Here is a 144179-nt window from a genome sequence, read left to right on the forward strand (position 1 = left end):
AAGTTATCCACTCCTGTCTATTTTTTATTTTTATTTTCAAGTCATCAACCCATGTATCTAAATTAAGTGATGCCTACGATACACATCCTTCCTATATGTGGAACATATACCGTCGCGTAAAACCCATCATGGGGCTACACTACACAACAGGAGGTTGTTTACGGTCTACCCGCAACCGTCAAACCCATGCCATAATCCCCCAAACCAACACAGGAGAAGGGGGGATTCGGAGATTGGAAGTGCACACCTTGCTGTTATTGTTCACTGTTCGGTCACCGTACGTAATTCTAGACTTCTAGTCTCTCTGGATTCAGTAAAGGCTTAAGAGTTAGGAGCTTCCCCTAGGAACGGGAGACGAATAGAGAGACTACATATTGCAGTATGTATTATAAACCATGGAAATGCACCATTGCTTACGAACGATACAAAATCGACACCCCCCGCCATAGAATATTTTCAGATATCCAATCAGAGCAACAAAATACAAAATCTCATTCTGAAACATCATTAAATATATGTGTAGCTTAATTCAACTTTAGTCTTAGAGTTTGGATAACATCAGAACATAGAATTCAATGGAATAATACTTACTACTCTGCCGGCTTCAAATCAAATTTCTGGAAGGCACTACCATACCAATAAGAAAACAGAATAAAAAAAAGGAAAGCTAATAACTAATAAAGGCCCGCCTTCCATCCTAGTAGGTAGTCCCAGAAAGATTTCCTCCAACAAAAGAATACTAGCTGCCTTCCCTTCTTCCCTTCTAGTAGGAGAGTAGGACGGAAGAGGGAGGACCAACAAAAGTGAGTGGGTACACACTAGTACAAAAGCCAAGTTATTGCTGGGCACACTGCACTCGAGGCATTGATGGTTCATCATCCTCGTCGTATGCTTCCTGCTGTTGCTGCTGTTGCTTCCGCCTCATTTCCTCTTCAATGTTGACATCGTGCAACGTAGTCTCCTCACACTCGTCGAGTTCCATCTCTGACAAACGACTGCTTGTCCTTGGGGGCAGGATTGTCTCCAAGGTACGGCATTGATCTGGGGAGAGAACTCCGGTATCTGGGAAGTCCACACTGAATTCAATGTACAATCGACCCTTCATAAAAGGCCTCTGATGGTGCGGCATCCCCTCATCGTTAATCGCCTTGTATTGACCTGGATTGACAAGAAGATTGTAATGTATTAGATTTATAACAGCTTGGTTTCATGTGTACAAGAGCGTGCAAAAAACGAAAACCAGTAATAGTACCAGGCTTGATAACCTCGCCAGGATTCGATTTTATTAAGAGTTGTCTGCCATCAAGATGTGTCAAAGCAAACTGGAAGCCACAGAGGGCCTCTGTCAAACTGAGGGTGTGCTCTACATAGAGATCATCAAACTTCCGCTTGAACTTGGGATGCTCCTTCAGTTGCAATACAAAAACAATGTCCCCCGTAATGGTATCAGGCTGCAAATGATGGAAACAAGATCTTGGCAATGTCAGTACAAGTCCAAAAGGACCTCGCATGAAATGCAAATCCTGTTGTCCAAAATGACACACTTTAATGCACTTACAGCTTCATCAGCTTCTCCTCGGAATACAATTTTTTGGCCATGCTGCATGCCTTTCTCAATATTAACCTCTAGCACCTTCTTCTCCTGAGTAATCTTGTTGCCTTTGCACTGTGGACATCTATCTTTCTCATTAATAACTTCACCTGCATCAAGAATTTTATGGTAAATGACAATGACAACTAGAATCCACAACTTACAAACAAGATGCACATTATATTCAATACCTGAGCCTCTACATTCAGGGCAGACATGTTGCATCTGCTGGATCATGCCTGGTCCAATTTGACGGGTTGAGATCTTCATACCCGTACCTTGGCATCCATAACATCGCCCAGGTACCCCACTCTTTGACCCTTTCCTGAAATGAATAAAAATGCAAGGTAAAATAATGTCTGCAGTCCACTTTGCATCACTCAACATGAAATATACCAGCTCAATAGCAAGGTCAACTCAACTTTTAGGTTCAATTAAAGAAAATCTTAGGGCAAAATTCATCCAACGGCGAACTGAGCAAGTAAATGTGAACCAGTAAGCCAGGTAAGGTAAGTCTTAAACGATCATCCTCCATTCACCCTTTACAATCCAAATTTATTATGCATCCTAATGCATATTATTACCTTCCTTGAATAATATGTTGTTTTTGGTACTATATTCTGTACCATCCTAGAATTTCCAGTGAAGATAAATTCACCATCTGAAAATTTGCCCCTCATGGCATGAGCCTCATGCACTGGGCTACCCTTTGTTAGGGTAAAATCAACATACATGTAGGTCTATGCTGTCTTTAACCTTCAAAGAAATCAAAACCTAAACCAATAAGCAAGGAAGATCTTAAAATTGTATCCAATCATAATAATTTTCTTCTTCTTTCACCCTTTCTTTCTTTTTTTCTTAGGGCAAAAATAGGGACTCACCACTCTATTTTCTAAATTTTCTTCTCTTTCTTCTTTTTAATCTCATGAATATATGTTGATTTTCTATGTTTTAATATGAAGTTCAAATATTTTTTATGAAGATCATAGATAATTACCCAGTGAAGGATGGTTGTTGGTTGCCATGGAACCTAGGACCCTAGGATTCGTGATTTTTACAAAAAAATAAATAAATAAATTCCATCACCTAGCCGACTAATAAAGAAAGATGGCACAGGAATCCAAACTTTTGTAATGCAAGACCTGGATTGCCAACATGGGATTTAGTGGATAAATTCAAGGCCTAAGAGCACTCTTCTCTACTAAGTATGGGAAGCCAAATTCTTCTCATACAAAACAATATATGCAAACCACTTAATATAATGTAAACTTTGTATCTAATTACAAATAGTGTATAGTTGCAAGCACCCCGAAGATCAGGAATGAAATTGTGCATATAGGAAAGGAAGTTCAAAATTCCAAGCGACCAAGATAACAATCTGGCATGAAAAACAACATATTTCCTAATCATTTGAACGGAGTGCCTTCAATTAGTAAATAATCAGAATAAGATAGATGCCTCCACTCTGGATTTGACAATTATCCATGCAATACCATGAATTATTTACTTCTGGAATCATGACTTAATCTATCACACAAAACCCCTCCCTGTGAGAAAACTTTGGCTGTCCATGTTCAACAGCCTGCAACACCCCCCCCAGGAAACTTCCAAAAATAGACAACACCATGGATTAGATGGACATACCCTTTACATTTAGGGCACAAAATATTTCTAGAGAGAGAGAGCTTCTTCGATGTTCCATTGTACAAATCTTCCAAAGAAACCTTGAGTGTGTGGACTAAATCTTCACCTTGTTTCTGCCTTCTTCCCCTGGAGCCACCACCACCTACAGTCACAAATGACAATAAGAACAAAACCATCACCGAGATGACAAGTTAATACACAAATATGTATGATTTAGAAGCAATAATTTCAGAACTCTCACCACCAAATCCACCTCCAAAGAAAGATTCAAATATATCAAAAGGATTGTGAGAAGCACCGCCTCCTCCCATTCCCTCCTTAAGTGCATCTTCACCATATTGGTCATATATTTCTCTTTTCTCAGTATCACTAAGAACTTCATAAGCCTGAGCCAACTCCTTGAACTGATTCCAGAACAAAGGGTATATGTATGTTAGTAAACAATAAGGTCACAAACAATACTTGCTTTAAGATCATTCTCAAACTATATAAAAGAATTAAAGATAATAAAATCAAACCACAGGCAGAGCTTGAGTAGTTGAGGCACAACAAAAGGAATACTCCCAATAATGAATTGAGAAGTTCCTATGGTAAAGAAATGCCTGCACATATTCTTGGAAGTTCTTCAGGCTCCAAGTATAATTATTTTTTGTGGCTCTCACTCCACAACCTAGTCTCTTGGATCATATTAATATACGTACTTAGCTGCCCATGGAAAATTCTATTAGATATCAGACCTCTCTCTTTCTCAGTTGAGCGCCTGGGAAGGTTCATTTACTCCAATACTCCATTCAGCAGAAAATTGTTAAAAGTATAAGAGGAAAGTCTAGGGTGGCCAGTGGTGCTCAATTTGTTGTTCTGGGAAAGGCTGGTATGGTTCCAGAACCATACCATTTTTTTTAAATTGGCAATGCTTTTTAGACAATGCATAAGAGGTTGTTCTGTTCAAGGCTTCAAGGATCAAAATTTCATATCACCCATATTGGCTGACACAAATCATATCAGCAGGGTACCAATACGTTGTTTTCAAGGTTTTTTTAAAAAGTGTTTTTTTAAACACTAATATGTTATTCCCAACCCCCCTTTAAATTTTGAAGTAAAAGAAAACCTATAAAATATATACAAGGTATCTTGGTAATGTATCTTTATTTTATTTTAATGACAGTTTTTCTTATCCTTCAAAAAAATAACTTTGAACCGTGGTTCTGTTCATGGTTCATTTTTGAACCATGATATATGAGTATTGATTATTAGATTCATGTGTATATATAATGTTGCCTGGTTCAGAAAGCTATAAAACGATGTGTTGTATTTTGCTGGGACACTACAGACATACAGAATGCTGGTTCCATAGTGGCATGTTCATGAACCAGACAAAACGTGAATACAACCACAAACCCAACACCTCCCAAGTTACCATGATTCATCTGCTATTTAGGATTCTAAATTTACTCCAACCATGGAGTTGGTCAGTAAGATAAAATCTACTTCTTGCATTCTTTATTTTTTATATATACAAAAGCATCAGCGGCAATGTCAATAATATCACCTTCCATGAAGCAAATAGCTAGACGTACACATTCAGATAATAAGTGAACCATATTTTTCACTCAAAGATGTATACTTCTGGCTTTTAAAGCAAATTAAATAAAAACACATTGAATTGGGCGAGTCCAAAACCAATGTGGCAAGCTGTATGCTACAAAGAAAAAAAGACTATGGCAATCCGCCGGATACTAAGAATAGGAAAAAAGGCTCACCTTCTCGGGATCTCCTCCCTTATCAGGATGGTTTTTTATAGCAGCTTTTCTATACGCCTTCTTCAGCTCATCTTGACTTGCATTTTTGGAAACACCAAGGATCTCATAGTACTTGGTGTTGTCACTCTTCCTAGGAGCACGCCCAAACATGATTGCAGCACTTTAATATCACCACCCACACACAAAAGCTCACCTGAATAACGCAAGAATGTCTCTTTCCAAACTTTCTGGCTATCCTGAGATCCGAAAGACAGTGAAAATTATAAGTCAACACTTCAAAACAGAGATGTAACTATTTACAACAAAGAATTTAAGTTTTTTGTAGGATTAACAATTGGAATTCGATACTATAAGGCCTCATCAAAACATCTCCTCTCTCACCCCAAATTGACACTCCAGAAACTTAGAAAAGGAGTAGTGAACAAAATTGAAAAGCAGATGATTAAAATAAATAAATAAATAAAAGTAAAAAACAGCAGAACGTAAACGGAAAAAGGAAACACGAAACAGGTTCTGTCCTGCTCTCCAGTGTACAATATTCTTCTGATAACGCAAATACGAAGCAAATATTAAGTATTTCTAAAATCTAAAATTACAAAATAATATTTTGAAAAGCGAGCGAAGGGATCATAATTTATAAATAACCAACCAAAAATAGAGAAAAAGTATATTTCCATCGATCAATCAATATGCTAAAACCATGGATCTAAAGATGACGACGTGATTACAAAGATCTGCACAAAGAACAGCAGAAGCAAAACCAAGAATATCAGATCTAAATCCATGCAATAAAATTACTCTTGAGGACCTAATCGGCTAATCAGTCAAAGAGGATGGGAAGCAAGAAACCCTAGAATCAATTATTCGAGGACACAACAAGAAGCCCATACCCTAAGCAGTCTGAACAAAATCTCGTCAGAATCGGAAACCGAAACCCATGATTAGTAACAAACAAAGAGGGAGATAGAGATCCACAAACAAATACTGAGAAGGCCAAAGATGAAGACCTAATCTGAACCCTAATTGGCAGTTGTGATCGATGGGTGGAGAAAAAATCGTGAACACAAGGATACATACATATAGAGCGAGGGGGGTCAGGGAGCTTACTTGAGGGCAACTGCCTTCTGGAGAAAGGGGGAGAGCACCAACCTACAGAAGACAGAGAGAAGAGAAAGAGAGAGCGAGGAAGTATCGTCTCCCAAACTCGTCTCCACGGAGGGGTTTCCGCCTTTGTTGACTCTCCCCTTATAAAAGGGAAAGAATTAAAGAGTCTCTGCTGGCCGTTCCTGAACTTGTCACGTGGCAGATCCAACGGTGCAGAAAACCTCTTGATAATGGGTCGGCGTATAAAGCAGCTGCGAGTGTGAAAGCAAATTGTGTTTCGTCGAGTTCATTCTCACTCCTTCGGACTCTTCTTCCTTGAAGGAGCGTAGGCTCGAGTCGTAGTAGCGTAGAGCCAAGGACTATTTGTTGAATTGTTGACGGTAGAGAACGCTGACAGGTGCCGCATATTAACAAGTGTAGTTTAATATTCCATCAATATGGGTGACGTGGCATTATTATCCACCGTGCAATGAATTCATGCTACCTAATTCAGAGAAGGTGTAGTGGAGTTGGGATCTTCTCGCAACTTCATCTAACACCGCATATCTCACCAACTGGGGAATTCGCCATGTATGAGATGTGCGGTGTGAGATTTAGGTTGTTAGAATGTATTGTGTGGGAGTGATCCGGACTCGGTGTAGTGTACAGGTGACAGGACACATCAATCAACTCTCGCACCTTTGTTTTTGATTGCGCCATATAGTCTGATCTGCTCCTCACAGAATGTTTCAACGGCACCTGACAGTATCATGCATCGTAAAGGGCCGCAAATAAGTCGGATAGATCCGATCCGTTAAGATACGGATTCGGATATCCTTCTGAACCTAACAAATGGACCGGATTGGATTTTCCGATCCGTTAATTATAAAATATTATATATTATATACATATTATATATAATATGTATATTCTATATATTATTTCTATAATTATATATTTTATATTTTAATATATTATTATATTATATAAATAATACAATATATTATCTATCTATCTATCTATCTATCTATCTATCTATCTATCTATATATATATATATATATATATTAAAACAAAGCGGTCAAGAAATTTTCTTCTTTTTTTAATTTTTTTAGTTTTTTTATTGTATGTCATTTTTTAAACAACCAATGAGATGCACTTTCCTAATAACCTAAAGGGTAAAATATAAAAACCTTCCCTGAGTTTTTTGACAATCTTACAACATCCCTTATGTTTTGATTTTAATAGAATCCTCCCCTATAGTTTTGAAAAAAGCTATAAATACCTCCCTTCCATTAAAGTTCCATTAACTTAGAAGATGAACTTACTAAAATACCCTTAAATACTACCAAGTATCATCCTCCTCTTTATGAGATGTATACTTCTACCTCAAGTTCAACAAGAACAGAGCAAGCTTCTCTTTGAAACAAAAACATCTCCACAAATTCATTAGCAACATTCCCGTAGGTTTCAGCAAGATTTCAACAGTTAGTTGATAATCTTAATTTAGATTCCATGTTTGATTTCTCTAGTTTGTCAAGCTTTTTGCTCTTGGGGATCAATCTGTGTGGAAGGCAATGTCTTTGACTTTGTTCATGTTAAATTTAATAAAACAATCTAGGTAAGATTGAGAGAAATAGGTTGACGCTTAATACTTAATAGAACTTTGAATTTTTTTTTTCTGTTTTATGATTTGAGATCGTGTTAGGAATTTCTTTGAACACTTGGAGTACTGTCATGCACATCATATGAACGCATTATAAAGATGAGTTATAATTCCTATTTATCCTCTCCCCTACATTTTATCTATATCTATCTAAAGAAAGTTTGGATTAAAAATTTAAGAATTATTTAAATACTCTAACAAAATTATATAATAACTTTAAAATCTTTATTAAAAACACACAAAAAAATAATTTTATATTTTTACAAAATATATCATGAAATTATGTACTAACAATTTAAATTATGTTTTTTTTAGATTATAAATTTAAATGTTTTTCTAATATATATATTAAAACGAAGCGGTCAAGAAATTTTATCCTTTTTTTAAATTTGTATTTTTTATTCCATATCGCTTTTTAAATTGCCAATGAGATGCATTTTCCCAATAACCTAAATACTCTTTTCTCCTAAAATTTCTCCTGAGCTATCTCTCCCACTATCCCCCACTTTCTCCTAAATTATCTCTAATTCCTATTTATCTCCAAAATTATCTCTAATATAGTAGAGAGTTTCTCTCCTAAATCATCTCTAAGTCCCATTATCCTATCCCCTACTTTTTATCTATATCTATCTAAATAAAAGTTTGGATTAAAAAATTTAAAAATTATTTAAACATTCTAACAAAATTATATAATAACTTTAAAATATTTGTTAAAAACATAAAAAACAATTTTATATTTTTACAAAAATATATCACAAAATTATGTACTAACAATTTAAATTATGTTTTTCCGGATTATCAATTTAAGTGTTTTTAAATATTTAATAATATGCAATTGCTTTAAATAAATAAAATTCAAATAACAAAAAAAATAAATATTTTATTGATTGTTTAAATATTTATCATAACTAGATTTTAAATAGGTAAAATAATGGAATTATGTGCATAATATTGAAATTCATAATAATTTAATATATTACAAAATTAATAACAAAATTATGTAAGAATGTTATAAATTATGATTTATGGATAATTTTTTAAAATATTTAATAAAATGTAATAGATTTATATAAATAATAACATAATATTGAAATTAATAATAATTTAATATATTATAAAATTAATAATGAAATCATGTAATAATAGTATAAATTACGATTTTATGGATATTTAAATTCAATAAATAATTAATACTTTAAACTTTAAATATTTTACATATTATTTGAGTATTTAAATAAATGAATAAATATTTTAAATAACCAAATATTTAACATCACTAGATTTTAAATACTTAAAATAAAGAAATTATGTAATTTATTTAAAAAATCCTGAAAATTAGAAAAATAATTATAATATAATATTGAAATTAATAATAATTTAATATTTTTACATAATATTGTAAATAACTAATTTCAATTATATCAAGCAATAGTTCAGAAAATAACTTTAAAAAATAATATTTATTTATAATAATTTTAAACTCTTAATCTGTATTTATTATATAATTATATATACATAAATTAATATTTATTGTATTTCAGTAATTATTTATTGTTTTTTGTGATAAATGTATTTTCAATGATTATGTATACATTTATTTTGCTTTTCTATTTAACAAAAAAACTTTTAATAATTATTAGAGATTAAACTACTATTATTGAAATGTTTAAGTTTAATTTATTGTACTTATTGTATTTATTATATTATTGTTATAACTTATTGATTAATTTTTATTAGATATTAAACTATTTATTGACTAAGTTAATATATTTTTTGTAATTATTGTATTTTTGTAATTATTGCATTTTTTCATTATCAATGTATTTTCAATAATTGTGTATTTTCACTATAATTTTTCAATAATTATTGGAGATTAAACTATTCTTATTTATCAGATATGAGGCTATTAATTTAGCTGAAATTATGAGTGTTCGTGAGTTGGTTTGATTCAGTCGTAGGCTATTTAGCCAACCAAATTGACTTGGTTATGTGTTGGTCAGGTAAAACCGATTGACCTTTTGCAAAATTCAACCCACTCAAATTGTGATATAAAACATTTTAGACTAAGAAATATGGGAAATTTCTCACTTTTCTATATTAAAAATTATATTTAAAATATAAAATATTAATATATATCCATGGTTAGAGCATTTGATTTTTTGTCGGTTTACAAATGACCAAAGTGAGCAACTCAAGTTGACCTAAAATACTAGAAAAATGAGCAACTCAAGTTGAGTTGATCGGGTTAGTCGATTTTCATCAATTTGATGAATAAATCTAACTAAAATTAACTAGTTATTTTTATATTATAAAAAAATTATTAAAAGTAGCCTATAAAATATGAATAATTATTAATTATTTAAAAGGTTGAAAATATAAAATAATTGTATACTCTTATGTGTTTTTATTAGGGTCCCACGGGGAACCCATCCCCATCAGGGATTGGGAATGGGGGTTAATTTTAGAATCGAGGTCGGGTATGAGGAATATGATTCTCACCCTGTTTCCATTCCTACACACCTTATAGTTTTACTTATTTACTTAAACCTACTTTATAGTTTTCATTTTACTTAAACATCCCATATATTTTACAACTTATTTACTTAATCAACCTTTCATTAAGGAGTGTTTGTTTTGCCATTAGACCCATGATTTTTTTTTCCAAAAATACCCTTAGTACATTTTTGTATAGAAAACAAAATTAACCAAATATAGCCAATAGAGTGGTTGCCCGTGTCTTAAGGGTAAAAATGGTGTTTTTATTTTTATTTTCTTTTGATTAAACTTCTTTAAATGAACATTAGGGTCAATACTGTCATTTTCCACTATCATCTAATGGAAGATTGATTAAATCCATTGCAAATTATAACTGGTGTTTTAGTAAAATGCTAACTATAGGCTAGATTTTAGTAAATCCATGAAAGTATTAGAGGTATTTTAATAAATGACCCTTTATATTATTTAACTTTTGCTTAATAAATCCCATGTGCATGGGTCTCCATTGTCAATAAGTGAAGAAATTTTCTCCTTTCTTTGAATTTTTTATTTTTTTTATTCCATGTCATTTTTGAAACAACTAATGAGATGCACTTTCCCAAATCCTAAATAATCTTTTCTTCTAAAATTTCTCCTAAACTACCTCCCCCACTGTCCCCCACTTTCTCCAAAATGATCTCTAATTTAGTAGAGAGTTTCTTTTCTAAATTATCTCTAATTCCTATTTATCATCTCCCCTACTTTTTATCTATATCTATCTAAAGAAAGTTTGGATTAAAAAATTTAAAAATTATTTAAATGTTCTAACAAAATTATATAATAACTTTAAAATATTTATTAAAAACACAAAAAATATATATTTTTACAAAATATATCACGAAATTGTGTACTAACAATTTAAATTATGTTTTTCTAGATTATCAATTTAAATGTTTTTCAAATATTTAATAATATGTATTAGCTTTAAATAAATAAAATTCAAATAACAAAAAGTTTTAAATATTTTATAGATTATTTAAGTATTTATCATAACTAGATTTTAAATAGGTAAAATAATGGAATTATGTGCATAATATTGAAATTAATAATAATTTAATATATTACAAAATTAATAAAGAAATTATGTAAGAATATTATAAGTTATGATTTATGGATAATTTTTTAAAATATTTAATAAAATGTAATAGCTTTAAATAAAATTCAAATAACAAAAAAATTTAAATACTTTATAGATTATTTAAATATTTATCATAACTAGATTTTAAATAGTTAAAATAACAGGAATAAATTTAAAGAATTTCTTCAAATTAGAAAAATAATTATAACATAATATTGAAATTAATAATAATTTAATATATTACAAAATTAATAATGAAATTATGTAAGAATAGTATAAATTATGATTTATGGATAATTAAATTCAATAAATAATTAATATTTAAAATTTAAATATATAATTATATATGCTAAAATTAATATTTATTGTATTTCAGTAATTATTTATTGTTTCTTGTGATAAATGTTTTTTAAATATTCATGTATAAATTTATTTATTTTTGTTATTTAACAGACAACTTTCAATAACTATTGGAGATTAAATTACTATTATTGAAATTTTAAATTTAATTTATTGTACTTATTGTATTTTTTGTATTTTTGTTATAATTTATTGATTAATATTTATTAGAGATTAAACTATTATTTGAAATTATACTATTTATCGATTAAGTTAATTTATTTTTAGTACTTATTGTGTTTTTGTAATTTCTATAACTATTGTATTTTTTATTGTCAATATTGTTTCAATGATTGTGTGTTTTCACTATAATTTTTCAATAATTATTGGAGCTTAAACGATTGTTATTTATCAGAGATGAGACTATTAATTTAGTTGAAATTACGAGTGTTCATGAGCTAGTTCGGTTCGGTCATAAGCTATTTAGCTAACCAAATTGACTTGGTCAGGTTAGTTGGTCAGTTGAAACCGACTAACCTTTTGTGAAAACCAACCCACTCAAGTTGCATTGGTTTGGGTTGATTTTTTGGTTTGGTTAATTAATTCAAAAGATTTAAACTTAAAAATTTAATTTAATTTTAAAAATTACAATGCAATTGTTAAAAAATAAATTTAAAAATTAGATTTATGATATAAATCATTTTAGACTAAGAAATATGGGAAATTTCTAACTTTTTCATATTAAAAATTATATTTAAAATATAAAATGTTAATATATATTCATGGTTAGGTCATTCGATTTTGGTCGGTTTACAAATGGCCAAAGTGAAATTAGTCCAATTTGGTCGAATTGGGAAATTTTTTAACCAAAGCCAAACTAAAATACTAGAAAGCTGACCAATTTGGGTCAAGTTAATCGAGTTGGTCGGTTTCATCAATTTGATGAATAAACCTAACTAAAATTAATTATTATTATTTTTGTATTATAAAAACTTTATTAAAAGTAGTATATAAAATATGAATAATTATTAATTATTTAAAAAGTTGAAAATATAAAACAATTGTGTACTCTTGTGTGTTTCTATTATGGTCATTTATTAGAACACACCTTTAGCGATGTCAATTTTCCTCTTCCCCAACGGGGACCTAACTTCCCTGATTCGATGGGGCCATGGATGGGAATTGTTTTGGCGGGGTAGGGGTAGAGACAGGGATTAATAGGAATCCTCAATCGGGGTCATGGATGGGGGTTGAGGTCCCCACCCCGCCCCGACCCTAATTATATACATATATATGTTATTTATATTAAATATACTATTATATTATTTATATTATATATATCAAAAAATTATTTATAATTAAAAATTTTATTTATTTTAAATAAATTTATTTTAAAAAATACTATTATCTAAAAATATTTTGGGGATGGTCCCCACGGGGAACCCATCCTGTCGGGGATCAAGGATGGGGGTTAATTTTAGAATCGGAGTTAGGGACAGAGAATATGATCCCCGCCCCGTTGCCATTTCTACACACCTTATAGTTTTACATATTTACTTAAGCCTACCTTATAGTTTTCATTTTACTAAAATATCCCATATATTTTATAACTTATTTACTTAATCAACATTTAATTAAGGAGTGTTTGTTTTGTCATTAAGCCCATCCATGATTTTTTATTCAAAAAATATCCTAACACCTTTTTTTTGCATAGAAAACAAAAGTAACCAAATATAGCCAATAGAGTGGTTGCCCATGTCTTATGAAGGGCAAAAAATGTATTTTTATTTTTATTTTCTTTTGATTAAATTATTTAAATGAACATTAGGGTTAACACTATCATCTTCCACTATCATCTAATGGAAGATTGATTAAATCCATTGCAAATTATAAGTGGTGTTTTAGTAAAATGCTAACTATAGGGTAGATTTTAGTAAATCCATGAAACTATAAGGGATATTTTAGTAAATGATCATTTCTATTATTTAGCTTTCGCTTAACAAATCCCATGCATCGCACGGGTCCCCACTAGTTTATATTATATAATATAAATATAATTCTAATTGAACCAAATTCGAATTTGATATCCAACAATACATTTGAATTCAAATTCGAATTATACTTTTGAAAATCCAACGATGCTTATTAGATTCATATCAGTCGGATTTTCTTAACGGATCGGATCAGATATGCCCTTATTGAATCCAATCCGATCCGTTTGCAACCCTACATCGTATTCACAAGGTTTGTTAAAAGAATTTGAGGCAAAAGAAGTTAGGGGTGGGTGCAACTTGAGTGGGCCCAACCCAAGTCTAACTTGGCTTAACCAAAGCTTTTGCTAAGGTTGGACTTGAGTTTTCAAATTTCAAGTCTTGGGCCAATAAATTCAAGCCTAACCTAAATTCATGTTGGGCTTAGGTTAAGCCCTCGAGTAGCCTAACCCAATCCATCCCAATATGAATCTGCACAACATTTTATGATATGCATATCTATATATTAGTGATTTACATATCTACATATTATCAATCTATTCTACTTAGAAACTTAGCTACAAAGCTCAACATACCCAAGCCTAGCTTGAAATGTTAGGTTAAGCTCAAGTTGGGCCTGGGTTGGTAAGCTTGGACTTTACCTTGAATTGGGCCAAGCTTGAGCTCAACGTTTGAGACTTAGGGTTGGGTTTGGGTTGACCCTCAACCTGACCCAATCTGCCCAAGATGCACCCCAAGAAGGAGCATTTTGACATTCCTAATTGTATTAGTTTTTATTTTTTATTAATTTTTTAACTTTTACTAAATTAATATTTTTTATTTTAAATGGATTAGGAGATTTAAATTAATAATAATTAAGTTTAAAACTAATATTTTCATTAAGTTTTTAATTTTATCAACGAATTTGTTGTATCAATTTTTTTTAAATTAATTTTAAATGGATTCCAAATTATTAATTTTTCTTAATTTTTGTTGTTTTATTAATAAACATGTATTAGTCTGTATTAAATTGATCAATTTTTAAATAAAAATGTGTATTAATAAAAAATTATTAAAATATTTTTTATTAATTCATAATACTTTTTATCTATAAATTTTATTTCATTACTAACTTAATTAGTTAAATAATTTATTATGTTATTAATTAATTAGTTAACTAATTAAATAAAATTTAGTAATTAAGTATAATTAGTTAAATAATTATATAACTATCTTATTATTTAATTAATATTTTTGATAATATAATAATTTTCTAAGTTAACTAAATTTGTTAAGTTAATTAATGTAATTAAGAAATTTAATTAACAATTTCCTACTTTAATTAATAAAAGCAAGTCAACTAAATAAAAGTGTACATGTTAGGTTTACTCAAAGTTAACTATTAATTAATTAATCTTAGTTAATTAATTTAATTTAATTAAGATAATAAAGTTGATTCATTAAGGTAATGACTTTAAAGCTCAATTTGGAAAGAGTACAAATACAAACATGTACTGTACAAATGCATACATAATAATATAAAATGCAAGGTTTTGTACTCTACAAATTTGTATTTGTACTCCTTCCAAAATGAACCTAAGTCAATTAAATGAGTTGAGTTAAAATATTAATTTTTTAAATTAACTAATTGAAGAATATGTAATTAATGACTTATGTTATAAATAATTGTTTTCGGTACCATTGTCACTTATACTTGTAATGTTTTAGGTTGGTTAATACAAAGGTCACTTGTATATGTGATTTGGTTGGACCTCATTTGCCTTTGATTGGGTAAATATTAACCTGAAATGGAAATAATATATAGAACTATAGATAATTGTATTAATTAGTTGGGTTGACTTAGGGTTGTTAATTGGACTGGATTTGGTCCAATCCGGTCCAAACCCTATACAAACCGGATCCAGTCCAGTCCAATTGAAATGCAAATGTTCTCCTTAGAAAATGTTTTCCCTAGAAAATATTTTGGTTGCAACTAAAATAATGAAGGGAAACAAAATGTTTTCCCTTTGAAAAAGAAGATGATCTTCCCATTACACAATTGTGGTCCATCAATCTCATTTGTTTGTAGGATAAAAGATAAATTTACTCTGAAACAATGAAAAACAAAGCTGCCATTGAAAACCAGCTCTGCCCTCCCAGAACAGAGCTACCCATTACAAAATGTTGTAAATTTATCTTCAGTTTATCTCAAGGGATCAAATGTTTTCCTAGGCAAGACCACAATTGCCTTGAGAGTTTCCATTGAAAAAGAAGATAATCTGCCCTCCCAAAACAAGCATCAGAAGTGAAGCATCACAAAGAGTTATCCCCTTTGAGGACAAAAGGCACAACTTTGAAATAGGCCCAAATGATTTCCACTAAGAGATTACTCTTGGGATACAAATCATACAATGACACAAGTATATAAACAAAGTTGGGAGAAAACATGAATATGTAAACCATTGAATTGAAAGATAACATGAGGTATAATAAAGAATTGCCTTTTTTCTACAAAAACACCATTGGGTTGAAATCTCTTAAAGAACCGCTACAAAGTTCAGCAAGAGAGTTTCCATTAAATGCATTTTCATCAGGAGGAATTAAGAAGTTTGAAGAAAGTAGTTCTTCTATGACCGGATGATCATCCATCGGGGTCAAACTACCAATCCCTGCTGGAACAATGTTCTTGCAAAACTGCAGCAAAAAACAAAGGCCACGATAACCATATTATATATGCTGTTCTAAGAGAAATTAGCAGAAAGAACTAGTAATCCATGTAAAACTTTTGAAATAGAAATGGTTCAATATCAAGGCCCATAACAAGATGTTAATCTGAAAATATGAAGTGCTATTCATTAGTCAAAATCACCATATAGACCCAAACAAAAAGTTTAATCAAAATAAGAAAAAATTATTTTGATACAAGGCTGACTTTCTTATTAGGGATCATTACTTGGCCACAAAGCTGACTTTTCTTATTAGGAACCATATCACATTGTAAATCATAAAGAAAGTTGTACTTAAAAAATAGAATTTACCCTATCTTTACTACTAAAAAATGAAAAATAGATAATACTAGCTGATCAAAAATAGATAATACTAAAAAAATTAAATCTATAAAGTGATTTTACTCTATCTTTAATTCATCTCTACCATATATCTACTTAAAAAACGTCTAATATGACCTATTACCAGCAGTAAAATGAGAAGAAGTGGGACAATCTCCATCCATCTTGAACTTTTGGATCCTGTAAGAAAACTTAACTGAGAAAATTCCATTTCTTGTCAAAAGCCCAAAGACCACCTATTAGCCTGACCTGAACTAGCTAGGAAGGTATATATAATTTCTTGATTTCAGTAGAAATAATGGGGGGAGGGGGGGAGGTTATTGATCAAGTCCACATTGAAAGTTGTACACTGTCCAACACACATCTCTCCTAGGTCCTTACATTGTTGGAAAGATGATCAGCTACCCATGTCAAGTTACAACCCACAGACTTTTACAAGGAAGTTAAGAAGAAAAGGAGAAAAGAAGGGAGCCAAGGGTCTTGCCATATGTCTACACTGTCACCCCTGCCAACCCATGAGCATCCACTACCTAGGGGTCTTAGTGTAACACATGTAACCAGAATCCAGATTGTTTTAGACCTCATTGTTGGATCAGATCAGTTTGCACTCTCTTGGCAGCTTGAGCCTAGTTCATTGACAGGCCTAGATGGAGGAGGAGGAACCCTACACTATATCAAGGTTGGAAAATGTCTAGAAAGAGAAAAGACAAATTTTGCTTTCTAATAAAATGTTAATATTGCATCATAAGCAGTCTATTTTCTTTATATTTGTTTTTGTCGATGTTTGTTTAAGGTAAATTACTTATACATCCCCTAGACTATAGCATTGGTTTTATAGTCAACATTTAAATGGACATGCATGGGTACTTTTACCGAAGTGCCATTAACAATAAAAGTACTAGTTTTCCCTCCAAACTATATGTTTTTAAATTGACACAAGTATACATATTTGTAAACACTAAATACAGTTTTAACATCTCAAATTTTTATTTAATTTTATTCTACATTTTCGTAAACTTGTTTTCAACTTCTCATTCCTATTCTAATTCGACTACGATATTGGAAAGACATGACAACTAAAAAAAGACATGGTCAATGAACCAATATCATAAAAGAGGGTGACCAGTAAAGTGGTATTCACCAAAATTCATGGGGTGATTTGATTGGTTAAAGCTCTTCCAAAACTATGCCTTCTGGTATCATAGATTTTCCCTAGTATCTGATGGAAAACCCCAAATATGGCAGTCCAGATTCTTGGAGGCACTTTAATACCCACCGCATTTACTCAGAAAGGCCTGACAATATAATTTCATTCCAAGCATTCTGAGTGAACAAGGAAAAGCTCCCTAGTGAACGACCCAGCCTATACGAAATTTGAGTATCTAACCTACATGCCATGCCATGCCATGCATATTCCCTCCTTTTTTTTTCAGCAACCAAATCATATAGAGTTAAAAAATGGAGTGCATCCCTGATTTTCTGTACTTGAAATAGGGGAATACAGTACCAAGAACCAACAAGCAAAATCAATGGCTATGAAGGGAAAAGATCAAACCAAGCCTACTTCCCCCAAAACAAATAATCCTACTTGGCCTCTTCCAAAACTACCAGGTAAAGCATTGGTTGATCTTGAGATCTCTCTGAACCAGCTATTCAGGCTATATGTTGTGATTTCTTAAAGCTAAAGTGTAGATGTTTATGTGAAGAAAAAAGCAAAGCATAGACAAAACAATTCTGAATCTTGGGAATGTTAGTAAGTGACAGGTTGAAGTTGCAAGAGATGATTAAATGGCTCATGGTTTAACGAGTACCTAAGGTTAAAATATAAAGATGGTGATTGTGGTGTAGATTATGAAGATACTAATCATAGTGATGATGAAGATGACGAGTGCTGCAATGAGTATGATATTGCCTAGTAAATTGGACCGGACTGGATTGGTCCAATACATTGTCTTTTTGGACTGATCAACCTGGACCGGATTGGACTGGTCCAATCCACTGTCTTATTGGACTGTTCAACCTAGACCGGATTGGATTGGTCCAATCCATTGTCTTATTGGACTATTCAACATAGAATGGATTGGACTGGTCCAATCAACTATTTATCTTATTGGATTTTTCAACCTGGACCGGATTGGACTGGTCCAATCCACTCTCATTGGACTGTCCAACTTGTTCAAAATGGTTTTAATTCAATTCAGATTGTGTCCAACCCAAACATGGTTGGATGGTCCATTGACAACCCCAATTTTATCTTCTATCAATATAAATCATTACAAATGGACTATGTCCAATCCAGTCCAAATTTTATAAGCAAATATTTTATTAAAAAAAAACATAAGAAAAAAAATACCTGTGAAGCAAAAGTGTCCAAACTAGATGCATGGTATATGCCCAATATCATGAAACAAAAACATTTGCTTAGTTAAATTACATAAAGACAAACATTTTGCAAATCAATAATTTAATTATAAACCATTTGTCATAACTTACATGTTTGGTTAATGTTAGTTGTAGAAGCCACACATATAGGAGAGGTAGCAACTGCTTCAAGATCCAATTCTAAAAATAATAATACACAACCAAAAACACATATTAGAAACAAAAAAAAAAAAACATATAAATAAACACAAACATATAGGAAATATAACAACTACTTTAAGATCCAATTCTTAACTTATTTTTTGTAATTGGAGCTTCTAACCAGTCTTGCCTACAAACCAAAGCCTCCACAGTCTCTGGAAGTAATGAAGTACGATACTGATCCACTATTCTATCCCCAATACTGAATGTTCCCTCGGGTGCTATAGTGGATACTGGAATTGCCAAAATATCTCATGCCAACCTAAAGAGTTTTGGAAACTTGAGACTATCAACTTGCCAAAATCTCAAAATATCAAACTCTTCACCTCTAGGAAATAGTTTTTCTCAAGATAAAGATCCAACTCTGACTTTTGAGTCCCTAGACAACATTCCGGACACTCTTTAGTCAACCACTGATCAAAACCTCTCAAACAATCTACAACAGCATGAATCCTCAATGGCTGAGATGCAATACTAGAGTCTACAAGTGACCTATCCTCTATATCAAAACCTGCATACTCTGAATATAGGTCATTCAGTGCCTCTCTAAATCTTGTAACGTGCCTCTTAGTAGTCTCTCAATAAATAAGATTGTAGTAACATACAACAATCTCCATCTTATACATGGGATCAAGAACAACAACAATCGCAAGCACCAAAGAACATTCATCCCAATATTTATCAAAATCTTGCTTCATTCTCTTTGCCATTGAACAAACATACTCATATTCACTATCTAGCCACTGAAGTAACAAAAGCTTAATTGTGCAAATATCGGGAAAAAATACATTTGAGGTTGGAGAAGTAGCACTTGAATTTTTTTTTGTGCAGATGTAAAAAACTTGCAAAAAATCCTGTACTATTGTCCCCATCTCCCATTCCTCATCAGATGGTAGATTCTTATAGTCACGATCAAGCTCAACTAGTTGACAAAGTGCTTCCTTCAACTCTGAAGTTGTGTCCAACATGTCATATGTGAAGTTCCATCGTGTTGGACAATCAACAAGCACCCCTCTCTTATGTTGTACTTTTGCTTGGCTTCTTGCATTCAAATTTTTGCTTCTTATAGGGTGTCAGCCTTACATGTTTAGCACTTTCTCGAATCTTATGTAACAACGGTGATACTTCTCTCAACCCATCTTGCATAATAAGGTTTAAGATGTGAGCAGCACATCTCACATGAAATAGATCACCATGCAATGGGAGCAAGCCTTTAACACAAAGTCAATTCCTGAGCTCCCTAACCATAACATCATTGTTAGAAGCATTGTCAACTATTATAGAACATATTTTTTTATCAATGTTCCAAATTAACAGCCTCTCCATAACAACTCCATACAAAGTGTTTCCATCATGGAGACACTTAACCACCACAAATGCAATAGTTTTCTTTTTCAGCTCCCACCTATCATCTATAGTGTGTTGTTAAACAACAATACCCCAAATTTGGTTCCAAAGCCACATATCGGTGATTAAGCTAATCCCACAATCCAAGCCATCAAAGTATTTGTACAACTTCTCCTTTTCATCCAAGTAAATCTTCATGACATCGTTCTTTATTGTACTTCGAGAAACAAGCCTAAATGATGGTTGAAGATTATTGACAAATATCTGAAAAAACTCTTCTTCAACTATACTAAAATGATGCCCATGCTTTATTATCATCTTTGCTAAGTCCATTCAGCTCCTATCTTGGTCAAATTTGAAGTTTTCTACAACTTCTTATTCACTCGTGCCCAATTCTACAACTTCTCCTTTAGAACTTCAACCTTTATACTTCCGCAATGTTTACAAATAGCTCTCTACTCCCCATAATCCAAATTTATTTTCTTAAAATGCTCCCAACCCTCTTTCCAGTAGAGCTAGATGCCATGGATGATTCACTTGGGTTTTCAGGCACGTTTGCATTTTCAGCACTTGGTTCATCCATCCTTAATGCATTAAGAAAAAAATAATTTAATTTTCACACTAACATAAACAATAAGAAAGTCTAATGAGATTCATATGATAGCACTTATGACTTTATCACTAATAAGTAATAAATAGTAAATAAGGTCAGCTATTACCAATGAGTTTGAAAGAAATTAAACAAAACAAACAAAATAGGGAGGATGGTAAAAAATTCATGAAATATGCTCTAAACCTCTTCAATACATGCAAGACCCCATAATGACAGGCCTGGTTCCATTGAATTAATCGATGAAACTAAAAAAGAACTAGATGCAAAATGATCATAATGAAATGATAGGCCTGGTTCCAGTTCCAACTACCGCTAACACCTTAAAATAATAAAAATAACTACTATGTCCAGATATGCAAAATGTGAAAAGATCAACAAAAAAATACTTAATACTAAAAAACACTTAATGCTTGTATAATCAAATACCAAAAGTATGGATCAGGAAGCATCCATTTGCACTTAGAAATTCCACTGTGGAAAAATAGAAAATTTGGGGGGACTCAAGTGGAGAGTTCTTGAAACCAAAACCAAAAACAGATCAATAACTATTTCTTATATTATAGTCTTACTCTTGAAACCAAAAACAATACAAAACTAAACTGTTTGGAATGATAGAGGAGAGAGGAAATACCTAAATGAGCAAGGAGTTTACCGCTGGATAAAGAGAGAGAAAGAGATGGGATAGATAACCACAGGAGAGACTGGAGAGTGTTGTCGGTCGCCGGGTAACACTAGAACGATGGAATGATGGTCACCATCGCTATTCGCTAGAGAGAGACGAGAGAAAAGAACCAAAGAGATACTATTGCCGAAGAGAAATACCACCACCGGAGAGAAACCACCGCCAAAAGTACTATCTAAGTTTGAGGAATACCATCACCGTAGAGAAACCTTCTTATTCGTTCAATTGCCAAAGGGAGCGATGGAGGCATACTGGCATAGAGTGCTAGGTCTTCAAAGAAAATATGGGAGAAAACTTCAAATGAATGAACAAACCATTTGATTCAGCGGCTTTGTCCATATTCAGTCTGTATTATATATGGACCACTTAAATTTGGATTGGTCCGAGTCCATACGATTATTTAGACCATCTGGTCCATCCATAATACCTTCAGATTGGACAGGGTCCAACTTGAAACCAGTCCATTGAGACCCCCTTGGTTGACTTTCGTGTTAGTTGCTATACGATTCAATATGGACCCCAAAAATGCTTCTATACTGATTCTAGGAGAGTTTTTAAAAAGAATAACAAAAAGGGAAAACTCACAAAATCCCAGAAAGAATGTTTGAGAATTAGATTTGGAAAACCAAATATTATTAAGTGGGGCCTCATTTTTGTAGGAAAGTGAAGAGAATAAAGGGGAGTTGGAGATAATTTGGGTAAATGGAATTTGGGTATCCTGCCCATAAGGATCCTACCCACAGGACACTATAGTTGTACATTGGGAATATCTATTGATTGTTTGTAAAAATGACAGAATAAAAAACAAAAAAATGAGAAAAAGAAGAAAAAACATACACTACTTCCATGTTTTAATATGTGTGTGTGTGTTATTTTATTATATTATATTATACTAGTGTAAAAGCGGGTGCTACTCATACAATAAAGATATAACTTAACATTATATATAATCAAATTTAACTTTATATCCACTTTATATGATAATAAATATTATGTATTTTCTTTTTAGTAAAAGGGAAAAATTAATTAAAACAAGCAACAAAACAACAACATTAAGAGAAAGGTTTATTAGAGTCTTTAGCTGCTAGAGTGAATCCATCTCGGGCACTCATTCACAAAGAAATTAGACTCTTCTAGACCCTTCCTTGCCAGCATATGGGAACGCAGATGCAAGTTCTAACATTTAAATATGAGATAATGGGTTCTAACATCAAATCAAGTACTTTCAAAGTCCATTGACAGCCCTAATAATATGTTACATAACAATCACTCCTGAATATGCCAATATTCTATATACATGGATCCCATGAGTAGGTTATAGGTAATTCATTCGTGATTGTTTAGATAACCCATTATGTACATTTGTGTTCACAACAGATGTGTGGTGTTAGATCAAGTTGATAGAGGGTTGAGATGTGTTTCGTTGGTAGAAAATTTCAACTCATGTAGATATACAAGAATTTTTTCGGAAAATCATGTAGATAGGATTTAAAATTGCTCAAAAAAAATAGCAGTCTAAATTCAGCAGACCAGGCTCTCAATACGGTTCACTCTGCAAGGAGAACCATGTTAATAGGGTTTAAAATCATGTAGATAGGATTTAAAATTGCTCAGAGTGAACTAAAATATCATGCAAGGAGAACCATGTTAATAGGTAGGGTGTAAACAGATCAAATTCAAATCAAATCAGACAATATCCGAATTAAATTTCAATTAGAAAATTCGATATTCGAATTATCCAAATTTGATTGATTATGTTAATCTCAAATTTGAAATTGAATTCTCAAATATCGTTGACACCCTTATTGATAGGGGTTCAATTGCTATACGTTTATATGAATTTGAGTTCATATTCGTTTCTTTTAGAAAAGGCCCCCATACGTAGTCCTGATTAATTCAACAAAATTCCCATTTACATCATTAGGCAGGTGATAAAACCAGGTTTGTATAGAGTTAAAAGTAAGGACATATCTATCTAATTCAATTCAGTTTAATTTATCTAATTCAATTCAGTTTAATTGTATATTTGCATATGTACTTTATGGTTAATATCAATGTTTTCGAACCGTCATTGACTTAGATGATTGGACCGTTTGGCCCAGAAATCGTCCAAACAACTAGTTCCATTTCACCCTTAACCCATTCCTAAGTTAGAAACTGTTGATTTGGTCAAAGAACCACTAACCCAGGAGGTCGAACTGTCGACCCATTCGACCTGGACAGCGCGTCATGATTTACAAAGGAGGCAGAGGAGAATGATGAATGACCTCTGAAATAAGAATGATCTAAAATCTGATATCATCCCAGAGAGAGAGAGAGAGAGAGAGAGAGAGATCACATAAAAGAGAAATCTGAGATCTCAAATCTAAGATCTCAAAGAGATTTGATGCTTAGAGCCTCAGATGTTGCATTGTTGTTGCCACTATCGTTGTCAACATCACCATCGCTGTTGAATGTCAGGTGATCCTCCTCCTCCTTCCTTCCTTCCCTCCCTCCTTCCTTCTTTTCTTTCTTTTCTCTCATTTCTTTCCTTTTTTTTTTTCCTTTCTCATTTTCCTTTCTTTCTTTCTTTCATTCTTTCATTTCTTTATTTCTTTCTCAACCGAATGCCAACAGCCATATATGTCTCTTTCTCTTAATAAAAGACTAAACCACCTAAAACCATTCAACCTAGATGGTCAAACCGCTGACCTGGAAACTAGTGGCCAGAGTGGTTTTGTTTCTAGGTCAGTTTTAAAACCTCGGTTAATATTACATATATTAATAAATTTGGTTTGAATGTTGTGTTTTTACTTAGGCTGCGTTTGGAAATGATACAAATAAGTGTGAGTGCAAATATGTCGAGTGTAAAGCGGCTCATATAAATTGCAAAATTGGGTTAGTTTTGCATTGACAAATTTACCTTCTTACCAAACAGATTTTTAGCTGTAATAGATTCAAACATGAATTCTAATAAAGCATATTTTTTTATTTTTTTATTTTTTTTGTTTTTCTTTTATCAAAAGCCCACTTGAATGCAAATTTACTTTTTTTTATTGATGTACTTTTACATCTTATTATCAATGTAAATATGCATTGGTCTATCATTAGTCAATGCATAAATGCAATGTTATCAAATACAGGCAAAAGTGAATCAATGTGTAAATTTACCCTAAACCGGGATTTACACTCCATTTGTATCATTTCGAAACGCAGCAATAACATTCATTAATTCAAGTTTCACAAAATTTATTTTCAATGTGATTGGTACATGATGTAAAATACAAAAGTCATTTTTTAGTTTATTTTATTAATAGTATCTAATATTTTGATTGCTTTTAGTTTAATTTATTAATACTATTTAATATCATATTGCAGTTAGAATTCGATTCTAATCCAATATATAAATCTGATGGAATTTAAATTCGAATATAAATGAATCGAATTTAGATATACCCTACACCTAATTCGATATGATCTGTTTGCAGCCTTACCTTTGGCTGCCAAATGTGGAGAGTCAATGTGAGATTTTAAAATGAAACTTCATAGGTTGGCCTGGGATAACTTTGGTTGTTAGGGGCCCACTGCAGCATATACTTTTTGGAACATTTTTAGGATGGTACATTCACCCATGTCTTCTCTTTTTGATAAAATAAAATAGAGGCAACTATTAATTTATCCACTCTCATGATAATGTGGCATTCTCAAAATTGCTGTTGCAGTCAAAGTTTTTCCGTGGCCTTACTAGGACAATAGGTCAATAATAGATGAAATTGTCTTAACATGCTAAGTAGACGTGCAAATGGACCCAAGCCAAAGCCTGGACCCAAAACAGTGTAAAGTATTAGCTTGGGCCAACTCGACTTGCACCCCAATGCTGAGACAAGCACGTAGATGGGTGGGAGAGGTATCCTGAGAGGACAAATCTGTTATGACCGTGGTCGCTAAAGCGTAGGAGAAAGCACTGTGTGGGAGAAGAATATCAAAATGCAACATGTCTTGTTGCACTTACTGAATCTATTGATTCAATTTTGGCTTCGTTGAAGCTGAATGTAGGGCTGTTATGGGGTCTGTTCTGGGTCAGAACCTGGTAGAACCAGTTCCAGACCGACAAAGAAATTCATGGACCCGAAACTGACCCAGACTCTACATATAAGGTCTGTAATTTGGGACCCAGAATCGAACCGATTGGTTCTTGGGATAATCAGTAGGTCCAATCCATTGAATCCAATTATAATAAGTATGTTGATAAAAAGGCAATAATATCCCTGTTACTGAACTAACAAAGAAATTAAAAGCAATCAACTTTTTTCCCAATTTCAGGTGTATATAAATTTTAAATAGTAAATTATTAAATATCAACTTTCTATTTACATTTTTCAGATTAATGAGCTAAAATGGTGATGGGATCATAAATTAAAATATGTAGAAGAAAGAGAAGAAGAAATGTGGGGATGACCAAGAGAAAGATGAAGAAGCCCCACTATTTTTCTTGAAATAAAATAAGAATGGGAGGAAGATAAAAATGGGGTGGGGTCCCTGTTTTTCTCAGAACAAACTAAAGGAGAAAAAGTTACTATTGGTATCGTATGAAACTATGAACAAGGGCGGAGAGAATGAGGATATATGCCTGTACTGTGTCTGTGTCTCTGTGAGGAGAAAACAATGGTGAGGCCTTGACTACGAGAGATTACTGACAGACAAACGGATGGACGGCATTGGCCTTTCTTTCTCTCTTCGACATCAGTCTTTCTCTGTTCACAGAATCACAGTTCGTTGTTCGACGTCGGAGGTCGGTTCTTGACCTTTCTTTCTCTATTTTTCCAAGTTTCAGACTTTGCCTTTCTATGAGAACAAATGTAAAATGACCATTTTAGACATACTTTATTTAAATATTACAACTTGTATATAATTTATTAATAATTAATTATTATATATTCAATAATATTTTTTATATATATAATATTATTAAATATATATTAATTATTAATATAGGCTCAGTTTGATACAAGTGGACCTAGTACTCGATAATAATTGGGAAAATATATTAAAAACCAAAACCAATTCGTCGGGACAAATTCCCGGTCAGACTCGACCCAGTGACAACCCTAGTTGAAAGTGATGCGTGGTTGCACTATGAAGGGTGACAACTTCAAATTAGTCTCATCTCGTCTTTTTCCCAAACAATTAAACATTAAAATTTGTATCTTATCTCTCTATCCATGCAATATGTTAAAACTACATAGTAGTCAAAGTCTTGGGTCTGAGCATCTGGGCCTATAATCGGTTGCCATCCGTACTAGTATGCATTTAATCAATCCTTCCTTGGGTTGCATTTGGTTGCAATTTTGTAAACGCACGGAAATGCAAATAAGAGCTGTAAATTCTGGTTTTATTTTGTTTCAGATTTAACCTTGCAAGACAATTGTCTTTTTTGTTTGTTAAAAGTAGAATGGTTGATCCTAAATTATACTCAATAGAATAGAGGTATATAGGAGGGGGATTATTTGTTGGGAGTGAGATTGGAAGTAAGATGATGTAATCCTTATCATTTTATATATACTAGTAAGTGTGTACGTGTTTTGCACATTACAATTCTAAATGATGATAATGATAGTAATAATGTATCAAAAAATTTTTATAAATATATATTTTTTCTTTTTATAATTTTTTTGCTTTTTTATTATTAATTGAATGCAAATTGTAAAATTCAAATCTATTTATATAAACACCTCATCCAAATATGTGATAATTGGATCAAATTGTGAAGTTTCAAGTATCATTGATATGCTTACTGGTTTTGTTAGATTCTTCTTTCTGTAATGTTTTATTTTTTTGTGTATCTTTTTATGTACATTTATCAAAGAAATGTAAGGTTTAAATAGAGGGAATTTAATAAAGTCAAAAGTAGTAGTTCAATTAACAATTTAAACCTCACAATTAAATAGGGATTAAATTCAAAAATGGGTATTTTAGTCAAAAGAAAATTCCACAATATTCATATTTTAATAGTAGTATAAATATAGAATTATAGATGAATTCAATTTTTTCTATAATTTTTTGTTTTTTTATATAAAAATAACTCTAATATGTCACACTTACTTTTTATTTAATATAATAATTATATGATTTTATACATATGCTTGATGTTTTTTGCAAAACTTATGTTTTTTTTTATTTTTATGTTTTATTAATTTTTATTATTTATTTATGACATTAAATGTTAGCACATTTGACCCAAAAGTCGAACTATTGTTCTTGCCAAACAATAAAATAATTTCATTATTTGTCTGTTCTAAATTGTGTATTTCATTTTCATTATCAATAAAAATAATTATTGTTTATTACACTTATTTTTTTTAATTTGATTTATAAAAACATCATAAATATGTTTAATTTTTCTAAATTTTTATAATTTTCTATTTTTATTTCTATTTTAAAAGTTTTATTACATAATCATGATTCATAGGATGATCAATTTGATTTGGATGGTTAAATTGCTTAACCACCACTTGAATAATTTTGATTTAGTTTTAAAATATATGGGTTTATATTACTAAATATATTGGCATGGATCTAATTAGTAGCATTTATTAGTGAGAATTAACTAAAATATAGAATTTAATAAGAGAAAATGAGAGTTATTACATTAAATATAAGACTTAATGAGAGGAAATTAAATGAGGTGGAAAGTAATAATTGAAGTTATATTTTCAACCCTTACAATAGAAGTGGACTAAATAGACAAATATGAGCATTATAGTAGCCATTAAATCCGGAATTAGAGACATAATAAATTACTTTTATACCCTTTCTCAAATAAATAAATAAAGGGTAATTTAAGTCCAAAAAAACTTCCACTCTGCATCCACACTTTTATATATAGTATAGATATGAGGGAAATTGAAGTAGGAGGAAGGTGGTGCAAATTTTGCATCTGTTTTTGAGATGCAAAATTTACACTATTGATGAGTTTAAATCTATACTACTTTAAAAAGTACAAATTACCTCAAGAATATTTTTGGAATTTTGTGATGACAAAATCTACCTCCCTATATTTTAATTTATTGATAAAAAATGAGGGCAAATAGGGTAATTAGGTATTGATATTAAATGAGTTGAAAAGAGTTACTTTTAAGATATTCAATACATTCAATTATATTTAATTAAATCCAACATTTAAGATATTAATTTGCATTCACCTTCATTGAATCATATATTTAATGATTCTTTGTTTCTTCTCATCATTAAATTCTATAATTAAATACATACATAATAAATTAATAATTTTAATAAAATAAAAATTTATACTTTTAAAATCTACCTAGAAAAAATAATATTTTTGTATAGGTGGTGGTAAGAAATTAGACCATTTGGGTCAAATGAACCAATCCATGTTGCCACAATTAAATAATAAAGTTCAAAAATATATAAAATACAAAAAATATAAAAATTAAAAAATGGAAACATTTTTAACATCATACATTTGATATATTAAACAATAATTAGTATGATAAACAATGTTTTAAAAACCGATTTGGAGGCTAACTCACTTTTGCCTTCGGGTCATAGGTCACCAGTTTGATTGTTAAGGTCAAATGAGTCAAATCGCTCTGCATCAACACTATGTGTGTACGTGTATGTAAAAATACATATTTTATTAATAAATAGTATAATTATGTTTTACATATATCATAGTTATGTTTTACATATATTACAAATAATATATGTATCATGTCACATTAATTTATGCTTTTTAATTCCATTTGAAACTTTAGTTATAAAAATATTAAAATTGTATTTTGGGGCCAGACAAGGGTTTTTTTTTTTTCACGAAAATAGCAAGGCAAGGTGCATAATGCCCTTGGGATGTATAGATCTTGAAAAGTTACTCAAAATAATAAAAAAAAAAGATAACCCCAATTGGACATTGGAGCACAAATTTATGGCTCCCAAAATTTTGCATATAATTAAGTGCGCAACCTACGACTTGGTTACTAAGTTGAATGGGTCAATGGTTGAACTGCCCAAATTAGATGGTTTTTAACCAAAAGGGGGGTGCCGAGTGATGGTTCAAATAGTTCAACCAGCCAGGTCAACAACAAGTTGAAAATATTGATGATAAATAAGAAATGTTTTTATTAATGATGGAAATGAAATGTAAAATCTAAAACTGATTGGAAGTAAAACTATTTTCCTACTATCTCTCATTAAATTTCATATCTAAGGCATATTCTCTTATTAAATCCTATATTTAAGATATATTTTTCTCATCATTAAATTGTACTAATTAAATCTACAACATTAATTTTAATAATATGAAAATAAATATTTTGAAACAAAACCATTTTCTTCCCTCTCGGTGGTGGGTAAGCAATTCAACCTTTTGGGGTCAATTTTGTTAATAAATAATGCTATAATTAAATAATAAAAAATTAAAATAAATAAAATATATAATAGAAAAAGATAAAAAGAACTGAACATGTCATTAATATTGTATATTCACTATATTGAACACAAATAAGTATGAAATGTAAGAAGTAATTTTATAAATGATGAAAATGAAATGTAAAAATTAAAATCAGCGTAAAAATGAAATGATGTTTTAGTCAAATAATAAAATTTGTAAAAATAAAATACAAAGAATCACAAAAATAAATATTATACATAAGATATAGTTTTATCAATACTAGAAACATAATACAAAATTTAATGTCAACCTAGAAATCAAACTATTTTTCTTTTGGGGTCCTGGGTTAGTGGTTTGGGTGAAATGGATTAGTTGATGATATAATAGTTAAATAATAAATATTTAAAAAAATAAAAAAGTATAAATAATCAAAAGAATATATAAAAAATTATATATTAATTATGTCAAATAAAAATTAAGTGCGATAAGTAAAAATTATATATATAATGTAGATGAAGTGTATAATTTAAAATTGATCTGAAAGCAAAGCTATTTTCTTATTTAATTGATAGATCAATAATCCAACTTTTCAAAGAAATTCATGATGTCATAATTGAATAATAAATATTTTAAAAAAAAGATAGAACACAAAAGATAAAAAAGTATAGAGTTTTTTCAAAGACATTTTGGAACATTTCTAATGTTATATAATCATCATATTAAATAAAAATAATTGATAAAAAAACTATTTTTATTTAAAACAGAAATAGAATACAAAATTTACTACTAGTAGTAGTAGTAGTAGTAGTAGTAGTAGTAGTAGTAGTAGTAGTAGTAATAGTATTGTTATTGTAATTTAATTTCTATAGGTATTTAGTAGTATTAATAATAATAATAATAATAATAATAATAACAATAATAATAATTGTTATTGTAATTTAAAATTTCTATAGGTGCACATTTAGTACAAAGTATTCAAGTTTATTTTTAACCATATTGTTACTTTTATTAATTTTCAATTTCTATCATAACTATAATATATCTAAATTTCAAGTAATTAATATGAAAAAAAAATTCATAAGGCATGTGCTCAATTACTAGTGAGGGAAAAATTGAATCAAGTGCAAAATTTGTATATAGTTCAATTTTTTCCTACAACCAAACACAACTTTAAATTGAGGGGCCATTTGATAACATAAGTTTCTATACCGAATGGCTTATCTCTGGGGTGAGCATAATTCGGTTAAAACAAAAATCGAATTGAATAATTTTGGTTTTGGGTTTTTTTGCTTCAATTTTTTGGGTTTTGGTTAATTCGGTTTTTGAATAATTCAATTTTTGGTTTTGGTTTTTAGAATTAGAAATTTATTGGTTAACTGAATAAACTAAATTAACCAAACTTTGGTATATAATATGTAACATATAATGTATAATATATTATATTATTTATGTATTAATATATAATATAATGAAATTTTCTTTCATAATATATATTATAATATTATATATAATATAGTATATAAATTATTAAAATTCAGTTTTCACCAAAATAATAAAAAATTGAACTGAAAATTTTGGTTTCTATAATTCGATTTCGATTTTTTTTAATTCAGTTTTAAAAATTTCGATTTATTTGATTCTTCAACCCAATAAATCGAATGCTCACCCCTAGTTATAATTTCTTCGTCATTTAGCAAACCCATAAGCACTCCAACCTTGGTTCAGGTAGGGACTCAATGGTACAACCTGTCAAAGACTTTACCAACTAGACTTTCCTTAGAATTTTTTTTTTTTTTGGTAAATCATAGATAGCCACCCTACATTAACAATTACAAAATGATAAAAATAATCATCCTAAGCACAAATTATTCTCAAAATCAACGTTGTTGAAAGAAAGTTGAGAGAAACATGTGAACTTTAGTTTTCTGGAAAAACCAAGTTAAAATGGCCAAAATAACGTAAGGGGTGTCTTGTGGTTTTAAAAATGCTTAGAAGAATATAAGCTAAAATAGAGAAAAGGAAAAAGGGTAATAAGTCTGTCAGACAACCGTGCGACCATCCCAGCCATCAGATGACTGAGAACGATCATCAACGGCCATAGAAGCCCATATCTTGAGCTCCCAGGTTATTATTACCGCTCTGATCGCACGGTCCGAATTCATCAACCAGACTTTGATTCCTGTCTCCTTAGAACTCAAGGATACAGATGTACGAGCCTATAGAACAGATCCTGTTCAAGTAAGGTCGTGCCTTGTATTCGCTCGAAAACTTTGAAGAATTGTACTAGATACTTATTAAGAACCGATGTGGGACAAAGTGCATTTAATAAAAGCATGCAAAGTTAGAAGCTTCTGTCATTTACAGCGAAGCCAGGTTCTTGAGAATTGCGAAGATGGGGCTCTGGCCTTCTTTCGAACCAATTAAGGGGACTGATAGATTCATTCAGTTTATTATTTGGTGCTTTAGTTTCATGATTTATGGAACCTACAGAGTTGGCTATAGGTCTGCAATTTACGAGTGTTCAGTCTTAGAGAATTCATCAAATCAAATACAAAAATGCTTAAATAGCAAAATTTGATTATTTTCTGCATTTAAAATGTTCTCTCGGGAAAAAAAATTCCTCACCCCCTCAAAAAAAAAAAAAAAATCAAGGACAAAAATAAATGAAAAAAAATCTATCTGCATGTATTAAGTTTAATAATTTATTTGGTGTTTTATTTATCGTAGTGATTGATGTAATGCTTATTGTGCTTAATGCATACTTTCCAAAATAAATTGTTTTTTGAAAAAATAAATGATTATCACCAGAAGCCTTTTACTAATATCAGAGCCAGGTTTCGATCCTGGGACCTGTGGGTTATGGGCCCACCACGCTTCCGCTGCGCCACTCTGATTGTTCATTTCCTTAATCCAACTTAATCTGAAATATTATTGGGAGGTTTCGATCCTGGGACCTCGTAAAGATTAGAACCTATTGTTTTGTAGATAAGGCATTGAATGATAGTGAAAGGCAGCAAGCCTTGTTTCATTTTCACGATATAACTAAAATTCCAATTTTTTGGATGATTTACATTTAATATTTTCAACCCGCCGTTGACCCAGTCGATCAATCGTTCGAACTGTGAACAACCATTCGACCCAACTGGTTTAACCGTTGACCCATTTGACATGGTGATATCATGGGTTACGCGTTCAATGCATGCAAAACTTTCGGAGGCCATAATTTGTACTTCATTGTCTGATTGGGGTGATTTTTTATTTTTTATTTTGAGTAACTTTTTTGAGATCTATGTGCCGTAGGTGCCTTGCCTTGCTATTTTTGAGAAAAAAATCCTTTTTTGGCCTTAATTGCACTTTCTTGCAGTTTGGATGATCAACTTGGCAACCAATGTCCATGTTGCCTTATAGCTAAGAGCATTCAGATCGTGCACGATCAATTGACGCCATCTAGAGGAAACGATTGAAAAGTCTACTTTACTCTTTTTCAATGGCTTCTTCAAGTAGCACCGACAAGGGCATCAATATGGGCATTACTAGGGGGCAAGACCACACAACAGCATTTCCTCAAGGCTCCTCAATGACGATTGGACAGTTCATTATCCCCCTCTCTACCTTAGAGACCACAACCATATCGACACAGCAAACAAGTTAGCAGTTGAACATATCGCTACCCTAGGTAAGCACCACTTTCTCCATTCTTGTGCATTCGGTGATTCCTCTTGGGATCGGGTGCCACCAGTTCGACGATCTAGTCCAGAGCGTCCGAGCTATGCAAATTTAGATATAGCAAATGCATCAATTACAATAATCTCAACAATATTATTTTTACAAGCAGTACCAACAGTAGTTTCCATCACTGTAGCCAAACTAGCAACCAGGTTAGTATCAAAGTCAAAACCAAAACCAGAATCAGAACCAAAGCCAGCATCGGGTCTATCATTACCAGCAGCCCCAACAGAACATGCACCGATCTCCCCCTTGGGGTGAGGGGAACTCATAGGTACCGGTCCCTCCCAGGGGTCAGACCCCACCTCGGAGTAAGGTTGACGACCACCATACCCTCACACTTTCTCAAAGGGGAAATTCGAAAGACAAGCCCGACAACAGCCGGCATGCAAGGACCAGTCAGCAATAACACTTGTGGCTTGAGAATCTCGAACCGCAGCTCGATGATAACTAGCCCAGATTATTTTTACAAGCAATACCAACAGTAGTTTCCATCACTGCAGCCAAACTAGCAACCAGGTCAGTATCAAAGTCAAAACCAAAACTAGAATCAGAATCGGAGCCAACATCGGGTCCATCATCACCAGCAGTCCCAACAGAATGTGTACCAATCTCCTCCTCAGGGTGAGGGGAACTCATAGGTACCGGTCCCTCCCAGGGGTCAGACCCCACCCGGGGTAGGGTTGATGACCACCATACCCCCACACTTTCTCAAAGGGGAAATTCGAAAGACAAGCCCGACGACAGCCAGCGTGCAAGGACCAGTCAACAACAACACTCGTGGCTTGAGAATCGCGAATCACAACTCAATGATAATTAACCTGAAGCATGAGGTGCAAACTCGAGACGAGACCGTTTGACTCCCCGTAACAGCTAGTAGTGACCTCGCAACTGAGAAGAGGTCGAAGGAAGGAACCCTGCCCCACCCCGCGACAGTGTTCGGGAGCAAGAGCGGACTAGGGTTGAAATACCCGATAACCCGGAGGTTAACAACACCAACATGGAACCAACGAAGAAGCAACAACGGCAACGTCGCAAGACTCGTCGATCTTTCGCTAAGAACAGCCTGCCAGCGAGAAACAACTAGCCGATGGAGCGAAGCAGGGGAAGGGAGGAAGTGATCTCAGTAACTGCATTACTGGCTCCTGCATTGTTGAGCCGACCCTCCCCTTTGTCAGTTGAGATATTAGTAGCCCCAAGGCCAAAGGACTTTAAGACACCTATGCTGGAGATGCTTGATGGGAAGTTTGGCCCAATGACCTAGTTGACGCGTTCCAATCTCAAATGCACCTCGTCGGGGCAGATGAAGCATGCATGTGCAAGGCTTTCTCCACCACCTTTAGAGGACTAGCTAGACAATGGTATAGAAATATAGCACTAGGCTCAATCAAAAGTTGGGATCGGTTCACCAACATGTTCACCGCCCACTTTGTCACTAGTAAGAAGTGCCCAAAATCACAAGAAAGCCTTCTGAACATGGTCCAGAGGGAGAACGAGCCAATTCGGAGCTACATCAAGCACTTCAATGAAGAATGTCTGCAGATACTAGATCTTGATCTGACCGTGCGACTTACTATGGCATGAAAGAGAGTAAAGCACAAGGAGTATGTGTGGTATATCCTAGTACATCGACCAAGAACAATCGAGGAGTTCATCGACCTCACTAAGCGGTTCATGAGCACGGAAGAAGCTCTCAACCTGAAAGCAGAAACCCAACAAGGAGAGAAGTGGAAGGGAGAAGAAGAAGGAACAATCAATAGCAAGCACAGGAGAAGAAGAGCAAGTCACCGAGGAGAAGCAAGTCACCTTGCCAGAGAAGTAAGTCCCCATCTTGGAGTTACAGGTCGGGTCGGCAATCCAGAACCCCTCCTATAGAAAAAACGTCCTACACCCCCTCAATGCAAAGCGATGAGAGATCCTAATGGCAATCAAGGATTCCACTTTCATTAAGTGGCCACCCAGGCTGCGGAGAGATCTAGCGACCAAGAACCCAAATGTCTATTGTCATTTTTCATCATGACACAGGGCACAATACTGAGAACTATGGAAATCTCTGTGATGAGATCAAGGAGCTCATTCGTCACAGATATCTGAAGAAACATATCTTGTGCAAGGGGAGGGAATAGGGGGACTGACAAGTGGATCAAAGATAGACACTTCGTAGTTAAGGAAGCAGAACGATTAGCCACCTCGGCAGTAACCACCTAAAGAAAGATCGTTTCGCGGGGTGATCAATATGACCTCGCTGTAGCAGGGTGTACTACAGCAACAGGGAAGACCTCGGTTAGAGAACTAGAGCAGGAAGTAGAGAACCCATCGAAGTGACCTCGGGTGGAAGAGCCCATTTACTTCACCGAGGATGATGCACGTGGGATACAATATCCACATGACAACACTCTTGTTGTAAAGCTCATCATTAATGATTTTGAGGTAAAGCGGATTTTGGTGGACTCGGGCAATTTGGCTGATATCCTATTCAAAGGGACTTTCAATAAATTACAGCTGAAGTAGAGCAATCTAAAGCCAGCAGATATGCCCCTGGTGAGGTTTAGCGGCAAGGAGGTCAGACCCCTTGGCCGGGTCACAGTACCAATTGTGGTAGGGACGTGGCCAAATTTAGTGAGATTCGAATACACATTCCTAGTGGTCGCGACTCCGTCCCCCTATAATGCGATCATAGGTCGGCCCATCCAGCACGCCTTGCATCCGATAGTATCGACTTATTATTTGGCGATGAAGTTCTCAACAAATTGCGGAGTTGGGGTAGTACAAGGCGATCGCCTCGAGTCTCGCAAGTGCTACCTGACTGCTCTAAAGGGCAAGGCAAAGTTGGTAGATGACATCAAATTGGAGCAACCATCTTACTACATGGAGGAGTGAGCTGCCCCACGAGGGAATGGTCCAGGTACCAGTTTCCAAAACCGAGCCGATGAAGACCCTCCAGATCGGCGCTTTGATAAACAAACTGCTCCGATCACAACTAGTAAGTTTCTTACTTAATAATTTAGATATTTTTGCTTGGTTTGTGACAGAAATGCCCGGTATTTACCCTAGTGTGATTATTCACAAACTAAATGTGGACCCTTTAGTTAGGCTAGTTAGACAAAGAAAATGAAACCTCGCCTCAGAGTGGTGGAGGGTAGTTGATGAGAAAGTCGGGAAACTCCTCGCAATAGACTTTGTTAGAGGGGTCCATTACCCGAGTTGGGTGGCCAACCCCATGTGGGTGAAGAAGGCCAATGGAAAGTGGTGTATGTGCATCGACTAACCTCAATAGAGCTTGCCCAAAAGACTGCTTCTCCTTTCGTAGAATAGACCACCTGATAGACATGACCTCAGGGCACAAGTTGTTGATCTTCACAGATGCCTACTCCGGCTACAATTAGATTAAGATGGACGTACCAAGTAGGACAAGACCGCTTTTGTAGCTGAGCTTGGGCTGTATTGCTATAAAGTAATGCCCTTTGGGTTAAAAAACACTGGAGCAACTTGTAAACAAGATTTTTGAACCGTTGATTGGTAATAAAATGGAATGCTATGTTGATAACATGGTTGTGAAGACCCAGTTTTCATACTCTTTGATAGATGTTTTAAATTGTGTTTTTCAAATCCTAAGAAAATTTAGCATGAAGCTCAACCCAAATAAGTGTGTCTTCAGGGTCACATCGGGCAAATTCCTCGGTTACATAGTGAACCAACGTGGTATCAAAGCCAACCCGAATAAGATCAAGGCTATCCTAGACATAAGACCACCCCAAAAGATAAAGAAAGTTCAAAGGCTAACTAGCCGTGTTGCTGCACTAAACTGGTTTATGTCCAAATCGGCGGGTCGGTGCCTACTTTTCTTTAAAGAAATAAAAAAGAATGAAAATTTTACATGGACCAAAGAGTGTTAGCTAGCGTTTGATGAGCTAAAGAAGCACTTAAGCACCGCCCCGCTTCTAACTCGACCTGAAGAAGGTGACAAACTGAAATTGTACCTCTCTACGAGCGACAAGGTAGTTAGCTCGGTACTAATCAGAGAAGTAGACCAGATCCAGCAACCTGTCTACTACGTGAGTAAAGTTTTGCAAGATGCAGAGACTAGATACCCTGATATCAAGAAGTTAGCCTACGCGCTAGTGGTAGCAGCTCAGAAACTACGCCCGTACTTCCAAGCCCATACTATTGTCATCCTTACCAGCAATCCTTTGAAGCACGTTTTGCTTAAGCCCGGGGTGTTTGATAGGTTGACGAAGTGGGCCATCGAGTTGAGCGAGTACGACATTAGGTTCGACCAACAATCAAAGCCCAAGTCTTGGCGGACTTTGTAGTGGAATGTACGTTCAACACGCTGGCCCCTGAACTGATTGAGCCCACTAACACGTCATAGGCTTCAACTAGCATGACACCCATCCTGGTCAAGGTGGGACTGATCTGGGACGAGGAGGAGCCTTGGATCCTCCACGTTGACGACTTGTTTAACTAGCGAGGAAGTGGTGCTGGACTAATACTGTACAGTCTGAGCGAGGTGAAGCTGGAGCATGCTCTCCATTTTAGATTTGAGGCATCAAACAACAAGGTGGAGCACAAGGCATTGATTGCTGGTCTCAATCTATCAAAGGAAATGGGCATAAGGCACCTTGTAGTGTGCAGTGACTCTCAGTTAGTAGTGAACCAAGTCAATGGTGACTACGAAGCTCGAGAATCTACTATGGCGGTTTATCTAGCTAAGGTAAGGGAACTCTTGTCCTACTTACTTTCCTGGTTCATCAGGCAAATACCGAGATCTGAGAATGCTGAGGCCGACTCCCTATCGCAGTTTGGTGAGCACTAGTGACAACACTATGCAGACAGTATATATAGAAGACCTGCCCCGTGTTGCAAGCGGAATCGAGCTGGATTTCCCGCTTGTTGATTATCTACTCCATGGGACCCTACCAACAAAACACAATGCGGCTCAGAGGGTAGAGTGTCAGTCAGCTCGGTACGTCCTTATTGACGGGCGACTGTACAAGAGGTCCTTTACGCTCCCCTACCTACATTGCTTGCGGCCTTCAAAAGCAGAATTGGTACTTCATGACATCCATGGACTTTATAGAGGACAATTGGGGGGTAGAGTGCTAGCCCAAAAGACATTATGACAAGGGTACTATTGGCCCACCATGAAGTTAGACGCACTTCCATTAACCAGCCATAGATCTAAAGTACTTGACCAGCTCATGGCCTTTCACATAGTGGGAAATTGACATCCTTGGACCATTCCAGCCTGCAATCGGACAAAGAAGATTCTTGGTCGTGGCGGTGGACTATTTTACAAAGTGGGTGAAAGCTGAGCCATTGGTGACAATTACACCCTGAAACATGCAGAACTTCTTTTGGAAAAACATAGTGTGTCATTTCGGACTTTCCAAAAAAACATAGTGTATCATTTCGGACTTTCCAAAGTATTGATCTCAGACAACAGGAAGCAATTCGAAGATATCAAGTTCTAGAACTGGTGTGCCGAGATGGGAATTTAGTAGAACTTCACTTCGGTGGCATAATCGCAGGCGAACAGACTGGCCGAAGTGACAAAAAGGGCCATCCTCCGCGGACTGAAAGCTCACTTAGTGTGAGCTAAGGGGTTGTGGGTTGATGAGCTACCCAGTGCCCTTTGGGCCTACAAGACAACTGTCAAGACTACAATCGGTTAAATGCCCTTCAACGTGATGTATGGAACGAAGGCCGTGATACCCATAGAGATCGAAGTGCCGATGTTGTGGCTCGAAGCATATGATGAGGAGGCGAATGATGATGAACTCTAAACTAACTTGGACCTGATCGAAGAAGTGTGAGACATGACGCACTTCCTAACTGCGGCATACCAGCATTTAGGTAGCTTGGTACTATAATGCCTAGGTCAAGAGACGACGACGACCTGGTCATTTATAAAGTGATGGTACTTGAGCCCGGCGTAGGTAAGCTTGGTCCGAACTAGGAGGATCTGTATAGGGTGAGACGAGTGTTTGGAGAAGGCACGTACGAGCTTGAGACTATGGAAGGGAGGCAGGTACCCCGAGCTTGGAACGTTGACAATCTAAGGAGGTATTATCTATGAGCTCACAACTCCTACATTCCCAAAATTCCACCAAGTCCACAAGACCATCGAGTTGGTCAAAAGGACATTGAACTGGAGAGAGGACTATGAGTCACTCCTATATCCTAAGGGCCATGTTATCGAGCCGAGAAAAGACCTCAGCACATTACAAGTCCTAGTCGTCTCTTCAGCATGGGCTGATAAGTCCCAGTCGCCTCTTCGACATGGGCAACCTAAGACCTAGTCACTTCGGCATGGGCAACGTAAGACCTAGTCGCATTGGCATAGCCAACCTAAGACCTAGTCGCTTCGGCATGGGCAATCGTGAAAGTAGCCCATACGCAGGTCGGGCACATAACCTATAGTGTTTTCTTACTTTAACGTACATCAAGATCAGTTTACTCCTACTTGTGCCTAGCTCATTAGCTAGGCACTTCGGGGTAATCCACACTTATAAAATGTTGTACAAACAATAGTTTCAACTTGATTACTGGTGAACAACTACATTCTACTGATGAAAAAAGAGTTCGAAGTACATTCAAAACAAAGGGGAAAGAAAGGAGAGAAAGTACTACTACCATACTCGGAGGTTCGGTACATATTATATATATACAAGGAGGTCCAAGAAAAGAGGCACAATTCAATCTTGATGGGGCTCCTCGGCCCCTCCTTCAATGATCTCAACATCTTTGGTCAAGTCCACCTCCATTGATGTGTTCATAGTAGCAACCTCATCGGTCTCCATGACCTCATCAGCTATTGCGTTGAGTTCCTCGACCTCTCTTCAAGTCCACCTCCATTCACCCGCTACCTGAATCATAGTCTAAATGGAGATCCCAATCGTCATCCCCAACTCTTGCGGAAGGCTGAGGTCGTTGTCTCATTCACAAAATTCTCAAACTCCAAAGAAGTCTTGTAAGCTTGAACAACATGAGCACCAACTTCCTTTAGCTTTTGGGAGAAGATAGCCTTGCGCTCAGAGAGGAGAGCTTTCTTCCCCTCAACTTCCTTCATCAACTTGCGGATGCGCTCCTCCTTTCGCTTCGCTTCTACCTCTTACTTCTTTGCCAGCTCTAGAGCCTTCAATGCCTTAGACTGGCACTCCAATGCTTTTTGACTCAACAACCAAAACCTTAGCCTCTAAGACTTTCACTTTTGACTCCAAGACTTGCAATAGTTCCATCTGATGGTTGAACTGCTCCACCAATGAGTGAATCATTGAGTTCGTCTGCAAAAGAGCCGTACCGATTAGTAAGGTAGGAAAAGCACAAAGGATAGAGAAGTGTAGTTAGAAACGTACCACCATCAGATGACCCCACACAGTGGCAGCGAGCTTGGAGCGTGGCATCCCAACTTCTCCTCGGGCTCCTAGGCCACCTCGGGCTCGCAAGTTGGCGACCTGGTTCTCTGGTCATCCTCGACCAAGTCGATGATGGGCGCGTCCTCTTTCCTCCTCGGGGCTACAAGTGCAATGGGACTAGCGACGGGCTCGAGGGCTTGGGGTTCAGTACAAAATGCCTTTCTCTTTTTCCTCTTCTTCATATCAGAAAAGAGCTTGGAGACAGGGATATCTGCCATGGTACCTGCAACACAGACACAAACTTAGCAAAGAAATCGATGAGAAAGGAAAAAGTCTAAGTGTGTAAAACCGAAGTGGAGATCTACCTGGACTCAACCTTGCATTAACCAACTTCTCCTCTGCTAGGAAGTTGTCCATTTTCAACCAGAGCTTCGCCCAGGCGCGGACCTGTTTTCTCATGTCCTTTTCTAACTTGATGCCAGGGTCACTACTAGCCATTCTCTAGTGCGTCAGAAATGGCCACCCCCTAGCCACAATAACAATAAAGTAGCATTTCTTCCAGGCCGAGACTTTGTTGGGGAGACTATACAGGATCTTGTACCTAGGTCGGGGGGGTCAGGTAGTAACTATGGTGTTCAGAAGAAAGGAAGATTGGCAGAGTTCTTCTTAATAGAACAGATCGAGCTAAAGGTATTCATGGTCAAAGGTTTACCGTAGTGATGAAATAGGGAAATGGTACCTACTATAGAGTGAACTGAGTTCGGGTGGAGCTGACTATGGTTATCTTAAAAATTTGAAGAATCTCCACAATGAACGGGTGGAGCGGGAAGCGCAGATCGGCTATCAGCTGCTCCTCGAACACCACGACCTCGTCAGGATCATGGTCCCAAGGATATCCCTCCAAAGGGATACACCAGCCGGGGTCCTTAGGGAATTTATAATGTTCAATCAGGGTTTGTAGTCTCTCCGCAGTCATCACGGAAGGGCCAAAGCAGTTCGGCCCCGACCTCCAAGAACTACGGGAGCTCGAGGCTTCCTTCCTAGAGTCTTCTCGCTCCTTTATTTGGTAATCCACCTTGAGTGGGCTTGGCTCTGAACCTTGTGTTGAGGTGCCACTTTGGCAGGACCAGACTCTACTTCTTGGCCTGAGGAGTCCACCTCGGTCCCACTTGACTCATTACTGGAATCCAATAGGCTACAAGGTAGAGGCTCGACATCATAATCAAAGGGAAACAAATAGGAACAAAGAAGGCTTACCTGGGAGTGGATACGCGAGCTCAGAACATGAACGCACAAATCACAGCAAAGAAAATGGGGACCCCATAGCCCCTATTTATAGCCACTGTAGTAGATTTTGTACGAGAAAGATCAACATGATTTGATAGCTCTCATGAAAACCGACTACATTCCTATTGAGGTCGAAATCAATTGAGCGTGCGTTTTGACATCTGCAAGGTTGACAATTCGCGTGATGTCCGTGTGTTCCTAGTACACGATCTGGTTTCCTAGTCGAACCAGAGGGATTGTTGAGATCAAACCGCCAGATCGGCCGAAGCCAAATCCACCTCAGCTCGACATGAACTCCTTGCATCGGGTTAGAGACCACGACGCAGGGAGTGGGGGGGCAATTAATGAGGGGTTATTTGGCCCAACCTAATAAACAGAGGGCATGTGGATGTAGTTGACCAACTGGGTGATGACTCAGCACTACAGTCACCTTGGCAAGTCAAGTCATTTCGGGAGTCCCAACCACCTCAGGTAGCACCGAACTCCAGGCACCTCAGATGGCTAAGGCTAACCAAGTGACATGTGACAGATTCTAGAAGATCGCCACCTGTCTCCGAGCTCTTCGAGATCATGACGCGAAACTATAGGCCTTATCCTCATCTCGCTCGAATCGAGTGGAGACAATAAGCCTTACCGGCCGACACATTATCCACCTTCTGGAGCGGAACAGACTCCTACCACCCGATCCAAAGATCCTGAGGAAGGCTCCTTAGGGTTCATGACAACTCAACTATATAAGGCACTCACCCCACAACAGAAGGTACGCACAATTAAGTGCATTCTAGCTCTCTACTTTATTGATTTCAAGCTCGCATCTACTTATTGAGTACTAACTTAAGCATCAGAGCGATATCGTCGGGTTAGTCACCCTGGGTTCTCTGATCCTTCATTCTTGCAATTTGGACGATCCACTTGGCAGCTGACGTCCGAGCTACTTTAAAACTAGGAGCATCCAGATTGCGCACGATCAAATATGAAGTTGTATGTGGCTAATATCCCATGTTTTAGCTACAGTTTTTATAACCGTAACTATAGTACAGTAGCTATAGCCCCATTTTCTTGTAGTGTGAAAAGGAGATTTCCAATAATGTTAATGTTACATATTATAGTGATCCTACAATTAGGGCTATCAATGAGTCAGGTCTAGCTGGAATCAGAACCAACTCGGCAAGAAATATTAAGGAAGTAGAACTGAAACAAACCCGATAAAGTCTATAATTTTAGACCCAATAGAAAATCGGCCGATTCTCAGGATAATCGGGTTTGACCTAATGAACCCAATTATAATAAACCTATTGAAATAGTTGATTTGGGACTGGATAGAACAAGTTCCAACTGATAATAATCGGGACAATATATCATGAACCGGAACCATCCCATCGATACCTAATCTTGGAACCAAAACTAGCTCAATTGATTTGGGTCTGTTGGACCGGACCTGACCCATTGACAACCGTACCTATAATGCTCCTGTAAAATGTAGCTTCAGCGTGGGGTTTGCCACCCTGTACATCAAGACAAGTAGAAGACGTCATTTGGGTAGGATATGGGCTTAGCTTCATGCAATGCATTAATTAAGACTGCCAAAAGAAATTTGAAGTTATCTATAGTAGGCAAAAGCTTGGGTTTGGAGACCTAGGCCTATAATTTGTTTCCACCTATCTTACATGCATATTAATGAGTCCCTCCTTAGGCTGTATTAATTTGCACTGGTGTAAATGCACGGAAATGCAAATAGGATGAGAACTATAAATTCTAGTTTACTTTTGTTTTTGGCCTTATCTTCTTTGTTTTGTAAAAATTAAAATAAAAAGTAGAATGGTTGGCCCTACCTAATATTAAAGAGAATGGAGGTATTTGAAAGGAGGGTTGCTTTTTCGGAAATGAGGTAGGAAGCAAGATGTATAACTGAGGTAGGAGGAGGGTGGTGCAAATTTTGCATAAGTTTTACAGACAATAAAATCTACATGGCTAGTGAGTGTAAATGAAAGATAAAAAGTATATGTTTTGTATCAGGTAGGATTGCAAATAATAATTACAAAAAAATAGAAGCAAACTGAACTGTATTAAAATTTTATATCTAGTTCAGTTTTGCACTGCAACCAAACACAAGGAGCCATTTGATAATAACTGAATTTTCTGTGTAGAATGGTTTACTTCTTTGATTTTTAGTGGATAAAATAATTAAATAATAGGGAAATTGTCTAAAACCCACCATGACTTTTCAGGATTTCTCTTAAATTCATATAACTTTTCAAAACATCCAGGGAACCCCATGTCAATAAGTGACGTTAAATAGACTAACAAGTGTTGGTAGATTACTATTTTACTCTTTATTATGTTGTAAATGGAAAATAGAACAAAACTTTGATAAAAATAACAATAAAAATATATCTCAAATATTTCAGTCTAATTTTTTCCCATTTTACATAATTTAAGTAAAAAGGGAGCTTCAAATTAGAAAAAAAAAAGAACACTTTTGATTCAAATCAAACTCATACCTGACACTCCATATCTACTTGCACAGCACAATTGTCATTTTATCCCTGTTAATTTCAAATGCAACAGGAACCGAGATCAATAAATGATCTATGGTCAAGAAGAGGACACACTCCATATCTACTTGCACAACACAACTGATTCCTATTAATTTCAAATGCGACAAGAGCCCAGGTCAAGAAAAGATCTATTGTCAAGAAGAGGACACATGGCTCTATAGGACCAACATCCACTTTTATCAGATGTCAGTTAGAACAAAGGTGTATTGAATAAAAATTATGCTGACATAAAAATATGTTTAATAAGATTGATATGCCATTCAGGGATAGTTTGGTTATAAAAATTGCATTTATGTTGGCATGGAAAACTTCTGTCAATGAACACTAACAATACGGTGAGTTTTGGAAAACAAAAGGTCATTGGCATGGGATTCCTTGGACGTTTTGAAAACTTATGCTGAGCTTATATTAAGAGAAATATTGAAAAGTTATGATGAGTTTTAGACAATATCCCTAAAGAATAAAATATTCCAAAGTATAGAAATAGAAATGATGATTAAGGGAAAAAAGGATTAGAAGAGAAGGAAATATGTGAAACTAGAACGAGTTAGAAAATGTATATTAAAAGTGAAGGTTAGAAGGAAATTAAGCAAATTAAACCTTGAATTTAAATGTTAAGATGATTAAAGCTCAAGTAACAAAAGACTGGCCCTTGAAGAGACTCCTTTATTGACTAAAAAAAGAAAAAAGAAAAGGAAAAAAGAAAAAGAAAAGACTTTCATTTTCTTACAAAAACAAAATTTCCTTGAATTTTTGGGTAAATTACATACAACCACCCCAATACTTAATTAGGGGGTGGTAAAACTTTGTTTTGAGGCAAACACCCCTGAACTTCTAGATTCCAATTGGGATGGTAAAATTACCACATTTCCCATTTGAGATTCTATGGCCTTACAACAACAATTACAAAATGAAAATAACCATTCTAAATCACAAATCATTCTCAAGGTGTTGATAAATTGATCATTCTCAAAATGTTCTCAAAATCAACCTTGTTGAAAGAAACATGTGAATGTTAGTACTTTCTACCCACAAGAACACCACCCACACCTACCCACAAGACAATATAGCCCTAAATTGAGAACATCTTCCCATATCTGGGGCATCGTATCAGGGCATGACTAAGTGTCACTATATCCGTTAGTATAGAATGGCTGCCAACCCACAACAGGAAACAGGTTAATTCGAATCATGTTTAGCTAATGATATAATTACCCTCATCTCAATTGAACAAAGAGGGCAAAGATGCAAGAGGATGGATTTCAAACCCCAAGATAAACTTTATACTTTTGATCCCTTATATATATGATATGATCAGAAACCCCATAATAAGTTTAGGTAATTCACCCTTCAACAAGAAGAGTTAGCAACAACACATCAAGCCACAGATCGACAACCACTACAATTACAAGTACTGTCACGCAACCGTTCAACCTAAAAGCTTAATATTAGGTGAGGTCCCTAATTAAATAGCAGAGAGTATCAGACAATTACCAACAATACATCCAATATAGCATGGATAAGGCTATATCAATCCAAATGGAAGTGGGAATGACAACAGTTGAGTGACTTGATTGACTAGCGTATTTGCGAGATCCTACTGCGCATTTGGATCCACAGAAGCCTCGGAGGTGCGCATAGTCAACAAAGACATCAACGCAGTGTGTTGCCACTGGTTGCACAGAAAGAGGACAACTGGTGCTGCATGCTTTTTGACCGGTGTAGGAGTCTGTATAAAGACAACATGGGCATTCATCGGCTTGCTTGAGGAATGTAACATAGGCATTCGTCAGCTCTGCATCTAAGTAGCCATTCATCCACGAGTCATCTTTGTAGTGATCATCACTAGTGATTGCATTGATTCCTAACTCTGCAAACTGTGCAAATGCGTCCAGTATTTGAGAACTTAGTTTAAATCCCTTCAGCTCACGGCGCCTGAAAATTCTTGCACAGCAAATTAATCAATGAATTCATATTAAATCAGAAAGAATTAAAGAGGTCGTTCGTTGCTATCTATACAACTTACCATATGGCTGTTGTCTCCTCGTCCTTTCCACAAACAGGTCTAAGCCATACTGAAGATAAACCCAAGTGTAACAATATGGCCGCAGCAACAATAACAACCTTAGAAGCCATTAATCTGTTGTACGTTTTCCTTTCTGGGTCTGTGTTTATTCCTTCCTAGAGGCAAACCAGAGAGTGTTGACTAATTTATAACTAGCTGGGTCAAATTATATAAATTGGCATGCCTTATTCAATATGGATGAATATAAGCCAAGTCCGTGTACTGATCAAAACCTTGTGCCAAATAAAATTATGGGTTGACTCTTATTATTAGTTAGCTGCGCTTTCATTGTCGCCATTACTGTATTGCCTCAGAGAATGCATCCACAAAGACTTCTAAGAGCAACTATGTGAGATTTGACGTTCCTAAATTGCTACAGCTAGCGACCCTGTCAACGAAGACTGTGTTTTGCATCCATCGGAATATTATATATCGTGGATTGGCGGATGTTGACTTGGTATTTGCATTTTTGCAGGTGATATTACGTCGAGAGTTATGTAGTTGGATATACAGAAGATAGTGAGAAAATTTTCAATGCGTCGGTTTTGGTTCGGGTCAGGGTGGAAAAGGGTCGGATTTAGTTCTATATAAAATCAGACCCAGACCTAGAACCGAACCAATCATTTTTTAATTGGGACAATAGGGTCTTAGACCTGATTATACTACTTTGATATATATATATATATATAATTATCCATAATATAACAACTTGGAGACTTGAATTTTGATCAATCAAAATTCATCCATGAATTTTGATAAATGACTATCTCGTTTATGATTCTAATTTATTTATTGATTAATTATTTTTTTGATATCCTATCTTTTTCGCACCATAATCGAACCCTTTATATCTTATGTACAGTATGAAATTTATAATTTACATAAAATATAACAAAAGTTACAATAAAATCTTGAAACCCTTTATATCTTTTGACAGGGACTGTGTTACTTGTAACGAATCTCCTTCAAGGAAAATTCTTTGTAATCAAAAGTGAGCTGCTAATTGTAGGCCTTGCAAGAAAGCCAACGCTTCCACTGACTAGCTTGTTTTCAAGAGGTTCTGGTTCAGATATACAATAAATACAATTTCATTTGCATTATTTTATTCTCACTCTCATTATCATAAGATAGTTAATTTGTTTTCTTTTTATTATTTAATTTCCACACTCACGGAAAAATCACATTTAAGAAATAAATGTTCTGCTGATTCCTCCTACATCTCACAAAGCGGACAACTGGGATCCACGTTCTTGCTGCTGCAGCAAAGCGGGTACAAAGCGGTAACGTTCCAGGTAGATGTACAGCGCCACGCAAAGAGCTGCACTCTCGGTGGCAGGGTGTCAATTGGACTGAATTTGATCCAATCCAATCCAGTCTAATATGAGTCCATTATAAATGGACCAGATCCAATCCAATCCAATAAATGTTTTGGACCAATTTAGACCAGTCCAATTCAATGCCTAAACCATCCAATCTGTTCAAATTTGTTTTGATTTAGATTGATTTCAACCTAAACCTGATCCATTAACACATATATTCTTATCTTATATCAATGGACCAAATATTGGCTGAATCCAACCCAATCCAATATAAATTTATTATGGATGGATCAGGTCCAATCCAATCTAATAAATATTTTGAATCGAATTGGTCCAATCCATCCAAATTGATTTTGGATTGGACTGACACCCTTACTCGGTGGTAGGCCTTTTAAGGCTCACAGCTTCTCCAAGTCTGATTTGAAGCTGATGAGGAAGATGAGGACACCCCGTTCATTATTTCCTTATACACCAAGCTAACTTTAAAATCCCCGTTGGTTGTTTTGATCCAAACCAATTTACAACTGTTGCTCTCCTCGTAAAAGCATAACGGTATCTTCTTGATTGATTGCATTCTCCCCAGTAAAAGTGATAATTTCTGCTCATCCCACAACTATGTTAATCACTTCGTCATCAGCATCTTCTCATGTCACTTTATCTAATTATGTACCCCACTCGCTCACTAGTACTAATGCGAGATCGGCTTCCATCAGGGCAAGCCCGTGCCCATATTGTTCCAACTGTCTTTTGCAATCTTGCATTGCATTGGGTATATATCTTCATAAATAGGGCTGTAAGGGCTGCTCGAACGGCTTTGCCTTGAACAAGCTGAATTCTAATTATGCACCTAACTAGTAACTATTACCAGGATATTCCATACTCCTGCTATGGTGGTGCTTTTGGTTTCATCCCTAGCTAGGTAAGGTACGGTAGAAAAAAGCACTACACAGAAATGGGAGCAAATTAAGACCCTGTTCGTTTCAGGGGAATGTTTTTTGCATTCCGAATGTTGTCATGGATCAAAAATACGTTTGGATGCATTTTGTCAAAAGATACATGCATCGTGTTCTAGAACAAGAACAAGCTGTCAGGAGTGTATTTTTTTAGAGTGACAAAACTGTCACTCCAAAAGAACACGTCCTGCAGAACCGTGTATTCCCACAACGCTAACTTAAAAAACGAATACATGTGGGTAGACCTATTCATGGACCAGGTAGTCCGATGGGCCGGCCCAGCCCCCAGACGGGCTTGAACATGAGTTTTAGTCCGCGGGCCTGACCTTGGGCCTAAAAGCCTGGCTCGATTTTTTTTGGTCCGGGCTTGGGATTTGTCAAAAAAGCCCAACCTGATCCAATTTTTATATAGTTTAAACCCTAAATTCCTAAACCACTTAACCCTAACCCTAAATTCTTCTCACTTTTCATCTCATCATCAGTATCTCACTCTCAAACTCTTAGAACCGACAAACCCAGGCGCACCGTTTTCACTCTATGAACTCAGGACACCGACGATCAGCGCTACCAGAACTAGGTCATCTCTCTCTCTCTCTCTCTCTCTCTGATGGTGAGCTCTCTTTCTCTCTCTCTTCGATCGGCACCATTTTCATCTTCTATCTTCTTACTTTCTCAGTTTTCATTCTCATTCTCAGACTCCTAGGAACTAATGAACTAAGGCACCATTCTCTCACTCTCAGAGGCGAACTCAATCACCAACGAACTCTGGCACTAGTGCTCAGGCTCCCAGGTCAGGCTTCGGGCTAGGGCCTAGGCTTTGGGCTTTTTATGAGGGTCAGGTTAAGGCCTAAGTTGTAGGCCCATTGATTGGATCGGGCCAGGCTCGGGCTTGGGCCTGAAATTTTTCTTTTAATGAAGAGCAAAAGCCCGGCTCGGCCCATGAACAGGTGTCTACATGTGGGTATTTCTGAAGTGTAAAGAGGGATGTTAATGTAAATTTGCTCAAATAAAAGACACGTTGGACACAAAAATCCCTTGTCAGTTATCTCTTTTCTTCCTCATCCCGTTGCTGCACAGTCCATCAACCAAGAAAGAGTAGTTGGCCAGAACTTTCTCCTTCTTTGCTTGTGGATTCAGTGACTTGAACCGTTGCCATTTGAAGAGTTTGAACCATAGTTCAGCCTGAAAATAGCAATCAATGCACTGAAAAACGCCATAACTTCTCTTCTTCTTCCGGTAAATCGTCACACAAATAGAGTTCAACCTCCTTGTTCCTCTTTTCTCCCCCTTCTCTAACGTTTAATTTTATTTTTATGCAGCTTAGGTCAATCTCCTTTGTTCAACTCTCTTAGCCAATCCCCTTTCCGAAAGATAAACCCTATGTTTTGTTTTCTGATCATTTGTTGGCTGAAATAAATAATCTAATGACTTGAATATATTGTAATTAATTAGTTCGCTTCCATTCCTAATCCAAAAGAAAATTTTTCATTTTAGTTTGTTCCCTAAAGTAGTAATCTAGAAATAGTGGTTCCATTCATGAATCTTGGAATTTGGTAGATAATATCCATGTTTTCTACAATTGAATCTTGGAATTTAATGTTTTAGTTTTCCTATATTGTAGAATTTAAGATTCTAAGAAGAGTTCCAAGCTTTATCATTCTATTGTTCATTGGATGTTACTCTTTTATAAGAAGTGTTTCAGCTCTATGTTATTGAGCAATTGCATCATCTAGTTTAAATTTGTTGAATTTAAAAGAGAAGTGCCTAATAGATTTGTAACTACTATTATGATTTTTTGTATGTATATTGATATGAAGAATTAATCATAAGAGATAATATGGCTATGCAAACATCATTTCTATTTTTGTAAAACAAAAATATGTTTTTAAGAACAATTTGCCAAACACGACAGTCATATATTTTTCAGGAATAAGAAACAGGATTCCTGTTCCGGAACAGGAATTTCTCTAAGAACAGAAATAGGTAGGAACGATGCCAAACAGGGCCTAAGGGGGCTCTAACATATATACACTATACTATCAATTCCATGCAAGTAGAATAAAGGTAATCGTATTTTTATCTCTGTTATTATTTATAAATCGTCGATAAGGAGCAGCATCAAAATTCAAAAGCAGTCCACAGTACTGTACCTCTCTTTCTCCCCTTTTATACTACTGTGTGTGTATGAGATGTATATTAGGCTAGGCTAGGGCCTCTCACAAATATTGCTGTACAAAATACAAATACTAACTCCATCGTCAACACAAGCCAACATGGACGGGCTGGACAAGATTGGCGCGCACATGCAAGGACATCGCACGTAAAAAAATAAAGTTAACCCCGGTATGGGTATGGGTATGGGCCATTATCATCTACTTCTACCAGAGAAGAAGGGCTTGGTGTGGCCAGGGCCAGCCATGTGCCCATTGATGTATAACTGCTTTGTCTCTGTTGCTGGTGTTGGTAGTGGATCACGTCCGTCGTCCTTTTCATCGATGTGCTAGAGATACTACTGCTGCCACCCCTCTCATTCTGCTTCCATGAATAATGGAGGACACTTTGGTCATTTAGTTCATCATCAGATCAGATACATAGAAATCTATATCAAGTAATTATCAACCAACAATAATCAGCAAATACACGTTTTACGTACGTACTTGATAGAGGTGGAGGCTAGTTACGTTGGTGTCCTCCTGCTGGCAAGTGGTGAGTTCTGGCATGACTACGGACGAGAGGGTAACGGTCACGGCGCGTCTCTCCGCCAATGGCCGGACGGGAGAAGCTGCAGCTCCCCCATGTGAGTAAGACGGTGGCGGTGCTAGTGGTGGTGGTGCAGGGGGATGAGGGTGAGGAGAGCACAGGCGGGGTGCTGACGTGGCAGAAGAGGCAGAAGGAGGTGTGGGGACCATGAGAACATCCTCCACCTGAACAACCACCTGGGATTGAGGGAACAACATGTTACTCCCCCCTGCTGCTGCTGCTGCTTCTGTACCGCTGCCGCTGCCACCACCCATGTTTGGCCAAAGAAATGTCCCCTGTGGCTTGCATATCCTGAACCCACTCCTTAGCCTCCGTATCTTCTCTTCTTTTCCTTCTCCTGCTATTACTGCCGCTGCTGCTCTAGTGGCAGAGACAGAGACAGACGCACTTGCTATAGTTGTCTCTTGTTCCCCTCCTCCTCCTCCTCCTCTTCCTTTTTTTACTCGTTCCATCTCTGTAACCTTTTTCTCCTCTGCAACAGCCACTGTCATTGCCGCTTCTCCTGACGCTGATTCTTCCGCTACCACCGTCGTCGTAAGCTTCCCTATCTCCTCCTGCATCCAGACGCAGTTCCATCCATAAGGCCATAATCAGTTCATCACATGTTTCTTAGCTACGTTTTTTACGCATATATATTTGTTATCGTACACCAAAAAACAAGAAAAAAAATCTCAAATTCACGTGGCATCTAATATGTTTCTGCTTCAAGTTACGAAATTATAATGGGCAGGAGGCAATGCGGGTGGCTGTACCTTGACATATACATGCAAATCGTGCACCCAAAACCACCAAACACTGGTATTAGTGGATGAGTAATAATTTTCACGTACGAGATGAATCAAAGGTTAATGATAAAAAGTATATCTTCTTAAAGATAAAAAGAAGCTATTATTGCTATTATACAACAATGTATAATAATAATAATAATAATAATAATAATAATAATAATAATAATAATAGGAAAAAAAGAACTGAACTAATAATAATACAAACAATAAGAAAAAAATATGGAAAAGAAACGTTATGGTTCAATTTCAAGACCTGCATCTCGTTCAGCGCATTTGAAACTTGGTGGAATTGTTGCTCGAGTTGCGCTTTCCTCTTTATCAATGCCTTATACATTTCCTGTCCAAAACACCAAAAATGTCTAGTGTTGAAACAAGCAAAATAACTTTAATAAAGATCATAAGATCAAGGAGGATACAAGTCTTCAAAACAGAGGGATTCAAAAGGTCCGAAAAAACATGCAAAATACATTACCAAAAAATTGCAAATATACCTGCACCGCAACTAAGGTAGCCAATTCTAACTTGGAATTGTTACGATAAGTCCTTGGTGTATCAGTCGCTTCATCAATTACATTAACTTGGGTCCTATTTAACTTCGAATCGTTACTAGAAGACCGTGGAGTCTCGTTCGTTTCATCAATTACCTTAGTAGCATTAGCTTCCATACTCTCCTGCTTCTCTGACAACAACTTCTGCACATCTCTGTTACATTCGTGCAACAACGGGAAGCAAGCAATAGTTACGGTTCCGTCTTTCAGCTCTTGCTTAACTAGTACCTAATGGAGTATTAATTAAGACTCACCTTTTAATGTTAGCCATGTCTTCCTTGAGCAGTTTCATCTCCCTGGCACAGACGGGATCCTGAGAAGGGTTGTCACCCGGTTTCCACCCAGGCGGCGGCGTCCAGTAAGGATCAGTGATGCCCGCCTCCCTCCGAATGTTTACCAGGTCCGCGCTCTCCAGCCAGTACTCCATTGCACCGTCTGCGTTGTGTCGCCTACGGAACCGCTCGGTCCCACCGGGAGCCACCTTCCCCGCCATATGCTTCAAGAGGTGGTCCAGTAGCCCTGTATCCCCGATGTACTTTCTAGCCTCCTGTCTCAGTTCTGGTCGGAGCATAGGCTTGCTCGAAACTGCCCCTTTGGCTTTCATAATTTCCAACATCTTCTCCTCTCCACGCTTGTACCTTAGAAAATAAATAAGCGGAGATCGAATTAATAACTTGTCATTTATAACTAACTATATTATATTTTTTTATTTGATTATTAGCTAATCAAGACAAACTCACCGTCTTTCAGAAAAAGACAAACTCACCTCTCAGCCGACCATCTGTCCTTCGACACCTGCGTCATTCGTTGGTTATTGATACCACGTTTCGTTGCTACTTTCGATTTCCAATCCCCACTCGAACCCTCATTCTTTCTCTTTCTATATTTCCTCTTTGTCTCGGTTTGCATGGCTTTGGGCTCCTCTTCAGTCTCCCTTGTTGTGGTTTCTTCATTTTGCTCCTCTTCAGTCTGCCTTGTTGTGGTTCCTGCTTTCTGCTCCTCTTCTTTGGGTTCAGTCGACAACGAAAGATGCAAGTACTTCTCTCTGTGGCGTCCGATAAAAGTCACTCGCCTGCGCACCCCCCAGTGCAACGACCCAGCACATTTTAGCTCTGACCAGCATAGACCCTTCAACGCAGGATCGTCATCATTTGATCTCTGGTTGACGAGGGAATGGGATGTTTCCGTCTCTTTAGGCGGCAACAACCAGAAGCTCTGCACTGCCTTTTGTTTTGCCAACTCAAGAAACGGAATTGATCTTGTCAGAACTTTTCTGGCGAGTTTGATTCCCATGACGAACCGTTCATCTAGTGCTGGTTCTTCTTTTCCGTCAAGACGAACAATTGCATGTGTTGAAACCTCGCTGAAGTACGTACGGAGAGAGAGAATGCTTGGAAACCTCACTGATATATTGAGCTCGGTCTTCTCTGTTACCTGAGAAATCACACCCGAAAAGTTTATATAGTTATCGAGAATGGCCAATGGGGAAAAAAGTAGTAGTTAAGCTAACATACTAAACTGATCATAATCGTACCAGGACTACGCGAATTGATTTAAGTTGGATTGGCGATCTGGGTGGTAGCTGTGTATGGTCAATTTCATAAAATGAACCCACTTCGATTTCCTCTGAAAATTTTCGTAAAAAAGATCTCATTTAATTAAAGAGAAGGAAATGTTTCAGACAGGAAAAATAAGATAGAATCAAAACAAAGGAGATCTTTGTTACCGTTGCACGGGCGGTGACAATCCGGAGAAGGTCGTACATGTCTGGCCAAAGAAGTGCTTTGTGCGTCGATGGACTGGAGATGGTTATGCCTTTTCAGGCACTCGATGTCCTGCGGAAAGACAAAATAGCACCACCACTGTCGTTAGAGCAGCGCCTATCTCTCTCTGTCCGCCTCACACAGAGAATATACGTTATGACAACGACGTCGTAAGCTTCATGACTTCATGCAAATATTAATCAAGAACTAAGAAAGAAGATCAAATCTCCATTACGCATTCTTGTCTAACGCACTAATAGAAGACGCGTGTTTCATTCTACTCTTTAATTAAAGTACAAAATTAACAAATCAACAAAAAAGGAGATTTTCTCTAACTAGCACGCGAGCGAGCGAGCGAGAGAGAGAGAGAGAGAGAGAGAGAGAGATTGAGAGAGTACTGTGCAGTTCAAAGCTGCATTTTCTTGCAGTTCACACAGACTTGCTTCCATGGTTACTGATGCGCACCTATACAGAAGGTAAGTTGCATTCAATAACAGGTGAAACAAAGTAATGAATAAACGAAGTAACTATACAACGAACGAACAACCACGTTGGAACAAGAAATCCTTTCTTTTTGTTCCTTTTAGATTAAAAGAAAAACGATAATGATAAATAGAACATGAAGGTCTCAGAAAAGGTCGGAGATGGAGTTGCAGTCTTAGGGTTTCAAGAAGAATTGAAAAATATCTGAAATCTTTCTCTAGAAACTAGTAGACGAATTATAATTAAAAGTAGTTTTAGCTAGAATTTCTGAAAATTAAATAAAAACTAAAAGCTTTGAGAGAGATGAAGTGCTAAACACCACTAGATCGTGAGCAAGCAAAGAGAAAGCATGGAAAATTGGAAAAAAATAAAAATAAAACAAGAAGAGTTTACGGAAATGACATCACAATGAACTGATTTAAGCCAGATGCATATCCTAAACAAAGAAAATAGGCGATCCAAATGCAGCACGAGTGCTCTTTGGAATCGATCGTTTTTTCAGATCGAAGAAAAAATGAAAGAGTTAAAAGAAAAAAGAAACTGCATGATTAAGCAACTTCGACCTTATTTATTTTTCAGATAAATTCTTTTTCTCCACCGAAAAATGTAAAAAAGAACGAGGAATCGGTTGCTGCAAATACAAAGACCAAAACCAGAGGTGTAAGCTCGAAAAACAAGTAACAGGAAAAACGGAAGAAGTTGTGAACCCTAGCGAGAACCATCGGATACTCAGTATCAGATGGAGAAAACAGAAATAAATCAAATCAAATTAATGAACACTTCACCTTTCAAAGAAATGTTGAGCTTTGGCGGTCTTCGATTGATTAACCCTAGCTCTGATCGACAAATGCTGAAGTAGACGATAACCTTTCAAAGAAATGTTGAGCTTTATAGGGGTCTTCGATTAATTAACCCTAGCTCCCTGAAGTAGCCGAAACCACCTGATCTCTATCTCTCTCAATTGAAGGACCTCCATAAGCTGTGAGATCCATTCCTCTCAACCTTTGGGTTTAGTTCGATTTTGATAGAAGATGGGAGCCTTTTATATCCAAGATTCTAGTTCATGTTATTTCCGCGAAGGAATACAAGATAGTCGTCGTTGGTTTGGACAGCGCTGGCAAGACAAACAACTCTCTCTCTCTACAACTTGGGAGAGGTTGTCACTAAACACCCCACGGTTCGGAATCGGAGCAACGTCGAAGAGCTTACAATATATAAGGGGAAAATTTTGGCTGTCTACTTACCTATAAAAAAAATTGGCTGTCCACATTTCTTGTATAGAATACGTAACATTTTGCCGCGTCAAGTTAATAACGGTGGCTCTGTCCCCCGTCAACTATTTATTTTTTAAATAGAATTAAATTTAAATTTTAGGAAAAATCAAAGGTGTGTTTTATTGAATCCGGATTTGCTCCCACCGTACCTCATACCGAACTCGCAGCACTACCCCACCGTATATTGGAAAAAATACAATACAAATTGGGAGTGGAGAAGATCCGGAGTCCGGACTTGACGACTTTGGACTCACGTCACCGACCGTGGAGCCTCCCACGACGTGAGAGACATGAGATGAGATTTGAGGTAGTAACGAAGTTAATTATTGTTAGAATAAAGTAATTAAATAAAAATAAAAAGGTGAGGGAGGGAAATCATGATTAATAATGGTTGCACACGTGTCCATCTGGTCCCCACGAAATCAATAATGACGGATATAGCCCTACAGTTCACGCACTCCTCGCTCGTGAATCAATGTGGCTCGTGGACAGCAGGTGATGGGAAATCATTGTGCGCCTTAAGTAATCTTAACCGTACAGATAAAGCGATGGATATAAGCTTTTTGTCTTTTGATTGATTCTTGAGAATAACACCGTTAGAGGAAATAGACACGTGTCAAGATGAGCACGTCAAGAGGCTAATGATATTCTGAATCCGGATTATACTTAGACAACAGTGCCACACTCAACAATTTTCACGCTCTAGCGAGCAGCGATGCCATGCATGCGATCGGGCGATAATCCTACGTACCGGCCCTAGGACTATGAGGGTCCGTTTGGTTTATACTTATAGTTGAAATCGGAATTGGAATTGGAATTACATCTATTTGATTAAGATAGAAATTATAATGGGAATTAGAATTAGTTGGAATGGATATTCATTCTCAAGGGAGGAAGAGGAAATGGACATTCTCTCAACATTCCAGCAGGAATAGGAACGGGATTGGAATTCCGTCCAATTAAATAGTTGGAATCAATTCCAATTCCAGACCCCTATTTTTGTGAACCAATTTGTTGAATTTGAAACACCTAGCAAGTTATCTAAGCTGCAAATACCAATGCAGGCTATGGGACAGAAAACCTAAACAATCCATTGGGTTACCGTACTGATTATGGATGGCATTATTTGATACAACATGTGGACATGATTTTAACACAATATATATTTAATTTGGCCCGACCTCCTAGTTGGATGGCAGTTCAGACATCGATCTGCTTATGTGGCCGGTCAAACTGCAAGAGAATACGACCAGAGGACCTGGGGTGCTTTACCCGGTGTGGGCATTCCGATGCTTAAATTAGCGAAAAGTGATTGTGAGCTTAAAAGTTTTGCAAGTAGAGACCTAGAGAGATAAATCGCGTGTACCTTATGAAGTTGGGGGTGATGCCCTTATATAGGCGAGTTACCGTAGGCCTTACAAAACATGTCTGAAATCTCCGGCCCATGCTACTCGAAGTCTGTTTCGCACCCGGAGATGGACTTCGTGCGAACTGATAAGGCTTATTGAGTTTGTCTAATCCAGGCAAGATAAGGCTCGCTAACGTGCGGTGTGATCTCAGAAAGGTCGGAGACAAGTGGCTAGCTTCTAAAAGCTAGCTAGGTGGCACCTCGACAGTTTGGGTCATCACGAGCTACTCAAACCTCGCACTTGGCTGAGATACCCAAGATACCTAAGTTGACCTAGCCATCTAAGGTGTTGGAAAGTGCTAAGTTGTCATCCAGTCATCAGGTCATTCTACATGTCCGCATACTAAGAGGTCGGGCCAAATTACCCCTCATCAAATGGGTTGGATTGACTCATTAATTATTTCATGTTAAAATCATATCAATCCATTTAACACGACTAATAAATGTGTCAATTTTGGATTGATCCATTTAATTCGAAAATAACTTGTTTATGACTTGAAGTTTCAAGTTTTTTTTTTTTTGAGAAAAAAGTTTCAAGTATTAGATTATGTATGTAAATTTAAATGAAATACTATTATAGTGGGCAAATATGACATTGAATAGATTCTATAAGTTGTTTAGGTAATTAATTAATTGTGCTATGTTTGTGTTGACCCATATATCTGAATGCCCCTACCTTGATACAACATTGTAACACGAATTGCCACCCAAATCATTCAATATTTAAAAATAAGAATGGCAATAGGGCAGGTTCAAGGTAGGACACCCCTCCCTATCCCCAAAATACTCACCCCCATCCTTGGTGGCGGGTGGGTTTGGGGTGGGCACACACTCCCTAGGGATGGAGAATTCTTACCACCCTGATTTAACCACCTAAAAATATATCTAATTTGAAAATATTTTAGAAATAGTATTATAGGAATTTGGAAGTATTTTAGGAATTGGATAATGGCAATTTTGAGATATTTTAGAAATGGAATTACGGGACCCTATGATTTTAAGAATTTAAGGAAAAAGATATTTTAAAAATTAATATTAAACCTAGGCATATTTTACTAATTACCATCAGATTCGAGACAGATTCATGGAATTATATGCAAAGTCCATCCTCGCTCTGTCCCTAGTTCAAGGCAAAAATATTTTCCCCGTACCCGCCTCGTCCTTGTTTAAGATCGGGGAAACCTCACCTCATTTAGGGCAAGGCAAGACGGGGCCTTGGTTTTACGGGGAAAATTTTCATCCCTATTTAAGAATCACCAAAACACATCAACTAAACCATAACACTGCTTGTTAGTTAGGGGTATGAATGAGTTAGGCCTACCTATCAAACCAAACCAATCGAACTAATTATGTGATTATGGTTATGAGGTTTTGTCCCAATTCATAATTGGGTTAGGATTGGTTCTTGCTTTTTTGTTCCGATTCAGACACAAATCCATTATATAGTAAATAGTATATAAAAACCTTCCACTTTTCTTGTAATTTTTTTGTTATATTTTATGTCAAAAAGGATACATTTTATAGATTTTACATAAGATAATTTTGGTTAAAACACTTGTTTTATCAACATTATCATTTTTAGTAAGGATATGCTATCAAAAGTAAAGTTTTAAGCTATTATCACCATAGCTAATTAAACATCTCAAATGCTCTGTCGTAAACCCCAAAGGCGCTAGAAATCCTAACCCCATCCTCATCCACATGAGGATGCCCCGCTCTAGTCATTCATACTTGTATACTTACAATTTTTTATTTTCTTTGAAACCTACCTAAACCTATTTTATATTATGTAAGTATATAATAATATATAATAATATATAATATTATAACATAATATAATATATATGAACAATATATATATATATATATATATATATATATATATATATATATATATATATATATATATATATATTATGTTATACAATATAGTCAGAGCGGGTTTGGGGCGGGGTGGACAAAGACCATCCCCGATCCCCAAAGTTTTGGGTTTCTCTGAACCAGCCCCAACTGGGGCAAGGCGCCACAAGGACAGGCTAAATTGCCATCTTTATAATCAGGTCTAATTGGTTAGACCCAATTGTCTCGATTAATAAATGGAGCAATTCAGTTTCTATCATATGGAATCGATTAATAATCAGTTGGGACTCGTAAAGCCTGTCCCAAACCATATGCATTTGGTTCTCCTCCGGTCCTATCCACAAGAACCCTACTACAACCCCACATTAGAGACATCTCCTGTACTTGTGTGTTGTCACTCGTGAAGATGTTCCTAATGTGTGATGTGGTGTCTTGTGATTAGATGTGGGTGTGTTGTCATTCATGGGGAGATGTTCCTAATGTGTGATGTGGTGTCTTGTGATTAGATGTGGATAGGAGATTCGGATTGGATCCACCCATTGACAACTTTATTGTTAATCTTCTTCAACCTAGATCACTAGCCCTTTTTTATTAACAAATAACCAAGTTTCAAAGTATTGGAAAGGAAAATTTAAGAAACGTATTGGGATACGCTTGGATGCGCATGGATATGGACAAAAAATTAAGATATGCATGGAAACACATGAAAATGCTATAAATACTCTAATAAATCATAAATAAACATCAATATCAATAAATATAAGACGTAAATGAGCAATTTATGCATTTTAGTGGGTTTTATGAAAAAACATATTATAATCAATAAATGGGAAGTTGGGAATAGAAACATACTATCTAATTATGGACATAATAGATCAAATAATTATTTTACATGTTTTATTCTAATTTTCTAAAATCTAAATAAGTTTGTTTTTATTCAAATAATTATTTTGCATGTTTTATTCTAAAAATTAAATTAAAATTAAGAAAAGTAAATATGTAACAAAAAATTGAATGGATTTATGGACATAATAGATGAAATAATTATTTTGCATATTTTATTCTAAAAGTTTTAAAAAATAAATATCAATGTTTTAAAACACAAAGGAATTCTACTACCTAGAGGCGTGAAGCATAGTTTAGAATGCAAGAGGCGTAAGCTTCCTTAAGAGGAGGAAGGGGGAAGGAGGGATTTCATTTTTTTCTTTATTTTTAATAAAAAAAATTTATATTAAGAAAAATAAAAATGCATAATAGTTATTAAAAGGGGGGTCTTGTCGAAGTGGAGCAAGACCCCCCTAACTCAAAAAATTAAATTAGGCTGCAACGAAAAAGGGGATGAGGGGTTTGGGGGGCAAAGCCCCCCAACCGAAGAGGTAGGGGCAAACCACTTTCTTTCCCCTTGTCTTTTCTAACATTGGCTGAAAATGTAAAAGAATTTTGAAAAAACATATTTAGTTTCACTTATTTTTTAACAACCTTGAAAAACTTGTTGAATCTTGCAAATTTATAGACGTTTTGGAAAATTCTTACAAGATTTGAGTCTTTAAAAAGTTTAAAAAGCTTTTTGAAAGGTTTGGGAAAGAAAGAGGGCTTCTGAAATGGGTTTAGAAACTCTCTTTCGAAAGGAGTTTTATTTGCGTTTCCGCCATAGTAAAATCGTATTGTATCGACCGATACGCTACCATATCGATAGCGTATCGACTGATTCAGTGCCGAAATGCACCGATACTCAACGATACGGGTATGATACGGGCACGATATGGCCTCGATACGACGAATAGATGCAGCACATTCAATTTGTTACCATATACCATGCCGAAAACTTGTTGGAACGATATGTATTGGCTGATACGGGCCGAAATTTTGAACCTTGCAAATAACAACTTGATACGATATAGGCCATGCAAGCACAACTAAACTAAGAAAAAGAATTCCTTATTCACCATGGCACTCAAACAGGCCAAACACTTTTTGTTTTGAACAAAGCCCCACTAATCAATTTAGCTTGTGCACTCCTTTGGAAATTTTTAAGCTCTTATAGATAGGAACCGTTTTGAAGGGTTTCTGCAATGATTGAGCCACGTTAAGGGAGCTGCTTCACAGAAGGTACCTAAGATAGCTACACCAAAAAGTTGATTTTTCAGCTCATATAAGCCTATTTTCAACTTTCCAATTTTTTACCAAACATGACTTCACATCTTTCTCGATTTCTCAACACATGTAAACCTTGTTCGTTTACAATTTTGTAAGTTATCCTGGGTAACATTTACTTGATTAATTCACTTATCCGCGTTATTTTGATTCCCAAAATCCATAATAACATTTTTACCTATAAAAAGCTAATATTAAAATAGGCAAAATTATTTCATCCCTGTGAAAAAATTACATCAGATGAATAAGATTTACCAAGATAAGTATTTATAATGGGGCCCACTACTTAAGGCAACCAGAAAACATTTTAAAGCTGGTCAGTAGGAAAAAAGATGCCCATTGACCAACTTTACCAGGCTTATTTACTGATAGACGAATGGGGTTGTAATGTGAGAAGCCACTGCATGAAAGCCCTCCCATGTGCCCATTTGGGAGGGCTGAAAGCGGCTTCTGGCTTTCTGAGGTGGACCCCAGTGGGTCATTTGAAGGTCTGACCGCTTCAACCTCTTTAAATAGCTTACCCATAGCACTTCAAAGCAGCTGAACTAGCTTAGTTAAAACTTCAGAAGCAGCTCAACCAAAGTCAAAGCTTCAGCCCTCGCAAACGGGGCCAGCTCACGAAGTTGATACTGGATATGGCACTGTCTGTATTATTTATTGATAAGATCCAACAAGTGCTTATTGCAATAACTAGATACACGCTGGGGAGCCGAGTGTTATAAAGTTTTCTATATCAGCATATCTCTGCATGGTGAACTAACTCTGTTAAATCCATTAATGTATCTTTCTTCACTACTCATTGTTCCAGGTTGAAAGCAATTCTTCATGGCGTAAGTAAAGCATATGATCCCGTACTTCAGGCACTTGCAACTTTGCAAGTTGTCATCCAGACTGAAACCAGTATAACTATATATTGCACTAAAAGCCCCCTGCAAAATTTACCTCTACACGGATCAATGCTTATGATGGAGATATACAAAGCTTTGGATATCTAATAAAGAATATATTCAAAATAACCCTGGCCTTCAGTTCAATTTTGATTTATTATGAAAACCAGGCCAAGGAACCATCTTTAATGGCATGTGATGCGTGAGAAGCCAATGCAGATTGCTCCACTGGAGACCCATGTAGCTTGCTCATTGTGGGGTAGGCCAGCAAAAGTGCAAAACTAGTTCATCCTTATCTACATAGGTCTCCCATCTCCCTTCTGTGAAACCAAAAAGAACATAAAGTACCGACCTGTCAATCATCCTTATATATCATTTAGTGCTCAAGTTAATTGGGTTTCAGAAGAGGATAGAAGTAAAAGTTGAAGGTTTATTGTTCTCAAGTAGTTTAACAAAGTGCAGGATGAAGGAATACCTGACTAGGATCATTAAGACCAAAACTGGTGAATTGTTGATTCAATACCCAAGCTGGTGTAGTTCCCTACAAAAGATGCAATATCTGAAGTTCAAATGAACTGAAATAAAAGGAAACTGGTTACACAAGTTAATTATTTCTATCATGTGCACCTGGCCAAAATTCTTCTGTCCCAGGTCAACAAAGGAAGCACCATGGTGTTGTTGGGAATCTAAATCAGTATATGCTATGCTATCATGAGAAGGGACTGCAACTGATGTCCTTTTCAGTGTGTCTTCAACATCATTTAATGTTGTACATAAGCTATTCATTTGCACGCTGTACACTTCATTATTGGTACAAGCCTTCTCTGCAATTTTGGTTGCCTCATGATAAAGATTAGAATACCAAACTGTCACAGGCTCTTCACAATTGGCTTGTATATCTTTGTGACGGTCACCCACTACAAGCCCTGACCATGCATTTTCTGTCTGCCATTTTAAAATGTAATTATTTTGTTTGCACTTGCTTGGAGTTGACAGAATGTGATTGTGCTCTTCTACCAGTCGAGTTATAATCCATCTAGTTCCTGTTTTTCTAATATTCATCAGTGCCATGCACCCTGTTCTTGATTCTGATGGCACTCTTTTCTCCTGCTCATTTCCATCAGATTTGATTTCACGATATCCTTGAAGTGAACAACAAAATGAGCGAGCTATTAAGTCACCGATACATTTTGATTTCTGGGTTGAACTTCTCCGTGCACTAAATCCAATCCCTCTTGCATACTGGTTATAAAAATTGTATGCATCTTCTTCAGATTCAAATTCCATGCCAACACATGGGTGAAAATCATCATTTGCATTTTCAACATCTTCCTCACATTTACTAATATCATTGTCTATTAGACCATCTTGATGACATACTGTCACACTGGTTAGTTCTGCCATATTCCCTGGCTTATCATCGGTTACAAGAATTGTAGTTCCTATATTTGGTCCTATACCGGAAAAACAAACAGTTAGCACTCACAGTTAATATACATCCAAAAAGCGGCTATTGAAAATTCTATATTCTTACCCACTTTGGCCTTTTTCCTTGGTATCCAAGTTTCTCCACCTAACAAATTAGTTGGCTCCTCAAAAGTCCCATATAATTGTGTCTGCTTCAGTGATCATTGTCTTCTTCAATTGGCTATCCAAGGATGATTTCTCTTTTTCAGGTTGCCCTCTGTGTTTTGTAATGGATAGATCAGGTGATGCTTGTGCCATGGAACCAATTGATATCCTTTTTAATGCCTCCTCAACATCTTTCAAAGTTGCACGTAGGCCATCCATTGCCAACTTGTAAACTTCATCATTTACAGCAGCCTTGGTTGGAATTTATGCTGCTTGACAACAAATATTGCAATACCTTATTGTCACAGGCTCCTGATAATTGGCTTGAATGTCTACACCTTGGTTGTCTATCAGAAGTCCTGAATTCTCATCTCTTGTACACCTCTTTAGTATGTAATGATTGTTCTTGTATTTGGTTGTAGTTGCCAAAGCATGATTATGCTCCTCCACAACTCGAGTTACAATCCATTTGGCTCCCTTCTTTCTTATATTCATCAGTGCCTTGCAGCCTGTTCTTGACTCAGATCGTATTTTTTTCTTCTCTTCAATCCCATTAAATTTGACTTCTTGATATCCTTGAAGAGAACAACAAAATGAACGAGCTATTAAATCACCAGTATGCCTTGATTTTTGGGTTGAACTTCTTCTAGTGCTAAATCCAATCTCTCTTGCATACTAATTATAAAAATAGTATGCTTCTTCTTCAGATTCAAACTCCATTCCAACGCACGGGTGTTGAAAGTTAGTCTCATGGGCTTTGGTTACATCTTGCTGTTTATTAACAGCTTCTTCAAGTAAGACATCATCCAGATCTCCTACTTTTCTTTTCCTATCTGATCCACCATCCCCTCTGATATTATCCAGGTTTCCTCCATTGATGGGATAACCATAATCTCTATCATTTTCAATCAAAGACAACTCCTCTTCTCTCCCATGTTCCATTTTTGGATTTACAAAACAACACAACCAAGATTATAACCCAACTAATAAAATAGCCGCATCCATAACAGGTTATATAACATAACCAGTTGTGAACAGGATAACAAGAAGGATTAATACTGTCATGTTTAACCTGTTAATATTGGAAAAACAGCAAGAATTGTTCCATATAACATGATCAATACATTGAAAAGCTTGTCACAGAGCTAGCTAAGAGAGAGTAGATGCCTTATATTTATATAATATGGACTTGTCAGAGGAAGAATTATGGATTTATATCTAAATATGATAAATCTGATTATGGCTTCCATCATGCTATCCCCTTAAAAAGACAAAAGAGAAGACATTATTGTGACTGTTAATATGGTTATAAGATATTAATAAGCAAATGGCATAAGAAAATGATAGAAATTATAACTAAATGTAGATTTATTGGTGATCATAATCATCATCTAAGCTATGTCCCAACTATATGGAGTCATCTACACAATCCTGTTTCACCATTCCATTCTGTTTAGTTCCATATCCATTGTTTAATTATGAGCCCTTAAATATTGAACTAAAAATGAAATCAGAAGAAATCTACCCCTACAAAGTATAGCTTAAATAAATCATAACAAACAAAAAGTTTTTTCAAGAACCAAAATGATGGAATGAGCAGGCCAACTACTTGAAATAGTGAAGTGTAATATCCAACTAAAGATTTTACCATTGTTTGGTGTAGTAGAAAACCTTATGTGCTGATTTCGGCCAAGCTTCTTGTGAAAGGAAGAGTAGAAAGTTGGGGATTTCAGCAAGAGAGAAAAGGGAAGAAAAGAGAAGAAGGTCGACTAGGATAGATTAACATAACCCTAGCCGCCAGCCCCTCATTCTATTTATAATTAACTTAAGTATGAGATATTACAAGGATGTCCTTAGTAGGGCGGCAACTCAAACTAAGTAATTATAGCTCTTTAAAAAATAAAAACTAATGGGCCCAAGGCCCAACAACATCTTAATTTAAAAAAGAATAAACTAAACACAAGTCGGCCCACTCAACACTCCCCCTCAAGTTGGGAGTAGATGTCATGCATCCCCAACTTGCGTAGATCATGCTCCAGCTTATTCTTCGCAACGCCTTTTGTGAAGACATCAACAAGCTGCAAATCAGAAGAAATGTATGAAAGACAAACTTCTCCAGAAGTTACCCTTTCTCTGATAAAATGTCTATCTACTTCAATGTGCTTAGTTCGGTCATGCTGGACTGGATTATGAGCAATATTAATTGCTGCATGGTTATTGCAGTATAGCATCATAGGTTCTTTTGCCTGAACACCGATTTCTTTCAATAGAGAACGGATCTAGAGAAGTTCTGAAACTACATGTGCCATGGCCCTACATTCAGCTTCTGCACTTGATCTTGCCACAACTGTTTGTTTTTTACTCTTCCATGAGACTAGGTTACCCCCAACTAGGGTGCACACTCCTAAAGTTGATCTTCTGTCATCGAGGCATCCTGCCCAGTCCGCATCTGTATAGATCTCTAGCTTGAGCTGTTCATGATCAGTAAACAATATGCCTCTGCTTGGATGTCCCTTCAGATAAGCAAGGATCCTGTCAACTGCCTTCCAGTGCTGGTTGAAGGGAATGAGAGATCCATCACATGGACGCCCAAAGATTGCGGAATAAGGGGCGAATTTCAAAAATTTTCTCTCCCTTCAACTGGGAATCACATTCCCTATTTAGAAAATCATATTTTCAAGGATAAATCTTGAACCTTAAACTGAACCAGATCTGAACCAAAAGGAATGGGAGAGAATGATACCTGATACGGAGAAGCAATATCTCCCAACGAAGGTGTTCACGCCCAAGGAAGGATCCAAAGACTGCTCCCACTGAAGATGGCGCAGTGCAGGATGGAGCAGAATCAGCAGTGTTCTTCCCAAGAACTCTGTCCTTCACAAGAAACAGCAGGATGGAACGTGAGCACAGTTTCCCTTTTCAGTCCTTTCTCAAAGAACTGATGTCAAGATCCAATCTTGACTTCTCCCACAGCTGGAGATCGAACTGGCAAACAGGGCGGCAAGAGCAGGGAGGCGGCAAGAGAGTATTCGCAGGGTGCAGAATTCTCTCTTCTTGATTTCAGCACTAAAGAGGATCTGATGTGTTTCTTGGTCTCTCTCAAGGCTGCCGCCCCCTCCTTCCTTTTGTTAACTTGAAAAGATCAGCTCCTAATCCCATTAGGAGGTGCTTATCCAAATCATATTTGGATCAGCCTTCTCTTCTAATGAAAAGGATAAACCCTTACCTTATCTGCAGATTAGATTAGCTTTATCCTAATCTTATTAGGAGGTTTCTAGATCTGAATCACATTCAGATCTGGACTCTCTGAGTGGATAGGATTAAGACCCTATCCTAACTGCTAATCCATCTCAGAATTCGCCCCTTTAATTAACTAAATTAATAGCCCAGTTCGAAATGGGCTTTAGGCCCATTAAGCTTATGTGCTCACTTAACCTTCCTAACTGCTGCCTAGTTGGGCTTCCTTGTATGGCATGGGACCCAAGCATTGATCTACACATCAGCCACATGGGTTCGGCCCAGCCTTTGTTACAAGGCCTGGTCGAATACACTGTTAAAGACAATGCACCCCCTGAAACCCATCAAATGGGCTCTATGGGCCCAACACTTACCCTAAGTGGTCCCTGGGCCAAGCCACCTTGTAACACCCAGGGACTGTGGGCAGATGCAAGATTAGCCCATCAGGTATTATCCTCAATGGTCTTACACTTAACCTCTCAGCCCATAATGATCATACACTGCCCGACAAGAGAGGACCTCTCCCTCGGCTGCAAGGAACAGTGTTGCACTCTCCACTTATATGGATCCTGGGAATTAAAACCCTTTTGCAAACATTTTAGAAACCATAATATATATACTTTTATATCTCATATAAAATATATTTTGCAAAACAAATTTCAACGGTTGAAATCGGCTGCCGGCAGTCTTGGTTTCCAACAGTGAGAGTGCATCCCCGATTATTACCTTTGTCCGACAAAGGGGCTGATCCTGTCACTATGATCACCCACTCAGATGAATTCTCGGATTGTCCCAACATACCCAGGTTTTGACCCCCGCTAAGGATCTCACTGATTGGTACATCAAAGACAGCCCGATCCGACACCTAGTGCAGTATCATAATCGAGTCTAGGGGTCGGGTGTAACTTTCCAGTTTTGCCCATCAATCTCCAAGGTCCAGGGCAATACTGGAAATCTGGTCCAGTTCAAAGATTCAATTAATCCCACACTATATGTGCCTAGGGTCTCACCCCGGTAGCTGAGACAAGCCACCCCAACCGACTTGGTGGCACCACAGTGTCAGCCTTGTCAGGATAGGTCTTCCCAGACCGACCCACTGGCTGTGAACATTCAAAACTAACACGAGTCTCAATAAGTGTCCAGTTTAAGGGTAATACACAGAAACATACCAAGGGAACATGAATCAAATATGTACTTTTATTCATTTACAATAAACTCATAAAGTACATCAATTTTGATTGAAGCTAAGGGCATACAAAACTGTCTAACACTGGTCTCGTGGAGCATACATGTATTGGCTCACTATACTTAATGCATAGGAGATGCCCGGTCTTGTCATGCACAAGTATAGTAGCCGACCCACAAGTCTTTGGTACCTCCCAAGGTCCTTTACTGGTTCACCTTTTGATGCATTGATTCTATGGTTCTGATCAATGGGGGTGCTAGCTGCCTTTGTTCCAAGTTTCCCTATTTCTTGGAGAAGGTCCAAGACATACTTCCTTTGAGAGATAAAAATTCCATGTTTCGATCTTGCAACTTCAATGCCTAAGAAGTATCTAAGTTCTCCAAGGTCCTTATTCTCAAATTCCTCATGCAGGTTCCTCTTCAAACTATCAATCTCACTCAGATCATTCCTAGTGACAACAATACCATCCACATAAATAATTAGGATTGACACCAAGGATCCCCTGCGCTTCACAAACAAGGTGTGATCAGATTGAGTTTGAGTGTAGCCAAAAACAATCAGGGCCTTTCTGAATCTGTCGAACCATGCTCGGGGGGATTGTTTCAAGCCATATAGTGATCTCTTCAGCTTGCATACCTTTCCCTCTTTAGCATTATCATAAAAACCAGCTGGAAGATCCATATACACCTCTTCTTGTAGATCCCCATTTAGGAAAGCATTCTTCACATCTAGTTGAAACAAGGGCCAAGAGTATGAGGCAGCAAGAGAAAGGAGTATCCGAACAGAGGTCATCTTTGCAACTGGTGCAAAGGTCTCTAGATAATCAATGCCATAGGTCTGTGTGTATCCTTTTGCAACAAGTCTTGCCTTGTACCTCTCTATGCTTCCATCTGCCTTATACTTTACTTTGTAAACCCATCTGCATCCAACTGTCTCCTTGCCTTCTAGTAGGTCCACAATCTCCCATGTCTGATTCTTAATCAAAGCCTCCATCTCTTCTTGCATAACCTGTCTTCCACTCAGGTTTGGAGAGAGCCTCACTAACACCCTTTGGCATAGACACAGAATCAAGAAAAGAGAGAAAAGCATGGTAGGAAGGAGAAAGTCCAATGTAGGATAAGTATTGTGATATGCAATGAGCAGTGCACTTCCTCTTCCCTTTTCTAAGAGCAATAGGGAGATCAAGGTTATCTGTAACAGTGTTAGTGGGACCAATGGGAACTGAAATAGTAGAGGGATCAAGAGGAATACCTAGATCTGTATCAGCCGAGTCTAGAGTCTCCAAGGGATCGACAGGAAGTGGTGTGAGTTCTGTTGTAGTGGAATCAACCTCCTTATGAAGTCTCTGCCATGAGTAATACTGTGAGACGGAACACAAAGGGGGTGGCAAGGTAGGTGACATCGGATGGTTGTCAAGCACAGTAATAGGCACAGGATGGTTGTCAAGCACAGTAGTAGGCATAGGAACTGGAACTGGGAGAGGGATAGACTGCTGACTTACTTCCCCAAAACACTCCCCCTGAGAAGGATTCCTTGAGAAGAAGTATGTAGATTCGAAAAAGGTGATGTCCATAGTAACAAACCAGTTCCCAGAGACTGGACCATAGCAGCGGTACCCTTTCTAATTCTCTGCATATCCAAGGAAGACACATTTCTTTGCCTTGGGATCAAGCTTCGAACGGTAAGGACCAAGAATATGCGCAAAACAGACACACCCAAACACCCTTAGAGGAATATGAAACATCTCCCCCTGAGGAAAAAAGAAGGCTGAATGGAGTGCTGAATCCAAGTATACGAGAAGGCATCCTGTTAATTAGATATACTACCGTGAGAACACCATCACCCCAAAAACGAACCAAAACTGTCGTTGTGATCATCATGCTTCTTGCCGTCTCAACATTGTGTCTGTTCTTTCTCTCTGCAACACCATTCTGCTGTGGACTGTAAGAGCAGCTACTCTGATGGACAACACCATACTCCAACAGATACGAGGCAAGATGTCTCTCAAAATAATCCCTAGCATTGTCAGATCTGAACATCTTGATTCTAGTTCCAAGCTGTGTTAATACCATCTGATGGAATTGCCTCACCAAGGATGGTACCTCATCACGTGATTTCATCAAGTAAATCCAGGAATATCGAGAGAAATCATCCACAAACAGAAGAAAATAGCGATAGCCGCCCATAGAGGGAACATGATAAGGGCCCCACACATCAGAATGAATAACATCAAAAAGAGAAGAACATCTTTTATTACTTGGTTTAAAAGAGTGTCTACAATGCTTTCCAAGTTCACAACCTTCACACTTCAACCTTGACAGACTCACAGACTCAAACAGTTTTGGAAATAAAGAACTTAAAGAAGAAAAAGACAAATGACCCAGATGATTATGCCAAAGTATAATCCGATCCACAAGTTTTGACTCACTGTCCTTGCAAACATGACGACTTTGGTGAATTAGAAGAGTATCCAGGAGGTAGATTCCATTCACTTCACGACCACTCTCAATCGTCCTCTTTGAATCCAGATCCTACAAAATACAATGTCCAGGAGAAAAAATTACTAACCAGTTCAGATTCTTAGTCAAACTACTAATAGATAACAAGTTGGTGCTCAATCTAGGAACATGGAGGACAGAGGGTAAACAAATGGAATCATTAATCTTGACAGATCCCTTTCCAGCAATAGGAACATGGGGTCCATTAGCTGTGGAGACCCTATCTCTGCCAAAACTGAGCTGGTAAGAGGAGAAAATGGTGGAGCAATGGGTCATGTGCTCTGAGACTCCAGAGTCTATAATCCAAGGAGATCTCTCCTTACCTGAAGTAGAAACATAGTTTGCAGTGACATGTGGACTACCTATGTGGGCAAGGGAGGTAGAGTGAATTCCACCTGTGCTACCTGTACCTTATTGTCCGGTTGCAGCTGAATTGGAACTAGTTGTATCCCTCTGATTCAAAAGTAACCCAAACCTCTCAAGCTCAGCCCTTACTGCAGCAGCTGCAACAGACTCCAAGGCAGCTGTAGTAGGGGGGCCAGAGTGTCACCAGTAACTGCCATATGTGCATTTCCTTTCTTATTCTTCAATCTGCTCGGCACAAGATGTGGGTGAAGCTTCCAACAAGTATCTCTTGTATGCTTTGGTTTCTTACAGTAGTCACAGACTAAGTCCCTTTTGTCTTCCTTCTTGTTCTCATTGCCATTCTGTTTAGGTTTCACAGCACTTACCATAGCAGACTGATCCGACATGGGATTCTTCATCATTACATCCCTCCTGCACTCCTCTCCTGACACGAATGCATATGCTTGGGAGAGAGTGACACTGTCCCTGGAAAGAAGATGCTATCGTGCAATGTCATACTCAGGGTTAAGGCCAGCAAGGAATTCGAACACCCTATACTTCTCTAAGTGTCTTTGATAGGTAGTTGCATCCTTGGTGGTTTCAAGGTCTCTAGATGGTCAATCTCCTGCCACAAGGTCTTAAGGACTGAAAAATAAGCTACAACAGATCTATCTCCCTGCCTAGTAGCAATAATCTGATTTCTCAGTTGATAAGCCCTAGCAACATTCTCCTTCTGTGAATAGGTTTCTGCAACCCCATCCCATATCTCCTTAGCAGTATTTGCCCATAAAAAGTTTTTACTTATATGTGGCAACATAGAATTACAAAACCATGTCATTACCATATAATTTTCTTGCACCCACCAGGAGTTGCCAGTTTCGGGTTTTACCTCTTCACCAGTAATATACCCCAATTTTCCACGAGCCCCAATGGCCATCTTTGCAGATTGTGACAATTCCAAGTAATTTGTACCATCTAACCTAACTGTAGTAATGGTTCCAGCTCCGAAGGGGTCTCCAGCACCTCCTCCCACTGGTCCCATTTCATTCCCGGGCTTATATTCAACTCTGTCCCTCCATGTGTCTCAAAGAGGCTCAGAAAACAGCTAAAAAATGCAACAAGAATAAACAGAATACCTTCTGGAACCAACGACACTCCTTTGGTGTCTTGGACTTTCTTCCCAAGAAAGATTCCTTTTCGGTGGGATGGGGAGAAGAGAGAGAAGAAGCAACCGCCCTCTCTAGAGGAAACCACATGGAACTTGAATCGCTCCTTACAAAAAACCCAGAGGAACCCTAAAAAAATAGGGCGCCACTACCTAGGTCAAAATTGAAGAGTCCAACAAAATCAGGACTCTTCCCCTTTCTCTAGTTTTTCCTGATTTTGATGAGAAACCCTAGACCAGCTACAGGGCATACAGATCCATCAAGAAAATCCAAAAACTGGGCTTACCTGAAAGCTTCGATCAGCCTCTTAAATCTCCATGCAGTCGGCCGATCTAGGGCTGTAGGAACGAATCTCTTCAAAAACCTTCAACCTGCTCTAATACCAAGTAGAAAACCTTATGTGCTGATTTCGGCCAAGCTTCTTGTGAAATGAAGAGTAGAAAGTTGGGGATTTCAGCAAGAGAGAAAAGGGAAGAAAAGAGAAGAAGGTCGACTAGGATAGATTAACATAACCCTAGCCGCCAGCCCCTCACTCTATTTATAATTAACTTAAGTATGAGATATTACAAGGTTGCCCTTAGTAGGGCGGCAACTCAAACTAAGTAATTACAACTCTTTAAAAAATAAAAACTAATGGGCCCAAGGCCCAACAACATCTTAATTTAAAAGAGAATAAACTAAACACAAGTCAGCCCACTCAACAGGTGTAATTCTAAAATCTCAGATGACAAGTATGAGAATGCAACTTAACACTGAGAGCAGCCACTTTGTGCCCAAAAAAAAAGAAAAAAGCAAAGGTTAGATCCATAGCTTTCAAGGTGCCAAGGCGAGGCTAGGTGACAGGGGGACGCCTTGTCGCCTAGTCGCCTAGGCGATGGATTTTTTCAAGTACAAATATGTATCCTAGGGTAGTTCCCTAGGTTCCATAATCATATTTCCTTAATAATTATTCATAATTTTCATGAGAGAAGTATAAACTTCATGTTAAAATATAGAAAATCAACATATTCCAACATATTCGTGAGAAAAAAATAAGAAAAGAAATTTCAAAAAATATAAGGGCTGAACCCCTATTTCTGTTATTGGAAAAGAAGAAAGGAAAAGGTGGAAGAAGAAAATTGGTATATAGTATAGACACAAAAAATTAGTAAAGAAAAAGAAGTAAATGTGTTGGTTAGACAACATTTTAAGTTCTTCCTTACTTATTGGTTCAGGTTTTGAAGTCTTTCAGGGTTCAATTCAGCATTTAGCAATGTTTGTGTTGATTAAACCCTAACAAATAAAAAAATAATAAAAAAGAAATTAGTATATAAACACACAAAATGAATATTCTAGTTTAAAAAAATGTCTATTTTAAAATTATAACCTCAAAAAATTAAGAATATAAAAGTTTTGTCCAACACACTATAGAAAACTGCTTGGCTATTAGGTGAGGCGAGCCTCCAAGGGCGCCTTGTCACCTAGGTGTCGCCTTGACAACTATGGTTAAATCTATACAGTCTAATAAGTGCCTGACAAAAAAAAGTAACAAATATAAGTAAGAAGGTGTAAAATATAAATTAGTCAGAACTTAAAATATCTAATGTTCTCCAAGAATATTAACTAAATTGAAGGGATAAACTTGCCACAAGATACAGATAATTTTTTAAAGAAGAGGAAGGAATGCGCTTTCATAAAAGACTTCTTAAGCATTTGCATAAGGCAGAGGTCTGTGGTCAGGGATTTGTGAATGGGTCTGGAATGATGTCAATATGCCACCTTGAAAAGTATCAAAATCCAAAGAGGATCATATCCAAAAAGTGATGACTGTTATTCAATTATGTTATCCAGATACAGAAAGGCACAGTTGAACAAAATGTTGGACATTGATTTTACACTAAATTGAAGTGTCCAGCATGATACAGCACCTATGTACAGGTATCTTGGTATCATAGTTATTCAATAGTTGTAAAGAGTCAGATCTCTCTTGCGAAACCATGTATGGAGCACCATCAATATCCCTATAGAAACTAAAGGGAATAACACCAAAGAAAAAAAAAAAAAACCCTAAGGCTATGATTGGTTTGAAGGAAAAGGTAGGGAAAGGAAGAGAAAGGTAGAGAAACCTATACAAGGTTAGTAAAGATTTCCCTACCTTTCCTAACTTTTTCGTTCCAACCAAAAACAGCCCAAGTGTCACAGCCAAGGAAAAAAAAAGGAAGCTAAGCTTCATAATCTTTATAATCAACTGTGTCAATTAAGAGTATTTTCACCTTGGTAGATTATATAATATGGGCCACTTCCATTAAAAAGAAAAAGGCTTTTTGACACATTAGAAGTTTGGTTTCAATATAAAGGGAAGCCCAGTGCACAAGGCTCCCACCAATGCAGGGACAGATGTACGCAGCCTTACCCCTGCACATACAGAGAGGTTGTATGAATACATAAAGGGATGTTGAAGGTCTAACTGCCCAACCCAAGTTGATGGGCAGTAGAGTTGTGGTGGGCCACTGTAATCATGAAGTTTGGTTTGAAATATATAAAACAAAAATTGTCTAAATCTAATACCTGCTAAAATGAATTTTAAAGCAAATAAGCTCTAGTTAAAAATTTCAAAGGAACTAAAAATAAAAATCCAATCACAGATTTATTAGCAAACAGAAACCCCATCATATATTTGTTAGTTATTAGTACAAAAGGAAAATTATAAGCATCAATCTTTTTGATCCAGAATTTGTAAGCATCAATATTGTTATTTTTCAAAAGAAATTCTCCAGCCCCAAAAAATAAATTGTTAAGGAGTTTGAAAAGGCAAGCATTGTTTCCTTTCTTCTTTCTATATCTTACAAATAACAATGTCTTATTTGATAAAGAAAACACATCAACAACTGTATAGTATAAAACGCTGATAACAAACAAAACAAATTAAGCAAATGAGCAGAATGCACACAGCACACAAACTTCTCATATCATTTAACCAAAAAAGGAAAAAAGAAAACAATTATAAACCCAAAAATTCCTATAGAACTCCCTACAACCATAGGAAAAGCAAAATATGGACCCAACCAAATCAGTACCAATTTGCAGAGAGATCACGTAAACATATGGCATCCAGTCAGATCTCCAAATTCATTAATGGAGAGATTGTAACATTGACCATCAGGTTTCTTCTATAAGTCAAGGATGCCTTTGAGCTGGCCTGATCTCTTGTACCGTATTCTGCGACAACCCTTGACATCAAGCAGTTTCTTTCTTTCTTTTTAATGTAGAATGGATGACACTACAGCAGTCTTTCTTAATTGAATTTACAAAAAGTTTCAATTGGATAAATGAAAAGAAAACATTTTCAGTAGATATAGGACAAGCTTGGCATGGAGCCCAACTTGTCCCATTTCTACAAAATATTGCTAAACTAATGATCCATTTGATAATGAGCTTCGGTCAATTTTATGATGAGCAGTGTCTTCTTCATGAGAGTGTGCAGACCTTGGTTTAGCAGAAGAATAAAATCAGATAGATGAAAAACAGAAAACTGTTCGAAATTTTTCTATCAATCACCCAACTAATGATATCATACAGCCATGTATTGTTAGGATTTGTTGCTAAAAATAACCAAATAGGTGCTGTTCGAAGTTGTAAGACTACACTACAGCCGTTTTTTGACCATTAATTTTCTGATTTTTCCGCTGACTAAGCATATTATTAAGCAATGTTCTCTAACAAAATGACCATGTAGCATTTAAAAGAAAGATATATTAAGCCAAATTAAATTTCATATATGCAGACCTACAAAAGCAACTCGCTAATTTCTTTTCCTGCCCCACCTGAAGTTTCAAAATGGAGATTCAATCGCACATTGTGTAGCCCAGTTGAACCGTCAATTGCCACAACCCCATATCTCAAAATTCTCAATAATGCCAATAAAAAAACATGAAAACGGGAACTGGAGATCGAGTAAGAGAATATACCTTGGTTTCTGTTGGAAATGGAATGGACTCCTCCAAATGTAAGATGGGTTCAGTCGCAACGGTGCACTTTCCGATTCTTTTCACTGGCTTCTCTAGGTTCGCTCTTCGTTTTGAGTGTGGAAAGCTTTGTCAAAGAGAAAGGAAGCAATAGAGATCAGAGTAGAGAGAGTGAGAGAATTGAAGCAGAGTAGAAGCGTGAACTGTAAAGGAAGGGGGGACGTGAGATGGCAAGTTGGCAACAGAGCACAGACAGTGTATCTACAATAACTGCTGCGTGGGCGATGAGAAAGAGAAAATCCAAGGCACCGTCCGCGCCGCGTGCCAGGTTGACCGGAATAATACAGCCAAATTACTGGAAGAATTGAACGGTCAGGCCGAGTCTATATCTGTTCTCCTCACATCTCACCACGGGAGATGTTTTCAATATACGGTGGCATGTGCGTATAAAGGTATTGTGACGTGTCTATCAGGAGACCAGATCTGCTCCTCACATAAAGCGCCTCACGCGCCTCACAAGTACATCCTACCATACATTGAAAACATCTCCTATACTTTTAAGTTATTATTTACGGGAGATGTTCCTAATGCACGGTGGATGTGCATGTGAGACGCCTGAGTGTGAGGAACAGATCCCATCCCGTCTCTCAGTTATGTGTGAGGTGAGGAGCATCTGGAAGAGGAGTTTGGATGGGCTCCCCACAGCCCATCCCCCCATATATTGGGAATACCTTGTGCTTGTCATGAGTTTGGGTGACCTACCAATAAAATGCATTCCAACATCTTACCAACATGATATGACACTGCACATCTCATGCATGATGAGTCTCACTTTTCCAATAAAAAGACATCCCAGCTTATGTTGGGATGGTGTTGGAATTTATTTTATTGGCAGGTGGTCCCAACTCATCATTGTCATAAGGAGAGGATGGGCAGTGGGGTGCATGTAGGGCATGCTCAGTGGGGAGTTCATCCCATCTCGTCAAAGAGTAGAGGTTGGACCTGTTTACAACAAAAAAACTATTCCAACATAATTTAGTACCCACACATCACAGACATGGTCAAACAGTTTTTTGTTGTGAGCAGATCCGAAGTGAGGGTAACGACAAGGGGGAGGAGTTTCAGTTGAACTGGGATCACTTGCAACAATCTCCAAACATGATCTGACACAGCAGTGCACATCTCACCAGTCTCACCATGAGACTAGGACCCACCATAAAACTGAGTCTCGGACCCGCATTTTATGAGATGTGCAGTGTCAGGTGATGTTGGGATGGTAGTAAGGCTTAGGTCCCCAAATAAGATTTTATTCCCTGGAACATCCCTTCACACGAAAACCCATCAAGCTTGAAGTGTAGACAAATATAAATCCACCCATACACTAAGCTTAAATATAATTAACCATGCACAGGAATAATAAGGATTGAACACTAAACCACTTGGTCAAACAAGCTTTGATACATTCTCAACGATCAGTTCAACCTAAAAGTTTAAACTGTTAGGTGAGATCTCTAATAGGTTTTTTTTTTTTTCGAGGATCAGAATTTTTAGGCCCAAAAGTACAATTGGGGTAGGTACCAACTCGGAATTGATACCAATTCACAGGTGGGCATTGATGCATAAAGGGGGGGTATTTGACATTTTGAATATTTATAGGTCTACAGTAAAATTCAGAAATCTGCAATGGCCCCATCCATACTTTTCTATTTTTTTCTGTAAAAAGATTTTATATAAATTCAAATTTTGTATTTAAAATGGTGAAATGTGCTTAATATATCAAGATTTAGATGTTTATTATGATTTATGACCTCGGCCCAAAAAGCAATATGCATTGGTCCATATTAATTGTACCCTAAACCTTGATATGGCATGCTTTATGGCTGAATAGAATATAGATGGGCTTTGAATAAAAATTTGATAATCGGATCAGATGTGTATGTCATGAAGCTGGATCCGATCCAATTATTACAATAAGCAAGCAAAAAAGCACATTGATCCGGTTCCGGTTGTATATTGGTATGTCAAAACCTAAACGTTGAACCGGATTGCTAATTAGGAGCTGTTGCCTGTTGGATACGGAAGTGGCAATGGTCGGTTTCTGATAGTAACCAATGGATGGTGGGAATGAAACCTCTTCGCTGCACAAACATCTTAATGCCAAATCATTATATTTCACTAAATCTCAAATTTGGAGAACACCTTTCTGCAAGAAACATGAAATATTTGGGAGCAATTTATTTCCACACCGGATTTCCTGCCCACACGATTCTACCCACAAAACACTACCATTTTCTCCAACGAAATAACACTTTACAGAACAACTAAGGAAATCCACAGAACATCAATAAAACATTGCATTCAAGTTAACAAGAGCTTACTGGGCTGCACCATCTGGTATCAACACTACAGAACCAGTTGTTTTTCGATTCTCAAGGTCTGCATGAGCCTGTGCAGCCTGTGACAAGGGGTATGTATGGTTGACCCGGGCCTGTAAGACACCTGATGCAATGTTAATGAACACTGCTCCGGCAGCTTCCAACAGTTCATCCCTAGTTTTAGTATACTGCATGAGCGAAGGCCTCGTCAAGAACAAGGATTTAACAGCAAGGGCTGACAATGGAACTGGATCCGGTGTGCCAGACGATTGTCCGAAGCTCACCATGTACCCCCGAGTCTTTAAACACTCCAGTGATCCCTGTATAATGAAAGCTTTAGATGTAAGAATTCATAACTACAGCCTAACACAGTAAATACAGATTTAAAACAGTAATAAATTATCAATCCAAGACATAAAAATTCTGTGGTGATTTCTCGTAGGAGACCTACGATCAAATAAGCTGCGTCTGGCAACAACAGAGAAACACGACTATCCCATTCTGTTATTCACGTATTATTTGAAATGAGTCTAGGATGGATTTTTTTTCTTGGGAATATGTATAGAAATAAACATAAGAGTTTTTAACGTACATGTGAATGGGTAATTGCGCATAATTTAGGATCTCAAAGAAATAGACATTTTCAATTTTGTTTGCCTCTTATAAATCAGCATGATCAAAGATAGTTTATTGAATTATGGGATAAAAAAGATGAGAATATGGCACCACTGCCAACAATGCTGTACAAGACCTAGAGGTGGTATAATGGAGTAGGGGTGTAAATCAGGCCGTGCCGCCCACGACCCAGCATGATTTTGAACTGGCCCGGCCCAATGGTCCACGGGCCATGCCACGGTCTGGCACGATTGTATAGGCCAATGGGCTGTGCCAGGCTTGGGGTTTCAGGTCAATGGGCCAAGCTGGCATGGCCCGCACTGTCGTGTCATGCCGCCCGTGGCCCACAAGCCGGCACGGCCCATATATATATTTTATATATATTTATATAGATAATAAAATATATTATATAAATTATAATTATATAATAATATATAGTATATAATATATTAATAAAATAAACGATTTTTTTCAATTTTAATATACTATTTATTTAATTATTGTATATATAAGCAATTGTATACACCAAAATTCATATAAAATTAAAATTTTAAGTTTTTTTCTATTTTTTTAAATAAATAACCATGGCCCAGTCTATGGCCCAGCCTGGCCCAAGGCTCAGCCCATGGACCAGCCCAACCCGTGGCCTCGCCCAACCTAACACGGGCCTGCACGGGTTCGGGCCGTGGGCCATGCTGGGCCGACCCCCCAGAATATCCCAAGGCAGGGAGGTACTGCTCAGGATGACCCCGCTGAGGCGCGCCTAGGCGCATAGGGGCACCCCTCTCAAAAGATGCACGCCTGGTGCACCTAGGCGTGCGCCTAATGTGCCTTGTGCCTCAGCCCAGGCATGCACCTTTTTAAACTTTTGTGTTTTTTTGCTTTTTTTTACTCTAATGGCTAGGGTGTAGTACAAAGGCGACTCAGAGAATCAAGAATGCAATATGTTTTATATCACATTAGCTACTTGAAGCAATGCAATTAAGGAGAAAAAGAGATTGTGGGTTTTACATGCTTGAAAATGCTTTATATGTTTGCTTTTATTTTTAAATTTTCATTTGAATACACTTTACATGTTATGTTTATGTATTTTAATTTTAGATAATAGGTTTTTTTAAACATTTATTTTAAAATTTAAGTTTATAATTTTTATTAACATTATGTTTAGTATTTTTTGGATTTTTTGCATTTTTTTAATTTTTTGGCAATTTTTTGAATTTTCTGACTTTTTTTTTTTAGCTTTTTTTTTTGCAATTTTGCACCTTGCTTAAAAAGGTGCACCTCACCTTGTGCCTTGCACCTGAGGTGCAAATTGTCCCTTGCGCTTTTAAAACCCTGGGCGGCCAGCGGGCCGACACGGTCCAGCCCACACTTTGCACGGGCCGCATGCAGGCCATGCCGTGCCGGCCCAGGACGGCCTGTTTTACACCTCTATAATGCAGTTTGGATCTGCTGACCACAACACATTGCAGGCCACACTCATCCAGATGCACGTTGAGAATATCCGTGACCATAAAACAACTGATGTTTCATATGTGCAGCAGCTGAGTGAACGTAGCCAGCAATGTGTTGTGGTCAGCAGATCCAGATTCAGTATAATGCTGTCATATCAAGCCATCTAGAGTTATATGCCCTCCTGACAACAGAATAGCCCTTCGAACCCCTTACCTTTCTAATGCATCTGCTAGATAGTTTAGCCAACCTCAAATACCCACACGGACAAGCTTTCATGCTCTTTTTATGGGTTGGCAGAGTGACCACGGACCAAAGAAAACAGACATATCCAGCTCATTTATAACTATTTTTTGGTTTCGACTTTTTACCCCACTTTTAATTGATAAATTTTTAAAAAAGGCAAAGATGAAATATAAGAATCTCATTCTTACTTTCCATTAATAATGAAAAGATGATATGTAGTACCTGGAATGTATCTTTGCCAACAGAATCATAGACAACATCAACTCCTTTGCCCGATGTTATTTTGTTGACTATAGAAACAAAATCATCTTGCGTGTAGATTATGACATGGTGGCATCCATGTTCCTTGGCTTGGACTGCCTTCTCCTCAGTTGACACAGTGCCAATAACAGTGGCTCCAAGAGCATTTGCCCACTGGCACAATAAGGATCCAACTCCTCCAGCTGCTGCATGAACAAGGATTGTGTGTCCATGTTCGACCTGCATTACCAGTAAAGTGGTGATATCTTCAAAAAGGATGTGGAAGAATGATGAGCCTATAGCATTTAAAGATAGGATGTCACAACCAATGTTTTAAAAGGTGGGAGCATGAAATGAGGAGACCAAGACAGGATCTTCTGGGGTGGGTGTGTGTGTATGTGTGTGTGTGTGTGTGTGTGGATGTGCCACAATGCATTTTGTCCTTGCAAAGAAAAAGGTATAACCATAAAGTACCAAGAGTTGAAAAAAAATTCCAAAGGACCAAAACCCTTCAGCACTAGTAGAAAGCTCTTAATGTTTTAACAAACTACAGAAACACACAAAAACTTGGAATTGGTCTTAAAACCAATGTTCTCATGAAAACCCTGCTTGTTGACAGTAGAAAGTTCAGAACTGTAATGATCTGGCCGCCCCACTCATTACCTTATACACTCATGAAATAAAAGAGATTACTATGACTAATATGCCCTTAATAGAGCAGATGCTGCTAATAACATAAAAACAGTTAAAAAATAAACATAAACTAATGGGCCTTGTGCCCAATAACACTAACTAATGGTGCCAAATAAAAAGAAACAAAAAACTGCTGAATCTCAACATTGACATAAGGCATGTCAAGGTGTGTAACACATGTGCCTTGTATTTTGATGCATAAACCTCAAGGTTGAGCATCAGGGTGTTTTATTTAAGCCTTGCCTCAAGGTGATCCTTAAGACTTAAGAGGTAAGCCCCACATGCCTTTTAAAACACAGGACACAGAACATGGGTACATGAAGAGAACCCACATGTTACACTGCTTATCCAGTCAAAATTAAGTCACGTTTGCCTGAAGCATATCATTAGTGCACTACAGTGAATTAGGTCTAGATGATACAATGGAAGGCAACCTTGAAGCAACGGTGGAGTAGGAACCAAGCAGTCATCCCTTTAAGCATGATAGATGCTGCAACAGTAGGCTCTATAGAAGGCAGGACTGGCACAGCAACATCAGCAGGAAGGATCTGTTCTTCAGTGTAAGATCCCATTGGATTACCTGCATGGGCAACAAGATCCCCAACTTTTGTACCTGTCAATCCAGGACCCACAGCAGTTACTACTCCAACTGCCTCCATGCCTGCAACAGTGATATTTGAAAAGGTTAAGTCTGACCTCATTCAAACCAGGACCTTCAAGGGTATGTTGATGAACTCCTCACCACTGGAAAATAAAAAGAAGAAAAAAAAACTGCATCTGTATGTAAAACATGAATGTTGATAGGTATCTCCAATACATGTTATAGCCTCACAAAATTTAACCAACTGGTAGAAATTTTGAACCTTTTTTTACATTGAATATTCTAAATATCACACTCAAGTACTCATATACTGTGTTAAGCGATACTTCAAAATCCCAGGCTATCTATGTCTACATAACTGAAAGTTGGAAATCAGGTAATAATGGTTTATGTTTTCAATTGGGGATGACTATAACAGAAGGTAGGAGGGGTATAGAACTGGAAGGAAATTGATAAATTAAGACAGATGGAATGAATAATTAAATAGATAAGTTACCATTACTTGTAGAATTGTAGATACATAAAGTAGAGGAATTGGTTTTACTACTTTGTTTGTGAGAAGCACCACCTACTGTTGTTGACCTCTCTTGAAGAGGGAGCCAACCAAATGCTTATTTCTTTTTCAAAACCTTGGAGATGCTTCAATTTCACAGAATCATAGGGAATACGTGAATTGGAAGGAAAAACCCAAGTAATAGATTAACTGTAAGATCTTTCCATGCAGCTTCTGCTAGAGATTAAGTTGCATGTACTAGGAGACAAATATAATCATATGATCTGTCAATCTTTTCTTGTACGCATCACTGCAACAATTTATAAATATAAACATATTGATGTTAGTTACTGACAAAGTGGAGCGGGAAGAAGCAGATAGAATTTCATTCATGAAACGTGTAATATATATAGTTACATATGTTGAACTCTAGAAGGTTCGCACTTAAGTTAATTTCTAACTAATTGTGCCAGCTGGCTAACTAAACTCCAACACCCCCCTCAAGTCGGAGCAGGAAGAGACTGAATGCCCAACTTGTGTATGAGTCACGTGAATTGGTCTGAACCCAAAGCTTTGGTTAGAAGATCCGCAGGTTGGTTCTCACTGGCAGTATGATGTATCTGAATTGTTTTGATGTTGCTTGATGAAATGGCAATCCATCTCAATATGCTTGGTGCGCTCATGATATACTGGATTATTGGCAATGTGTAGAGCAGCTTGGCTGTCAGAAAATAGGTGCATGGGTTGAGAGATGGACACACCAAGGATCAAGAAGAATTTGCTTGAGCCAAAGTAGTTCAGACTTCAGATGTAGCAACTGCCATAGCACGACACTTAGCTTCTGCAGAGAAGCAAGAGACGGTATCTTGTTTCTTTGTCTTCCAAGAGAGGAACGAGTCACTGAGAATTGTGATGTAACCAGTAATTGAGCGACGAGTGAGGGGAAAATAGCCCAATCAGAGTCACAGTATGCCTTGAGATAGAGTTTGCTTGATGAAGACAAGAAAATTCCTTGATCTGGTGAACCACGTAGTATGCGTATGGCGGCATTCATGTGGTTCATGGAGAAATTGACTGAGGGATGTACTGAAAAACTAAGTTTTGGTCTTGTAACTGTGAGATAGACCAAATGACCCACTAACCATCCGTACTGGGATGGATCTAATAGCAGTGGATTGTCTTTATTATGGAACTGGTTTAGTTCCACAGGAATTGGGCTAGGCCTAGAAAGGATCATGTCGGTATATTGCAAAAGGTCAAATGCATATTTATGCTAGCTCAGGAAGATGCCAGATGCTGAGCAGTTCACTTCAATCCCCAGAAAATATGTGAGGGGGCCGAGATCTCTAAAACGAGAACAAGTGTGAAGGTAGGTGAGTAGATCCTCAATGTGGTTAGAGTTGATAGTGTTGAAGTTGTCATTCAGTCCCATGAGGAACTGATGTAGCTTCTCACGTTCTCGTTCAGACATGAATTCTTTGGCCGCACCAGAGCTGCAAACAGGGAAGGAAGACAGAACAGAGAGCTCATCCAAAATCCCTTTCAATTTTGTAGGCCGAAACAGTTAGTGAACCTTAATTCAGAATGGCGATGTCACTCTTCAGCTGGTGTATTCTTAGGATGTTTCCTTGAGAGAAACGATCCTCAAGATCCTTTGGTCCTTCCAGATTTCATATGTAGTATCAGTGTAAGCCACACTCTCAGGAGATCTCAAGCCAAAGAGTTGAACAACCATGAGATCACCATTGAGTTTCATTTTACCCATGATTGCAGGTCGTCGAAAGCCGGATCTGGACGAGGAAGTGATCCGTCAACAAAGGTGAATTTATTTTTTGCCTGAAGAGCGTTTCGCATAGCTCGCCTCCAGGTTGAGTAGTTTTTGTCGGTTAACGGTGCTGAAACAAGGATGGCACCTAGGTTGTTAGAAGGATGGAGAAAATACAGCAACTTCAGATCATTTTCTTGCCCTAAGATTTCCGCCATTAACGAGCTTCAAGGAATCTTGAAAGAAACTCATATTTACAGAGTTTGTGGCCCTGATACCATGACAGAGTGGAGTGGGAAGAAGCAGATATAATTTCATTCATGAAACGTGTAATATATATAGTTGCATATGTTGAACTCTAGAAGGTTCGTACTTAAATTAATCTCTAACTAATTGTTCCATCTGGCTAACTAACTCCAACAGTTACCAATACAAAAATAGCACCATAACCATTGCTGAGTTCACGTATAAAACTATAGCCTGCTTTAACATTTTTTATTCGTAAAGGTTAGTAATGCACTTATTGATGAGAAAGAAAAGGTAATACAAAATGTTGATATAGAGAGAAATCTAGAAGCAGGGAGCAGAGAGGCAAATGAGAGAGAGAGAGAGAGAAGCAGAGGGCTTACATGAAAAATGGATCAGAAAACATGAGTACAAATCCATCACTAGGTTTGGGACCCCCTTACAAGGTTTATCCATTCCCAACTCTCTTCTAGCTAAACAGTTGACCAAGGCTCCCCAAGGTGGAGTCTCAAAGCTCATAGCCCTTCATCTGAAGAAGCCACTAAATCTATCGCCACCCGGCATTCCTCTTCCACCAATAAGCCACTTCATCCTGATTGAAAGGCCAACTTCAGACCTAGTAGAAGGGCTAACAACTAAATTTTAGGAATTTCCTTCCTATACAGCTATGAGAAACTCGTAAGGATAAGGCCATCATCATAATCTATAAACACTCCACCTACTCTATAGGAAGCAGGATCTCAAAGTGCACAACCATAAAAATTAGAATTCACTCTACCACCGTTTGGAACATCCCATTCTTGATGAGTTGATGTACCCTCCTTTGTTGTGTTGTGTATGTGCAACCACCACCTGCCATCCTGCAAGGATGGCTCCATACGCCCATGAACTCTTCCCTAGTAGAAATCCAATCTGCAACTCTAACAGCAATTAGATCAATCATCAATGATAGTACTGGCATAATAGTTCTTGATGCTGAAGATTCTATGTTTACTTAATTCCATACACTCAAAAGTATTGCTCCCTTGTACATCTTCACAAAATCTTCCAATCCTTTGGGTGCTAAAGGGAATTAGATTGGATACATATCCTTCTTTACCTTAATATATTTTATTCAATGAGAATAAGAAACACAAAAACAAAGTATAAATATTGGAATCACGAGTGCTCTATTCTTTTCGTATTATTGCACTACCAACAATTAAACAAACATTTAGAAGATTATACAATCTAATGTACAGATTCGTAATGGGTGAAAGTTTTCTTACATAAAACAACTGGCATACCACATACTTGATAAACATGTTCACTGTTCTCCCCTCCCCATCGATAACAGCAATCAAAAGATATTATTGATAAAAGTAAAATGATAGAGGATCCCCTAATCTTGAAGGAGACTCTAGAGTAGGCTTCTTGACTATTCCTCCAGGCCTAGTGCCACACATACAAGTCCCTAGATGAAGCACATGCACTGTTATCGACTGTTCTAGATATCTACCTGAACAAGATGCTTGCCTTTGACTTGATCATTTTTACTTCCAGATTGTACAAAACATTAAGAGTTCTCTAAAGTGAGAATCTTTTTCTTCAAGATAATTGTCGCAGAGAATCTCATCCCCCCCCCCCAAATAGGTAGGTAGGGTTTGTGACCTAAGTGTTAGGATGAAAATGCCCCCTAGTTTGTTGAGTGCCAAAAGTATGTATAACTTTTAGCCCTCCACACTAATTCTATCAATTTTCAACTACCCATCATCCTTGGAGACAACTTACAGACAATCAACCCAAACTTAAAGCCCTGGCAACCAATCATGATGGGGCCCACTGTCGCACATCACCTTAACCGCCTTTGCAAAGTGTTGAAACATAGTGGAAACTTCTTGCATAAAGGCATTTTGCTCATAATAATTTTGTAGAAATAAAAACATATACAACAACCCAGTTCTGAAGAGAGACAATGTGGAATATGCTGTCCATGATGGCACATTGAAGTTGCATAAGAGTTTAATGTGGCCCTCTATGTGCCCCTCCCAAGACCCCATATAGCTAGGATTAACATTGGGTAATGGCATTTTCTTATCTTATTTTCAGACGTGTTCGCAAGTTTAGTTTTCCCACAATATGATGCTTTTCTGTATTTCCCCCTACAATTAAGATGGAGCCCAATCATATTCATAAAGTGATACTAACAAAAATTAGCCATGAGTTCAACCCTGAAAGGCCAGCTTATAACCATCTATAGCATTTCACTCCAATTGAGTCTCATGTTGACACCCATATCATTATGTCAAACTGTCAAAGTTAGTGATGGGTGTTAAATTGCGAATCCTATGTAAAAAGAACATTAATGATACTAATGGCCTTAAAATTGAATGCAGTGTAAAACGAAACCAAAGTCAACTACTATCTGGAAAAGGTTCCTCCATCCTAGGACATTTTCTATCCGGAATAAAGGGATCCGCACTGGGGTTAGAAAAAGGAACAAAGCAGATCCACCTTCCAACAGTGCAATGCAGTCCCCCCCCCCCCGTGCAATGCAGTCAAGATCCACCTTCCAACAGGGTTTCCTTGCAATTGAAAGGAAGTTTCCGTATTTGCATTTCGGAAAGCTAGTAGCATGATTAGCATCATTCAATGTTTTATTATATAGAAAACTTTAGAAATTGTTCAGAAAAAGCGGTGCTACTCCTAAACAATGTAGAAGAACCGAAAGAAATACCTGGAGTAAAGGGCATTGTAGAAGGTTTATAAACTCCTTTGCGGAAATAAACATCAATGAAGTTGAGTCCGATCGCCTTGTTTCGCACACGGATCTCACCCTCTTTTGGTTCTCCTATTTCCACATCCTCCCACTTCAGGACCTATCATTGGTAGGAGTATCCAAATCGAGATCATTCTCAAAATCTAAAAAGATTAATTCAGGTAACCAAGCTACTCATAAGAACGCAACTGAAGCAGATTTTAACAGGTTCAGGAGGAATTACTTATTGATGTGGCATGTGGCATGTGGCATTCCAAACTCAACAATACAAAGTGGGTTTTTGAAGCCCAAGGACTAGTAACCAGAAAAGCATCAGTTTCTGATAGTTCAGATAAGCACGCTAGAATTTCAACTTCCAAATAAGAACAAAGAAAAAGAAAATCCAATCTAAAAACTAAAGAACCTCTGTTGAAAAATATGGGGTTGGGCTCAATTGAAACAGTCTAAGTTCAACAATGATAGATGCTAAAAAATTCCATCTCTAAGAAGTGGACAGCACAGAGACGGAGAAAGAGAGAGTGCTTGCCTCTGGTCCGCCATGTTCATAAACTCTGATCGCCTTCACCATGATTGCTGCTTGAGTTGCAAGTGCTCTCACCACAGGCCTGGTCGTAATGGTTGAGGAAGCTAGACACTTCTTGCTTGGCAGCAGCTTAAGAAATGTTGAAACACCAAAGCCATGGCCAAGGATGGAGAGAAAAGGGTTTTGTGGAAAGTGATAGTTTTGAAGATGGGCGTGGGCTAGTCTAGAAAATCCCATTTAGAGATGCTTTCACACACACTTTTCCTTTCTATAGAGTCCGGAATCAATCTTCATCGATGACAACATAGAACCACTGACCGGTTGACCTGTGACGTGAGATACGGTGCTCAAAAACCGAACTGATAAATCCGGTTAAATCGATCGGTTCGAAATTTGGCTTTTTATTTTAAATTTCGGTTTTCTTATTCGATTTCAATTTTCCAACCGTCGTAACCCAGACGGTCGGATCGTTTAGCCCGAAAACCGTCTCAGGCAATTGATTCTATTTTATCCCTTGACTGGTCCTTCGCCAAAAACCATTGATTTTGTCACTGAATGCTGCCGAATTGTTGATTGTTCGATTCACACAATGGTTTGGGCCGTCTTTATTTTAATTATTTGTTATTTTTTTAAATTATAATGAGTGATTTATTTAAATTAGATGGTCGAACCATTGACCCAGAAATTAATGGTATATCCCCTGTAATTTTGAAAAAATATACAGCTACCTCCTTTAACCATGGTCTTAGACAGAAAATGTAGAGAAAATCCATCATGATAACAAAAGACTTTTGATCAGGGTTTTTAAAAAGGAATTGTTTTTCGGTTCAATTCTCAGGTCAAACAATTTTCCCGTTCGATCTGAATAAATGGCCCACTCTGATAAAAAAAAATTAAAAAGTTTTAAAAACACAAAAAATGGCCAAAATCATTCCCAAGTCAAACAATTCAATCACTCAAGTCAGCAATTCATTGGCCAAATCCTCGGTTTTTTCCCAAAAAGCGGTTTAGTATACAGTCAAAAATTTTTTGGATATAGTCTTTCTATATCAACTTTTTGTTCCTTTCCAAGAACAGAACTAGAAGCATCAGCCTTCCCCTCCGTCTTTCCACTTCCCTCTCTCTCCTCCTATCTTGCACTTTGTCCCCCTTACTATGTTAAATATTCCCACCTCTATCTCTCACACGCATACAAATTTGCCTCGCTCTCTTCTGTCTTGCCAATGTTCATCACAAACCCATGTCCTTTCTACTAAACAAAATCAAATGGATAATTAAGCCAAAGAGGAAGTTAGTTGGGGTACCAATGACCCTCCCAACTACAAAAGCAAGGCCATATCAAACATTTTCAGGAAAATTTCCAATTAGTACCTTGTACTTTGGGCCTAGTGTCATTTTGGTCCCTAAACTTTAAAATGCAACAATTCAATACCCAAATTTTCAAAATGTGACAATCCAATATCTATTGTTAAGTAGCCCGTTAATCAACCATTAAGTGACATTTGAAAAGACATAAATGCACTTTAAGTATCATCTAATGCTCTTTATCAACCATCCAAACATTAACAAAAAATGAATAGTCTCAAATCCTTGCATCTTCTATTCAAGAAAGTTGAGTAGAAGAGGCAAGGATTTGGGATTGTTCATTTTTTGTCAATGTTTGGATGGTTAATAAAGAGAATTAGATGACACTCAAATGACATTTGTGTCTTTTCAAATGACACTTAACAGTTGGTTAACAGGCTAATTAACAACAAGTATTAGGTTGCCATCACGTTTTGAAAGTTCGAGTATTAAATTGTCGCATTTTAAAGTTTGGGGACCAAAAGTGACACTAGGCTCAAAATACAGGTACTAATCGGGAATTTTCTCAACATTTTCAACAAAAGACATTTATAATTGATAACCCTGCATTTTGATGCCTTAAGGACATCAATTCAGGGGTATTTTCGGTCTTAGAATAGTCAAGATGTGTCATTTTCCCAGTTAAATGCAATGTTGTGGCCTCTAAGGGTCTGTTTGCAAATTCTGGGGAAAACTAGAAAGTTTTTATTACTGAAATGCAGATTTTGTAAAACTGGTGTGGAATCTACTTGAGAGAGGGGGGGTTTTGTGAAAAACTGAAAGCAGGAGGGCGCCTCCTAGCTGCTAAACCCATTTTGGCTCCCCTCCTACTGTATTAGCATGATCCCCACGCCTTAAGAAACCCTAGGGCGCCTTTTAACCCATTCCTTTCACCCTTAACAAACCCTAGCCACCCCTAACTGCTAAATCCTCACCTTCCATCCCTTTTAATCTCCACCATCCATTCTAGGGCACTCTCTTTTAGGCATTCTAACCCTAGAAGCCACCTAACTTCTAATCTTCACCATTCAACCTTTAGCCATTAAATCTCAGCCTTATATAATATTGGGTGCATTTTCCTTTTCTTCCCAGCCTTAAGATCACCCTAGAACCATCCTAACCCTTCATCTTAAACCCTAGGGCATCCATATTTTTGCTAAAACCCAACTACCACCCCCCTTTTCTCTCTAAATCCAGTTATATCCACAATTCTCTATAAAAAGGACCCCAAGGGCCTTGGAGAAGGGGTTGGTCAATTCACCCAAGTAAGAAGGAATGTTGATCTTGAGAACCTCAATGATAAAGGAAGAGGAGGACGCCCAAGCAAGAGGAGGGGTTCCTACTTGCAGTTTGCCAACACCATTATTGGCACCTCTAGATTTGAATCCCAACCATTTTTTCTTTAGTTTTAGAATTACTTTCTGAAATTCAGCCAAGTAAGATGGAAGGCCTAGCTCGAGAAGTTCGAGGGTCAAAGGAGAGATCCGGAGACTACTACCTCTGATCAGATTCTCAGACATTTTTATTTCATTCCTTTTATTTATTTGTTTCTGTTATTTATTTATTTTTATGCACTTGTTATTATTAGTATTGTTCGAATTTGGTTTTAATTCCATTTTTTTAATTAATTAATTTTATATTTTACAACTCCCCTTTGTGTTCTCTCTCTTGAATCTAAGTACATAATTATTTTTCCCCTACTTCCTTGTGGATACAACCTGATCTCATCACTTTACTTCGTTAGTAGTTGTTTGAGAATTAAAAAAATTATAAATAATTAAATTGGTGTTATGAAATGATTAACGACACACTTCCAGACACACCAAGTTTTTGGCACCGTTACTGGGGAAGCAACGGAGAAAAAAATTTATTGGCTTTATCCATATTTGCTTCATTGTTTTTTTCTTTTTCATTTTATTACTTGATCCGTTATCTCAGTTTAGTTCTTGTTTCTCTTTGATTCTATAGGATAGAATAGCGAAAGATAGGGTACTGGAATGTTGCGAGACTGTGGGACAGAAGAGAAGAGAAGAGAAATTGGATTGCGTTTCAAGTGTAGTCATTCCATTTTATTTTTAATTTTCTTATTTTTATTTTCAAACTCTTCTTTTGATAGAATAGTTATTTTTGAATTTTTAATTAGTTTTTTTTCTTCTAGATCTGATTTATTTATTTATTTTTTGTTTTTTTAGTAATATCTTTCTTCCATTTTGTTTCTAGATCTATTTTCTTTCTTTATTTTAATTTCTTGTTCAATTTCTTTTGCTTTACTAGGTTTGTGTTTTTCTTTTATTTAAGATTAAAAAAAAACAAAAAAGAAAAAAATTGTTTATTTTATTATATTTATTTCTTGCAGCATAATTTTCTTTTGTTTATTTTGTTTTATTTTATTTTTTGTTTAAATTTTGGATTCATTTTTTCTTTAATTTCAGATAAAAAACAATAAGAAATAAAAAGAAATAAAAAATTTGTTTAATTTATTTTATTTATTTTTGCAGCATATTTTTCTTTCATTAATTTTATTTTCGTATTAATTTTTAGATTTGTGTTTTTCTTTTATTAAAAAATTAAAAAAATTAAAAAAAAATCAGCATATTTTTTCTTTTGTTTATTTTATTTTTGGTTTAATTTTTTTTAGATTTGTATTTTTTTCTTTTATTTTATTCGTTTCTTGCATAATTTTCTTTTTGATCATTTTATTTTTAGTTTAATTTTTAGATTAGTAATAAGTTTGTTAGAATTTATTTTTGGTAGTAGTTAATTCTATTTAGCATAATTAATTGTTGTTTTATTTTCTGTTTGCAATTATTATTTGTTGCTTTATTTAAATTCTTTTCTTTTAGTTGTTTAATTGAAAAATTAATTGCTAAATAGGAAATTGTTGAAATTTTCGAATTTGAGTTAAAATTTCAAATCTGAATTTAAATTTAAATTTTAATTCGAATATGAATTTGAATTTCAAACTTTGAAATTTAAATTTTAAATTTTCAAATTTAAAAAAAAATTAAAAAAGTTAAAATTTAAAAAAAAATCAAACTTAAATTTTAGGAATTTAAATTTAAAAATCTGAATTTGAATTTAAACTCCCAAAATTTAAATTTTGATTTAAAAAAAGTATAGAAAAAAATAAAAAAAAATGAATATTTCTCTTGCATTTTCATTCCATTATTTAGGGTTTGATATTCTAGAGCATGCATCATATAAGTTTATTTATTTGTTAAAATTATTATTGTTAGTTTTGAATGTGTTAGGTGCTCTTTTTATTTTTTTAATTGTTCCTTTTGCATAGTTGTTTGCTTTATTCTTTTATGTTATATTGCTGAATTGCATCTTAAAAATAATTGTTCATCCATTGTAGTTAGTTGCATTTTGTTGTGTTTATTTTGTCTTTCCGTTAATTCATTTAAGGGCATCCAACTTAAATAAGATAAGGTGGGGATTTCATCACTCTTCCTTGGTCCAAAAATCACCATCCTTCACGTGTGGTTCACCCTAACCCTAATTTAAAATTTGGATAGAAAGATCATTTAGGGAAGCCTCACATTTATTTTAAAGGTGTGTTGAATTTTAGGAGAACTTGAAATTATTTTCCATAACCGGCAATTGGTGTCCAAGGAAAGAGGTTAAACGGCCTAGCCTAAGCGGGTTTTGTAGTTACTTAATTAGGTCCTTGCAAGAGCAAGGGGAGCATCCCACTTCCCCACTTCTTACCTGGCTAACCAAAGGAAGTGGTGTAATTCCAAGTGAACCTAAAAGGATTCAATTTGGTTGAACCACTAGTTTAGGAAACCCTAGGTCAACCCCTAGGTCGTGTGGTTGATTTGTTTGCCTTAAAAAATTAAAAATTTCAACTTGAATTTAGATTTTAGGAATTTAAATTTCAAAATCTGAATTTGAATTTAAATTTCAAAAATTTAAATTTTGAATTAAAAAAAATAAAATTTGAGTTTAAATTTCAGAATTTAAATTTCAAGACCTAAATTTGAATTTAAAATTCAAAATTTAAATTTCAAATTTCAAAAAAAAGAAGAAAAAGGGGGTTGAAATAAAATGAATTCAATGGTCGGAGTTTGTAGAATGAGAAATTACTTCCAACCCGAGCCACAAATAGATTGGAACCATGTGTCTCAACAATTGGAAACAAGATTAATGGTAAGGCCCAAAGACTTGACCAAGTCCTTGCACGTCGTCAACAAAGTGGCCCATACCCAACCTTGTCATCCTATCCATCATGTTCCATCTGTGCAAGCCTGACCCATCATGTTAGCTAATGCCCTGCAGTGGGCCCATGTCAACCAGTCCGTCCAAATCAAATACATGTGGCCAATAGATTTTTCCAACCCAAGGCTAACCCATTCTCTAGTCCATATAATCTTAGGTGGGAAAGTTAGCTCAATTTCATTTATAGGGCCCAAGCCCAAGAAAACCCCATGCCAGATATGCACTCTCAGTGGTCTAAAGCACAAACCCACTAAGAGTACAATGATTACCATGGAACTTAACCAGCTCAACCATGTCAAACATATACACAGTCCCAATACAACCTATCTAACTCCATGGCCCACCAATTTTAGAGGCCACAAATGCAAAGTCAATTCCAGTAGATGCATCCTAGGAACCAACTGGCCCAACCTTATCAGGCTTACCCACAACCTCCTCAAGCATGTACAATAGATGACCAATTCATGCAGCTCCAGCAGCTAATCCTAAATCAGTAGTAGTCCACTAATAGATTAGAGAGCCAAATAGAACAGCTAGTCGAAGCCAAGGCGAGGAGAAAAGTAGGAAAAATACCGAGTCAACCGGTTGCAACTCCTATAAATCAGCTACCGGGCTTTCCTCTACAACAAATTCAGCTACCTCCTAAGAACCCTCAGTCTAAAAATACCAAGGCCATTATAACCTTAAGGAGTGGGAGGATTTTAGAGGACCCGTGTGAGAAAAAGAGAGTTAATGAAAAGGAGCAGGAGGACCCTAAGTTGGAGGGAGAAGAAGAAGGAAAGAAAACTTTAGAAGAAAAGCCTATAGTAAACCAACCCATAATTCCCTTTCCAACTGCACTCACAGTCGGGCCAGTACTAAAAAACAAAGAAACTCACAACGAGGAGAGTCGGGAAGTCCATATTAGCATCCCTCCCCTCAATGCGATCCAACATGTCTCGGCCTATGCCAAGTTCTTGAAAGAGCTGTGTACTCAAATGGAGTCAGAATTGGCCCCACAAAAATTGATGCTCTCAGCAGATGTTAGTGCAACTCTCCTAAATCAAACCCCCTAGAATATGAAAGACATTAGTGCTCCTCTCATAAGTCGTGTCATCACTGGAATTACCTTTGATTGGGCACTAGTGGATTTTAGGGCCAGTATAACTCTGCTTCCATCCATTTATGAAAGGTTCAAGATTGACGAGTTAAAATCAACCCCGATAATTCTGTAACTCGCTGACTAGTCAGTCAACACTCCTCAAAGTGTTATTGAGGATGTCATGGTCAGGGTAGAGGGTTGTCACCTCCCATTGGATTTCCCGATAATCTTAAGATGTCTGTTTCTATCAACGTCCAAAACAAATATCAACCTAAGCATCCAAACCAAGGGGAAGAAAAGTTCAAGGTAGATATAGTGGATAACTTTTTAAATGACTTGTTTACCCCTTGGTTAGCCTAGTTTGAGCCTTGTCTGTTAGAAGATGAAAGTGAGTCAGAGAGTGTAGATGGAAAAAGTGTTTGAATATGTCCGGTTGAAGACGTTAAACTTAGCGTTGGTTGGGAGGCAACCCAGCATAATGTTTTTTCAGTTAATTTTAGGATTATAGTTTTTTTTCTTGATTCAAGACTTGTTCCCTTTGGCCCAAATCTTCTTTGCATCATTCTAGTCATGCCATTAGGGACAATGACACTTAAGTTGGGGGGGGGGGTGAGTAAAGATATTGAAAATTTGAAAAAAAATTGTGAAGCTAAGCCTTTAAATATGTACAATTAAAATTTTATTGAAATTTTTAAAATTTTCCATTAAAAGAGATTCTCAAACAGAAAAAAGTTAAGAAAACTGATAAAAGAATATTGAATTTTGTAGAAATTGGTAGCAAGTGATAGGAGTAAACATTGGTCTTATTTGAATATTGCTGAAACCCTTTAGAAATTGGAAAATACTCTCAAGTTTTCCCATGTAAACATAAGAAGAGAAAGATTGAGAAATTAGACAAAAATTCTTCAAATTGTTAGAAACAGTGGACTACCCTAAACAACGTTTGCAAAAAAAAAATCTCAATGGACACACTAGACTTAGTAACCAGATCTCTTCACCTAAGTTAAGTGTCGAGATTCGCGTTAAACAGAAAGGGAATGCCAAAGACACTTACCTAACACTTAGTAACCGGGTCTCTTCACCTAAGACAAGCGTCGAGATTCGCGTCAAACAGTGGAAGGTAACAATAGAAATAAGTTTGCAAATCAAGTTCAGGGGTAGAAATCCACTGTCAAAAATTGATAAGAAGAATGTATGTCTAATTATAAAATCAATCTCACATTATCAAGACAGTCTGCAAATGGAAGGGTAAATAGTATTTTTAAGCCAAGTTTCTTAATATTCAAAGAAATACGATTTTACCTCTTAAGCCCAATACCAATCTATACAGAGTTTGAGAATGCTGGAATCGGGATTCTTGACTAATTCAGTTAGGGAGGATCTTGAGATGGGAAAGATCTGTATTATCAATGTAATTTTAAGGCTGCATTACTAAGGGACTAGCAATGGTTAAGTTGGGGGGTGTGATAACCCTGCATTTTGATGCCTTAAAGACATCAATTCAGGGGTATTCTCGGTCTTAGAATAGTCAAGATGTGCCATTTTCCTAGTTAAATGCAATGTTGTGGCCTCTAAGGGTCTGTGTGCAAATTCTGGGAAAAACTGAAAAGTTCATTGCTGAAATGCAGATTTTGGAAAGCTGGTGTGGAGTCTACCTGAGAGATGGGGGGTTTTGTGAAAAACTAAAAGCAGGAGGTAGCCCCCTAGCTGCTAAACCCATTTTGGTGCCCCTCCTACTGTATTAGCATGATCCCCACGCCTTAGGAAACCCTAGGGTGCCTTTTAACCCATTCCTTTCACCCTTAACAAACCCTAGCCACCCCTAACTGCTAAGTGCTCACCTTCCATCCTTTTTAATCTCCACCATCCATTTTAGGGCACTCTATTTTTAGCATTCTAACCCTAGGAGCCACCTAACTTCTAATCTTCACCATTCAGCCTTTATTCATTAAATCTCAGCCTTACATAATATTAGGTGTCTTTTCCTTTTCTTCTCAGCCTTAGGATCACCCTAGAACCATCCTAACCCTTCATTCTAAATCCTAGGGCATCCATATTTTTGCTAAAACCCAACTACCACCCCCTTCTTTCTCTCTAATTCCAGTTATATTTAACATTTTTTCTATAAAAAGGACCCTAGGGGCCCTAGAGAAGGGGTTGGTCAATTCACCCAGGTAAGAAAGAATGTTGATCTTGAGAAGTTCAAGGGTAGAGGAAGAAGATGACGGATAGGCAAGAGGAGGGGTTCCTACTTGTAATTCGCCAACACCACTACTGCCACCTTTGGATTTGAACCCCAACTATTTTTTCTTCAGTTTTACAATTACTTTATGTACTTTAATTTTTAGTTCATTTTTCCTTCCTACAAATTTTACCTTTATTAGATTTAATTTGTACTTTATTTCTTTTCTGCATATCTGAAATTTGGCCAGGTAAGGCAAAAAGCCTAGCTCGAGAAGTTCGATGGTCGAAGGAAAGATCCAGAGACTGCTACCTCTAATCGGATTCTCAAACATTTTTATTTCGTTCCTTTTATTTATTTGTTTCTATTATTTATTTATTTTTATGCACTTGTTATTCTCAGTACTATTCGAATTTGGTTTTAATGAATTCCATTTTTTTAATTAATTAATTTTATATTTCTACAACTCCCCTTTGTGTTCTCTCTCCCGGATCTAAGTATGTAATTACTTTTCCTCTACTTCCCTATGAATATGACCCGTTCTCATCACTTTACTGTGTTAGTAGTTGTTTGAGAATTGGAATAAAATTATAAATATTTAAATTGGTGTTCCGAAGTGTTTAACAACGCGTTTCTGGATACACCAATAATATGTAATCTATAATATCTATAAAAGTATAAATAGATGTGGTTGGCTTCTGAAATTTTTACTAGACCTAAATGCCCCATCTCTAAGGTTTGAATTGAAGAATGATCAATGGTAAAAATATAATTTTGCCTTTTCATTTAATGCTTATTAGGAAAGGATTTTTCTTTCTCATTTAATGCTTATCACTTATATTAAAAATAACAAGTTCACACTTTACGTTTGCTTAATGATCCGATTTTACCTTTCCACTCTTTACCCCCCATAAATTCATTCTTCCCTATTCCATATCCATATACTTATCAACATACATATACCTATATTGAAAATGACAATTTCATCCATTCCGTGTGTGTTTTCATCCTTCATTTTCGATTTGATTCCTGTCTTCTTTCAATTTTTAAGTAACCACTACTTGTCTCATTGATCTACTAATACTAATCTAAGTGATCATTGGCCAATGAGTGGGGATCTACACAACTTAGTGTGGCTGTTAAAAAATGGGCTGGATTTGTACTATGGACAGACATCAGAGCCCAAAACTTCCTGTGCTTGAGTGCCTACTTACCAAACTCAATTCTGAAGATTTATTTTGTAAAATTTAGGATAGTGACTTCGGAGTTAGAATTGGGTTGAGTTAGACTTAGTTGAGCTTAAATAGATTGGTTAAGTTTATAAAAAAAATTATGAATATATTTTTGTATAGCCATCTTTTGTTGAGTTTTATAGTTCAATTTAGGAATTGAATTGATTAAAAATATGCACAAAGTCCAACCCAAATTTAGATCAGACCCAAGTTTTCTAGCCTAGATACAACTCGCAACCCAAAAACTCAGTCCTGACCAATGTAAAAATTAGGATTGGATGAGGTTAGGCCCGCCCAAGTTTTAACACTAACCGAGACAAAATATAGTTTGATTTGAGTTGAATCAATAAAGTGCAACACTATAAAAAAAGCGCAACCACATTTGGGTGAATAAGTATATATTTCTACAGTGTTTCACTTTATTGATAAAAAAAGTGCACTTTTTTTTTATTGAGGGCAAAATATACCCTTCCATACTCAAATTTATTGATAAAATTGATGGAAAAAGGGTAATCAATTATTAATATTAAATGAGTTGAAAAGAGACAATTATAAGATATTCAATGCATTCAATTTCCTCTTATTAAATCCAACACTTAAGGTATTAATTTGCATTCACCTTCATTGAAACATATATTTAAGACCTTTATTTCTTCTCATCATTAAATTCTATTAATTAAATTCATACATAATAAATTAATAATTCCAATAACATAAAAACATACTTTTAAAATCTACTTGAAAAAAAAAATAGTGTTTTCATCTAGGTAGTATAAAATGCAAAAATATAGAAAATAAAAAAATGGGAACATTTTTAACATCATATATTTGGCATATTTGATGTGTGGCTCATTGTGACACTAGCAAGTGCACTAGCCGCTCAAGTAATAGAGTAGTGAGTAGAGTATCGTCCCACGAGGACTTATGTAGCAACTACTAGTAATAAATCAGTCTACTATTATCTGATCGGCCGAAATGTAGCACTAATGAAAATCTGAAATTCTAACTACAAAGTTGTCTCTAACACATTGGACCAAACACCTTGTATGCAAGTGAAGAGACAAGATAAATATGCATAGAAAAATAAATTCAGCAACTAGTTTTCTAGGCAATTCGAGTAGAATAGGATTCAACCTTGGTTTGGTGAAATCCCAAAACAATGAACAACCTTTCTCGAACGCATGTTCAATCTATGCATGAGTTATGGTCCTTATATCTCTATCAAGGATCTAATCACCATGCATGCATTCAGATCTAGCAATTCTAGGGCTTCATTTCAGCTGAATTGATGATCATCAACTCAACTGAATGAACACCAACTGAATTGTGCAAGTTATCTCTAACCTTGCACTCAATTTGGCTCTTGATTGGTAGATCTGAATTCTTAGAGTCTTTCTCAAGCACTCTAGGAATTCCAAGAAAGATGAACAAATCGGCCAAACTAAATTAAAGCTACCTGAATTCTTTCACATTTAGGCTGCACTATAGGCTATTCTTTGGGCTGAAACTAGGCTGGGCCGAAATTTCCTTCTTGCTAGGCTTCTTCCCTTAAGTTTTCCAAAGAGTTAGCTTGCATTACTTGGGCCGAATGGAAACTCCCTTGCTCTCAAGGCTGGGCTGGGCTGAACTTGATAAATTTTGGGCTTTCTTTTCTTGCTTTTGCCTTCTTTTTTTCGAGTTGGCTGCCCTTGAAATCTTTATTGCAATTAAGCTAAAAATAGGGCAAAATTTAATTAAACCGGTATAAAATTTCATGCAAAAACCTCATAAAAATATAGATAAATTGTAGGTTCATCAAATACCCCCACACTTAAGCTTTTGCTTGTCCTCAAGCAAATATATTAGCCATAAACTGAACATTCCCCCCTTATGTTCTCACTATTCCCCCTTCTAATGGATCTATCAGCCAATTGTAATGCCACTCTAGTGGGTTGGGGTTCATTCAATCCCAATTTCTTGAAGATAGAATATGGCATTAAATTGATGCCAGCTCCTAGGTCACATAAAGCTTTTTCAATTTTGAGACTGTCTATAGTACAAGGAATAGTGAAACTCCCTGGATCCTTAAGTTTCTGAGGCAGCTTGTTCAGAAGGACAGCAGAACATTCCTCATTTAAAGTAACTGTAGCCACATCTCCCAATTTCCTTTTGTTTGCCAATAATTCTTTCAAAAACCTTGCATAGTGTGGCATCTGGGCTAAAGCATCAGCAAAAGGGATATTAATGTGTAAGCTTTTAAAAATTTCAAGAAACTTACCAAATTCCTTCTCCAATTTCTATTGCTTCAGCTTGTTAGGGAATGGAACTTGTGGTTGCTGGTGCATCCCTCGTTGTGCTTCTGGTTGTTCCTTCTTTTGTTGTCCAGTCCCAAGACTTGCTTCTGCCTTGGGTTCAGCCCAATTCTTCTTTTCTACCTCGGGTAACTCTTTTTCACTTCTTAAGGTAATAGCTTGCACCTGCTCTCGTGGATTCACTTCAGTATTGCTTAGAAGAGTTCCCGGCATTCTGGAAGAGATCAATTGTGCTAATTGCCCCACTTGGTTTTCCAGGTTTTTGATTGAGGCTTCTTGGTTCTGGAACCTGGTTTCCGCACTTGTTATAAATTTTGTCATCAGTTCCTCCAAATTGGACTTTGGTTCAGGCTGATGATAAGTCTGGTGGAAAGGTTTTGAAGTATGCTGACTTGGCTAGGGCTGATTTGAGTGTCCCCTCCATCCTGGGTGAAAGGTATGGTGACTTTGGTAACCCTACTGTCTTGACGAATTACTGACAAAGTTGACTTGTTCAGTAGATGGCCTGAACTGATTGCCAACTTGGTAGTCAGTGCTAATGTGGCCTCCCCCACACAATTCATAAGTAAAAGGCTACACATGCATGGCAGCTATCTGCATTTCATCAATTTTCTTACTGAGTGCTCCTATTTGTGTAGATAGTGTTGTATAAGTATCAACATTATGCAGGCCTTGTTGCTTCTTAGTTTGAGTCCTTTCAGAATGCCATTGAGAGTTGTTGGCTGCCATTTCCTCAATAAATGCATGGGCAACCTCAGGAGTTTTATTATTTATGGACCCTCCGGCTGCAGCATCTAATATGGTCTTATTTGAGTCGGTAAGACCATTATAGAAATTCTGCACTTGCAGCCATATGGGAAGGCCATGATGAGGAACTCTCCTCAATAGCTCCTTGTATCATTCCCATGACTCATATAAAGATTCCCCCTCTTGCTGGAAAAAATTAGTGATGTCATTCCTCATTTTAGCAATTTTAGAAGGGGAAAAATATTTAGAGAGAAAACGACTTGCCATTTCATCCCACGTAGCTATTGATCCTGCCGGTAATGAATTCAACCATGCTTTGGCTTTATCCTTCAAAGAAAATGGGAATAACCTCTGCCTAATGGCATCATCACTTACCCCATTGTGTTTGAAGGTGTCACATATTTCTAAAAAGTTAGAAATGTGTGCATTGGGATCTTCGTGGGCCAAACCACAGAATTGCACCGTGCTTTGAATCATTTATATGATAGCCGGTTTGATCTCAAAGTTGTTAGCAGCAATATTGGACCTGATAATGCTGGAGGCATCTCTAGTGAGTGTGGGTTTGGCATTATCCATCATACTCCTCTGCTCAGCCATTTCTTGAGGTTCTTGAGCTTCTTGAGCTTCTCACTGGATTTGTTTGGCTGCTCTTAGATGGACATGGAGGGTTCTTTCAATCTTCGGGTCGTAGAGGATTTCTTCCAGCTCGACTCTGCTTGTTAGAAACTTTGAAAATCATGGCAGTAAACTAGATAATACAAAAGAATATAAATAGCTAACCTTATTAAAACTGAAAATGTATAGTGAATTATTGGAATACAAAAACCTACATCCTAAAATAAATAAATGCAGCTAACTAAAAGCAGATCTGAACCAACATCTTATTCAATATACAAAATTCAGTAGCAATTTACAAATTCTTAATCAGCTAAAAATTTTTCTTAGTAAACGGGTCTGAAATCAGTAACCTCTGAGAGTAGAACAACAGTTTACAAATTCCTTCTCTTCACCTTGTTGAAATCAGATAAGATTACATAGATCTGAACTGCTGAGACCTAAAACCTCAATAGCTATTGAGAACAGTAATATACAGATCTTAAATCAGATATGAAATCTTAGCAGCTACTGAGGTTAGCCATATGCGGAACAGCAATGACTGTGTTCAGGTCTGAGCTTCAAATGGAAAGGCTACTGTGTGCTACTGAGGGTCAATACACAGAGCTGAAATTAGTGTAAATAGGATTGTGAGAAAGCAATTCAGACATCAATTCTACACAAAATTGAGATCAGATCTAAAATCTCAGAAGCTACTGAAAATAGCAATAAATAAAACAGTAGTTACTGATACTTAGAATAGCTGTGACTGCTACTGAGACCAGATCTGCATTCGGTAGCCACTGAGAATAGTGCTGTTGTGTTCAGATTTGATTGCAGAAGTGATAGGTAAGGTAATCAGATCTGAAGTCTCATCATTTTCATAAGAAAAAGCAGACCAAAAAGAGCAGAAGCTATAGCAACTATACTGAGTTCAGATCAGCAATCTCTGATTTCAGAAATCTTCAACAATAAAAATTACTTTCACAGATTTGAAATCTTAGTTATTGAGAACAGCCACCTGCAAATTACAAGCCTAATATCAATAAGTAGGTCTGAAATCTATTGCAATTAGATCTGAAATAGGATTGAACCCAAGAGCTTTAGGCTTCTTATTCAAGTCCAATTTTAAATGTCTTGTATGCAACAATGAATTACAAAGACTTGAAATCAAATCTGCAACTACAACAGCCATTGATGTTGTTGTGAGGTTTTACAGCAACTGAAATTATAGCCGCTACTTATTCAATCATATACATCAGCTACTTGATGCTAGGACATGGCTGATATAGAAATTCGGCAATGAGTGCAAGTGTATTCAGATATGAAATCAGTGGATCTAAACTCATGCACAACCTGTGATCAAATCAGTGTATCAGGTCTAAATCCATACATATCCACTGATTCCAAATCAGGTCTATTCTAGCTTGCTTCCCATATAACTTGCTTCCCAAATACTGCAACCAAAACTGAATTAGGGCTGGAATCAAGAGTTTTAAGCTTCTTATTTGAAGTTCCTATTTGTATATCTTGTATGCATCAATTAATTGCAGAGACCTGAAATCAGGTCTGCAACCTTTGCTACTGAAAGCAATTGAATTCAGATCTGAGTTAGATGAACTCTGATCTGAATTCAGATGGTTTCAGATCTGTAATCTGAGTTCACACCACCATCCTAATAGGGTACAGATGTTGTACATGATTTCTACACCTTGGGATCTGAAGTTTATGAGGGTATATGCAAGAATTCTTTACACCTTCAGATCTGTAATTTTTCATTTCAGCAGCTACTGATGCTAAGTTCAGTAGCTAGAACCATAGTTATCAGGGCTGATATGAAAATTCAGCAAGGTGTATTGGTGTATACAGATCTGAAATCAGTATATCAGGTCTGGAATCATGCAATACCACTGATCTTAGATTTGTACACTAGTTGTTCTAGCTTGCTTCTCATCAGTCCTGATGTATCTTCGAATGGGGGTGAGTTACAGATTTGAAATCAAACCTATACTCACACCATTTCAGATCTGAATTTTAAATCTGATCTCAGATCTGAAACTCATATTTGAAAGCAGACAAACCATTTCTTTTCTTTTTTTTTTCTTTTAAGAGGGAAGAAAACTAACAGAAAAGAAAGTAAACTAACCAAAATCTTTTTTATGTGAGTGTAGATCTAATTGTTGAATTCAAGAAACAACAAGTAATGCAATCGAATCTGTACTCTTTTGAGACAATGAAGCTAAAAAAAAAAAGTGATCAGATCTACATAAACTCAACTAAAAGTGAAATTAAAGATGGAGCAATCAAGTACTAAGAGAGGAAACCGACTCCATCAATGAAGCCATTGCATTCAAAACTGAAATTTAAGATGTAGAATTGAAAACCAGCAATGAATCCAAAGCTACAAATCAGATTAACAGTGGTCAATGGTTCCTAATATTGCTACAATAAGTCCCCGGCAACGACGCAAAAAACTTGATGTGTGGCTCATTGTGACACTAGCAAGTGCACTAGCCGCTCAAGTAATAGAGTAGTGAGTAGAGTATCGTCCCACGAGGACTTATGTAGCAACTACTAGTAATAAATCAGTCTACTATTATCAGATTAGCCGAAATGTAATACTAATGAAAATCTGAAATTCTAACTACAAAGTTATCTCTAACACATTGGACCAAATTACAGAATTGAATTTACATAAAACAAGCTTTGATTACAGCAAGAAAGGAAAATTTGATGGAGAAATTATATAAGTCTTAACTGAATTCGATTACCAAATGGTGCAGAAATCAAGTGAGGATGAAACCCTTGATCTCCAATTGCTTTCTCCCCCCTTCGAATTCAGCTTCCTCTTCTCTTGAAGTTGCTTGTTCCTCCTCTCTTCTCCTCTCTTGCACCTATCATTCTCTCTTTTTCTCTCTTAGAACAAGAGCTCAAGGAGAGTTTGAAATCAGATGTTGGACTCCTTTTCCCCCTCTAGAGGCCTCCTTATATAGGCTTTCAAGGAAGCTCTTGCTTCTTCTTGAAGTCTCTAGAATTGAGTGTATTACACCCCTCATGAGAGTGCTCCCTCCTCTTCAAGAAACTTTTAGGAGTTGCCGCCCCTAGCTCCCTTTGGGCTACAACTTAGCATGCTTTTGAGCACATGTAGGCTGCACTCTAGGCTATTCTTTGGGTTGAAACTGGGTTGGGCCGAAATTTCCTTCTTGCTAGGCTTTTTCCCTTGAGTTTTTCAAAGAGTTAGCTTGCATTACTTGGGCCGAATGGAAACTCCCTTGCTCTCAAGGCTGGGCTGGGCTGAACTTGATAAATTTTGGGTTTTCTTTTCTTGCTTTTGCCTTATTTTTCTCGAATTGGCTGCCCCTGAAATCTGTATTGCAATTAAGCTAAAAATAGGGCAAAAATTAATTAAACCGGCATAAAATTTCATGCAAAAACCTCATAAAAATATAGATAAATTGTAGGTTCATCAATATTAAACAATAATAAGTATGATAAATAACAAATATTTTATTAATGATGAAAATGGAATGTAAAATTTAAAATCAATTAAAATTAAAATTTTTTTCCTATTCTCTCTCATTATATCTCATATTAAGGTATATTCTCTCATTAAATCCATAAAATTAATTTTAATATTATAAAAACAAATATTTTGAAAATAAAATTATTTTCTTCCCTCCTAGTGGTGGGTAAGAAATTCAACCATTTTGGGTCAAATGGGTTAATAAATGATGTCATATTTAATAATAACAAATTAAAATATATAATACAAAAAATAAAAAGAATTGGACATATCTCTAATATTAAATATTCATTATACTAAATAAAAAAAACAAATGAAATGTAAAGTAATTTTATTAATGATGAAATTGGAATGCCAAAGTTAAAATCAACCTATAAATGAAATGATGTCATAGTCAAATAATAAAATTTTTAAAAATAGAAAAATTTGGGCACATATCTAATGTTACATATTCATAAAAATAAATATTGGGTATATCCCTAATAGTATACATTCATTATCAATGATGGGAAAATGTAATATAAAATTTAGTGTCAATCTAGAAATCAAATTATTTTCCTTTTTGGGTTATGGGTTAGTGGTTTGGGTCAACTGGATTATCCAATGATATGATAGTAAACTAATAAATCTTAAAAAAAATAAAAAGTACAAGTAATAAAAAAAAATATAAAAAATTATATATTAATTATGTCAAATAAAAATTAAGTACAATACTTAGAAATTATTTATATAATGTAGATGGTATATAATTTAAAACAAATCCAAAAGTAAAGTTATTTTCTTATTTAGATGGTGGGTCAATGATTCAACTTTTCAAAGAAACTCATGATGTCATAATTGAATAATAACTATTTAAAAAAGATAAAACATAAAATTCTATCACATTTGGGAAAATTTATAATGTTATATATCATCACAATAAATTAAAATAAAATTTATTTTTATTTATGACAAAAATTAATGGGTACAAAATTTAATAATAATAATAATAATAATAATAATAATAATAATTGTTCTTGTAATTTAAAATTTTCACATGCAATGCACGCTTGCATTTATTACAAGCAATTGAGTTCATTTATAATCATATTGTTACTTTTGTTAATTTTCAAATTTTATCTTAATTATGACATATCTAAAATTCAAATAATTAATCTAAAAAAAATTTCTCACATGGAATGCACATGCTTAATTACTAGTTGCTTGAAGTATGGGAACAAGGGGATCTACTCTCCCAAATAAATCAGCAACGTTCGTTTCGATTGGGAGGCGTTGGATAATAAGTGGGTGATTACTGTGGGTCAAAACGATGATACCCCGAATTACGTTACCCTACTTCGACATTGGAGTTTGAGAGCGTGCAAATAAGGATTATTGTATGTGTGAGTTGTTATAAACCAACGTGGTAACGTTGTTGTGGATAATTTTGTGGTTGATTAATTACATCAATTAGTTGTCGATGATGATGATAAATTGATAATCGTGACTTAGATGGCCCTTTGGTTTTGACTCTTACTTGATGTAAAATGAATTTTGAAATACAAAAAAAAAAACACTTTTCTTCTTTCAGTTTTTTTTCTTTTTCCCCCTCTATTTTATCTTCTTTGTGGACATCGGTCTAATTTTGTAAAAAAAAAAAGAAATAAAATAGAGAAAAAAAGAGTAAATGAAGACAAAAGGGGGAACGAAAAGATATGGAAGACCTATTAGGTTTTCTTAGCCACGTTTGGTTCTCGATCTTGGGGAGGAAGATGAATAGTGCTTTTTGAGAGTATTTTAATAACTTTGTATATGAATTGAATGATACAATGGCAAAATAGGTACTTTAAAAAAATGCATTAGGTCAGTATTTTCCACCAAGGATGATGAGGGAAGGAAGGTAATAGTATGTTATTAAAAAATATAGGGAAGGTTATTGTTAAAGTGAAAGCACAGGGGAAGTTTTTATGATTGTCATAAAACTTAGGAGATGACAATTTGGTTTCCTAAATGTGCTCATGGTTCAGTTAATTAAATCTTCGACAAAAAAGAAAAAGTTAATTGAATTGATCATGAGCACCTCTGGGTTTTAAAACACTAGTAAGTTTTATGAGCAAGACAAAAAAGAACTAGAATATAAAGTGTGTTTTGGAAGAAGCGTTCTCGTGAGATTTGGTTGAGGGAGGGGGATCAAAATACAAAGTTTTTTTTTTCACTTAAGCACCATGCGCATTATCAATCATCGACAATTATCAATTGATCGAATTCTAACAGAAGATGGAGGGTGGACAGAAAATGTGGAAGAGATTCTCAACTTGTGAATTACTATTCAGACTTGTTTTCCTCATCTAATCTAAATTCAATCACTAAATATATATATATATATATATATATATATATATATATATATTAAAGGAAGGTCTTCAGGGTACAACCCCCCACCATTCAGACACATGACATTCTCTTTTCTCCAGAAATCTAGACACATGGCATGTTTTGAGAAATTGTTGTTAAAGCCTACAACCCACTACCACCATTCAGAAGTGGCCTTCTCATTTTCTAGAAACCTAAACATGTGGCAATTTCTGAGGAATTCCTACTAAAGAAAATAGCCCACTACTAGGCTACAACCCCCACCATTTAAACATTTATCCTTCTCATTATTTTTCGAAAGTTAGGCACGTGACATTTTTTGAGAAGTTACTACTAAAGCCCACATCTCATTACCACCATTCAAACATGTGACATCCTATTAATTCAAGAAATAAGATTCATAAAGTGGGTAGTTTCACTTCTAAACATTCTCAATAGACAATTATTTATTAGCTTAACACATGTTTATCCATACCCTATTAAATACAAATAGTGGGACCCATTAAAAGATTATCATAAACCCATGTTTATTTTTAAATTATTTTTTTTCAAAAAGAAAATACTTTATTAATTACAAACTTGATATAACTTTTAAAAAGCAACATATTTTAACTTTTAAAAATAAATAACTCAAAAATAGATTTATTAGATAAATAGTAAATACAAAATAAGGTGGGTTATTGTTTATGTATAAGATCTCATTTAAAATCTTAAATGAAATTAAAAAAAAAACATAAATTAATAGACTATGGATTGTCAAGTACAAAGATGCAAGATCCATATTAGTTTTTTTTAATTTAATTTTTGATAACTAAATAATAAACTTCAAACTAAGTTATACACACATTTAGTTACCCTATACTTAGTACAGGGCCATTCTCTAGTTAAGATTAAAAATGAAGTACTCACCAAGGTTACTAGACGAGAGGAAATCCATAATGTTGTTTTCCAATTAGATGCTCTCAAAGCACCGGGCCCTAACAATATGTTTGCTTTATTTTATAAAAAAATATAGCACATTATTGGCTCAATCGAGGTTGTTCATTTTATACAATCCTTGTCTTTAGGACATGATATGCAACCTAAAATTAATTTCACTAATCTTGTTATCATTCCTAAAGTTAATCACCCATATTCTGTTACCCATTTTAGGCCTATTAGCATTTGTAACATTCTTTATAAATGTTTTTTCACTACTTTTAACTAATAGGCTTAGCATGATGATTAACAAAATCATATTGCCATGCCTACTACATTTGTTTCAAGTCCTCAAATTATGGATAATGTCATCATTGACCAAAAGGTAATGCATTATATTATGCAAAGGAAAAAAGGAAAATATAGGATCTTTGCTTTATAAGTGGATAGGTGGAAGGCATATGACCATATGGAGTGGAGATTTCTTCTTGAAGCTATTGGAGTTGTTGGGGTTTAGTGCAAAGTGAAGACTGGTGAAGATGTGTATCTGTTCCACTCAATTCAACTCTTGGTATATACTTGTTAACGGCAAGGAATTTGTGAGATTCTCTCTCAATGGAGGGTTATGGAAAGGTGATCTCCTAACACCTTTTTGTTTATAATTGGGATGAATGTGTTGTCACTGTTAATCCACAAAGGAGTGGAGAGGGGGTGCTTCATGGAGTATGGGTTGGACAAGGTTGTTTGATGGTTTCCCACCTATTATTTGCTAATGATTTGCTATTATTTTGACGAACATCTTTAATAGAAACTTGTGAGATGAGGGGATTGTTTTTTTTTTTATGGTTGGACACAGTTTTCCACTTACAAAGGCGTGAGCTGATGTAGAAACTTGTGAGATGAAGGGATTGTTATTTGCAATCGAGAGAGTGTCTTCTTATTCAGGGAGATTGCTCAGTGTTGATATCATCCCATGGATGGCAAGACTAGGGAAGCTCCATGGCGGTGGAGGAACTTGTTGGTAGATGCCAAATACATTGCCCATGCACATTGTTTAATTTTACCTCTATTTTATATATACCCAGACCCTTAAATTCAATACGTATGGGGAATGGGTGGAATGTTCTCTAGTTTGTATTTCTTCTATCCTTATTAATCAATGAAATGTTTATTGTAGTGAAAAAAGGGCCAAAATAATTGGACTAGTTATGTTATTTATTAATAAAAAAATTAACAATTTAATTTTGGTTAAATTACAAGGATCCCCTATTACCCCCTAAATTTTCATTTGTAACAAATACCCCCTCAGTTAGAGTTACAACAGTTAACTTCAAAAAAGGATTTTCATTCGGTTATTAAAAAATTTTAAATCCCCAAACTTCCATCTTCTTATTTATTTGAATGATTTATGATTTGATTAGTTTTCCAAATATAAGATTGATGTCTTCTCCATTGCTCTAATAGATCCTTGTAGATTTTCTGGTTAGATTCAATGTTCAGATGAAAGGATATAGGTTTCTTTTTGATATATACAGATTTAAGGTTTGGTTTTTCTTGGTCTATTCAAAAAAGGAGTGGATACTTTTTATATTTTAAGATGAAGAGAAACATTCATGTCAATTAAATGAAACAAGAAAGAAGCTTATTTTTCTATATCAGTGAAATGGTTCTTGTTATTTTAGATGGTTTCATTTGAAGAAAATTAGAGGTATTTTTAGGTCAATTAAGGTTTAAGAAAAAAAGGGCGAGAAAAGAATTAGTTGATATTTAAGCTACATTTGGCATGCCTTTATAGAATTATTTTTGATTCTGATGAAGTTTGTATTCCCAGAATCACTTTTGAATTTGATTCTTTGAGTTGAAACTAAAAATTTTATCTTCAAGAAAGAATGATCTTTTTGCTTAGAAACCATTCTTCATTTTTGGTCAATCTAGATTTCCAACTTATTGAACTCTACTAACAACACACTACAGTTACACATCTCACCTATGACCACATTAATGGTAACATATACAATGTGTAGGTGGTGTTGTGGGTAGCATGGGTAGAGTCATGTGGGCAAGAAATTTAATTTCTTTTTTGGCACATAATTCTTCGTTTAACTTTCCTTAAGATTTTCTAATGTTTTTTTGATAGCTTGGATTTGATAAAAACCATTTGATTGTAGGATATGATTAAGGTTTTTTTAAGAGTTTAAGGAAACAAGAAATTGTGGCCAAAGCAATTGTTGTTATATGTTGAGGTACTGATAATGCGTGAAGAACATTTATTTCATATTTGTTGTTATCTGTGATTAGATAATCAAAAGTTATTAATTTACAAAAATTATACCTATTTATTTATTTTGTTTTTTAACCATTTTGTTGCTTTTCTTTACAGGCTTGTAGAGGAAAAGAGAATTGGATGATGAGTATAAAGAGCATTTTTTCTTTATGTTAAAAGGATTTTTTTTTGGACAATATATTTGATTTGTAGGTTGTCAAAAAAAGTCATCTACTAAAAAGGGAGAAGAAATATAATGAGAGCTGAATGTTGTATTTTTTTGTTTTCTTGTTGTTTATAAATTGATGAAGGAAGTCAATTAGAATTTTACATAACAATATTCACAATTTATAGATAAGGTATATCTTTTGGATAAAGCAATATTTTCATACAGGTTTTATGTTTTGATTAGAGAATATATTTTCATACAGGTGTATCAATTAGAATTTTTATTGAATAATATTCACAATTTATTGCACTTTAAAAAAATTGGAACATCTTTAGAAGCGAACAAAAGTGCCTCTAAATATTAAAGCACATATATTTAGAGGCAGTTAAAAACGTCGTTATAACATTTTAATTGAGATTTTTCCTCTTCTTAGATTTCTTTTAGAGCCATATAATCGTCGCAAAATCATTTAAAGGTGTTCAAATGTACTTCTAAATTTATCTTTTAGAGGCTCTTGTAACTGCCTCTATACTCTATATAGGACTTTACATCAATGCAATAGAGGTATCATATGTGTCTTTAAAAGTTTAATTTAGAGGCGTATCTATAGTTCACCTCTAATTCTCAACCAAGTGCCTCTAAAACATTTAGCGACAGGGCTTTTAAAGACACTCGCTTGGCCACTTTTTATTTGTTTTGGAGGCATTTTATATGCTTTTAGAGACAATTATGACTGCCACTATAGATGAATTTTCCAATAGTGTGTTGATATTTTGGTAATTTAATGGCCAAGGGGTATTTGTCACAAATAAAAGTTCAAAGAAGTAATTATCACTAACCCATGTGTACGTATACAAGTATATTTGTATTTGATAAAACCTTAGGGCTTTTCCTCCATCTCTAGTAACATGGGGTTTACGACTCATCTATTTTCACCAATAAAGCATATATTAAAGAAAAGATAACATTAACAACAAGTATTTTGTGATTATTGTTATTAATTTAATAATTTTGTCATTTAAATATTTTAATTGGGTTTTCAATGATTTTATTAGTTTTTAAAAATAAAAAAATGTATGAAAAAACTAGAATAGCTATCGATTCCAATATTTTACAATCTAAATGTCTAGTCTATTCCAAGTCATCTATCAGACTTGATCATTTCAATCTTCGATGGGGAATTTTATTATCAAACCCTCATTTGCAAAAAGGGAAATTTATATATGGTTTTCTCCCCCTCGAAAACTTTTATTGGTTTTCTAAATGCATTGTCCCAAACCCTTACCTATGTTACCCCCTCTTGAATTGTGATGTATTCCCCCACCTACCACTATTTCCAATTTTACAAACTCATAAAAATTTATGAGGTGGACTAAATAATAAAAGCCACTTGCAAAAATTTCAGGGGCCTACACTAGATCAATATTTCTATACTTGTGATGGTTGGACCATTTAGACCAACAACAACATCCAAAATAGGTTCTTTTGAACCATTTCTTAGAAATGTTGGCTCGATGAAAGTTGCATCTAGTACATGTTTTAAAAAATAAAACAAAATAAAGAAATAACATGTGGCTAATTTGACTATGATATGAACAAACATGATACATGAAAAAATTACAACAAATCAATTGATATCATTAAAGTGGTAATCAATCAAGGTGGTTTTCACCAGAATTCACTAGGGGAGGAGGTTTATTGGTCAAAGCTTGTTTGGTATCATACTTTTCTGCATCATAAATTTTACCATTACATCAAGAATAATTAATAAATATACTTTCTCTAATTTGTGATATTAAACTTTTGAATGGGCCCAAATTCTAACCCAAAGTCCATGTAGTCAAAGTTATTTAATTTGACCATCCCTAGTAGGGACCATTGTTTTGAAAGGCTTGAGGCCTAAGGTGTATGCTTTGAGGTGAGATACACATATTTTGCCTCAGGGCTTAAGCCCCACAACTTTGGTTTTAACCTTAAGCTATTGTTAGAATGAGAGGTAAGCCTCAAATCTCAAGGCATGAATCAGAATGTAAGGTGTAAAAAGGTAAGCCTCAAGTATCAACATTATTTCATAATTTTATGCAAAAAATTATGCATTTTTTATAGTTCAAAATATATAAAAGAAGCACTTCAATAATTATGGGTCAAATAAAAAGAGTAAGAGTGAAAAGTTAATAGGGAAAGCCAAGTTATATTAGTTTCTCTTAGAATTTTAGGTGACTCCAATGCAAAAAAAAAAAAAAAAAGGCTAATCAAGTTATTAGTTTCTCTTAGATAAATCAAGTGGATTTTTTTTCTTATTATTTTGTTTTAACATCTCAAGTTTGTTGTTTTTCTCATTTCTTTTCCTAATGGAATTATTTTTTTCCTTTTATTGACTTTTTTTGCATAAATCAAATCAACTAAATTGTTTCATTTCTTCCCAACTATTGGATGACCATAAATTTAATGTCATAGTTGATTCTTCATATGAATAATTTCATAAAATTGCATATTGAAACATAAAATGTAAAATGTTTTATAATTATTAGATGATTATTATTTTATTTAATAACTTTTATTTTATGGATGTTTGTACCTCCCATCATTCTAACTTAGTATGTTACACTAGCAGAGGGGCCTTGCGATGTCAACCCGTTGATCCGTTGACCCAATCCCTAGTAAAAAATCATTGAATCGGTTAACGATCCATTGACTTGAGCGGTCGAATCGTTGACCCATTGACCCATTCAATGGTTTTTGGCCATTTTTTTTAATTTTTTTTTAATTGGGAATCATCCAGGCAACTGGTTCCATTTTATCCTAATCTCGGTCCATGGCCAAAAATCGTTGAATCGGTCAACATCCCATTGACCCAGGCAGTCAAACCGTTGACCCATTCAATGGTTTTTTGGTATTTTTTTTTTATTTTTTTAATTTTTGTTGTCAGAATAGGCCATTCATTCGAACCGAACAGTCGAACCGTCAACCCAAAAACTACTAGCCAAAACGGTTCCATTTTTAGGTCGTATGTGTCACATGCTCGAATTACATAACATGTATGGTAATGCTTAATGGACCTCACACACTCAATTTTTTGCCTATACTTTTTTATTTGTCAGAACAAGTTGTCCATTTTTTTATTTTTCTGATTGGGAACCATCTAGGCAACCGGTTCCATTTTACCCCAATCCTGATCCCTGGCCAAAAACCGTTGAATTGTTCAACAACCCATTGACCATAGTGGTTGAACCGTTAACCGTTGGCCGTTTTTTTTGTTTTTTAATTTTCGTTGTCAGAACAGGCCATCCATTCAAAACGGTTGGTCAAACCGTCAACCTAAAAACCGGTGGTCATAATGATTACATTTTCGGGTCGTATGAGTTACATGCTCGAATGACATAACACGTATGGTACTACTTAGTGGACCTCACACACTCATTTTTTTGCTTGTAATTTTTGTTGTCAGAATGGGTCGTCCGTTCGAATCGGAAGATCGAAACCATTGACTCGAAAACCGATGGCCATAATGGTTCTGTAATTTTTTGGTTTTAACTTTTTGTTGTCAGAATGGGACATCCATTCAAATTGAACGGTCAAACTGTCGACCCAAAAACTAGTGGTCAGAACAATTCCATTTTTGGGTCATATGAGTTACATGCTCGAATGACATAACACGTATGATACTACTTAATGGACCTTACAAACTCAATTTTTTTCCTATAATTTTTGTTGTCAAAATGGACCGTCCATTCGAACAGGATGATCAAACTGTTGACCCGAAAACTAGTGGCCAGAACAGTTTCGTAATTTTTTTGCTTGTAATTTTTGTTGTCAAAACGGGCCATCCGTTTGAACCGGACAATCGAATGCCAGTTGTCAAAATGTTATTAACAACATTTATCAATAATAGTAAGTAATTATACTATTTAATTAAATAAACATTAATAATAGTTTTAATAATATAATTACTGAAATAATCAGTAATTACTAGAATTTCTGGAATAATCACTAATTATATAATAACAGTAATTAATGGAAAACGGATGCTCTCACGTGGGAATCTACTCGCACAAGTAGATTCCATTTGCTGCACAGAGAGAGCATCCATTTTCTATTAATATATATATATAAGATATATCACTTATAAACTTAATTAATTTTTTTCTTTATTTTTACCCTCACTTTTTTGTGCCATTACACCTCAACCATGCTTCTAGCCTTTTATAACCTTGGACTCGGGTCATAAGTAGCTAAGTTAACCAAAGATCAATAAGTTGCACTAGACCAATGTTTTTGAACCGCTATTGACTCAAACGGCCAAATTGTTCGGCCTGAGAATCGTCTAGGCAACCGGTTCCATTTTACCTCAAACTCGGCCCTTGATCAAAAACGGTTAAATTAGTTAACCATGCTTCTAGCCTTTTATAACCTTGGACTCGGGTCATAAGTAGCTAACTTAACCAAAGATCAATAAGTTGCAGTAGACAAATGTTTTTGAACTGCTATTGACTCAAACGGCCAAATTGTTCGGCCTGAGAATCGTCTAGGCAACCGGTTCCATTTTACCTCAAACTCGGCCCTTGATCAAAAACCGTTAAATTAGTTAGTGATCCGGGCAATTGAATCGTCAACACACTCAATGGTTTTTTGTTGCTTTTTTTATTTTAATTATTTATAATTATTTTTATTTTCATTGGAAAGGATCATCCATTTAGACTGGACAATCAAACTGTCAATCCAGAAACCGGTGGCAAGAATGATTCCGAATCTATTTTTAAAACTTTGAAACTAGACTTGCCGCTAATGTCTTGCCGGAATACAGTGACGTCGGCCGGATTGAGAACTGAGATTGTAACGCCTCACTGGAGTTAAAATCAAAGTCTGCAAATCAATTGTAAATTGATCCCATTTTAATATCATACATATTCAATCCAATTATAGCTAATAAACGGGCATGCAAATCCTACTTAAACAAAAATTGGTGCACCTGAAGTCTAATATATTCAATCCAATTTACCATTTAGAGGCTTCTTTAATTATTCAAATTTGACCTTATACGTCAATAATTAGAGCGACACCGAGTAACCCATCTAGGCTATGTTTGGTATTGTGGCCATTTATTGATAAAATGTTTTGTATGGGATTTATCTTAAAAAAAAGAAGAAAAAATAATTGATAAACAATTTTTTTTGTTATCGTTTCAAGTTAAGCATCACACAAGATGAGTAATAAATAAATGCCTTAATGTTGAATGAAATTAAAATAAAGTTTTCCCAACTATTAGTTCCAATATAAATTCAGACAAATATTTATCTAATAAATATTTTACTAAATAGTATTTTTGAATAAATGACTACAGCATGATGAATTGGCACCACTTTTTAATTAAATGGCAATACGCTTGCAATTAGGTACAATGTCATATTTTCATGATTTTAGTACCAGAAAAAGTGACTTCAGCAAAACATCTTAAGCATTATGATGTCAATCTCTTTGAAACCTATGGAAATTACATGGTTTTTTCTCTTAATTTATGGAATAAATCTATAAGAAAGCTTTGAATAAGGTTTTAGATCATGATTTTCAAAACTGGATCAGAGCGGAAAAATCGGAAACGAATCAGGTGACTAGTTTCATTTTTCCTCAAAAATGGATTTTTCCCAAAAACCGTTAATTTTAATCAGCAAACTGCTGACTCGGGCAGTTAATCATTTGAACCATTCAACCCGGGAACCGGACCCCTGACCAGTTTGTTCTCAGAATCGGTTTCAAAAACCTTGTTTTAAATTGCAATTGCAATTTTTTCACAATGGTTTTTGTATCTTAAAAATGGATATCGGAATGAATGAATTTGAGTGCAAATCAGATTAAGTTAATCCAATCCAATATTTACAATCGTCTTGGAAGACAACATAATTCGGTGCTCTTTGCGGTGCAAATCTGAAGCAAATCAATTTTGCAAGTGTTTGTTTGTTATATAATTTGCACTCTTACCTGATATAATTAAATTTGTATTTTTTTGTCCTATTTGCATTTATTGAAAGTACATTTAAATTTTGCATCCCAAAAATTGCTGCAAAATCTATTATCACCTTCCTCCTCAATTCTTGCTCATATAAAATGGGGAATATATCATCCTATTTCTTACCTCACTCACAAACAAATGACCTTCCCCTTACCTTATTATTATTCTCTTCATATAAAGCAAAGGCAATCAGCCTATTTTCACTCCTATACATTTATATCAATTCAAATAAAGCTTAAAATGAACATCGAAAAAGATCAAAGACAGCACCCATCTCATGATCCAATCCAATAAATCATATGATCGTGTTCATTTTTATGTGACCGTCAATAATTATGAGGGTATTTAGAACCGTGAGCATTTATTAAATAAATGTTATCACATAGACATCACTTCAGTATTTCCCCCATTATATGAACTGGTATAGTGGTACATATAAAAACTTGCAAAAATAGGTTTCAGTTTACGTGCACAACTACCACTGGAGGAAGTTTCATTTTAAGGCTTCCCCCAATGGGTAGATGTTTGTTCATTTTGCTGATGTGATGCTTAATGACACTAAATATAATAAACAGTTTCATTAGTGCTTTTCAATTTTCTCCATCTTTCAAACAAATCAATTACAAAACGTTTAATCGATAATGTCCACAGTTCCAAACGTCAAACACATATTATATCCCTGTTCTAAAAAAAAGGTTGGACTATGATATGGAAAAGATACAATATCTAAAAAACTTATGATCAATAAACTGAAATCATAAACTTAATACCCCATCAAATGTTATTTATCAAAATTCATAGAAGTTTTAGTTGGTGAATACTCTTCCCATACCTTATCTTTTCCGCACCATAGATTTTCCCCTAAAAAAAGAGAGAATCCTAACTATTTGAAATTAAGAATAAAGACGAGACAAACACAGAGATGTGCGTATCTTATCGGAGGCCCGAAAGAAAGTGCTGAAACCGTGGTCGCAGCAAGTTTTCACTAATTAATTTCCATGGCTGGCGTGTGTTTAATTGGGTGGTCGCATGGAGGTGTGGTCGCGGCAAATCTGAAGTGGTCAGATCACATCAACCGTGTCAGCATGCTTGTTTCTCTTCTTCCTCTTCTCTCCATTTCCATATTCCAACCCCCTCTACTACCTCCATCTGTCCTCTCCTCCCCGTCTTTCCATTTTAAATACGACTCTCTCTCTCTCTCGAATCCTTCCCCCGGTCACTTCTCCTATCTGTCTCTGTGTGTCTCCCCCAAGTTGACCTGCTGGAGGACATGCAAGCGATCCCCGAAAGAGCCCATGACTATGGGCTCGAAAATCAACTCCGTGAACAGTTTCAACAACACGTAATCGTCATAAGGCACGCCGACCGGATCGACAATTTTCAGCCCCTGTGGGTGGCCACCGCTTCACGGCCATGGGATCCACCTCTCACGGACACCGGAAAGACCCGAGCGTTCTGCACCGGGAGGAAGCTTCGAAAAAATTTAGGGTTCCCGATTCACAGAGTGTTTGTTTCGCCTTTTCTCCGATGCATCCAGACCGCTGCGGAGGCTGTATCCGCTCTCTGTGCAGTCCAGGACAACCCTCTCAATATGACAAGCGAAAACGTGGCCGTCGATCCCTCCAAGCTCAAGGTCAGATCACCGATCGTATTCGTTTTTTCTCTTTTTTCTTTCTCCTTAATAATTTAATTAGCGGATCCGTTTTTAATATGATAATTAATAATCGTTATAATAATTAATAATCATTTATATTTTATATATTACTTCTAATATTTTTTTATAATACAAAAATAACAATAATTAATTTTAGATGAATTTTTTTTTATCAAATTTAGGGATAACAAATTTCTCCATTTTTTTCGATCTCTAGGGATTTGCCTTAAATAGAATGGTGATGGGAATGATTTTCCCATTGTGGGAATGGAGATGGAGAAATTTTCATCTCCGTTGGCAAGGGCGGTGCAGGGACGGAGAGAGCATTCCTTGCCCCACAGGGACCTTGATCCCTACCCCATGGAATCCCCGCTATATATATGTGTGTACGAATGTACGTATATTTTTTAAATATTTTTAAAAATATATACACACATTTATACATGTATATATATACAGATACGTGTATATGTTAATATTTTAAAAATATGGTTGAATATGTTTGAATCTTTTCTAATAGGATTATAAATTTTAATTATTTTATTTTTTATTTTTAAATAAAATAAAAACATAAAAATATAATGGTTGATATTATAAAGAATCACAAGAAGTGGGGGTCCTGGCAAGGATGGGGATAACTTTGTCCCCATTAGTAGGGATGGGGATGGGGACGTCGATGGGGAGAGGCTCTTCATCCCCACCCCGCCCCGTTGCCATTTCGAATCAAACTAGTGAAACTAATCAACCCGATTTATAGTATTTTTAGTCGGCTTTGGTTCAACAATATCCCAACCCGGCTGGGTTAGATTAGTTTTTCTTTGACCATTTGTAAACTAACTAAAATCGAACGACCTGACCATAGATATATATTAATATTTTATATTTTAAATATATTTTTTAATACGAAAAAGTGGGAAAATTCCAATATTTCTTAGGCTAAAATAGTTTATATCATAAATTTATTTTTTTTATAATGCCATTGTAATTTTTTTAAATTTAAATTTAATTTTTAAGTTTAAATCTTCTGAATCGACCAACCAAACCGAAAATTGACCCAAACTGATATAACCTAAGTAACCAACCCCCCAACCTGACTAGGTCGATTTGGTTGGCCAAACAACCTACAGCTGAACCGACCAACCCGTGAACAATAGTTTAATCTCTAATAATTATTAAAAATTTATAGTGAAAACACAAAACAAATTAAATTTAAAAAACTAAATAATAGTAGCTTAAGCTCCAATAATTATTAAAATTTTTTATTAAATAACAAAAAATAGATTTGTACACAATTTCATGATGAATTTTGTAAAAATATATAATATTAATAATATGAATATTATTAAATAAATTGTAATTATTTTTCTTTTTAATAAATATTTTAAAGTTATTATATAATTTTGTTAGAATATTTAAATAATTCTTAAATTTTTTAATTTTAACTTTCTTTAGATAGATGTAGATAAAAAGTATGGGAGAAGATAAATAAGAATTAGAGATAATTTAGGAGGTTGTTTAGGATAAATTTTAGGATATTAGATTATTTAGGTGAGACCGAATCAGCCCCCACAAGACTGCCCCAACCTCTCTCGATGATAATACCAGGAATGATGATATCATCATTGGTATATATATATATATATATATATATATTTATTTATTTATTTATTTATTTATTATAGCATAATTTCATGGGCTGCTTTGATATTGCCAATTTGCAAAGAAATGTTCCATTATTTATTTGTTTCCGTAAGGGAGTATTCCTCTACGAATACCAAAAGCGGTAATAAATTATTATTATTATTATTATTATTAGAAAATATTATTATTAGCTTACCTCACACAAAATTTGTGCCTTTTCCTTTTGCACTCACCGGCTCTCAAGTCCAAATTTTATATCCTAGAATTTGTTCTACATTCCTCCTATCTAAATTATATCTTAACTTACTCTTGTTGGATTAGGTTGCCTGACGGGCTTGCTTGGCCCGACCCATTCTTTATCATGCTTAAGCATGTTTTGAGGCCCATAGCTTGGGCTCGGATCGTAAATATTGGGTCCAATTATTTTTTGGCTGGTTTAGACTTCTTAGAAAAGCCTAAAGCCTTTGCGAACATGAATTTATCTACTCACTCCTAAACAAATAATACTCCTACATTCATTTTCTTTCATATAAAATGAGGATAGGGTGATCATGACCCGGCCTGGATTGGGCCAAGCTGATGACCCATTCAACTCGGATGATTGAACCAATGACTGCAACCTAAATGCAAAAGTAGGTTGATCTCCGGGTTGATTTTTAAAACATTGATTGATACAATTCAATTTGGTTAGTTTTTACTAATGGTCGAGTGACCAAACCCCCAACCCAACTAGATTAGTTTAGCTAGCCAAACAATTCGTAACCGATTAATCCGCCTAGTGAATACTCCTAATTTCAGCTAAATTAATAGTCTAATATCAAACAAATAACAATAGTTTAATCCCCAGTACTTGTTGGAAATTTATAGCAAAAATATACAATTACTAAAATTATATTTATAATGATAATGTAATAAATAACTAATAAAAATCTTCAATACTTATAAGTTATTTAATCTACTTTCACTATTTAAATAATACTAGCAAGGACCCATTCGATGCACAGACTTTGTTAAGTGAAAGTTACATGATAGAAATATATAAGAGTAGGCAATTATTTTGGAGAAGTACAGATACACCCAATGCAGATTTCTGATTCCCACTGCACAGTCATAAACATACAAAACGTAAAAAAAAAAAAAAAAAAAAAAAAAAAAAAAAAAAAAAAAAAAAAAAAAGAGAACACACCCTATGCACCCATACTCGCCCATGAATTGACATTTTTCATTTTTGTGTTTTTATATTTTATTAAATTTTTATTATTTAATTATGACATTAAGGGTTGATAGATTTGAACCAGAAGTTGAACCATTGATCTTTGCTAAACAAGAAAATAATTTTATTTTTTGTTAGTTTTAGATTATGTATTTCATTTTCATCATCAATAAAAATAATTGTAGTTTACTACACTTATTTTTTTTAATTTGATTAATAAAAATATCATAAATGTGTCTATTTTTTCCACATTTTAGTAATTTTTTATTTTTATTTCTATTTAAAAATTTTATTATCTAACTATGACTTCATGGGCTGACCAATTTGATTTGGATGGTTTAATTGCTTAGTCATCACTTGTGTAAAGAATGGTTTTGTTTTTTGAGAAATTTATAAAATATATGGGTTTATATTGTTAAAAGTTTTGGACATAGATCTAATTAGTAGCATTTATTAGTGAAAAAATAACTTAAATGTAAAATTTAATAAGAGAGAATGAAAGTTAATACCTTAAATATAAGAGTTAATGAGAGAAGATTAAATGAGGTAAAAAACATTAATTGAAATTACATTTTCAACCTTACCTTCATAATTAGAGATAAACTAAATAACAATTGTGAGCATTTTCGTCAAGAAAAGCTCCACACCTTCATTCGTACTTTTCATAATAGTATAGATATATGCACATTTATATATGTATATAAATGTATATTATTTAAATATATAAAGTGATGATGTAGAATGGTCTAACTTGTTCGACTATGATGGTTGAACCGGTTTCCATTAATGGTTGGTTAGCTTCAAGTGACCAACTCCCCAATCCAACCATATTTATTTGACTAGCCAAACAATTTGCAATCTAATTAAACCATCTGGTGAATACTCCTAATGTCAGCTAAATTGATAGTTTAATCTCTAATAAATAAGAATAGTTTAATCTCCAATAATTATTGAAAATTATAGTAAAAATACAATAGATAATTAATAAAGCTTCAATACCTCTAAGTTATTTAATCTACTTTCACTATTTCAATAATATTTAAAATTTTTATTTGTTTATATTTTATATTCATATTATTGAATATTATAAAATCTATTATAATTAATTTTGTGCCCTAGATAAAATTTTAAATTCATTTCATAATTTAATTATTTAATCTATTTTTTGTTTTAAAATATGATTTGGTATTAAATTTTTTATTTTAAAACATTTAAAAAATATTTATTTATAAGATTATTACATAATTTTGTTATTTTAACTATTTAAAATTTAGTTATGTTAATTATTTCTGTATTTAAAATATTTAGTTATTTAAATATTTAAACTAAATGTAAAATATTTAAAAATTTTTATTATTTAAAATTTATTTATTTTAAAGTTTTTACATAATCGTAAATATTTTGTTATATAATATTTAGCTATTTTTAATATTTTGTTATTTATAATATTTATTTATTGAAATTTTAAATAATATTTTTATTTTTGAATTCTTATTATTTGAATAATATTTAAATTGAATAATTCACAAAATTATAATTTATATTATTAGTACATAATTTCATTATGAATTTCATAAAAGTATGAAATTATTAATAATATTCATATTATTAAATCTATGATTTTTTTTTTGTGTTTTAATGAATATTTTAAAGTTATTACATAATTTCATTATACAATTCTTAATTTTTTTTAATTCAAACTTCTTTTGATAGATATAGATCAAATGTGGGGATAGGATAAATAGGAATTAGAGATAATTTAGAAGAGAAACTCTCTACTAAATTAGAGATAAATTAGGAGATAATTAGGATTGAGAGATTTTAGCAATAGTTTTAAGAAGAGATATCCAAAGGGATAAACATAGACGAAAGAGGGATGGGCCAGGCATGCTGAGATGTCAAAATGAGAGAGGGAGAAGGGAGTGATGAGGTGAATTCATGAGGTGGCAAGGAAGGCTAAATTGAAGAGGGTGTAAGAGTTCTCAGTAGGGGTAAAGGAGAAAGCTCGGGCCATGACGTGGCATGTTTCTACTTTAGTATATACTAGCAGGGACCTGTGTGATGCACGTCCTTTGTAAAGCTAAAGCTAAACAATAGAAATACATAAGAGTATAAAATTATTTTATATTTTAATATTTTAATAACCAATCTGATCAAATTCAACTCGTGTTGGTCAGTTTTATAGTATTTCCGATCAGCTTTGGTTCAACAATTTTCCAACCCGACCAAGTTAGGTCAGTTCCGGTTTTGCCATTTGTAAACTAAACAAAGCTGAACCAACCAGACCATAGATATATATTAATATTTTATATTTTAAACATAATTTTTTTAATACGATAAAGTGGGAAAATTCTCATATTTCTTAGTCTAAAACATTTTATTTCATAAATTTAAAATTTTAATTTATTTTTAATAAATTGTTGTAATTTATTAAATTTAAATTTAATTTTTTTATTTTAAATCCTTTGAACAAGCAAACCAAATTGAAAATAGACCCAAACCAATACAACTCGAGTTGACGGGTTTTCACTAATGGTGAGTCAGTTTTGGGTGACAAACTCCCAATCTGACCAGGTTGATTTGGTTGGCAAAACAACATGTAACTGAATTGAACTGATCCTTGAACACTCCTAATTTCAATTAAATTAATAATCTAATCTCTAATAAATAATAATAGTTTAATCTCTAATAATTATTGAAAATAGCAAAAATATACAAGATAAATTAATGTAATTTTGGAGAAAGAGGGGAAAAGTGGTGCCACTTGGTTGAACATTAGAAAAGCAAATCCCTCTTTTTTTATGACTGTTAGAAATAGTTAAGACTGTTATTTCCTTATTGGTTTAATGGATAATTATGTGGAACTAAAAAAATAAAAAATTCAAAATAAAAAGGAAATTAGGAAGGGGGTTTGGAGGAAGGAAAGGCATGGTAATGCGGATTGTCTTGTGTGTGTGTGTGTGTGTGTGTGTGTGTGTGTGTGTGTGTGTGTGTGTGTCATATTATAATATTTATAATGTATAACCTATCTATCAATCTATATGTATATAGCAAGACAGTCCACTTAGCATGCCTCTCCTTGCTCCATTACCCCCACCCCGCATTTTCTTTCACTCTTTCTCTCATCTCCTCTTTCCACTAGTCCCTTTAAGTCATGTCACCATTCCCAACCCAACTACCTAAAAATATTCCTACAATCTTTCTCCTAAGGTATCTCCTCTAATCCATTAGCAATGTGTCATCTTACCCCATCCTTAATCAATTCCCAAAATCTCTCCCCCAATCTATATCTACAATTTTTCATTTAAAATGTTCATATTAATGAATATTCTTATTAGTACGGTTAGTAAATATTGTTATATTCATGTTAATTACCAAAAATTAAATATTTTTTGGATAAATTATCAAAAATTAAAATCTCTCCCCCAATCTATATCCACAATCTTTTATTCATACGGTTACTAAATTACCAAAAATTAAATATTCTTATTAGTACGGTTAGTAAATTACCAAAAATTAAATATTTTTGGGTAAATACTGTTATATTCATGTTAATTAACAACATTTTATAGAAATTGAAAATTCGTTAACTAATTTCTATAAAATTGAAAATTATATTTAACAACTATTGAAACATTATAAAATTTTAGTTATTGCTATTATTATAGTGAATAACCAAATGCATATGGGGGAATAAAATATTATAATGTTGGAAAATGAAATTATTAATTAATTTATACTAGAAAGCGAAAGATAAATTAGCGTAATTTTGTTAGTAAACTACCTAATAAAAATAAATATTTAATAACAATTTAAAATAATTTTAATAAATCTTCATAATTACACAAATGTTATAATTGTTTTTTAATTTTTGTAAAATAATATTTTAGAAATTAAAAGGTATAAAATTTTTGAACGTTTATTTAAAATGTATTAAATAATTATTGAAAACTATTGGAATATTTTGGAAATTTTAAGAAAATATTTTTACATTTGATAGGTTTAGGAAAACTATTGAAAATTTATGTAATTTTCATTGTAAATTATTGAAAATTATTAAAGATAAATGAGTATGGGAAAGGGAAAACTGTAATTTGAACCAATAATTACATAAAATTTTAAGATAAATTAGTAAAATATTGAAAAAAGGAAATTATTGATTAGTTTATATTAGAAAATATAAGAAAAAATAGTGTAATTCTATAAGTAAACCATGTGGTTGATACTCAATATATTCTTTTGATCATTTTTGTCATCAAATTGAATATTAGGTTGATGGGGCATGGGTGCCTTGCCTTGAACCCGCACAACACTACAGACGGGGTAGGGAAAATTTGAGGATTCCCATCCTTGATGACAAGTGGGTGCCTTGCCTTGAAAGCCTGAACTCGCCCGACACTGAGGATGAGGCAGGGAAATTCGAGGAGTCCCTATCCCTAAGGGGGAGTGGGTGCCTTGTCTTGAACCTACCTAACACTAAGGACAAGGCGGGGATGGGATAAAGTGTAGGGATGGCAATTTCTCCCATAAATCAGGGCGGGTTTACCTCGACCCAAAACAAGGACCGGGCGGGGATGGGTAAAATAATTTTTCCCCGAACTGGTTACGGGGCAGGGACAGGTTTTGTATATAATTCCCTGAACTCGCCCCGAACCCGAAGGTAAATTAGTAAATATCTCTAGGTTTAATATTGATATTAAAAATATCTCTATGTTTTCCCTAAATTTTTAAAATCCTAGGATCCCAAATTTTTATTTTTGAATTACCCCTAAAGCATTATCATTCAATTCTAAAATACCCCCAAATTTCTATATCATATCTATAAATTGTCCATAAAATAGATAATTTTTAAGTAATTGCCTTGGAGCGGGGAAAATTCGGGGATTCCCCGTTCCCGATGGGGAATGGATGCCTCGCCCCGCCATCAGGATGGGGCGGGGACGGGGAGGGGGTACCCCGCCCCATTGCCATTCCTAATAGAGTGTCTTGATTACGGAGTGGGGACGGGGAGGGGGTACCCTGCCCCATTGTTAATTAAAGTCAATCAAAAGTTCATTTAAAAATAATGAAATTAATAACAGTTACTAAAATTACTACAAATGATTAATAAAATTAAATTTATTATAAAATATTTGTCATTATTAAATTAAAAATAATTATTTTCTACAAATCAACATCAAATGAAAAATCCAATTATTAAAATTGTAAATATTAACAATAACTTTGAATACTTTTAGTTAATTAACAACAATTTTTATTATTAATTTATCAATTAATTAATAGTAAATAAAATTGTTCAATCTTTCAGATTTTCCCGTGCATCGCACGGGTCTCCGTTAGTATCTATATATAGCAAGACGGTCCACGTGACCTTGCTTCTCCTTGCTCCATTACCCCAACCCTACATTCTCCTTGACACTCTCTTCACTTCTATCTCTAATTACCCTCTATTCTCTCCACTTTCTAATAAAAATAGGGCCATAATTTATTAAGATTTGGTGTTCCAAACCGAACAATATTTATATCTATAGATGTGGTTTCAAAATCAAGGGGAATTCAATGTTTCCTATATATTTAAGTCATTTTCCATTATTTTTAAACAATCTATTGTTAAATAATCCATTAGATATGAAAATTATTAAAAATATCTGGAAAATATTTTACCAAAAGTTATGAAATAATTATTTCAGAAATAACCCATTATTTAAAAAATATTAAATAATTTAATAATCTACCAAAAATTAATAAAAAATCTATTATTTAATAATTTTCGGTTATCAATAAATGTTCAAACTTTCGACATTTAGTGTAATTTACATTAATCGTTGTTATTAATAAATTTTCATTAAAATTTTAAAATAATAATTTATTGATAAAATATATTATTAATTAATGTAATTTACTAGTTTCTATAAAATCAATAATTATAGTTAACAATTATCAAATGATTTAGGTAAACTCTTTAACTAATAATCCATAATTATTTTTTAGATAAGTAATTAAAAAATTAAGAAATTAATCTATGAAAAAGAAATTCTCCAAGACTATTTAAATAGTAATCCATTATTATTATTCAAATAAATAATTATTAAAATTTTAGGAAAATTAAATTAGGAAATTCATCTATCATAAATTGTTTCATAATTATTTAAATAGCAATCCATTAGTATTATTTCAATAAATAATTATTAAATATTTTAGGAAAATTATTAAGTCTATCCACATCAATCTAGACCACTTGGTGACTTCGATCATACCTAGCTTTACATTAATTAACAAGTGGTTTACTTTTAAAAAATGTAACTTACCATAATTATATTAATTTACTATAATTACATTTACTTTGATTAATAATAAATAATTTATGCTTAAAAAGTAAATACTATACACTAATTTATTGTTTCTGTAATTAATTAATTTACTATACATTACTATTAATCAATTGCAATTTCAATAATGTTTTGGAAATTATAATAAAATATTGTAATTTATTGTTAGTTAATTAGTTGTAGAAAATTATTAAAATTGTAGGGAGGGAAATTTTCTCTATAAAATTGGGGCCCTACGGTCCCTACCCTGCCCGCCCTAAACGAGGCATGTTTTCTCAATCCTTAAATGGGGATGGGGCAGAGACTGGGTGGGGATAGGGAAAATATTTTTGCCCCAAATTAGGGATGCGGTTTCATATAATTCCTCGAATATAATCGCTAATCAATCAACCGTTGGGGAAAATGGTTCACCGATGCATAAAACGCCAAATTTGACTCGGTGGGGTCCCGATTTACGAGGCGTGCCTGATTTTTCAATAAACGCCTGAACCAAACAACGAAATATTTGGGCATTTGTTGAAATGCCTATGTGAATCTGATATGGCACCGTTTTTTTGAAAAACGGCCACGGTTCCAAACATCCCCTAAAATATCCATAAATTAGATTTTTTAGGTGGTTTTGGGGATTCCTCATCCTCGATGGGGAATGGATGTCTTGCCCCGAACCCGCCCCGCCACTAGGGTCAGAGCAGGGATGGATTAGAGTGTCTTGACTTATGGGGGTGAGGGACAAGCCCCATCCCGTGCATCGCATGAGCCCCCCCTCCCCCCCCCCCCTAGAATAATACAAACTAACACACACAAATCTGCATTGGATGCCACCAACTTAAAGTGTTGGGCCTAGCGAATTTGGATCTGTTCCCCACAAAATATGTTCCAACATGCTTGCGGACATGATTTGACATCACACATTTCATTCATGGTGCATCCAGTCTCATGGTAAGATGTGTAGTGCCAGATCATGTTGGAAGCATATTAGAATGTAGTTTGTGGGGAGCAGATCTCAAATTGTATCCACCCAATTACCAATTTGGAGTCCCCCTCTATCTCAATCTACTGTAGCCCCAATTGTTTGGCCAGTTTTACACTTTGATGTAATGCCAAGATTTCTGCTCTTAAGGAATCTCCAACTCCTACTGGACCTGAATACAGAGTCATTATCTTGCCTTCATTATCTCTGAAAACACCTCCTATACTAGATGGCCCCGGATTACCTCTAGAGCTTCCATCAAAGTTCAGTTTTACCCTTTATTGCACTGGTTGGGACCATACTTCTTGTATCATACACCAACTTCTATAAATGTCTTCACATGAGAAATCCTTAAAAAAATCACAGGATTTCAACCAATGGATAACCTTAGTAGTTACTCCTTCCACAATTTTTTCATTGGATCTACAACTCCTTTGAAGACCACAATACAACAGCTCTAGTAGCTCTCCACATAATCCTTTTATGAACCTTTCGTTGCCTACAAAAAGATGTATCAAAGAGGCTCACCACACTCAAGGGGGGGGGGGGGGTCTACCTGCAGCCAAAGAGAGAAGAGAACCAAGACCAAATAAAGAACATAAAGGGACATGAGATTAGAAAGTGTGAAATTGTCTCACCAAAACCCAAGCAAAGACTACAAACATGGGGGGAGAGGCACATATTTGGCATCTTTTTCTACAATATATTCAAGGTATTGATATTTTGGAGTGCCACTTCCCATCAAAAGGCCTAAATTTTTGGGGGCACAAGGCTACTCCACACCTCCTTTGAAGGAAAGTTCCCTGCAAGGTTAGAGGTCTGAAGTAAAATGTTGTAGAAAAAAGAGCAATTGAAGAAACCAGATGGGGAAGGTTTCCAAATTTTGCTATTCTACAAGACTGATCATGTTCAAATCTTAGGAATGATAAATCATCAACCATCCCAATTTCAAAATCTCTTAGACCTCTTCTCAAGCCCAAATCCTAGGAGTTTTCAACAAATACTGAAGATATCACTTTTCTTTTGTTTTTAGACGAATAAACAGAAGGAAATCCATCTCTAAGAGAGTTTTCACCAATCCAAACATATTCCCAAAACAAGACTTTATTTCTAGTGCAGACATCATATTCGAAATAAGGGAGCATAAGAGGCAATATACCTTGAATAGCTTTCCAAGAACACCAAGAAGCCCTAGGGTTGAGTCATGCATCCTAGCCATTATCTACCGATCCATGAATACTAACAATCACTCTACACTAAACTCTCAATTGGATGCACATCAAAATCCTATATAGAGTGAATTCTGCACCAACTTGAGCTATAGTTTAATCTTAGGTATTTTCAGTTCTCCCATTAGTATGAATAGACACATAAAGTTAACAGCTCTTAGTGAATTTGAAGGACACTGATCTAGAAATTGACTGGGATCTCCTCTCACTTTGGCCCCCAAAGATGGAAAATTTGTTTTTGACATTTCTAAGCTTGAAGGGATGTTTCCGGCTGGAACAGTGGACCGGTCTGTGGAACGTGTATACCAAGAGGTGTATATTGCACTCTGTTCATTTTTGTTGCATGAATTTCTAGCATTCCGAAGGCCAGACACAAAATACCATACTAACATAAGAGATGTGCACGAGGAATTGTAGATGCCAAAGTGGGAGGAATCAGTGATGGCAGCAAGGGCCAGATACGAACGTGTTATTTGTGCACTTGCAGATAAATTTCCTCGTGAAAATTTGTTACTTGTCACACATGGTAAGCCTCATGTTCTTACTGTTTAGATTTTAGAATTTCAATCTTAATGTCATTGAATTTTTAGAAGAAAGTTGTTAGAGAATGATTTGGTGAACATTCCTTAAAATGGTATTAGAGGCTGTTTGACCAAGTGATTTGGTGTTTGGTACTTGTCACCCCATTATAATCAATTAATTAAATATATGGGTTCAACTATGATATGGAAAAGATATGATATCCAAAAAACAACTGACCAATAAACTGGAATCATAAACATGATTTCAAATCAGGTGTTTTTGATTGGTTGAATCCCAATTCCAAAATGACTCAAAACAGTAAAAAGAGAGGAGGGGAGGGGGAGGGGGAGGGGGAGGGGGGGTGTCAAATCACTCTATTTTTTAATGACACGTATTTGTCCACACTTTATTTAGACTTTCATGTGTGAGGGGGACGCGGAAGAGACAAAAACCTATTTGGGGACCTCACCTAATAAGTTAAACTTTTGGGTTGAACGATTGCTTGAGAGAAATTATATTTGCTAGTTTGGGACTTTTATCATCACAAATAGATTCCAGTACAAGCTTTTTGAGCCTAAATGTAAATGCAGGTGAAGGAGTTGGAGTTTCAATTTCAGCATTCTTGAAGGACGCAACTGTGTATGAAGTAGAATATTGTGCATATGCACACACACAAAGACCAATCACCTTCAACACTACCCAGACATTCACTGCAGGAAATTTTAAAGTTTGTACAAGGAACACTGATTCTGGAATATGCTATGGTCTATCAGGTTACTATTAACCCCATTTAAAGATTCAATCCAAGCAAAACGATGGAGACTTCTATCTACTGCCCGGTCTTTGGGTGCTTCAGCTGATGAATGAGGCGGATTTCTTATGGCCACGGCCAAATAAGATCCAAGTTCCCTATCTATAACCATAACCATCATTTTATTTATTTCAATAATTTACTTGCAAAGTAGTGTCCTTTCCCATTGCTTATAAAGGAGCAGTGGGAGGGATGTGGTTCTTTTCTTGTGATGTATTAGTTAATGCTTCTTTGGTATTTGAAAGTGGATTTGCAATTGAAATTATACTCACTTAATGAGAGAAAGAGAGAACTGATCTTGATGTCAAAAGATTCATATCTAGTCTTTGTTTTTTTTCACCAGATTCATAGCTAGTCTTACATATATATTAATGTTGGAATTGTACAACGGAAATAACGTAATTTGTACGTGCACAGAAACAAGCAAAAGTAGATAGCAATAAAGAAAGAAGGAAGAGAGAATGCCAGATTTACGTAGTTCAGCCAAATTGCCTACGTCCACGGGCAGCAACTTGGAGCTTCTTTCTCACTATAAACAAGAAAAAACACAAAATGACCTCACCGGAATCACACCCGTACCCAGCACTCAATACACCCAACTCAATACTCCTCTCAACACACTGTATATACTATACACTGAAATGAAATGGAGAATAGATTGAGGAATAACATAGGAGGGACCCCTATTTATACTTGAGCTGAGCGGTATAATGGGCATTTATGATTTTTTTTTCATGGCTAAGCGAACCATAATTGGTGGTTTGCAAATGGTGTGCCACCGAATAAATGGTGGGCTCGGCTCGGTGGGCCACCGATTTCAAATTCGGTGAGCTACCGACTAGCCCACCTTTTTGCATTTCAACATTCTCCCACTTGAAGACAATTTTCATAGTGAAAAACCCTTTCGAGAATAGCTATCGATCATCTCTTAATATGTGGCTTCAAGTCCCAAAGAAGTTCCGTACCAGATGAACTTCTCTCTCATCATCGGCTTTGTCAGCACATTAGCAACGTTGTTGTTAGTGTGGATCTTCTGTAATGAGATCTGCCCATCTTTAACTACCTCATGAACAAAGTGGTATTGTACATCAATGTGTTTAGTCCGTGCATGAAAGACAGGATTTCTTGCTAAGTGTAATTCGCTTTGACTGTCACAATGAATAGTCACCACTTCTTGCTTGATGTGGAATTCTTCAAGCAATCTCTTTAGCCAAATACTTTATACCGAAATTTGTATTTGCTATTCCGGTATTGCACGTGTTGAATATAGCGAATTCGAGCTCTACCCGGTTTGACATACCAAAATTCAACAAATCCAACTATGCAATCTGGAAGTTGAAAATGCATGTTGTGTTGGTGAAAGAAGATTGTGCAACTGCTTTAGAAAGAAAAGAGAAGCCTGTTAATATGAAAGATGAAGATTTTGAGAAGAAAAACTAGATAGCCATGCTTGATATTCTTCTTGCTTTAGAAGATTCAGTTCTATTAAATGTGTCCGAGGAAACCACTGCCAAAGTTTTATGGGACAAGTTGCAGAATTTCAATGAGGGGAAATCGATGTCCAATAATTGGTATGGAGAAAATATTTCGTTGAAGTCGATACCTAATTTCTGAGCATATCCTTTTACAACTACTCGAGCTTTGTATCTTCCAATATTCCCACTAGTGTCCTTTTTGAGTTTGTACACCCATCTACAACCAATGGCCTTTCGATCCTTAGGTAGTTTGACTAACTCCCAAGTTTTGTTTTTCTTCAGAGCTTCCATTTCTTCCTCCATAGCCATTTGCCAATGACGAGCATTTGGACATTTGCATGCTTCCCGGTATGAACAAGGCTCGTGCTCTTCTGTAATGCAAACATAAGTTGTTACATAATCCTGAAGCCAGATAGGAGGTCTTGTAGCTCTCCTCGATCGACCTTGATCACCATGAGTCTCTCCTTCAAATTTTTCAACGTGCTCTTCAGGTACATCAACAATTGTATCAATTTGTTGCTCTTGAATCTTTTGAAAAGATTCCACTTCAACTTTCTCTGTTGTCTTAGATCTTGATTCTTTCTACATTGAATCTTCATTGAAGACAGCATCTTGGTTAACAACTATTTTGTGGGTAGTAGAATCCCACAATTTGTATCCCTTTGTACCTTCTACATAGCCAAGAAAAATACACTTTTTGGTCATTGCCTCTAGCTTGGTCCTCTACTCCTTATGAATTCAAACATAAGCATCACAACCAAAGGTACGTAGGAAAGAATAATCAACAGGGTTCCCTGACCATATCTCTTTTGGAATTTTGGAATTTTGGAATCAAATGTCGTAGTGGGAGAGCGATTTACTAGGTAATATGCCGTATTGACTGCTTATGCACAAAAGCACTGCTCTAGCCCAACTGCACTCAACATGCTTCTAGCTCGATCCATAAGTGTATGGTTCATCCATTCAGCAACTTCGTTTTGTTGTGGGGTTCGAGGAACCATATACTATCTCGAAATGCCGTGCTCACTGCAAAAAAAAATTTCAAATTCTTTCGAAGTATATTCTTTCCCATTATCAATTCTCAAACACTTAATTATTTTCCCTTTTTGATTTTCAACTAGAGCTTTGAACTTCTTGAAATAGGAAAAAGTATCATTCTTCCGTTGGATCATATATACCCATACTTTCTTGGAGAAATCACCAATAAAAGAGACAAAGTATAGCGAACCTCCAAGATATTCCGTAGTAGCTTCCCATGTATAAGAGTGTATTAGATCTAATACCTCTCTACTCTTAGCTTTAGACTTGGGAAAACTACCTCTGTGGTGTTTCTCCAATAAACAATCTTTACAGAAATTCAAATCAATAGATTTTAAACCAGGAAGTAGATTTTGATCAAGAAGTACCTTAAGTACTTGCTTGCTCATATGACCCAACGTCTGTGCCACATCATGACGAAATTGGTCACAACATTTGCAACAATGGCAACGCCAACCATCGTATCCCCGATCAAGTGGTATAGCTTCCCTAGTAATTTTCCTTTTGGAATTACCATAGCTCCTTTATTGATCTTCAATTGGCCTTTTTCTCCAGAAAACTTGTAACCGTCTTTATCAAACTTTCCTAGTGACAGGAGACTCTTTCGCAGTTCAAGAACATACTGTACACCAGAGATTGTACGAGTGATGCCGTCAGATCTTTGTCAGAGTTGGGCCGATTTTGCTCTACTTTGGGTTGCCGACAATCTTTTCGAATGTGCCCCATCTTACCACAGTTCCAACACTTGAGTCCTTTCTTGTTGCCTCTTGACTTGGATCTCGTTTGATTTCCAATAGAGTCGTTTATCTCATTCAATCTACCTCGTACCATCATTGCGCCACCTGAAGAATTCTCACCAACTTTTCTATGAGATTCTTCCATAATCAACATATAAATAGTAGATTCTAATGACAGATCTTTAGTATTGCTCAAATTCATTATTAAACTATCCCAAGAGTCTGGCATAGAGCAAATCAAAAGAGCAACATTTTCTTAGTCATCAATACGTACCTCTACAGTTGTTAATTTGCTTACTAGAGTGTTGAACTCATTCAAGTGTACTTGCAGAGAGGCTCCATCCTTCATCCTAAGATTGTAGAGTTGTCGTCAGAGAAAGATTTTGTTGGACATCGATTTCCCCTCGTAGAGATTCCACAACTTGTCCCATAAACCTTTGGTAGTGGTTTCCTCGGACACGTTGAATAGAACCAAATCTTATAAAGTAAGAAGATTATCAGTCCAGACTTCTTCTATTTTCCTTCTAAGGCAATTGCACAATCTTCTTTCACCAACACAACATCCATTTTTAGCTTCCAAATTGCATAGTTGGATCCGTTGAATTTCAGTATGTCGAACCGGGTAGAGCTCGAACTTGCCATACTCAACACGTGCAATACCGGAATAGCAAATACAAATTTCAGCAGAATCCCAAAATAGAACCATGTGGCTCTGATACCAAATGTTGGAATTGCATAGTGGAAATAACGTAATTTGTACATGCACAAAAACAAACAAAAGCATATAGCAATAAAGAAATAAAGAAGAGAGAACACCAGATTTACGTGGTTCAGCCAAATTGCCTACGTCCACGGGCAGTAGATCGAAGGTTCCTTCTCACTATAAACAGAAGAAAAAACAAAATGACATCACCAGAATCACACCCATACACAGCACCCAATACACCCAACTCAATACTCCTCTCAACACACTGTATATACTATCACTGAAATGAAATGGAGAATGAAATAAGGAATAACATAGGAGGGACCCCTATTCATATACTTGAGTTGAGGGGTATAATGGGTATTTATGAAAATTTTCTTCATGGCTAAGCGAACCATAATCAGTGGTTTGCAAATGGTGTGCCACCGAATAAATGGTGAGCTCAGCTCGATGGGCCACTAATTACAAATTCGGTGAGCCACCGACTGGCCCACCATTTTGTTTTTCAACAATTAAATCAAGCCCACCATATATATAGAAAGGGAGTGACATTATAGGTAGGTAATTTATCAAATTGATGACGAGGGGTTGGTAGGTTCATGGGGGTTTTGGCTGTTTTTCTCATTATCTTTCCTGTTTGCATTTGTGTTTATGCTGTTTTGATTGTGCATGTGTGTGTCTTTTCTATTGGCTAGGAGTCCTGATTTTCTACTCACAACTACTCTACCCACACCCACCACATAACATCAAAACCACAAATCTCATCCTTTTACATGTTATTATGTATGGGGAGATGCTCCCAATGTATAGAGGATGTCAATTGGCAGGATTCGTGGATGGGTAATTCCAATCATTCTCATCATTTCGTGTTTTACATAGTTTATCAATTTATTCACTACTTTTGATTTATAGGGTGTTTGACAACATGATTGATTTTGTTTTTGAAAATAAAAGACAATTGCCACATCAGTAAAGTCATATTGGTTTTATTGACATGATAGTTGTTTTTGTTTTCATAAACAAAACCAACAATGGCTGACGAATAGTGGAGGGCAAATTTGACATTTTCTTGTTGATATCAATTGTTAGGGGTGATGTAAGACAATAGTTAAATGTAAGGATATAGTTTGTCAATTATCTAAACAATAGGGGTCGATAATTTAAGAAACTTGCCCTTTATTTATTTATATAAATATTTATAATACATATATATATGCTATTTATTTATTTATAAATATATTATTTATATAAAACTTTTGTAATTTTGGTATATTATTTATTTTTTTATAAAAACATGTATATATATATATACATAATGAAAATAGTTGAAAAGATACTTGTATTTTTTGTTTTTCTTCATTTAAGTTGTTATATTTTATTTTTCTTTTAACAATTAATTATTTTTTCAAATTATTCAAATCAGATTGAAGCAGATTCGGACATCTGACTTCCTCATTGGATTCAAATTCAAATCCATATTTGTAAGATCCAATCAGATCGAATTTGCTCTTGGTAGTGTCAACTCGGATTGGGATATACCTTAATTCAAATATGATCTGATCCGTTTGCATCCCTACTACTTAGAGGTGGAGTGGTATTGGTGACCATTTATTTTACATGCATTAGTTATTGTCATCCATATCACAATGTATTCTTTTAATATGCGTGGATAGGGACCCGAGAGTGGATTCAGTGCTCATTGTTTCGTCCAGTCCCTTGCAGCTTTGCATTGAGAATATAGCTCCATACTTACATGCTTTTTTTCTTTTTTCCAAGGGAAGATATCCCCAATGCAAGGTTGCAAGAGACTATGCAAATGATGTGATCAATCCGATTTTCTCCCCATGCCTACCCACAATACACCACCCCCCGTGAATCGGGAACATCTCCCTTTGGATAATATTATGCAGAGGATGAGATGTTCTTCATGTGTGGCTGCGATAAACGTGGGCAGGAGATCTAGGCTTCAAAATATGTGTTGGAAAATGTTTGTTTTCACTTCTTTGGCTTTTTTTTATTGCTATTTGCAAGAACACTTATATCTTGCGAAAACTCATTTGAAAGAAATGTTTCTTTTTTCTATTTATTCTTTCAATATTTAACAGATATGCACACTTTGATATTCAAAATGTAAGGCCAATCAAAAAACCATAAACAATTTCTCAAGAGAACAAAATAAAAATGGATGAAGGAGAACAAAAAGAACTTCTACAACCGAATAACAGTGAAAAAATCACCAAGATAAGTGAACGAAAGAACATCTCCAATCCACCACAAACAACGAACAAAAATGATAGTATAGGCTTCCAAAAGGCGGCCATCGTTGGAGAACAAGAACAACATCTACTGGAGAACCATGAATTGATAGAAGAGGAAACCAAACGACTGACTTCATCGAAGACCAATGAACGGAAAGAACTTCTGCAACCGAATAACGGTGAAAAAATCACCAACATAAGTGAACAAAAGAACATCTCCAATCCACCACAAACAACGAACAAAATTGATAGTAGAGGCTTCCAAAAGGCGGCCATCATCGGAGAACAAGAACAACATCTGCCAGAGAACCGCGAACTGATAGAAGAGGAAACCAAAAGACTAACTTCGTCGAAGACCAATGAACGAAACTCACCGCGAACAACATCTACCGGAGAGCAACGAATGGAACTCGCTATGAATGATCACCCAAAAGAGTCCAAGTGAAGAACCCCCTACCAAAATGCAGTAGGGAGAAAACCAAAACCTCGAGAGAAACTCGAGAAGAAGCCTCAAGACAACTTGAGAGGAAACCTCTCTCGAAACAAAGAGAGAGAGAGAGAGAGAGAGAGAGAGAAAGAGAGAAACTAGATGGAGAAAAGGGGAAATGATAACCTAGATGGGCGGCTCTTCAAAGGGAGCCATCCTTGATGAAAAATCCAAGCGAACGCCTCTAGTAGCCTCCTTTCAAAAAACCCTAATCATTGTTCGTGATGTTTTCGCTTGTGTTAATAATGGATCTTCTCCAAAAAGAATGGAAATTCCAAAAATAAGAAGAGAATTATTTTAAACTGATGCATAACTAATTTGGGCTCTCTAGATTTTGAGTTCGGATTTGCTCCTCACACCAATTTTATAGTATTTTGGAGCCAAACATCTGGAACATCTCCGTAATTTGTAAGTCATCATTCATGGAAAATGTTCTCAATGCACAACTGCAATGTACTTTAAGGTTGGTGTGTTGTAAGGAGCAAATCTGAATTCCTTGATTTTCATCAAACATATATTTATAACCAAGTAGGCAGAACTAGAGGTGTAAAATGGGCCATGCCACCCTCCCTAGGAATAACTTGGAGGGTTGGTCCGGCATGGCCCATAGCCCAAACCCATGTAGGCCCAGGCCATGCCGTGCCTTGGGCATGGCCGAACTGGGCCAGACTGTTTTTTTTACCTTTTTTTTATTTCATTGCTAAGTGTAAAACATGTACTAAAATATTTAACTTTCCTTTGGGCTTTGGGAACTATTTGAAAAATAAGAAATGATAAATGTAACAAATAAATGAAAAAAAAAATGCTTAACCAAATAAAAATGGAATAACAAATTGAAAGAAAAATAGGAATTTTATTTCATTTAAATTTGAACGATACATCATACAAATTACAAAACATACAATGGTTGGATACTTGGATGAATGAAATATGAAAATTGGAAAATGAAATAAATTATTAAAATATAGTTACAAATTGAAAATACAAAATTACATTGTTAAAAAATAGAAAATAATTAAATAAAATTAAAACTAAATTTACAATAATTTGAAAAAATGTTATACAACTATTGTTCATGAATCATGATTTTCATCATCTACTTCAGGTGAAACATTGGGTGTAGTGTCATGCCCTCCTTCGTCTTGTAATATGTCATTAGCATATAGCTAATCTTTAAAGCAGATGTACATCTCTATACTTTCATCATTCATACAGATTCTCTAGTTGTCCAACACCCTAGTACCTACACTAAAATAAGACTCTGATGGAATTATAGACACTAAAAAGGTTAGTAGATCATGTGCCATGATGAAGAGAATTGGATAATTTTTTGAATGTTCACTCCACTAGGCTAAAATATCAAAAATATTTGTTCCCTTACCTAAAGTAGAAAATTTTGCTTGTAAATAGAAATTAAGTTTAGTAAATGAACTTGTTGTTGAGGTAGCGGATTTCTGCCTTCTACTTATTAAATAAAAAAGTTTTTCTCTTCTACTACGGGCTCAAATTCAAATCCAAAAGTAGAAGATGCAACTATACAACTTGTAGAATTATTTCCTATTACTTCAAATTCATATAAACTGTACATTTCAAATAATTCACAATATTTTTCAAGTAAAATATCTAAACCATCTTTCCTAATCATATGATCTAATAAAGAGGAGAAATGTTCTCCCAATGTTTTTAAATTTATTTTTCATTATCTCAACAATACTTTTAAATTGTGGATTATTTCTATATTTTGTAAAACAATCACTAATTACCATTAATTGATAAGGTAAATCACAATTAGTTGGATAATAAATGCCTGATAATTCATTAGTTGCATCATAAAAATGTTTTAAAAAATCTCTAATACAAATTGCCTTTTCCTAAACTTCCTCAAATATAATATCATTAGGCATTTTTGCATTATAAAAAATCACAAAGAATTTGTTTGTGAGAAATACAAGTTTCTAACATAGAATAGGTAGAATTCCATCTATGTTTAACATATAATATAAAATGTTTATCTTTTAAACCATAATTTTGACATAAATATTTAAATTCTTATTTTCTTGCTTCATAACTTTTAATATATATAATACAATTTCTAATTTAAGAAATATGAGTAGAAATAATATTTAAAGCATCATAAATACATAAATTTAATATGTGACATGCACATCTGATATGAAATAATTTACCATTTAAACATGGTTTTAATTGTGATTTTAAAATATTTATTGCGGAATCATTATTACAAGTATTATCAAAACTAATAGAAAATAATTTATTCTTTTATTTAAAAGCTACTTTTCATCAATAAAAGACCGGTAATACAAATATAACTTATGTTAAATTTAGAAGTCCAAACATCAAAAGTAATTACAACTTTAGAATTAAGATTTGATAACATATAAATTAAACTTTGTTTATGAATAAAAATTCTTTAAAGCATATGATCTAATAGTATTCCTAGAAATATTTTTATATTATGGATTTATAAAATTATGTAACTATTTTTCAAGTTTAGTACCTTCAACTAGCAAAAATGGTTGTTCAGCATGTGCGATGTATTTTGCTAATTCTTATCTCATTTTTTCTTGAGAATATTTAAATGTACCAACCCCCCTCCACCCAATTTGTGTTTGTGTTGTTTCTCTTCCTCTCTTCTTCTTCTTCTTCTTCTTCTTCTTCTTCTTCTTCTTCTTTCTCATGGTTGAGCAAATATTTGCCCAAATGGCCAGTGTCACTCTTACTACAATAGCTAAAGTCTTTCCTACTAGGGGTAGAAGTTCCATCAATATCAATAGCATCCATATCAGTGCCAACACTATCATGATACAATTGAATATCGTCAACATTGAACATGTTGGGGAATCAGTTTTGGGAGAAGCCAGTCATTTTTTTTATTTCTAAAAAAATAAAAATTAATTTAATTGGACTTACCCGGGTTGCTAGTTCGGAATCCTAACTTGATTTCAATGATTGAAGCCTTTCAACTCCAAGAGCCCAAGCCTTTCAACTGCCCAAAATACCTTAAAAACTAATCATTTTTTAGTTGTTGGGAGGGGTATTTTGGTTATTGTAAAGTTATTTATCATTTTACCCAAAATGCCCCTAAACTAGTTGTTATATTACTATTGGGGGGCATTTGTGTCATTTTTTCTCCCCATAACCAAAATACATAAATACCCCCTATATAGCTAGTTATAGCTATTGGGGATATTTCTATGAAAAACCCACAATGGTAAAACTAGCCTTTGGGAAGGGGGGGTCCCCAACAGCTAGTTCTCGGGTGGGTCGTGCTATAGGTCTGCAGGCTGTGTTGCGGGCTGGGCCATGCCGGCCCATAGGCCGTGGGTAGCACGACAAGCATGTTTGTGCCGTCCCGTGGACTCCAAACCCCAGGCCCATTATGGCCCACACGGTCATGCCCGGTCTGGCACAAACTGCATGCCAGGTCATGGGTGGCACGACCTGATTTACACCTCTAGACAGAACAAACTCAATTGAGCTTCAGATTTCGAGACTCCTAACCCTTTTTTTTCTGAGTTTCAACCCTTCCTTTACCAACTAACCCCAGCTCATCCTAACCCTAGTGGGTACCCTTGACCCAACTCACCCTAGCCCTTTTCCCCTCACTCTAATGGATCACTCGACTCATATTGACCCACCAATAGAATGAGTGGGTTGGGTGGGTCAAATGGATTGGGGTTAAGATTGCTAGCCCTAATTTTACGGTTGGACTTGATCCCAACACTTCAAGCCCAGCCTAATCCCCACTTGACCTGAACATATTTTATATTATTTTTTATTTATATATAAGTATTATAAAATGATGCTTACAATACATATAATATATGATATTTTATATTATAAAATGTATAAAATAATTTTATAATGCATTCACTATTTTATCCATAAAATTCATAGGCTCAAAGTTACACCTGGCCTGGCCTAGGTTATAGCCCATATTACAATTGCTAAGCCCGGCCTATACCTATTTAGGGATGTTTATTTTTCTGGTTCGGAACCCAAGTCAGGCCCAGACCCAGACCATAGTCTTATAACATGTTTTAAGCCCAACTTGAGTCGGCCAATGATCACAACTACTTACCTTCCATCAATTTTAATTCTAGTTAATACAAGTCTTTTAATAAAACAAAAAAACATTAGTAAGAAATTACTAGTTTTGAAATTAACTTTTATAATTAATATTGATTAAAATTATATTTAAAAATCATGACAAAAGTTAATAAATATGATAACAATAAATTAAAAAAGTACGATTACTAAAAATAATAGATATATTTTAAAAATTATTGACTTTAAAATCCATTTAAAGTATTAACATTAAAAATTCTAATAAAAGTTAGTAAAAAATAATAATAAATAAATTTATTAATAAAATTAATAATGTAAGAAACTTATTAGTTTTAAATTAACAAATAAAATAATTTTAACACTAATTTATTTAACAATACACGATGAAAAAATATTGTTCGAATTAGACTCAAATCCCCCTTAACCCATTTAGAAGTGTTGCAAGGCTCCTTTTGCCATAATTAATTTTAATAAAGTTGATGCACGGCCCCACTAGTACAACTTATAGGCTGTCCATGTGGGGCCCTATCTGTATCTGATCCGTCACAATCGTAATAGGACCCATTTATTAAAATTCTATAAAGTTTGGATTTTGACTTTAGG

General features: G+C 35.5%; 6 protein-coding genes, 1 long non-coding RNA gene, 3 other non-coding genes and 1 pseudogene across 16 annotated transcripts; 4 read left to right on the forward strand and 7 right to left on the reverse strand.

The window, feature by feature from the left end:
- Positions 1-482: 482 nt before the first annotated feature.
- LOC148880465 (chaperone protein dnaJ A6-like) lies at positions 483-6437 on the reverse strand. Of its 2 annotated transcripts, none has more exons than XM_088962383.1 (8): positions 6103-6437; positions 4996-5231; positions 3477-3639; positions 3236-3377; positions 1783-1916; positions 1559-1701; positions 1253-1451; positions 483-1158 (listed from the first exon to the last, which is right to left on the reverse strand). In XM_088962383.1, exons 2-8 carry the CDS (start codon positions 5143-5145, stop codon positions 836-838), a joined length of 1254 nt encoding a protein of 417 aa, XP_088818509.1. In that variant the 5' UTR covers positions 5146-5231; positions 6103-6437; the 3' UTR covers positions 483-835. The 2 variants fall into 2 exon arrangements, with proteins under 2 accessions (XP_088818509.1, XP_088818510.1); XM_088962384.1 differs by having other exon boundaries at positions 5886-6215.
- Positions 6438-24179: 17742 nt separating this feature from the next.
- On the forward strand, positions 24180-26882 carry LOC148880466 (uncharacterized). The gene is made up of 2 exons (XR_016105956.1): positions 24180-24418; positions 26321-26882. It is a non-coding gene; the product is annotated as an uncharacterized LOC148880466 (long non-coding RNA).
- Positions 26883-32380: 5498 nt separating this feature from the next.
- Positions 32381-32595, reverse strand: LOC148880467 (small nucleolar RNA U3). Its single transcript, XR_016106022.1, has one exon. It is a non-coding gene; the product is annotated as a small nucleolar RNA U3 (small nucleolar RNA).
- A 574-nt stretch (positions 32596-33169) lies between these two features.
- On the reverse strand, positions 33170-33241 carry TRNAM-CAU (transfer RNA methionine (anticodon CAU)). The gene has a single exon. It is a non-coding gene; the product is annotated as a tRNA-Met (tRNA).
- A 13295-nt stretch (positions 33242-46536) lies between these two features.
- On the reverse strand, positions 46537-48106 carry LOC148880469 (uncharacterized). Its single transcript, XM_088967021.1, has 2 exons — positions 47303-48106; positions 46537-47211 (listed from the first exon to the last, which is right to left on the reverse strand). The coding sequence occupies exons 1-2, from the start codon at positions 47410-47412 to the stop codon at positions 46767-46769; spliced, it is 555 nt and encodes a 184-aa protein (XP_088823147.1). The 5' UTR covers positions 47413-48106; the 3' UTR covers positions 46537-46766.
- Positions 48107-50651: 2545 nt separating this feature from the next.
- LOC148880470 (protein DYAD-like) lies at positions 50652-63176 on the reverse strand. Its single transcript, XM_088976489.1, has 8 exons — positions 63005-63176; positions 55244-55335; positions 54476-55143; positions 53964-54347; positions 53653-53863; positions 53415-53498; positions 52271-52927; positions 50652-50795 (listed from the first exon to the last, which is right to left on the reverse strand). Exons 1-8 carry the CDS (start codon positions 63174-63176, stop codon positions 50652-50654), a joined length of 2412 nt encoding a protein of 803 aa, XP_088832615.1.
- A 102-nt stretch (positions 63177-63278) lies between these two features.
- Positions 63279-77841, reverse strand: LOC148880471 (uncharacterized). Of its 6 annotated transcripts, none has more exons than XM_088962381.1 (5): positions 77490-77841; positions 65077-66182; positions 64166-64992; positions 64014-64079; positions 63279-63890 (listed from the first exon to the last, which is right to left on the reverse strand). In XM_088962381.1, the coding sequence occupies exons 3-5, from the start codon at positions 64940-64942 to the stop codon at positions 63831-63833; spliced, it is 903 nt and encodes a 300-aa protein (XP_088818507.1). In that variant the 5' UTR covers positions 64943-64992; positions 65077-66182; positions 77490-77841; the 3' UTR covers positions 63279-63830. The 6 variants fall into 6 exon arrangements, with proteins under 6 accessions (XP_088818507.1, XP_088818504.1, XP_088818506.1 ...); XM_088962378.1 differs by having other exon boundaries at positions 65073-66182; XM_088962380.1 differs by having other exon boundaries at positions 64166-65685.
- Positions 77842-79637: 1796 nt separating this feature from the next.
- LOC148880472 (uncharacterized) lies at positions 79638-89863 on the reverse strand. The gene is made up of 5 exons (XM_088962385.1): positions 89497-89863; positions 88929-89070; positions 83542-83768; positions 82397-82654; positions 79638-80181 (listed from the first exon to the last, which is right to left on the reverse strand). Exons 1-5 carry the CDS (start codon positions 89728-89730, stop codon positions 79861-79863), a joined length of 1182 nt encoding a protein of 393 aa, XP_088818511.1. The 5' UTR covers positions 89731-89863; the 3' UTR covers positions 79638-79860.
- A 12840-nt stretch (positions 89864-102703) lies between these two features.
- Positions 102704-102810, forward strand: LOC148880473 (small nucleolar RNA R71). Its single transcript, XR_016106076.1, has one exon. It is a non-coding gene; the product is annotated as a small nucleolar RNA R71 (small nucleolar RNA).
- A 16210-nt stretch (positions 102811-119020) lies between these two features.
- On the forward strand, positions 119021-133096 carry LOC148880474 (uncharacterized). Its single transcript, XM_088976497.1, has 4 exons — positions 119021-120104; positions 131658-131765; positions 131871-131979; positions 132566-133096. The coding sequence occupies exons 1-4, from the start codon at positions 119688-119690 to the stop codon at positions 132757-132759; spliced, it is 828 nt and encodes a 275-aa protein (XP_088832623.1). The 5' UTR covers positions 119021-119687; the 3' UTR covers positions 132760-133096.
- An 8990-nt stretch (positions 133097-142086) lies between these two features.
- Positions 142087-144179, forward strand: part of LOC148880475 (tetrahydroberberine oxidase pseudogene) — a 6951-nt pseudogene continuing 4858 nt past the window's right edge.

Source organism: Nelumbo lutea, chromosome 1, assembly GCF_056320005.1.
Source record: "Nelumbo lutea isolate HS-2025 chromosome 1, American lotus-T2T, whole genome shotgun sequence".
Taxonomy (NCBI): domain Eukaryota; kingdom Viridiplantae; phylum Streptophyta; class Magnoliopsida; order Proteales; family Nelumbonaceae; genus Nelumbo; species Nelumbo lutea.

Bases quoted from the DNA above. Each gene is read 5' to 3' on its own strand.
- LOC148880474 (XM_088976497.1), top strand. From the start codon at position 119,688: ATGCAAGCGATCCCCGAAAGAGCCCATGACTATGGGCTCGAAAATCAA. The intron at 131,766-131,870 runs GTGTATATTGCA...GAGGAATTGTAG, and splicing joins TGGAACGTGTATACCAAGAG to ATGCCAAAGTGGGAGGAATC. The intron at 131,980-132,565 runs GTAAGCCTCATG...ATGTAAATGCAG, and splicing joins TTTGTTACTTGTCACACATG to GTGAAGGAGTTGGAGTTTCA.
- LOC148880470 (XM_088976489.1), bottom strand. From the start codon at position 63,176: ATGGGTAAGCTATTTAAAGAGGTTGAAGCGGTCAGACCTTCAAATGAC. The intron at 53,499-53,652 runs GTATATTTGCAA...TGTTTTGGACAG, and splicing joins CTACCTTAGTTGCGGTGCAG to GAAATGTATAAGGCATTGAT. The intron at 52,928-53,414 runs GTCTTGAAATTG...GTCTGGATGCAG, and splicing joins ATGCGCTGAACGAGATGCAG to GAGGAGATAGGGAAGCTTAC.
- LOC148880472 (XM_088962385.1), bottom strand. From the start codon at position 89,730: ATGGGATTTTCTAGACTAGCCCACGCCCATCTTCAAAACTATCACTTT. The intron at 83,769-88,928 runs GTATTTCTTTCG...TCACTGTTGCAG, and splicing joins TACAATGCCCTTTACTCCAG to GCATGGAGGCAGTTGGAGTA. The intron at 82,655-83,541 runs GTTGCCTTCCAT...CTGGTAATGCAG, and splicing joins TACTCCACCGTTGCTTCAAG to GTCGAACATGGACACACAAT.
- LOC148880471 (XM_088962380.1), bottom strand. From the start codon at position 64,942: ATGGCAGAACTAACCAGTGTGACAGTATGTCATCAAGATGGTCTAATA. The intron at 64,080-64,165 runs GTGCACATGATA...CATCTTTTGTAG, and splicing joins GACAGAAGAATTTTGGCCAG to GGAACTACACCAGCTTGGGT. The intron at 63,891-64,013 runs GTATTCCTTCAT...GATGATTGACAG, and splicing joins GTCTTAATGATCCTAGTCAG to GTCGGTACTTTATGTTCTTT.
- LOC148880465 (XM_088962383.1), bottom strand. From the start codon at position 5,145: ATGTTTGGGCGTGCTCCTAGGAAGAGTGACAACACCAAGTACTATGAG. The intron at 1,917-3,235 runs GTATGTCCATCT...TATTCATTTCAG, and splicing joins TTGTGCCCTAAATGTAAAGG to GAAAGGGTCAAAGAGTGGGG. The intron at 1,702-1,782 runs GTATTGAATATA...TTCTTGATGCAG, and splicing joins CCCTGAATGTAGAGGCTCAG to GTGAAGTTATTAATGAGAAA.
- LOC148880469 (XM_088967021.1), bottom strand. From the start codon at position 47,412: ATGGCTTCTAAGGTTGTTATTGTTGCTGCGGCCATATTGTTACACTTG. The intron at 47,212-47,302 runs GTAAGTTGTATA...AAGAATTTTCAG, and splicing joins GAGGAGACAACAGCCATATG to GCGCCGTGAGCTGAAGGGAT.